General features: G+C 36.6%; 1 protein-coding gene across 3 annotated transcripts; it reads left to right on the plus strand.

Moving 5' to 3' along the window:
• Positions 1-39,806: 39,806 nt before the first annotated feature.
• On the plus strand, positions 39,807-89,141 carry LOC131051856 (probable inactive ATP-dependent zinc metalloprotease FTSHI 3, chloroplastic). Of its 3 annotated transcripts, none has more exons than XM_057986457.2 (5): positions 39,807-40,148; positions 40,900-42,552; positions 72,720-73,043; positions 73,184-73,484; positions 88,493-89,141. In XM_057986457.2, exons 2-5 carry the CDS (start codon positions 41,287-41,289, stop codon positions 88,687-88,689), a joined length of 2,088 nt encoding a protein of 695 aa, XP_057842440.2. In that variant the 5' UTR covers positions 39,807-40,148; positions 40,900-41,286; the 3' UTR covers positions 88,690-89,141. The 3 variants fall into 3 exon arrangements, with proteins under 3 accessions (XP_057842440.2, XP_057842442.2, XP_057842441.2); XM_057986459.2 differs by having other exon boundaries at positions 41,050-42,552; XM_057986458.2 differs by having other exon boundaries at positions 41,064-42,552.
• Positions 89,142-144,179: the final 55,038 nt, after the last annotated feature.

The raw sequence follows: 144,179 nt of genomic DNA on the forward strand, positions 1-144,179 counted from the left end.
AGACTCCATTATGGATCCCCGTTTCAATCGATTGGTTGAGGAAATAATGAGGAGAGATAGACAATATTTCTTACAAGTGATGGCACAAAGTGGAGCCAAGATTCCTCATGATTTTGACATGTCTCAAATAATGGAAAATTGACCTTTGCAACTGTAATACCCTAAAAATGGTCATCTAAACCATAGGCCCCTAATCTCGACAACGTCACCAAGGTCCTAACCAAAGGCAATTAAATAAATCTTGAGCACACAATTAATTCCTAAAATCATCAAATGTCACATGGTAAATCAATCACTCAATATTAATTAAATATTTATTTAATTAATTAATCATTCCAAGTAAATCATTTTAAACAATTATCTTATTTATTTTAATTAAATATCCTAGCATATTTAATTAAATAAAGCAATTTGCCATAAATCTTCAAAAAAGGAAACACATCAAGAAAGAGGAATTAATTTAAATTAAATAAATCAATTGAGCACAAATCTTCAAAAATGGAAATAAATCAAAAAAGGAATTAATTGACAAAAAAGAATTAAAATTTGAGAAAAGAAATCAATTGGAGATAATCTTGAAAAAAACAAATTAAAAATTGATAGATAATCTCAAAGAAAGCAATTAAAACAATTGAATATCAAAATTGAATGAAATAGAGAATAAATCAGTTTTTTATTTATTTTAATCTTAATTTTAGTTCAATTTCCTTTAAATCAGGTTTTTCTTGATTTAATCTTAATTTTAGTTCAATTTCCTTTAAAACTGAGAAAAGCATCCAATCACATCAATTCACTTGGATTGTGCTTCCTCTTGGAAAATCTTGACCGCTCATCATCAGTTGATCTTAGCCGTTGGTTTCTTTCTGAATTTTCTATAAATTCAGGCTCATCTCTCATTCAAAGAGAGGCTGGAGAATATATTGTTATTATACTATTTTTGCTCTAGGATTTCATTGATATATTGCATATTAATTAAATCATTTAGTTTAATATTGCAAAAATATTGTTAGATTAATATTGCATCCATCTAGCATTCATCATGTTCATATAGATAAAATCCTTCGTCTTGATGTTGTTTAGTCACTGGTATTGCTAAATAATCTGAGAGCAATCTTATACTCGCATCTTTTAGAAGACAATGGGTCGATTTGTTATGGTTTATTTATTCATTGATTATATCTGATTAACCATACATGTAATGACTTGATTGAAGTGTTGTGTCTTGCAGATACAGATTCTCATACCACTTTTCACACACACATTTCTGGCGCCCACGGTGGGGCTCAAAGCCACAACTACAAGATTTATAATGTTTCTTGAACAAATTTAATGTTTGATTTTTATAACTAATAAACATGTGTTAAATTTGCAAATAAAAATCTTTCTTTTTTTATTGTTCTTCTATGACAGCCAAAAATGGTCTCGGTTTGGAGAGTATAAATTTTTATTGAACCGTTGGATCTTAACCAATTTGTGATATGTTTTGTAAAATCAAGTTTTATACAGGATCACCTAAGGGATTTTCCTAAATATTTTGGATTTGAAAGTTATTCTTGACAGAGTGCAGGACTATCATTTTACTCATTCTTCTATGACAGTCAAAAATGGTCTCGGTTGGAAGAGTATAATTTTTTATTGAACCGTTGGATCTCAACAAATTTTTGATATGTTGTTGAAAATGAAGTTTTCTACAGGTTCACCGAACGGATTTGACAAAATATTTTTTTTTGAAAGTTATGATTGACAGAGTGCAGGACTGTCATTTTACCTATTCTTCTGTGACAGTCAAAAATGGTCACGGTTCGGAGGGCATAAATTTTTATTAAACCATTGGATCTAACCCAAATTTTAATATGTTTTGTAAAACAAAGTTTTCCACATTTCCACTAAAGATATTGTCAAAATTATTTCTTGTTAAAAATTTATAAAGGATAGAGTGTAGTACTATCAAAAATTGTCATAACTAGGATAGTCATAAAATGGAAATTCTTGTTAGATTAGTTTAATTTAAAGTTTACATGATAGAATTTTCTTTTGATGATTTTTTTTTTATGTTATCTTGGAAACTAATTTTGGGATTTTAATGTTTTTAGGACGCTTGTCAAAGAATCTATCAATCAAACATACGCATGCCAAAGAATCAAGAAGAAAATGACTACTGACATATTGGTTTTGCAGGTTGCCTAAGGAGAATCGACTAAACATTGTGTATTCATTTAGTATTTTCTTAGGCACTTAAATTTCTATCTGGTTAAAGAAAAAATCTGTCTTTCGTGTTTTCAGAAAAATCTAAGAGGTAGGAGAGTATGCTCTTGTCTTTTATAGACAATCAGAAATCTAGACCCTCGAAGTTTTTTTCTAAGTTTTGAGATTTGTGTACCTTTAGCGGGCCTGTCACAGTGGGAAAAAGTAATCACCCTGTGAGAATGACCCAAGTGAGTACAGCTGGACCTGAGCATTCCAACTCACTATAATAAATAGGCCTCTGGTGATTAAAGTCTCAGAGGATGGGATTATTTGAGTTTTCTCTTTGAGATCTCTCATATCGAGCATTTTGTAGGGCCTCGCGGTCTCAATCACGTTTACGTGACGCTATCTTGTTTTGGTACCTTGTTGGGCTATAGGCCTCAATCATGCTTGCGTGACTTCAAGGGGTAATTTCAAACGAAATTTCTGACTAAGAACCATAAGATAGAAACTACCCGATTCACCTCCAAAAGGTTGATAATCTTTGTGCAAGAGAGATAGTAACTCTCCCAAGACACTTGCCATATCGTTCCCCCATTAGCATTTGGAGTCGGCTAATACGGCATTGAGAATTTATTGCATGAGACTCAGCGGCCGTATTCTGATTAGCTATTGGGTGTGTACCTAAGTCAGCAAGCAAAGGTTTTCTTCTCTAAGCCAACTTCCATAGGGTTAGCGTGTTGTGATTGAATTGTTATATATCTTGCGTGTTTGCTATGTTTTCATCCCTAAAAAAAACTAAAACTGGAATACCAAAACTGGAGAAAATAACAAACAATTCAGTGATAAACTCTATCCGTGTCCAAACTGGTCTTTGTCAGTCATTGAAACATCAATCCTTATCAAAAACTAGTAGTTGTCAGTCATTGAAACTCTGTCTGTCAAAATCTCGTCTCTGTCCAATCCTCTGTCATATGAATTCTTGATCTTGTCAGTCAAAATAGTCAAAGTTTCCTAGATCAGTCTACAACGAGCCTAAAATTGGTTACCATCCTCTTGAGCATAAACAACCTTGATAGTGTACCCCTGCCATTGCGTTGCACGATTTTGTCGATCATCTTTAAGCTAGTTCAAACGAACATTTTATCAAACCTAAGTCAACTTGGATAACGTCTTACAAAGGATAGATTGTTCCTGAAACTAGACCAGATCTTAAGTTACTTCTCTTAATTACTACGTTAAACGAACTACTAGCTACAATTCGATCTTGACTTCTGCAACACATCTCACCCTCAGTCCTGTCGGTTAAAAATGTCTGTTCATACCAAAAGCTCTTCTAATTTTTTTGACAAAAGTAAGAATCTCATGGATACCTTAGCTCCAATTCCCATGGCTACCTTTGCTCAAATGCTTCAAGATATCAAGAAAGAAATGTATGACCTAAAAATCCAAGAAAATGAATCAATGACTCCTTTTGAAAAACAAATACATGATATCAAGAGTGTGAAACTTCAAGGAATGCTAAAACAATTAGGTGATTTGATGATTAGATACCAGAAAATAATTGACAATCAAATACCAAATCTCATACAAGATCACAAAACACCTTCACCAAGTCATAAAGACATATCCTCCAAATATCCTCTAGATAGACAGTTTACACCTTTGGGGCAATCTATTGAGTCAGCTTTGGAAGAGCTTCTTAAGAACAATCTTATCATATTGCCTAAAAAGACCATATGGGGATGTGCAGTCTTGAGTAGTTATTGTGCATATCATAGGCATAACAAACATAAGACTTCAATGTGTATGGAATTAAAACATAAGATTCAAGATCTCCTTGATGATGGTGTCATTGAAATTGAAGATCCTAATGACTCACCTAAAGAAAAAGAAGGAACTACTTCTAAGCATAATCAAAATCATGAACCTATGTCTAGGAAGGCTCCATATGTAGCCTCCATCCCTTCCATGATGCCTTCATCTCCTAAAACTTCTCAGCAACAATCCATACCATCTCCTTCAAACAATGAAACTTCTCATGTTGACCTTCAAGGGCTATCTCCTATGGAAATCCAAGTTAATGCCAATATTGATACAAGTTTCTCTAAAGATTTAAAAATCCCAGATCCTGTGCCATCATACACTTCAATTCCAAATCACTTCAATTCCAAATGTACCCACTCCAGAAGGCCATTTCCAAAATGCTTCCCCATCATGTCAAAATATGGAGACCTTCCAAGAATCCCCTATGCCTATGAAAAAGCCTATCCCTTCCTCAGAAGTGACTCCATGTCAAGAGGATAATCTGGAAAATGAAAAAATAAGTCCTACCATAAATCAAGATCAAGACACCAAAACTCCTCAATCCCATCTAATGATTGAAAAAGATCCTATTTCACTAGAATCCCATGATGATCCCCTTATACCTTTCCATTTCTTCCAAGATGAACTCCTTCCATCTCAAGAGCAAAGAATCCTTCCAAATCCCATTCCTAATCCACTTCCTAAGCAAGATCATGATGCCTCTTCCACCTTTTCAAATGATCATATTCAAAATGAAGAGTCAAACGTCCTTCCTACTCTATCCAATGGTCCTCTTTCATGTCAAGATCAAAGTATCCCTTCATCTCCTTGTCATAATCATCCATGTTCACCTCAAGAGTCCATCATGCCCATAAAGCCCTCTCATGATCCTATTATTCCTTGCAAGACACCTCCACCTCAAAATGAACTTGCCTCTAGCATCAAAAGTAAGAAGAAACCCTTTGTTAAAAAGATCTTTCAAAGCATGCATTATCAAAGAAAAGGGTTAGATATTCATGAACATGGTATATTAGAACCCCCTGCTATTAAAGAAAATGTTAAAGGTCATGGCCTCAGGGAAATTTCTCAAGATGTTTGTATCTCTCATAAATCCTACATTTCTCCAGTTAAATCCAAATACATGCCTTCTCCTTCACCGCTTCCATCCATTCTAGGTCCCTATATTCCTCCATCCCTTATGCAGGATCAACAAAGGCACACATCTTCGAGTACCTTCCATCCATCTAAAAGACCTCCATATCATTCCTATCTATCCATGCATCTCCCTCCAAGCAATTTGGATGCCAAGCATAAAAGTCATAAGTCAAGTAATCCGCATGTATTCAAGGATCAACATGTCCCATCTAATCGACATGTCGAAACAAAGCAAAATATGATCCAAGAAGAAAAAGAAAAATACAAAATGCCACAAAGGCCAACAAAGAAAGAAGAAAAGTCGAAAGTTATATGGGTTCCTAAGGCACTTGTACAAGCAATACGCTCTAAGGAACTACAAAAGAATGAAAAATCAAAAACCATGTGGATCCCTAAGCGGCTTCTTGAAGCACAACAGTCTAAAGAAAAATCAAAATTGGCATCCAAAATTGTTATTCCTCCATCCAAACCTTCTGAGTCTATTCCTCCATCACCTCCTTCATCCATTTTGGGTTCTTATGCCCCAAAATATGTAACCTTTCCTCCATCCAAATCTCAAAATCTGAGATTCAATTCTCTTCCATATGTCCACCATCCTTCAAGGCGTGTGCCAATGTTGATCTTTCCAGCATTTCCATCTATTGATAAACAGTTCTTCCAACATCCCATCCATTATCCAACACCTCTTTTTCACCCTTCCATCCCTCTTATCCAATCCTTTGCATAAGTCCTTGCCCTAGTTTCATTTCATTATCCTACCAACATCTTTGAGCATACCTTCATAGCCATGGTCTATTTTAACTCATATTCTAAAGGTACCATCCAAAGCAGCGAGACATTGGGGTCCTTCTTCCATCTCCTCTCATGCCTCCATTATCTTCCAAAAGAAAAAAAATGATGAAAAAAAATGAAAAAAAAAAAGTAAAGAGAAATAAATTCGTCCTTGTGTGAAAACCACTTCTTGTGGCGCCTTGGGCAAGTACCATGATGAAAACCTGGCAAACAGGCATCATGTGTAATCCATTATCCTTTTGCACTTTACACTGGGGGAAAGTTCCATCCATGTACATCCATCTATTATCCATCTTCCTCCATTATCCTTCATCCTCCATTATCCCTCATTCGCTCTATCTACATTCATATCCATTTTCCACCTTTGATCTTGACAAGGTTAAGGATCTTTACAGGTTTTGTATGTCCTATATATTGCACTTGATCCAAACCCTTTAGCTCCTATCCATTGCTCGCTTACATCCTTCATTACCACCGTTGATCTTGATTACCCTATCTGCCTCCTATCCAGATCTATTCCTTGATCTTGATCAACACTATGGACAAAATGCAAAAACATGTTTTCCACAAACCTCTTGACATGGCCACTTATTTGGAACATATGACTTCTTTACACTATATCCTTGCTTTACATCGCTGAAATCCTTGCTTTATATCACTAAAATCCTTGCTTTACATTGCTATATCAGATCCCTATGCTTGGATTAACGTTGTGAGAAAGTCCTTGAAAGCATCCACCATCATTCGCTTATCCATTCATGTACTCAAAATACCTTTTGCCTTGCTAGACACTAGGGGAAAACATTAAAAAATCAAAAAAATCATAAAATGTTCTAAAGAAATAAAAAAAAATCATAAAAAGTCCTGAAATAATCCTAAAAATCAGAAAAAGTCCTGAAGAAATCCAAACAAATCAGAAAAAGTCTTGAAGAAATCCTAAAAATCAGAAAAAGTCCTGAAGAAATTCAAAAAAAGAAAAAAAAAAGAAAAAAGAAAAATAGAAGAAAAAAAAAAGGAAAAAAGAGAGAAAATGCCCTGGTGAAAACCTAGTAAACAGGCACCTTGGTAAAAAAAAAAAGAATCTCTACCAAACAAGTGAAAACCTGGTAAATAGGCGCCTCTTGTACTCAAGCGCTCCATCTATCAACGCAACGTTGGTATTCTTGCTTTCCTGCATATTTTCTTTCGCTTGTACATATTTCAGTCACTTTTGTGACATCCTGGTTCATTGGAACCCTCATGGCTTGAAATTGATCAATGTCCTAGTCTTAGGTAATCCACAGAGCACATTATATGTCCTAAGTAGTATCAACCAAGTCAACCTTATGTCAGTGAAACCTGGTCGTCCACTCCGAGTCAGTTACCTGTCTCCTGACTACTGAAGAGTTTTATCACTGAATTAACAAGCAAAACAAAATAACCGAAAACAATCACCAAATAGTTTGAGTTGTGCATGGAAATTTTCTTTGTGTGTCGTCTTCTATATTGGTTTTCGATTATTATTCCCTCTGAGTAACTCGAGGAAGTCTACCTTGACTAAGAGGAGCAAGGATTGGGGGCATAATATTTTCTTTGTTTTCTACTTGTAGGAATGATCCCAATGATCTGGAAACATCTAAATTAGCTGGGTGTCTGTGATAAGAGCCTTCACATCAAGGTGGAATCGCCTCACATACCTCGACTCCGCTTATTTGAATGCTACAGGGAGGTTCCCATCATTTCTTTTTTTGTTTTGAGGGAATTTCTTCATTGTGCAATCCGGGTCCATGCGTAATTTGTCCAAGGATATGAACGAAAAAAGGGTCATTGCGGTCAAGATAATTAATATTGCACATGAAAAGAAATGAACTCTATTCTGACTACTATAATTGTAAAACGCTCAATGATGACAATTAAGCTTTTCAAAGTCCAGTGACTAGGTTTAGGTTGCATCTCATTTTGCATCTCATCTTGCATCTCATTTTGCATCTCATCTTGCATTTCATTCTGCATTTTGTGAATTTGGAGTGATTTCGGTATAGTAACAATGCTTCCTCTTTGTCTGCTGAATGAGAGTTGGAGCGTCCTCATTTCTTCACTAAGTGGTCTCTTTTCATCATTTCTCTAATCGAGAACTTGTGTTTTGAGATGTTAGCTGCATACATGAGCATTTCATATAAATTCATGCATTCATTATCATTCATTTACATCCATCTTATTACATAGGAAAATGAAAACATTGCATCATTCATTATCATTCATTTGCATTCATCTTATTGCATAGAAAAATGAAAAAAATTGCATTACTCATTCTCCTTACTCATTTGCATTATCATTTATTTGCATATGAAAAGAAACAAAAATAGACATCCATGATCATTTGCATTGCATACATTCATGCTGAAAAGAAATGCATACATATAGAATAAAGCATATAGAACAACATCTCATAATCCATCAACACAAGTACGATGAAATCAAATCACGAGCTTGTAAATCAGCTGTCCTGAGTCCATTTTCGGGATCGAAATCGAAAATCGAGATCATTTTGGTAGTCAATTTCAAAATTTGGACCACTTATGCTTTTCATCAAAAGTTCATTCTCTCTTCTAATTGCGCTCAATTTCTAGTTAATCAACGCTGAATCTCAATTTAATTTCTACAAATAAACTTTGCACTCAGTTTTCTCAATCAACGCTAAAATTTCAAAAATTCCTTTGAATCATTTGTGCTCAAAACAACTTATCATCACTCAAAATTGCCTATCATCATGTACCCTTGCTATTTTTTGATTTCGCTCCCGAGGGGGCATACTCATGACCTTATGACCTCACATTCTTCAATGTCGAGAAAATTTTTAAATCATCATCAAAAGTCGAGCAAAAATATTTTCAACTAAAGAAAATCAAATAAGACCTCATCGCTAGGGGCATCTCAACTTCATCGCTTTATATCAAGTTGAGATTTCTCGATCATCTCATCCAAATCAATCTCTAGGGGCATATCAGTTTCATCGCTTCATATCAAGCTGATATTTGTCTTTTATCTGAATCAATCTCTTTACGTTAATCAGTTCCATTGCTTTTCATCAAGCTGATTTTTCATTTAAACTCAATCAAGGGTTTAAAGAGTATCTTCGATCATGTTAAATCTAAACAGGTGTTATGTTTTATTCATTTCTTGATCAAGCTGAACAGTTTATCTTCATCGTATCTTGATCAATCAAGTTCAAGATCGATTTTTATCATCACTCACTGTATCTAAGTTCAATCAAGTTCTAGATCAGTAAGATCCGCTTCTTGATCAATCAAGTTCAAGTTCGGTATCTTTTGTTTTCTATCGTTCCCAAGTTCAATCAAGTTCCGAAATGGTATCACGTTAATCAGACTTCATTCAACTTCGTCGCTTCGAATCAAACTAAACACCTCACTTTTTTATGTAGTTCATGATCAATCAAGTTCAGAACTGACATCTCCTAGACATCAACTATTCTTTGAACCAACGCGCTGCTCGCACATTAATTCAAAGAGGGGAAAATGAAACACCCTAAAAATGGTCATCTAAACCATAGGCCCCTAATCTCGACAACATCACCAAGGTCCTAACCAAAGGCAATTAAATAATCTTGAGCACACAATTAATTCCTAAAATCATCAAATGTCACATGGTAAATCAATCACTCAATATTAATTAAATATTTATTTAATTAATTAATCATTCCAAGTAAATCATTTTAAACAATTATCTTATTTATTTTAATTAAATATCCTAGCATATTTAATTAAATAAAGCAATTTGTCATAAATCTTCAAAAAATGAAACACATCAAGAAAGAGGAACTAATTTAAATTAAATAAATCAATTGAGCACAAATCTTCAAAAATGGAAATAAATCAAAAAAGGAATTAATTGACAAAAAAGAATTAAAATTTGAGAAAAGAAATCAATTGGAGATAATCTTGAAAAAAACAAATTAAAAATTGATAGATAATCTCAAAGAAAGCAATTAAAACAATTGAATATCAAAATTGAATGAAATAGAGAATAAATCCATTTTTTTTTATTTTAATCTTAATTTTAGTTCAATTTCCTTTAAATCAGGTTTTTCTTGATTTAATCTTAATTTTAGTTCAATTTCCTTTAAAACTGAGAAAAGCATCCAATCACATCAATTCACCTGGATTGTGCTTCCTCTTGGAAAATCTTGACCGCTCATCATCAGTTGATCTTAGCCGTTGGTTTCTTTCTGAATTTTCTATAAATTCAGGCTCATCTCTCATTCAAAGAGAGGCTGGAGAATATATTGTTATTATACTGTTTTTGCTCTAGGATTTCATTGATATATTGCATATTAATTAAATCATTTAGTTTAATATTGCAAAAATATTGTTAGATTAATATTGCATCCATCTAGCATTCATCATGTTCATATAGATAAAATCCTTCGTCTTGATGTTGTCTAGTCACTGGTATTGCTAAATAATCTGAGAGCAATCTTATACTCGCATCTTTTAGAAGGCAATGGGTCGATTTGTTATGGTTTATTTATTCAATGATTATATCTGATTAACCATACATGTAATGACTTGATTGAAGTGTTGTGTCTTGCAGATACAGATTCTCATACCACTTTTCACACACACAGCAACAACCTCACCTAAACATGGATCAAAGGAGGCCTAATAGTGGAGGCAATAGAGGACCACATCTTGTGCCTGAATCACCATCATCTTTGTTTCAAAAACCTGAGGTCCCATACACACATGGTCAAGCATATGATACTCACCTTCGCAAACCATTATGGAAGTCTTATGGAGAAAAATATACTCAATCACATACCAATGCTAAGGACCAACCACCAAAGCAATTGGATATCCAAAGGCATGCTCAAAATTTGGACACAAGGAAACCCCATGTCAAATTTGGGGGCAACACACTAGAACAAACTCATGACATTCCTATAGAGTATGGTGTACATGGACAAAGCAGATATTTCGTTCCTCATCATGACTCTATACCAAGTGGTCCATATACGTAGCATCATTATAGACCTCCTCCATATGAACATGTGTATGATCAATATCATCCATACATGCAACATGCTCCTCCTCCACCCAGTGGTTCAGGCATGGGATATGGTCCAAGAAGTGGATCTCCACCTAAGAACAATTTGGAGCAACAAATTAAGGACTTACAAAAGAAAATGGAGGACATAAATACCCCAAAGCCAACATACACAATGAGCTCAACATATGTCCTTATCCATTTGACAAGAGCATTCCAATGCCTCATTTTCCTACACATTTCGTGACACCTAAGTTTGATAAGTATAGAGGAAAAGGAGATCCTAAGGCACATATAAGACAATTTTTCACAGCATGCATTGAGGTAGCAGCAGAAAAGACATATTTGATGAGATTATTCCCATAGAGCTTAGGAGATCAAGCTATGGAATGGTTCTCCCAACTTCCACCTGGTATTAAGTCATGGGGTGACTTAGTAGAGGCATTTATCCAACATTTGTCATACAACATAGAGACGGACATATCAGTCACTACTTTGTGCAACACCAAGCAAAGGGATGCAGAGTTTTTTTCATTATTTTTACAAAGATGGAGAAATCTAGCCAGCAGATGCTCTTGTGAAATTCTACAAAAACAAATGGTAGAGATGTTCACCTAAAAGGTTAACAAAGACATTGGTTATGACTTGAGAAAAGCTTGTTTGTCCACCTTTAAAGACATCATTGAAAAAGGATTAGCAACAGAGAAGGTCCTAATTGAACAAGGAGTCATCAAAATATTCAAGGAAAACAAGGATGACTTTAAAGGAAAAGATAAGCCAAGATTTTGGAATAAAAACAAGAACACGATCAATGATGGTGTTGTGGATGCCAATATAGTACGACCCAAAATCGTTTTTTCTGAATCAAGCTCTACAAACAATCAAATGAATACTCAAACAACTTCAAAGTCACGAAGGAAGTACACTCCATTGGGAGAACCACTTGAGTTAGTTTTCAAGAAGCTAGTGGCAAACAAGATAATAAAAATTTCAGATTTGCCTCCACATGGGCCAAAGGTTAAACCAAATTGGTGGAATGATGATGAATATTGTGAATTTCATAAGAGCAAAGGTCATAAAATAGGAAATTGTCATCGACTAAAGAACATCATACAAGATCTTATTGAGGTGACATTGAAATTGAAGGACACTCATCCAATCAAGAACATGAAATGTTTAAGGAACCATTCCCAAAGCATGACAAGGGAAAAGCTAAAGCCATATATGACCAAACCAACTATACCAGAGAGTCTTATAACTATGATTCAACTATCAATCACATTTCAATGGACAATGATGTCTCTACCATTATCATCAAGGACAAAACACCTGAGAATTCTACCCAAAGACCCAAGAGCGTCCTGAAAGGAATTGGATCTTCTTCCGAACCTATCTCTGAATGTAATGTTACAACTCGTTGAGGTAAAATCCTTGAGCTCTTACGCATATCCCCTGCACATAAAGCCATTCTTGACAAAATCTTGAGAGACACTTCTGTCCCTACTGATCTGAACGTGGACCAGTTTCAAGCCATGGTGGGATACATTTCTATTCCACACTCCCTTACATTCACAGAAGATGACGACGCCTCCGTGAGCCAACCACATAATGCGTCGTTACATATTGAAGCCTTCATACAAAAACATCGAATAAAACGAGTCCTGATAGATGGAGGAGCAGGTCTAAACATTTGTAAATTGTGCACTATCAAATAATTGGGATATTCAGATAAAGCTATAAATTCTACAAACAAAATTACCATCAAGGCATATGATGATGAAGAGCGTTCATCCAAAGGCACAGTCACCTTGCCTCTCAGAGTTGGGCCAGTTACAAAGGATGTGGTTTGTCAAGTCCTAGACCTGGATCTCACATACAATATATTATTAGGACATCCTTGGATTCATGAAATGAGGGCAGTCCCATCTACATATCACCAATGCATTAAGTTTCCTCACAATGGGTTGAAATAATAGTTAATGGTGATCCTAATCCATTCATATACTACAATAACTTGAGACCAAAAATTGAGACGATTATTCCAAGTAATAGGGGAGTTGTCCCTTCTTCTACATACATTGATCCTGAATCATTAAAACCTTCAACATCAAAACAAGGTGAGCTTAAAGGGAAATTCTAGGATAAGGGCATGGGTGAATACACTTCGAATCAAACCATGTGCTTACAACAAGTTATGAGTCCACCAAAAGAATATGGATGACCACATCCTACTAAGCGGGTATCCATCATTACACTCAAATGGGATCCTACAATCTTCCAAAAGTGGGGTGAAATGGAAGAAGAAGACTTATACAAAATGCTTTACAAAGACCCTGAAAATGATACACAATATTGACTTGATTGTAGATCTCACAGCAGGTCATGCAATGTTATCTTTAATGGATGGATTCTTTGGTTATAATCAAATAAAAATCGCATCCGAGGATCAGCACAAAACAACATTCACTTGTCCTTGGGGAACTTTCTGCTAGAATGTCATGCCATTTGGGCTAAAAAATGCAGGCGCTACATATCAAAGAGCTATGACTACTATCTTTCATGATCTCATGCACGTTACTATGGAAGATTATGTTGACAACCTCTTGGGAAAATCAATAGACAAAGATACACATTTGGACATACTTTCAATCGTCTTCGAGCGGTTGGAAAAATATAAAGTAAGATTAAACCCCAAGAAATGTGTCTTTGGAGTAACCTCCGGGAAGCTCTTGGGATTCATTGTCTCAAAAAGAGGAATCGAAGCCGATCTAGCAAAAGCCAAGGCCATCCTAGAGATGCAGCCACCAAGAAATATCAGTCAACTTCTATCTTTGCAAGGGAGACTCCAGTCCATACGTAGATTCATAGCACAACTTGCGGATAAATGTAATCCTTTTCAACACTTGCTACATAAAAACATCAAATTCAAATGGGATGATAACTGTCAACAGGCTTTCTAGACACTTAAAGATTATCTTCTGAATTTGCCATTTTTTATGCCACCGGTTCCGGATCAACCTCTATTACTATACATATTAGCTACTTCAACAGCACTAGGGGCACTCTTAGCACAACAGGTTGTTGAGGGCAAAGAAAAGGCAGTCTACTACATCAATTGCACATTGGTGGGATATGAGCTAAACTACACACCAATTGAGCGTGCATGTCTCGCTGTGGTCTTTGCTTCACAAAAATTATGACATTACATGCTAACTCATAAAACTAAGTTGGTTGCAAGGATCGATCCATTGAAATACCTTCTCAATAAAGCAACACTTACTAGGCGACTAGCCAAATGGGTGATGCTCCTAAGTGAACTCGATATTGAATATGTGGACAGAAGCAACGCTTACTGGGCGACTAGCCAAATGGCTGATGCTCCTGAGTGAATTTGACATTGAATATATGGATAGAAAAGAAATAAAAGGACAAGCTATAGCAGATCAGTTAGCAGATGCTCCCATGATAAATGATGTTCCTCTAACTTCAGAATTTCCAGATGAATCCATCTTGATAGTGTCATATGCAAAGCCTTGGCAGCTATACTCTAACGGCTCATACACACAGCATGGGGCAAGAGCTGACATCCTCTTCATAACTCCTCAAGGGGATTCCATACCAAAATCATATCGATTATCATTTCCTTACTCAAATAACATAGCAAAATACGAGACATTAACAACTGGATTACGGATTGCAGTTCAATGGAAGATCCAGGAACTTCATGTTTTTGGGGACTCTCAACTTGTAATTCGTCAAGCAACTGATGACTACCAAACAAAGGATGAGAAATTAATGCCTTACGAAAGAATGGTGGATGACCTGAAACAAAATTTCACGAAGTTAGACTTTGAGCAAATACCAAGAGAGCAGAATTGAGCCGTGGATGCCATGGCTACAATTGCTTCACTAATTGATCTACCATAGAATGAAAACCGCTATGAGTTCTTGGTGGATAACCTTTTGGTTCCCTCGTATGAGATCACTCCTACTAAGATGATATGTGTTGTTGGTCCTAATTCCCCATTATATGGTTTCATTTTCACATACCATCGTAACAATACCCTTCCTCCTGACTTATCCAATAACCAAGGTCACACTTTCATTCGCCAATCACCTCGATATGTCATTTTAGTCAATATCCTATACCATTGAGGTCTAGATGGCACTCTTCTTAGATGTTTATAAAGGGATGAAGCTCATATTGCGTTACACAAAGTTCATGAAGGGATATGTGGTCCACATTCTAGTGGTCCTACCTTAGCCAAGAAACTCATCCAGACTAGATATTACTAGCCCAATATGGAAAAAGACTCATATCAGTTTGTCAAGAAATGTAAGCAGTGTCAACTTCATGGAGACCTCATTCATGTGCTAGCACAAGAACTTCAACCAATTGCGACTCCTTGGCCTTTTTGTTAGTGGCGACTCGATCTCATAGGCAAGATTCACCCTCCTTCCTGTAATGGTCATAAATTCATCATCACTACCACAGAGTATTTCACAAAATGGATCAAAGTCGTGCCTCTTACACAAGTCACTGGAAAACAAATTTCTACATTCATTCTCAACTATATCATTTGTCGATACAGTATTCCTGTTTCCATCATCACCGATAACAGACGTCCCTTCAAAAATCGAGATGTTCGTGAACTCTGTGACTGCTTCCATATTACCCATCATTTTTCCACACCTTATTACCCCCAAGGTAATGGTCAAGCTGAGGCATCTAATAAACACAATCCTTAAAATCTTAAAAAAGATAGTCGACAACGCTGGCCACAATTGGCATATCCAACTTAATCCTGCACTTTGGGCTTACCGCACAAGTGTCTGCACACCTATAGGAGCTACACCCTATTCACTTGTCTACGATGTTGAAGCTATCTTGCCTATTGAGGTCGAGTTACCCTTTTTACAAGTCTCTTTGCAAAACATCATCAGTGACGAAGACTATAGGGTCTCTCGCTTACAAGAACTTGAACTATTGGATGAACGAAGACAAACTGCTTTTAATCATCTCAAAGCTTATCAGCAACGAATGAGTTGTAGCTACAACCATAAAGTCAAGCCTCGCACATTTGAGGTAGGTGATTTGGTTCTCAGAGAAAATCCTAAAAATGAACAAGACAGAGAGAAGAAGGGCAAGTTCGAACCAAACTAGCTTGGTCCTTACATCGTCACAGCATCATATGGATCTGGTGCATATCAACTCTCAACCATAGAGGATGAACCTTTGGAGGATCCTATCAACAACATGCACCTTCACAAGTTTTACACATAGCTCTTTAGAGTATCCTAATCCAAAAATACAAAAAAAAAATCAAAAAAATTCAAAAATACAAAAAAAAATTTAAAAAAATCAAAAAAGTAAAGAAAAACATTTTCGTCCAATGGTGAAAACCACTTTGGTGGCACCCTGGACAAGTACCATCATAAAAAATGGGTCACCGGCACCATGCATAGAGACATTTCTCCTCCCTCCTTCAGGATTCCATTCCATCCTTTCACTTTGCACACACTCACAACCTATTCATCCATAATAAACTTACCCATTCCCATCATGGCTTGTTATTGATCTACCCAAGATTGGTTGGCCATTCATAATAAACCTCCCTTTTCACCCCTTTCCATTCATAATAAATCAACTTCTATCTATGGCTAAGACAAATCCTATGTCTAGTGATGGGTGTGGAACTAAGAGCATCACATGTTCTGAGGAGTGCAAGCTTTTCTTCAGCTTATCCGCGCACAATCCACAATAAAGCAACACTTGCATCACAGATCTGCAATAAAGTTTCATCTTCTGTGCAATAAAGTATAGGTTTCATGGATTCAATCAGTTTCAGATGAGACACAACAGAAACAATGGGCTTCAACAAATCAAATCTTTCAACAGACTCAAACAACATTACGGTTCAGTGCTATCTATCCTTTTTGTAAAAGTAAACATTGTGACCACAATCAAATAGACTTATACAAGTGACAAGAGACACTAAATTTGAGGACTACAATGGATGTTGGTGTCGAGTCTTGGTTTTTATTTTGATTTTATCTTTCTGGTGACATGTCTTTTAGCTTTTCCAGGATGTCTCTGACTAGAGATTTTATCTTCGGGATGTCTTTGACTAGAAAGGCGAGGATGGGGTATCGTCACCTATTTTTCTTTGATGTCTGTGGATTGTCTCTTAGTAATGCTATGACTTGTCCAAGGATATGAGGACACTGTGAGTCTAGTATGAACTGGGGCATTCCTTGTTTATGACTGTCTGATCTCCATACAAATGGGTACAATGACTTTCTGAGTTGAACATATGCCTAGATTGTCATAACCTATTTGCCATAATAAAGCTCAATAATGATAACGCACAAGAAGCTCTTTCACTTTCATATCTTCTATCTTCCATCCCCCTTTCTTGATTGACTCCCATCATCCTTCTTGAGTCCGTGTAGCCCACTATCACATGACTGAGTATAATGACATGCCAAAAATGTTTGCATTTCATGTAGTTGCACCTACATTACCACATATTAGCATTTCATACATACATATTGATATCACAATTACATCACATCCTGCACACAACACATGTTAGCACATTTTACATTCTCATCATGTAAATAGTTATTTGCATTATCATATTCATTTGCATTTCATACATCCACAATTGCATATGCATAACATATAAAAACATAAAAGAACAAAAATATTGCATTTCCTCATATACATATTTGCATCCATATCATAAGCATCACATAGAAACATACATCATAAGACATAGAAGCATACATCACATAGGTACACATGCATATAGCTGCCGCAAGGATGAATCATCTCATATATATATCAAAATCATAAGTGTCATGATACAATGATGTCAAATATATCTACCTACAATCACACGAAGGTGTCTACATCATAATACAAATTGGTACAAAACCGATACATAGGGAGCCCTCTAGGGCTATGATGAACTCCCTCCCTCAGAGCCGCCTGGCCTCGACAGAGTCTGAGCCCTGGAAGGACCCGCCCAAGGATCATCTCGCCTACCCCCTCTATCTGGTGGTGGTGGAGGACCCATAACCCCACCATTGGACGTTTGCCTCCTATCCCTCCCTCCAGTGGCCATCGTTGTCCGCGATGGTCTATGGAAGCTCCTAGCTCATTGCTCTGGTGGCAAGGCCCCATAGTATAGGTCTCTCCAGTGGCCTATCTCCTCCTCAGCTAGCAGAACATAAGCATAACCAGCTCCTATGCCCTCTGTTGCCTGTCTCCCTGCCCTCAGTGTCGTCTCAGCCTCTGTATAGCTCTGAATGACCTAATCCCTCTCCCGCTCTGTGTCCCTCAATTATCTCCAGAGCCTATCCCTCTCCTGCTTGAGATCCTGGATCTCATTTGCCTATCCCTGACAGATCTCCCTCAACTCTAGTAACCCATCCTCCTCCTCCTCCCCTCCCCCCTCTACCTGTGGCTCTACCTGTGGTTGTACCTGTGGCTATACCTGTGGCTGCCCCTGCCCCTGTCCTCGTCCTTGTCCCTGTACCTACCTGGGACCCTATGCTGCTGGCACCTGTAAAGGTAAACCACCTCGGCCTCTCACAACTCAAGCCTATCTCTCCTCTCCATCCTCTCTCCGCAGAGCCACTCTCCTCTCCCCTATCACACCCCGCCTCCTCCATCGGCCTCTACCTCCGTCATCTCCATCATCATCCTCATCCTCCCCGCCATCTCCATCTATCTTCTCACCTAGATCGGTTAGTCGAGGAAATGGATGCTTAGTCTAATATGCAGTATACTTTGCATCCATCTCTGCATCCTCTATCTTTGGCCACATATCCCAAGGCAAGGGAGTCATCTCCACCAGCTGCATCACTGCCTGATCATATGATAATAAAGGCCCAAAGTGTGCCTGATCTCTAACAGTCTGAGCATACATCCCAGAACCCCGTGGCATCCGCTGAATCCTGCCAAACTACCTACAAACCCTGTCAACCAACTGCCTCTCCAGTACATAGGGCGTCTGCCCAATCAGATACCTACTCCTGAATGTATAGGATAGCTCCACGATGTCATCCTCACACTCTCAGTATGACCTCCATACTACAGTGTCAATCTCATCGATGACCCTACGCCAGTGCTCCAGTCTCCTGATCTGCGGCTGCGAGGTAATCATGTCATATAAGTGAACAAAATTGCACCCATGGCCCCTGCCTCTGAAATGAATTTGTCAGGTAACTGACAGATGCTCATAAGCCCATACCTGTAATAGTTTCACTCCGCAACCCAATCCTACGGATCCATGGTATACAAACTGATGGAGCTCATAGTATAAATGTGTTAGCACGCACGGTCCCCAGGCATATCTAGTATGTTGTGTCACCAGTGTCTCCAAGGTGCTCCCCCAGCCCACAACCAACCCTCGTGTCACCCTATCTGGACACAGGAACCCACTGATCACTTTTGCCAGTACTGATGGTAGTGCTAATCCTGTCCGAGTCATGGTATCCCATGCCACATGTCCTGCCCTCATCTCCAATTTGGGATCCTGAAACACTCGTCTCGGGGCATCCCTGTCTCCATCTCGATCATAGGGAATCATCTCCCCATCAATCGGTATCCTTAATATCCTGTATACATCCTCCAAGGTGACGGTCATCTCACCCATCAACAAATGGAATGTGCATGTCTCAGAGTGCCAACTCTCAGCAAGTGCAATCAGTAACCCCATGTTCGCCCAAAACTCAAGCACATACAGAATAAATCGCAAGCCCATAACCTCAATAGCTGCTCTGTCCTCAAATGCCAACTCTGGTCGTAAACTCTGAGTCGATGGGAATCTCTCCCGTGACTCCAGCATAGGTAGGTACTCCTGCAATCAAACAAATCAACTGTGTCAGTTAAAGTGGCATTCACTGTTCATCACAAGTGTTGTTGTTTATCCTAGTGGTACTCCTTGTTCATCACAAAGTACTATGTGTTTTAGTGCTCCCTGTTCATCACAAAGTGCTGCTCATATTTGCACTCACTGTTCATCACAAAGTGTTTTTTTTTTTAAGTACTCCCTATTCATCACAAAGTGTTTCTTTTTTAAGTACTCCCTGTTCATCACAAATTACTATTTCTTGGTACTCCTTGTTCATCACAAAGTATCTTGATCTATCCTATCCTAGGGCCTCTGCTTGAGTATATCCTCTTGAGTAGTTTCCTAATTGGCAACATATGTTCTATCATAAAATTGTCAATCCTAGCCCTATTTGCTATCCTAGTATTCCCTAGAGGACCTGCTTGAGTGTATCCTCTCAATAGCTTATCCAATCGACAACATATGTTCATCACAGAACTGTCGATTTGGCCTAGAAGACACAAATGTGCCTTCATGACATAAACGTTCTTACATATTGCATAAACGCACCTGCTCTGCACAGATGCACCTGAAATACACAGACGTGCCTGTGCTCTGCACAAATGCGCCTGCTCTGCACAAACGTGCCCACATAGCATAGACGCGCCTACACAACACAGACGCACTCGCATTTGACATAGACGCCTTTTCTTTCATAGACGCGCCTGGCACAAACACAGACATGCCTAGCTAACCTAAATGCACCTGGCACCAGCACAGACGTGCCTCAGTTTTTTTTGACATTGTTGGACATATTCTAAAATGCATTTATTACCCTACCTAGCATGCATTAATGACAACATTTATTGCAACAAAGTACAAGGAGGTTTTGTGGTACTTACCGGCTCTTCTGCATCTGCTGGCATCTGAAATCGGCGAACGCAATCGAATCTATGCACCAATGCCATCGTTGCTTACTGTTGCTACTCTATTCTCTCTTTGCACTCTGATCTCTTAGATGTGTGGATGATAATGAGGATGTATTCCCCTCATGGTCTATTTTATAGACTACCCTAGCCCTCGCCCTCGTCTCTTGAGCTAGTCTTCTTTATCCCGTGACTCTATCACTCTATCTGATTAGTCTATTCTAGCCTTTCTTTCTTATCGAGAGATTGTCTGCGATCTTTCCAAACATTTTCATCCAATCTCTCGAGGGGGCATATCATTCCCATCTTGGGGCAAATTTGTATCAGTTCATATTATCTTCTTTGAAACAACATGACAAGCTGCATTGTCTCAAAGAGGGGCAGAATGTAGACACCTAAAATTGTCTAGTATTTTATTTATTTAGTTACTTTAGCCTAATTCTTCTATTAATTGAATAAATCTTTATTTATTTAATTAATTAATTTATCCTCTTCTAGCCTTATTTCTCATTTAAATAAATACTTTTATTTATTTAAATTATCATTTTCCTAAATTAAATGAATATCTTATTTATTTAATTGATCCCACTTCTTATATTAATTAAATAAATCTTTATTTATTTAATTAATTCATTAACCTTTTCTACCTATTACACATGTCATTCATCTCTTAATTCATACACTACCTACCCTTTCATTATTTTCTTATTTCTTCTACCTACCCTCTAATCATAGCCGACCATTTATCTTTTACACCTCTCAATCTTATTCCTCCATTTCTTATGGTGTCTTCTATATAAGGAGATGCTTCCTTCATTATCAACCCCGATGATTATTCGACTACACTACGCCTTTGAACTTTCATATGCGATCCCACTTGCAACTACTTTTTCATTCTTTGTTGAGCTCTTGTGCACATAAAATCTGAGAGCAAATATATCAAGCAAGATCAATGGAGATAGGAAGAATAGATATCCAAACCATATTGGACATGTGATGGTATAATCTTTGTGATTTCATTCGATTTGCATTGTCTTAGGTAATCTTCATATGTTATGGTGGATCTTTGTTGTTGTTAGGCTAGGGTTTTGTGGTTGAATCTATTTAGCCTTTCAATATTGTTGTTTCCACTTTTCACTATATATATATATATATATATATATATATATATATATATATATATATATATATATATATATATATATATATATATATATATATATATATGGTAGGTTCCATTAAATAGTAGTGTCAAGGATTCTTAACTAGCCTCAGAAACTCATCATTATCCACATGGCCTATTTTAGTATCTCTAATGCTTTTAATGTTTGATGCCACTACAAATGGTGTAAAGACTGGATAGGGGTCTTGTTTCTTGAACTTCATCATCTTCTTTCCTGGAGATGGCTCTGACATCTATAAATAGTTTGAATTGTATCTTTAGAGTTCAAAGAGGTCCTCTAGAATTAGATGAAAACACCATCATGAGAAAAACATCTTCAATACTCATAGTGTTAAACACACATCAGATGTTGAGAGTGGGGTGAATCAACATATACTAAAATTTCAAACTCCAATCTTGCATCAAAGAAGTTTATTCCAATAATCCACTTCAAATGGTATTAAATGAAGACATCATAAAATCATTCACACATGAACATCAATATTTTATACTTGGAAAACCCAAACTAGGAAAAACCACAATGAGTGCCAACTCATAGAAATGATCCACTATATAGGAATGTTTTACAAAAGGGAGTTCATTACTCTGAACTTGCAGACCAAGGCTAACTACTCTTGGTGCAAGATACAACAAAATAGCTTGACCATTGATGCTAACTACAATAGGGAAAGATACAATATTAAAAATTATATAAAAAGAACTATATGAATAAAGGCAACTTTGTATGTTGACCAGAGTTTCTGTTATAGCACAAATTCAGACCTGACCGAAATATCTAGACCTCTAAGTCTCTAGATCACTATCCTTATATCAAATCTCACCTTTGTATTACAATGCCTTCTGATGTAGCAAAATAACTTACGTCACCATCCTTACATTAAGACCCATATGAATTCACTACTATATTCCACACACACACATATCTATTTCATCTATCTTGCATATTTATATATAACAATCCAAAACAAACATCTTCACCAAGTCGACAAAAAGAAAGATTGTAACGTGTATGCCAATCTCTGACCCAAAATATACAACCGAACCAAAATATGAAATGCATGGAGCTTAATCTAGACCAAAAATGAAACTAAACATGTAACTCCAGACCAAAAAGAAGCAACTAGATCAACAACTGATACATGAAAGAGTTTTTTGTAAACTCAAAAGACAATATCTATACACAAACTTATCCAGATCAAAACACAAACACACTAGATGAAATTTAGAACAAAACACAATAACTCTACTTCCAAATCAAGGGGTTAGCATCAATGAAAAGACAAAGACATATTTGTAACAATCTCCCCCTTTGTCATTAATGGTAACACCTGCCATACAACTTGCCAAAAAAAAAAATTCTCTCTCTCTCTCTTGGTCCAAAATATCTATCATTTCCTCTGCCTTTGCCATCAAAGACAATGGATACAAATACTCCCCCTAAGAAAAATAGTCCATATATACAAGTTAAATGTACTACCAAAAAAAAATGTAAACACCTTGTAAAACCGGAGCAGTGGCTCCACCATGCACTGTCTGCAATTGTTGTAGAACAAAATTCCAATTTATTTTTATTGAATCAAACACTCTGGCCTAACTCTTCATATCTAAAATACCAATTTCAGCTTCCTCCCATCTTGTTGGAGACGAGACAACACCAAACAACTCTTTTTCATTCTTTGTTACTTTTAACATTTTGAATATATGCATCTCAACCGTGTCCTGTAGCATGTCAAAGTCTTTCTTAATTGTTTCTTTTTGAAGAATCAATATCTAAGATTGCTTGTTCTATTTCCGAAATCTTCTTTTGTATATATTTAGTGGCCTTTGGCCAAGACAAACTGACTCTAAACATTTCTATTGCACAATCTATGCTGGCCTCAAGTGTAAGGAAGTTAAGTAGTGGAACAAATTCCTACACTAACCTTGAGAGGAGGGTAATGAAAAAACTTTTACAAATCATTACAACAATTAAAAAAACTTAACATAAATAAACAAAATATCATGCATACCACAATACAACAACACAATGATTTATGTGGGGAAAACCCTTTCGGGAGAAAAACCCCACACTCCAAAAGTAGCTCAATATATTAAACTATCAATAGCAGATTACAATATACTTGTAGAGCAAGCTCTTCACATGAGTAACTAGTCAGAGACTCAGAGGTAACTCAATAGCCATAATACTCTTACACACAACCTCTATCTCATGTACCTCATATATAGGAGATACAATACAAGAAACTGTCAAACGGTATTACAAAACCATGGGCTAAAACCACCCAATAAAGTAGAGCCAACATTGTCTCCATTCTAGATTCCCTATGACACATCAAAATACACATCAACATGTGTTCATCCCTTTTACAACTCGTTTGTGTTTGATGCAATTTATATTTCCTATTTCAAGAGTCCAAACTTTTAGAGGCCATAATTTGTGAACTGTGTGTCTGATTGACAAACCGTTTGAAGTGTCGGAAATCTTGCGAAGTCTTCTATCACCTCTTAAATGGCTATGCCATTTACACCCACTTTTTAGAGATTTTTGGAGCCTCTAAAGTCCTCAAAATTAATTTTAAACCTTTCATCGCACCCTCCAAAAATGTAAACTTTAATATCTTCAAAACTAGCTATGATCTTGTGACAAAAAATAATTAGCATCATCATCTAGCCAACTAGAAGCTTAGGGGAGAATTTCACACTATTTTGTGCTCAAATGAAAAATTAACTATAAATAGTAACCTCATGTAAATGCAAGGTTGAGACACCATTTTCTCAACATCAAGTGAGGTGATCTTTTCCTTTAGCCTGGTGTGAGTATCTGTACACTTATTCTGTTATAACTGCAATCTCTGCAATGTCATTATCAGTTTAGCATATTTAGCTAGTCTTTCTTCAAAATTTACTGTTTCAACATTCAGTTTATCAAATGCATTTCTCATTTGTAACTCATCATTTTAGGATTCTATTTTTATTTCCAAAAGTTTCTCATTGAGAAACTTCATCATGTCCTCAACCTTGAGACAAACTTTTCTTTCTTTCTTTAGAAAGTAAAGAGTTGCCTAGTAATAACATCAGTTGCAGAGATAACATATAAATATCTAATTTACCTTGAAAATTAGGAACATGTAGCAGCTTCCTAGGGGAAATGTCAGTATCAGGCACAACAACTAATAGAACTATTGGAGTCTTCTTAGACTCTACTCCTTTCATCTCTTCCTCAGGTCCTCCTTCTCCTTCTACCTGTGTAGTGTTCTCTGCATTTTCTCTTTCGGAAGCACTTCCATATGAATTCAATAAAGAGTCTAAAGAATTATTGGTGTGCAAATCATCTAAGTTATCAAACACATTTTCAGACTCTCGTTCTATCTCTTTCCTCTCAATATTCTCATTTTTGTATCTAAAATATTTATAAAATTTGGAACTGTTTCTAGTTCAACTACAAACACATCTGCTTTGGACACTGGAGCAACATTGCTTCCACTAGGCTCTCCCAAATTAATTTTTTTTTATGATCTTCTCTAGATGAAAAGTTAACGGGATGGTGACTTCTTCAACACTTTCTTCAACAATATCATTTGTCTATCTTCTTATTCTCTTAATATCCTTGGGGTCATCACCCATGATAAGATTTACCCTCTCCTTAGTGTGAAATCAGATGTTTAGTGCATGCTAAATCTTTAATCGAGCTTCTTTGCCTAAAGGACTACAAACCCTATCCATTTTTGCATTTCTGAAGTTTGTTTCTTTGTTCATGTCATCTTTTCTCTTCTCTACCAAAATTTCATAAAGTTCTCGCAGGAGTTCATTTTTTATTTCATTCAAAGTTTATCAAACAAAATCATATATCTAATTACAACCTTTTGCAAAATATCCTTTTTCACCAATTCAAACTCATCATAGGTTTCTAAAATATAACTCAAATACTTTCTATCAAATAGAGAATTAATCAAGTTATCCAAGCTTAAGACTTCTACCTATGGACTCTCCTCATTTTCTACAGGTTTCCTCTTTCCCTATCTAGAGGATGAACCTCTTTTCTACTTCTTCACCAAAGGCTCCTTCTCAACAGTCTCTTCAGATTTCACCTTTCCACTTCTAGGACTGATCACAAATCTTTCTTTTTCAACCTCCTCATAAATGTTTTCATCTTTTTTTTTTGCTTCTCTCTATACCTTTGATTTCATTCTAGGTTTTCTCTTCTCCGTAGTGGCACTTTCACTCTGCAAATTCTTGGAAGCATCTAAAATACTAGGCATAGCCAAAGACGTTCAAAGTGCATATTTCTTTGCAACTTCTAGAAGCCCCATTTTAGTAAATATCATATGCATTCTCTTATTTAAACTTTTTGTTGATCTTTCTTTCCTCGTACTGTCTTCAATCTCTTCCACAATCCCAAATCGGGGCTCATCGGGATCCTTGTCCAAATTCATCATTCGTAGAATGTTTGCTTCAACCATTTTATCAAACACTTTGTCAGGTTGCTCCAGAATCCACCCAATATGTGGTTCCACCACAATGATACAACAATTATCCCTACTGACTGCAAAAGTGAATATGTCTTTATATCAATTTACCAAATCAAATGAAAACATGTGTCTTTGTTGCATACACATTTAAAATTCATTAAACCATCCACCAAAAACTCTTGGCTAACCCTTGTCATCCAACATGCATCTTCTCACATAATCCCCCATTTGTGTTCCCAACGGAGATGTCTTCTCCCATACAACATTGTCTCTTTTAGGGACTTCATTCAAGAACATGAAAGCTAGACAAATTATCAACAAACCAAACTTGAAAGGATATTTTCTCTTTCTTGTTTTATCAATTCTCCTAAAATAAATTCACACAAATCAAAAGATTCATTACATACCACAATTTTTAAGGTTGTATGAATTGCTATAGTTGTGGTTGTACCTTCACGATTCTGAAAATAGATTTTGTATGCTAGGCATTTTGCAACAAGCTTCACTCCAAGGTTAGTGATATTTTCGACCATCATTGCCCTTCCATCACTTTTCGCTCCTATTATATTAGATACAGTGTCATTTTTCACAGATCACTTAGCCAATATTCCTCTCGATTGACACATACTGGTTACGGTTTGAAGAACATCCTTTGTAATTTGGTCTAGGGTTTGTCAAGGTATATTGTATCGTCGTGAATGTAGCTTAGAATGATTCGAATCCATTCAATTTCATAGTAAAAATCAAGAAATACTCTCCAAATGTCAAACCCAACAACTCAAACATTTTTGTATTTGTTCTTCAGTGTCATACCATCTTCTTCAATCACTTTTTCCCATAGGTCATTAAATTTGAGATGACTCATCTCTTCCATTTCAACAAGTATGTAAGCACGTACATCCTCTGTATATAAGCTCAGTGAATAGGTACCTTTGAAAATGCTCCATCCTTATTGTTTAACATCACTACAAATGGATATGGCTTCAACATAGGTTGAGGCTTCAACTTTGGATCAACAACAACCAAAATTGACATATCGCAAACTTAGGGTTCTCTTTACACAACAATCTAAGCTCCTCTTCGCACTATAACTCCTTAGGCTTTATTTTTTCAAGTGATTGAATTAATAAAATGTCTTCTCAATATATTTCCTTTTAAGTCGGATAGGCATTAATGACAAGTGTAATACTTAAAAAAATGGCTCTCCTTTTTCGACTTCATTTTTCGGCAATACCAAATCAACCATAAAACACTCTAGAGCATCAAAAAGTTATATCTTTACTCCAAAATTTGAGAGGGTGTAAGATCTTTCTTTCATTTCTCACCCTTAGACCAGTAAATTAATTTAGTTTCCAAAAGGATGTAGTACCATCAACCGGTGTTGACACAACTTCTGTATTCCGCTTCGTCTTTTCATCAAATTTCTTAACCCACATCTATTTCATCTTCTCATTCAAAAGGTTAATGTCCACATTATTTGTTGGCCTGAAAGACATATTAGGTCTATTTTTGAAATATGCCCTATCTTGTTACAATAGTACCAAACCATACTCCTGTGATGATGATTTCCATACCTTCCATTACTTTTAAATCTATTAGATGTGTTGCATTCAAAAGCTCTATACCTATATCTATTACAGGAGTAACGTATCATAAAATGATTGTTCAATATTTGTATTTCTATATCCATTCCATGTTATCCTATTCCTACACTCATTTTATTTGTATCTAGACTTGTTGCATTTATAACATCTTATCTTAATAGGTTGATTTCTTATCTAACTTCTACATTCACTAGCTCTATGTCCATATCTATTGCAAGAAAAACAATTAGCCTTGAAAGAGTACCTATTAGGAACTAGAGGAGGTTTCTAAAAATTCTAAACCAAAGTATCATTGATTTTTTCTTTCTTTTTAGAATATGAACACCTTCTTCATATCCTAAGCCTTCTTTGTCTTTTTTTTTTGAGCACAAAGTACAACATCAAGAACTTCACTTCCACCTTTTAACTCCAGGCCTTTTTCAATATGTTCCTTTGCCTCCTTCAATTCCTTTTTTAGTTTATGCACCTCTTTCTCAAGCTTAGTACAGTTGTATGTGTTGTTATTCATCTTTGTATCAAGATCATTCATTTTCTTCCTTCCTTCATCCAACAACTTTCTCAGGTACACAATTTTGTCTTCTACCTTTCTTAATTGCAATCTACTCTCATCCAAATCTGCAAGAGTGGATCTTAGTTCTCCTTCCATGTTTACTACATCTTCACATTCACAGTCACTCTGTTCAGTGGCATCCATATCATTTAGTTCTTCTTCAAACATAATGTTCAAGACTCCAAATCTACCTCAAGTGGTTAAGTTTACTCAAGAGGAACCTTGCTCTGGTACCAATTGTTGAACATACACCAGATACTGAGAGGGGAGGTGAATTAGCATTAACTAAAATTTCAAACTCCAATCTTGCATCAAACAAATTTTTTCCAAGCATCCACTTCAAAGAGTATTAAATGAAAGCATCATAAAATCATTCACACATGAACACCAATATTTTATACATGAAAACCCCAAACTAGGAAAAACCACGGTGAGCTCCACCTCACAAAAATTATCCACTATATAGGAATGTTTTACAAAAGGGATCTCATTGCTTTGAACTTGTAGGCCAAGGCTAACTACTCCTAATGCAAGATACAACAAAAATTACTTGAGCACTAATGCTAACTACAACAGGGCAAGATATAACATTACAACTTATAGAAAAAGAATTGTATGAATAAAGACATCTTTGTATGTTGATCACAATTTTTCTTATAGCACAAATTCAGACCCGACTGAAATATCCTAACCTCTGAGTATTCGGGTCACTATCCTTATATCAACTATCACCTTTGTATTACAATTCCTTCTAATGTATAAACATCACTTACATCACCATCCTTACATTAAGTCCCACACACATTCACTATTGTATTCCACATGTTGTTCGCATTTTTATTTTGTGTGAAAAAAAGACAACCCCTACCATTTTTTCATAATTTGTCCTCTTTCATTTCAAGTCAAGTAAATGAGGCATTTGGTCGTCTCATTTGTCCTCAAAAATGCGTTATTCTATGTTGAAATTCCCTAATTAAATTAAAATTTTAAAATTTGAACTTAGAAGTTAATTTCCCTGTTTTGGTGTAAACTTGGGTTTTATCTCTGATTTTGCACCAATCTTTGATCACTTGGTATCAAATCGGGTTTTAGCCCCGACTCTACACCTTGGTAATCAATTTTAGTGTCAATTGGACCTATAGGTCGATTTACACCTTTTTGGTCATTTAAGTGCAAATTGAACCTATAGGCTTGATTTACATCTTAATGGTGCATGGTTTTGCAATTAATGTTTTGAGAGTTTGTTTTTAACCGGGTTTCTTTACCCATTTATTTACTGATTTGTGCCTCAATAATCCATTATTATTTACTTGGATTTGTTAAGAGCTCAATTTCTTTCAAGCCTGATTTGCAGAATTTGTGGTATGTTATTTTCCCTACCTTTCTAGATTTTACTTTCAAAAGCTTTGTTTTGATAAGATATCAATTTGTATTTTCATATTGTCGTGCCTTAGTTAATTTTTGGTATGAATCAAGTTTGCAACCCGATACATACCAAATATTTCCTTGATATGTACCAGATTTCATACCCGATTTATATCCATTTATTTTTCCAAGTTGTATGCTTCATGGTGGATAGTGGGACTGTATGTCCGTCACACACCATATCATGCTTCATGGTATGTGATCAGATTCATATCTCTGACTCACCCTTGCTCTATCTTTCATTTCAAAGTGTTGGTGGTAGTCGGGTTGGTAACCCTGACAACCACCACACTCTTTGAAGTGATTGGTGCTAGTCGGGATTACAAACCCAACCATCACCAATATTATTGTCTATGCTTTCTTTTTTAATAGTGTCGATCAGGGTTGAAACCTCACCCGACACCACATTCAGTCCTTTCTTTGATTTGTGTCGGTCAGGGTTCTAAGCCCGCCCGACACCATATTTTTGGCTTTCCTTTGAATGGTATTGTTTGGGCTTGTAACCCATCCCAACACCTGTCACTTGATCTTCCAAGATGTTGATTGGAGTTTTAAATCCCATATGCACAACAAACATATTTTGAAATGTGTAAATCGGGGGTATATCGCTGAATTACACCTACATGATATTTGTTGCTCCTTGATGTATTCGGGGATATGAGCCCGATATACACCACTTTTGGTTTTTGCTTTATATGAAGTACAAATCAGACTTTGAAGTCTGATGTGCACTTGGTCTTATTTTTACACTTATATGAATTGCGAATCGGACTTATAAGTCTGATCTGCACATAATACACACACATACAAATTGATGTTTTTTGATCAATTTGTGATCAGTCGATAGTTTTTTCCCTATCAAATGAAGATATTTATAGAGATTGACTATCTCAAATGGTGATCCTTTTTGTATTACATTCATCGCAAATGTCAGAACCCTCACCAAGAAAGAAATCAATGAAGTTTAAGAAGCAAGAAATACATCCAGTGTTTCCTTCTTCTTATGTGTCATCAAATATTGACAATATCATAGACACAGAGATCGACTGTGTCGATCTTGATGAATTTTTGAAGAAGGTAAGAAAGACGTCTATTTCTTACAAGATGGAGCCCACCATAAATAGTGAAATTCATCTGATGGCTACCTTTCCCATGCTAGCTCAAAATCCAAAATTTGTGTTGGCTCTTGCCAATAGGTATGATCCTATCACCAGATCAATGAAAGATGTGCATGGAAAGAAAACACTCATCAAGCTTGATAAGGATTTCTTTGATACAATTATCAAATGTTCATCTATAGATCAATATGTTGATATTGCAATGCAATCAACAATGGCTTATTTTCATAAAAAATCAAAGAAATGCAAGAAGAATATGAATGAGAATTGGTTAAAGAACCCTAGGCCTATAATTTCAAGATGACCTAATTTTCTTCCTCGTAGTGATTTCATTGAGGAGGTTAATGATCTCATTACTATTCTCAGCAAATTAAAAGGCCTTCTAACTTCCAATACTTACCACAAATGGATGTATCAATATATTTATATCATCAAGTAGAACAAGAAGAAGATCTACTAGGGCAAAGCAAATTGAAGATGCTCCATCTGAACAATTGACCAAGGTGCCTACCACCTTGAAATTCTACATGACTTCTTATCTTGTCTATGCAATTGTCTCAATGAGGCATTTTCCAAGTCTATCTACTACAAGTAACATGAGTCTAATTCTCATTTACAAATACTTCACCCAATTAACTCTCAAGGAGAGTTTGCACCGTTTCAAGAGGGTAAATGATGCCTTATTTTCTCATTACATGTGTTTATTTGATAAGGATATTCAAAACAAGAGAGTATCAGATGAGGCATGGAAAGTGGTGAGTGAATATGGTTGCATTTTCCTATAATTCCCCACATTCACATATATCAGGATTGGACACTTGATGGAGAACCATTCATGCTCTTAAGGTATCCGTCCGACAAGATCATCCTTATGGAGATGGCTCACCAAATGATATCTATCGATGAGCATCAATTTGGAGCTCATAAGATAGGTCTCAAAATCGTCATCACTATAGGGAGATATTCCATCAATTCCAACTACAAGGCCCATTCCATGGAGGAAGAGATGAGAAGGGTGACTAGATGATATTCTTTAAAGCTAGAAAGTTCTTCGACTATAGGGGCATGAAGAATAAGATTAAGAAGAACTACACACATATTCATTGAATTGAGGATGTATGGGTAGATTCTAGGACCGAAGAGGATGTGTGAAGAATGGATTATTGTTGTTTGGCAGTAGAACAAATTGAAACTTTCGATCTTGTCAGTGTTCTTGAAGATATTGAAGAAGATGGTGACATCCTAGATTGTGCATATGAGAGAAACAAAGTTGTTGGATTACCTCTCCCTCTCATTCAATAGTCCCAAAAAGAGAATACTTCTATAAGGGCCAAGTTTCAAAAGATTCTTGATAATACCACTGTTCGGTTGAACCTACATGGTGTGTAGTTGAAATCTTTCCAAACTGAGTCATTTGAAGATGATGTTGCTGGCCCCAAGGGAAAGACTTCTGAACTAAGAACCAAAAATAAACAGGACCCCATGACTTCTAAAGGGCTGAAATTTAAGCTCACTATTGGAAAAGGTAAGGGTCAAGGTGAGTCTTCAACTCAAGAGACTCAAGTTCATGATGAAATTGAAGGAGAAGAAGAAGAAATTGAAGATGAACAACAAGAAAATGAAGTCAAACAAGAGAATAAGCAAGAACAAGAGGAAGGAGAATTTGATGAGGAGGGATAACCTAAAATTCTAAGTACTTTCCAAGAGACACACAAAGGCATTCCTCCTACATCATGTGAGATCACAGGTATCACATCAATCTTTGTTTCTGATGCAATTCCTTTGGGTTCTACTATGTCTTTTTCTTCACAAGCTCCTCAAATCCATATTATTCCTTCCACTTCCACAAGTGAATCAACCCTTGAAACACCTCATGACAACCTAGATACTATTTTCCTGCCTAATTTGTCAGAGGTCACTTCTTCCATGTTGGAATATTTTGATAAATTCATGTCAAAAACCCAAGTTCCTCCTCAGGTTTGTACTTCTCCAAATCCACCATCCATTGTTATCTCAACTCCACCCATTGTTACTACAAGTATTTAGCCTCAAGAGTTGGCAACACAAGTTTTGATAATTGGAGTGGATGAAGACGCTTCTTTTCCACCTTAGCTAGTGTCTAACACTCATAAGAGGAAGAAACAAGCCATCTCACCAGATGAATTTGATTTTAGTCAATTGGTACCAGTTAAGCCTAAGGTCACAATGAAGGCCAAGACTTTGTCCAGGTTCAGAATAGACCCATCCAAGGACAAGTATATAGAAATGGAAATTCCTCCTCCAGACATAGACTTGGATAAAGAACTATCCACTGATTATGTTATCAAAAGAATTGATTTGGGTAAGAAAACACATGAGGGTGCAATTGAAGATGCTCATACTTCTTTCTAGCATCTTGTGGCAATGTTCAATGAGGAGAACGTTAAGAAAGATAACTTAAAGAAACAAGTTGATCATCTCACAAAGGTCTTGATCAAGATTATTAAATCATCAGAGGTGATCGAGCCGGTCAATTCTTTAGTGGATGAACAAATTGTTAAACAATTTGATCAAGTGAATTCTTGTGGGAGGACAGTTGGTGAATGGATGGATAGATTGCCAAGTCAAGGAACACATCTCCTATGTTCAACAGTTACTCTTGTTAATAACTTGGACGAGGTAAAGGTTGAAATTGATAAAACTTTGAAATTGTTTTCTAATGAATTGGAGGCACATGAGAAGGACTTCAACTGAATTTAGTAATATTTCCAGTTGGATGTTCTAGTTAATAATGGAGTAATCCCTTCAAGGGATATGTACATTGAATAAAGAGAGATTCTGGAACATCAGATGAATACAATGGAGGTGCTTATCACATATTTGAGGAAAGCACAAAAAGAATGTAATGACAAAAGACAAGACATCATTGACAAGATATTAGCTCTTCCTTGTACTTCCCTCAATGAGAACAAAAAAACCCTTCATGAAGATGTTATCGTCAAAGAATTTAATTTGTTAATTGGTGAAGAGGTTGATAAGCAAGCTTTCTCATTATCCTCTATTGATAAGCTGGTGGATATCCACATGAATCCAGATGATCTAGCCTCGCTTCTGAAGAAGCACAAGAGATGCTACGAGAGCCTTAAAGATTCTACCACATTGGTTAAGGTTATCACAAGTCATACTAAACGACTTGACTAGAAACGAATGAAAGCATCTTTGAGAAAGTTCGAAGGATTCATGAAACAGGATCAAAATGCAGTGTCTGGTGACACTTAGTAATTTTCATAGTAGATGCATTTTTGAATAAGACATTGACACCTCAAGTGTCAATTTTGTATTTAGTTTTTGCATTTAGGCAATGCACGAACCCAAAGTTGATTAGGACTCTTCCTTGAATTAGTCATAGTTTTTTCCTAGTTTCATGTTGCACCTCTCCTTTATATATATGAGGTTGCTCATTATAATTTGGAGCCATTATATTTAATCTATATATCAAAACTTTGCCGAAGTGAAGTGCAAAAGTGAAACTTTGTGTTCCTCTTGTGATTTTACAAACTTGATGAAATAAGAAGAAAACTTTGGCATCTAGAATTTGTGTTGGATTCATTTGTGGTTTATGGTGAGAGTGTTCTTATGTCATTTTCGTTATAAATTCTTATTTACTCAAGTAAAGGTGTGTTGAGAGAATATCATTAAAGTGTAGAGGCAATTGTTAACTTGTGAACTTTGTGTCATATTTTGACTATTGTTGTTAGAATTAGGAATTGGTGATCATAATATCATTTTGAACACTTTGTACTTCATATTGGTATTTTTAAGATAAAGTTAGCTAATATGTTGTGTTATCTTGGAAAATGAAATAGTAACTTGAAGACTTTACGCTCCATATTATCATTTCACAAAAACAATATCGAATGTGAAGCTAAGAATCAGATTAAAGAATTTGAGCTTTGTCTTGATTTTCTTAGTTGACTCATTGGGTTACAAAAGATTTTGTAAAAGGTTGACAAGACATTAGTGAATTTAAGACTTTGAGCATAAACACTCTTTCCAATCCCGGAGAAGCAACAAAGGACTTTGTGCCTTTATGGATACTTTGTTTCTTTTCTTATCCGTATTATATTGTTCTTGCTTTCCAAGTTAATTTGCAACAAAGAAATTGTAAGAATTATTGTTGCTCTGTATTGTAAATTATTTCTTGAAAAGAGAGGAAAAGAATAACATCTATCTTGAAAAAGAAGATAAGATGATGTACCGCCCATGTTAGAATAGGAGTTAAAAATTTGTATCTTATTTTACTGGAATAGGGTAGTAAATCACAGGGGGAGCCTTCCCTTAATAATTAGGAGAGAATTAATCTCGTGAACTATTGTGGTTGAAATCATAATTTTGTAAACTCTTCTAGTTTGCAAAATTTTCAACCAACACCACACACACACATATCTATTTCGTTTATCCTACATATGCATATATACCAATCCAGAACAAACATCTTCACCAAGTTGGTTGAAAGAAAGATTGTAACGTGTATGCATATCTTTGACCCAAAATATACAACCATACCGAAATATGACATGCATGGAGCTTAATTTGGACCAAAAACGAAACCAAATGTGTAACTCCAGACCAAAAAAAAGCAATTAGATCAATGACCAATACATGAAAGATTTTTCTGTAAACTCAAAAGATAATATCTATACACAACTTATTCGAATCAAAACATAAATGTACTGGACCGAATTCAAAGCAAAACATAACTTTTGGACCCAAAACTCTACTTCTGGATCAAGGGGTTGGCATCAATGACAAGACAAAGACACATTTGTAACACATAGATCTTCAATAATGGTACATTATTTATGCTTAGAAATTTTCTAAGCATCAGGTGTAAATTGGATTTGTAAACCCGATTTGCACCTTGGACAAACTTGGGCAAACAAATGATTAAGTGCAAATCAGGTTCACACACCCAATTTACAACTATATTGAAAAGGTATATACTTTGTGTAAATCAGGTCTATGAACCCGATTCACACATTTGGAGATCAATAATCGGTGAACTCAATTCATGTGGTTCAGGTCCACAGATCCAAACTACACACAAAAAACATACAATTGGGTGTAGTTCAGGTTTGTGGACCCGAACCTCACCATTTAGGTTTGAACTTGGCAATAAACTTGGCTCATGTGGTTCGAATCCACAAATCCAAACTACACACGAGAACACATAATACTAAGGTATAGTTCGGATCTGTGAACTCGAACCACACTGATTAGTTCGAAGGTAAAGCCTAGTGTAGGTCGGGTCAATGAACCCGACCTACACTATGGAAAAATTAATGTCATGTAATTTGGGTCGACAAGCCTAAAATACACCATTCAAAAGTGAAACCAAAATAATATTAATTGACATTAAGATCGATTCTCCATTCGGGAAGATCATTGTGCATAGAGTGAAAAGATGAAAGTTTGAGGCCATAGGCCCAGACTATACAAAAACAAAAACCCTAAAACAATAAACAAAGACTGAAACAAAACAAAATACGTAAAAGAGAGAGACAACAACATACCTAGAAAAAAATGACTTGAGAATAGTGAGAAGATGAGAAAACCCTATGAACTTTGCCTCTCAATCAGAAAGTTACAATGAAAAATGAAATAATAAAACCCAAGAAAAAAATCGAAAGGGATAAAAAGTCCTATTATAAAACAAACTTTAAAACATGTAAATGCCCCAAATTTTAGGTTCATGTGCCTGATTTACACTTAGATGTGTATTTTGAGTTCGTGGGTCTGGAATGCACTGTAGCCTGACACCTAGGTGTATAGTCAAGTTTAAAACCTGACAATAAACCTAAACAACCAAAATAACTGTTACTATTTACTAAGTTGTCATTAGTTTATGTCCAAAGTCATTCTATATACTCTAGTCGGTTATTACTACCGAAATATTCAGTCGGTAAGCACAGAGCAGTCGGTTATAGAAGAAAGAAGTCACAGAGTTTAGTATACACCGAGCTGTCTACCAAGTAACACTCTATGTCTATCGAGCAACAAAAATGGTATATCGAGTGAATATGAATCGAGTAAAACGTGTTAACAGATTCATTGAACCTAGACACATATGAGAAACGTGTTACAAAGATCAAGGAACAGGGAACCATTATCACATTGGAAATTGCACTTATAGATTTTATATGATTTTGAGGACATCTATCCAATGAAGTAATTTTGTATGGTTATTCATTTAATGAATTATGTTTGTAAGATTGAAGCATGAACAAGATCACCATCATAAGAGATCTATTTATACAACATAAATGAGGATCAAAATGTGTGTGAAGCAAGACATATGTGGAAAAGAAAATCATGGGAAAGCACTGAGTGTTATGACTGTTACGATTAACAAAGATACAAAGAGGTCACCGAGAAGGTTTTCAGAAAACAGTCAAGGAACATAGTAAACAGAAAGGTTTATTGAGTTAATTTATGGTTTACCGATAGTAAACAGAAAGGTTTACTGAGTTAATTTATGGTTTACCGAGGTATGCTATAAGTAAGGTAATTCCATTTTGAGCACATAGAATCTGCTATAACATTTCAGATGTGAAGTTGCAGATATTTTGTAAGATTTTGATTGTAATATTTTGAGTTGTAAGAGAAACCTTTAATAGGGTAAAAGACTCTAACAAAGTCTATAAATTATAAAGCCTTTAACCAGGTGCAACATTTAGAATAAGTGTTGTAAAATCCTTTAGCAAGGTAGATCTAAAGATCTTGATACTCCTAACAGGGTAAGCTATCAGAAATAGCTAAACATGTAGCTCTAACCGAGCAACCTTTATTATTGTAGTAGTGAAGTTGTGGGTGCCATCCCCACCGCAATTTTTCTCTCTAACAAGGAGTTTCTGCGTAACCAAAATATATGTGTTATGGAGTGAATCATGTATGATTGTTATTTGTTTGTTTTAGCATTATATTATGTTACAACAGTTTTCGGTTTATGCTTAACAGTAAAGTTATTGTTGAAGAAAAGATTTGAAGTATTGATTCACCCCTCCCCTCTCAGTACATTAGCTTTCCATATTGGGCCTAACAATAACAAGTAAAAATTAACTCTAAAATGATCCAAAAATGAATTAATCACTTAGCATAAAAAATGAGCTTAGAGTTTATGGGCCACAATTTGGACAAAAAATGTGGAGGCTATCCCAATTTCAATTTTGCCAAACTAAAATTGGGATAACACATTTATAACTCTTACATCTACTATTTTGAGGTGATGTATGAAATATATGAGCATAAACTATAAGTTCTTTATAAGCACATTGAGTACCTCTTTTGTTATGAAGTTGCTAAAAAGGGAAAAACCTATCTTTTCCTTCCCTATGCTAAGTTGTTGGGCAAAGACTAACAATCATTATCTTTCTTAGTGGTGTTTGGAGGGAACCTCAAACTTGAGGGTGAGGAATATGTTCCTATTGTTCAAGTCACTCAATGGAATCCCAACACTATTAAAAAAAATGTAGCCCTTCCATTTAGGTTGAAATGAGGAGGACAATGAATACTTCTTTTAATGAATCTCTTGCACTTTCATGGCTACTAATGCCTTACTACTTGTAGAGTTGAGACATAATTGGATATTATAGTATAGTTTATTATAATTTGGCCTTTTTTTTCATAATCTATCTTGTTTGATGGTCATGAAATGCTATTAGGAACTATGTATTATTATCTAGTTATTAAAGAGCTCTCTAATCCATAAGAAGTGTACAAACCTAAAATATCAAAACTCAAATTTAAATTCACCAGACAAATTTGCAATGAATAAAACAAATCAAATGCACCAATCAAGAAACACTAAAGAAAATTGAAATGAAATGTCTACACAAAATTCAAGGATGCTAAACAACAATCAATACCTATTTCAATCATCTATTATCTAAACTAGAGTTCTTGCAAAGCCTTAACATTGATTAAATCACAAAGAATCATAGCAACTGCAAATCGAAAGAAATTTTAATGAGCATACAAATTCCCAACACAATAACTTTTGTATTGTATTGCAATTAAAAAAATTAAATATTATCATATTGTAATTGAGAAATATATTAAATGTTATTGTAATTTTTTATGATAGTGTAATTAAAAAATATATTGTAATTGAAAAAGATATTAAATGTTATTGTAATTTTTTTTTTGGAATCGATAATACGCTGAAGCCACAATATTTTGAATTATTATTATTATTATTATTATGTTTGATTAGATTGACCCTAGACCTTCCCTATTTTTATGGAAGGCCAAGAGTCACAACTTAGAATTCATTTTAAATGTCCAATTAAGCTCAACCCCTTAGACTTATTGTAATTTTTTATTATAGTGTAATTAAAAAATATTAAATGCCATCATCCATTTGTATCTATCAATTTTTTATATTTTTTTGGTTAACAAAAAATTCTACATAACAAAGCAAACCAATTAACTAATGATATTTCAAATAAATAATATTATTTCATTTAAATAATATATTAATAATTCCCTATTATTTCTTTTAGAGTAATTATTTAGTAGAGACTATAAAGAGTTTCTGCTAATTTAATTGTGGTGAGTGTAGCATATGATGTTGGGCTTCTCTTACATAAATTTTTTCATTGATCATTAAAAATCATTGAACCATTCCACATTTATGAAATCTCTAAAATATAACTTAAGGCATGATAGAAATTTAAGTAAAAATCTACTTACCGTATAACAAGAGCCTGGGTGATGCGGAGTTAGGACGCACCGTAGATAACTAGGTACGCAGGAGTGGAAGAGGATCATCCTTGAATAACCTCACTGGGTAAACCTCAATCCTTCTGGGAAATACGGTACAAAGGAGTAGGATGTAGCACAGGAGAAAATGGAGATTACAGATATTCACTTTACTGTTACCTTGAATAATCCTATCTCAAATCTTATCAACGCAGAGCAGAGCATAAGGGTTGGTTTGTGACACTCAACTGATTCAAACATTAACATATTTACTATGTACAATCCACGGGTGCCAAAGCGTTCTACAGGTTAGTGTTTACAAAGCTATCGTGTATTCCTGCAGTAATTGTCTTTTCAGTGTTCTGTTCAAATATCTATTCATTTACAGCGAAAAGAGATTGGAAGGCAAATTTTGTGTGTTCAAATTTGTAGCCTGTGAACGTCTGAATACGTACTCTTAAATTATGGAGCTATTTTTAAAATGTTTTGAATACATTAGGAATGATGAAATTTTAGTGTTGGACAAATTATAAACAGACTGTTTTCAGATGCTATCTTGCAAGTAAATAGTTGATTTGATTTAGGGTTCAGGGCTTTGATGATTTGACTTAGTTAGGAACAGAATGTTGAATTTTGAAGTTATTTTAGAACAGAGAAGGCATTTTTCAAAGCTCGACTGGTGTGGTTGTTCTTTCCAGTTTTTGTAATTGATTATGTGAACAACTTGCAGCTTATTACTATTGGACATTTTATATGTGTAGCTTTTGCCATTTGGCTAAATTTTCACAAAAAATTGAAGACTTGATTTGCCAATTTGTAGATTTTTGAGAAACTTTTGGTCAACTTTTGCTAAATAATGTACATAAACTTGTTACATTTGCCAAGATATGCATGTATCAATAGAAAATTTTGTATCTTTCTACATAATATGCCTACGATACACCTAATTGTAACTTGTTTGGACTGAAAAGATTTGCCTACCAATCCAGAACTTGTAAATTAACTTTCTATTATTCAAAAATTTGATGGAGTAAGATCTACCAATTATATTGTATGCAGGTGACAGTTTATGGTCAAATTTTTAGTAAAGTTTCAGTTTCTGTTGTTGCTTCCAATGAAGATTATCATTGAACCTTTTTACAGATCAGTGAATTTTATTACAGTTTCCAAATTGATATGTATAGATTGGATTTGATAAATTACTAGTAGTTGTGTGGATTCAGATCATCCATACTGCCATATCAGGGGGTGCAAGTGCCACATCTGCCAACGATCATTAGCAGTTTTTGAATTTTTCAAACTCACCTTCACAGCAACAACAGCAAACTTATTAGCCAGTAGAAGTTTGTTATAAATCATGGGCACCGTCTATCTGAAAGGTTATGATGACCTTTGAACTGAGTAGAAAAAGTTCCAAAGTACCTGATAAGCACAGGTGATCTTCAGATGGCGCAGTGCCCAGCGCTTGCCATTCCTTGCCTGGTACCTTCTAGCAATAAGAAAATGTGGAGTGGTTTTCCAGACTGTTTTCAAGCATCTCCAAAAGATAACACATTGAAATGCAAGCAGATAAGGAAGAATTTATACATCAAAAGCAAGCGAAATCTTTTATTATCTCCTCTGCCAAAAGTCAAGGTTGTTAAAGCTTTAGCCTTGCAGGGTTCAAGGACATTTCAATACTCTTGGTTGTTTGCACACGATAGAGAGCATTCTTGTCTTGCCTTGAAGACTTCAACTCCCAGGAAGGAGCTTCAGGTCACTGAATTGCGATACAAACTACGTATTCAGTGTAATTATGAGAAGCAAAATGGTAAGGGCAATGCCTTGGGTAAATCCTCTGTTCCTGATCAAGAGAATCTCCCTTCCAATAAAAAAAAGCATCAGCATCCAAAGGAATCATTGTTTTTTATATTGCAGGGGAGAGCACGAATGTTATTACAAAATTTAAGGAAATGCTCACCGCATGCTATTATAAAAGCTCTGATGGTATTTTTGCGGCAGTATTCAAGACAGGTAGCCATTTCAACTGCAGTGGGTAGTGTCCTCGGATTTTGTTGTTTGGGCCTTAAGCTCACAGCAGTTCCTTCTTCTGAGATAGCTCCTTATTCAGACTTGGTTAGGAGTTTGCAAGCTGGAAGAGTAACAAATGTTTTGTTTGAAGAAGGTTCGCGCCGAATATTTTTTAATACACATTGCCACATCCAAGATAAACTGCAATCAATAGAAAAATTAGCAGATAACACTGAAAGTAACATGACTGCAGTGAGTGGGACCAAGTTTGAAGATGCCAGAAATGACCTAGAAACTCATGTAGCACGAGATGGTGGGAATCTAGCTGGAGAAACTAACAAGTTCCTGTTAGAGGAGCAAAACAGAAAAAGAAGTGACCTGTCCTCCAAAATCACCCAAATGAATAATCGAACGTGGCAATATGCTACAAGAAGAGTAGAACATGATGAGAGCTACCTACTGAGTCTAATGAGAGAGCATGGAACCATATATAGCTCTGCTCCCCAACCATTAAGTGCATCTTTAAGGAGCATTTTGATCACAGTAATGTCCCTTTGGATACCTTTAACTCCTATGATATGGATATTACTTAGGCAGATTTCTCCTAACACCTCATCTGCAAAAAAGCGTCGTTCAAGCAAGCAAATGGTAAAGTTCGAGGATGTTGCAGGTGTTGATGCTGCAAAGGCAGAACTTATGGAGGTAAGTTATATTTTTGTTGTTTTTTTATTTATTTGTGTTTTTATTTTTATCATGATTAGATCACTACACACAACAGTTTAGGGAATGATAAGAATTATTTCACATTAGTTTACAGGCATAAGAGGCATATTTTTGTCCAACATTATTCCTTTTTAAACCTGAAATACTTATTTCTCTAGAATTCATCTGTGAAATTCATAAGGAAGTCTTTGTTCTCTTTGTACCACATATTTATAAATCAGGTCATTTTATTATCATATATATCAGTATTGATATGTTTGTGTGTCACTCATACTGTCGTTCTGTTGGCGAGGGTGCCAACAGCAGAAATTATGAAAGAAACTATGTTAATGTCCATGAGTTACCAATATAGGTTCATGAGGCTCATAGAGTACAATCAATTATAGAAGAGAACTTCTTAATAAAAAGACCCTTGGTTAGGAAAATTAATGAAATCAGTACTCCATGGTGTTAGATTTTAGGATCAGATTTAATATAAAGCAGAAAAAATCAACACAACACTTTTACCCTGGGAAAACCCTCCTTCTCGAGGGAGAAAAAACCCAGCAATATATATCTCTTCTTATATCAGAATAATAAGTAAGAAATCTGCTTACAGAATCAGGCCTTACGCAAGGCTGAGTATATCCAATGAATGGAGACACTTCTCCTTGATGCTTAATACAAATGAAGATACTTCTTGAATTCGGACCTACTGCAAGGAAAGGCGAACTTCTTCTGCTATTTTGGAGATGCAAGTGATTGAAAATGATTGATATCTAAATGACATGTCTTCACCTTCTTTATATACCAGGAAGGACAGCCTCTTCTCTAGGTCGGCCCCTAGAGAATATAAATAATTAAACAACTTCTTCTCTAGGTCGGCCCCTCTTGAGAATACAAATAATTATTAACATAAGAAGACCGACCTGCCAATAGAAAAATATCTTCTGATGCTATAAAACGCTAACACTCCCTCTTAGCTAGGAAGATATTTTCCCGGTATCTACGTCATGGAGTCTCTCAACATGACGCCCACAATGGCTACACCCATTTGTGGAAGAAGTCAAAGGTTCATCATGGAGTCTCTCAACGTGATGTCGTCATGGAGTCTCTCAACATGACGTCCACCATGGCTACTCCCATGTGTGGAAAGAACCATGTGCACAAGTGCCCATCATGGAGTCACTCAATGTGATGTCGTCATGGAGTCTCTCAACATGATGTCCACCATGGCTATTCCCATGTGTGGAAAAACACAAGTACAAAGGATTCATCACAGAGTCTCTCAACATGATGTTGTCATGGAGTCTCTGAACATGACATCCACCATGGCTACTCCCATGTGTGGAAAGAACTACATCTCCGTCTCAGAGATGAACAAGGGCTCGCACCTCATATTTCTCAATCTCAGAGAAATATACACTACAAGGGCTTTCACCTCATGTTTCTCTGTCTTAGTGAAATATACATTACAACAATTCTTCATGATGATGTGACTCCCTCTGAAGCTACAACAATCTTCTGACCTCCTTGTCCGAGATTGCCTCTGTTGGTTTGTCAGACTCCTTTTGAATCTCCAAGTACTTGCATCGACCTTCTGACCTCCTTGTCCAAGGTTGCCTTTGATGGTTTGTCAGACTCCCTTTGAATGTTATTTCCTCCTCTTTGAAGAACTGATCTCAATCTGTATAGGTTCTTCTTCTTTGAGAGATGTCTCAACTCAATCCCATGGCTGCAAGCTGTGTCTCCATACATTTCTTCAGCTTGCATGACTTCCTCACAAGATGCATCAAGCTTTTCCTCCCTTGAATTCCTTATGCAATCTCTCATCATCCTTTTGCTCCTTGATCTATTCTGGAAGCATTTTAGAGAGAGATTAATAATAGCTCAAAGAATCAAGCTACCCGAAGAGAAGGAAATAGACCAATGCTGGAAGCATACATGATTCACTATTACCAATGTTATTGCATGAATTATTATTAACTACAGAAAATTCATGATCATTAGTCAAAGGTACAAACAAAAAAATACTTATCTCTTTATTGTTGGTACACTATTGAACTAGACCTGTAGCTGTGTCTCATCTTTGCCACCTTCAGTGTTGCCATCCATGCAACCAACCTCACAATTTCACAAAGAATAGGGATGGACGCAGCTAAATTAGCCTGTTTCCGTCACTGCCCCTTTCAAATCAAGAAGTGCTGCAAGGGCCTATTGTGATGCTCATTTCACTTCATCTTTACCTTCAAAGGATCTGCCCTTTGGTCTGTAATAATTTGCTACCTCAGATCTGCCATACTTTGCCTTCAAGATCTGCAATATTGATCACCACTGCCATATCTTAATCCTGATTTTAGAATCCTTTGAATAGAAGAACAGGAGAGCTTCAAACAGGTCTCCAAATAGTCTGCCAGCCCAATATATCACCCAAGTCCTATGACTTTCCTTTTATTTGCTAAGTACTGATCATAAATATGTCAGTATCTGGCTTCTTCTGAACTAGAATATTGAGATTGTATTAAATTATTGATGAAATTTACAATGATATTTCCTTGGCGTTGGAAGTCGCCAAGCTGAAGATAATTAATTCCACGGTAATGGCAGTATCTGGCAATGTTTGAATTCCTCAGCTCAGTCAATACTTCTGCAAAGAAGAATCCAAATACTCGATTATTTCTTTTGATAGAAGCCACAATTTGGTTTAGGACACTCACACGCAGCAAACAGAACCTACAACATGCTGCCAGCAACCTTTGCCAAGGTTGCTGTGATTCAGAACTGCAATCTCCAGATTATATGCCGCCTGTGTATAAAATACTTTGAACTCAAAGATAGAGTCGTGGTTTTAGGGTAAACTTCAAATAAAATGTTGTCCTTGGTGGTAGTTGCGCTAGGCCAGAGGGATTTCCACAACACAAAAAAAATAATTCCCAACCTTTTGTAATCGCCTCCGAAAAAATCCACCGCTGTTAATAGCTCTGCAAATAATATCCAACCCTAGAGAGCACTTGTCATGTTGGAATCAACCCAACACATCAAAACAATATCGCTGCCAAGGCTTATAATATTATTTGCCAATACTTAGGTGAAAGCTCTCTGCTACAATATAGTTTTGGCCTCCAATAGAAATATCCTTCATATAACCCTTACGCCCAAATTAACATTTCACGGGTTAACATCAATCGTCAATGAGAATTATCGGCCAACCAGAAATATGAAGCGAATTTTAGGCAATATAATCTTTTACATCCGAAAAACAGTGATTCAAGCTCCATCAAACCATCCTTGTAAAAATAACTCTTATTGAAATCTTTGACTGAAATGGAATAAATCGTTGTACTTCATGATGGCATGATAACATCAGCGTTTTGCCTCTCCCTCTCAGGAACCTTCACAACTTGAAGGCTTTTACTGCTTAGCCAAATCTGATCAGATCTTTTCTAAACCTGGCTTTGATACAATGTTAGATTTTAGTATCAGATTTAACATAAAGCAGAAAAAATCAACACAGCACTTTTACCCTGGGAAAACCCTCCTTCTTGAGGGAGAAAAAACCCAGCAATATATATCTCTTCTTATATCAGAATAATAAGAGCAGAAATCTGCTTACAGAATCAGGCCTTACACTAGGCTGAGTATATACAATGAATGGAGACACTTGTCCTTGATGCTGAATACAAATGAAGATACTTCTTCTTGAATTCGACTGCTGCAAGGAAAGGCGAACTTCTTCTGCTATTTTGGAGATGCAAGTGATTGAAAATGATTGATATCTAAATGACGTGTCTTCACCTTCTTTACATACCAGGAATGACAACTTCTTTAGGTCGGCCCCTAGAGAATATAAATAATTAAACAACCTATTCTCTAGGTCGGCCCCTCTTGAGAATACAAATAATTATTAACATAAGAAGACCGACCTGCCTATAGAAAAATATCTTCTGACGCTTGTTGATGTGTTTTTCATACACATGCGAACACATAATAAAATACCTAAAGGTACCTTATCCTCTCTTGAGCAAAGTTTCCCGACTGCTGAAGATCTCGCCGAAGGATCAGTCGAGGTAACTCCAAGGTTCTTGTATGTAGGTTCTCTACTCGTGGATAAGCTCTTTGTGGTATGATGTGATTTTGCTGGAATCACAAGGGGACTTACACTTGATGACTGAACGTCTGATTTGCTTTGAATATTGCTGGAGCATAGGATTTCACTAGTCTAGATTTAAAAAAAAAAGGAAAAGGATGATGGCGGGGAAAGGATCTAATTCTGACACTAAGAATGTAGGAGCAATGAATAACCTTTGATGAAATTCTAACTAAGTCTTGTTTTGACATCCCAGGACCATCTCCACAAGGTTAGTGCGATCTTCAGAGGAAAGCTTTATAATGTTCAGATCATCGCTACAGGCATAGACACCATTAGGCTGGTGCATATCAGTGAAGAAGCAACAATTGAAGTTAAGCTTAAGCTGAATGATTCCAGTTGACTACACAAGGCAAGTTGCCTGCAATCAACAAACTGCTAGTAGTATGGATATACAAATTTCACCATCAGTCAAACACATTTCTTCCACTCATCTAATAACATGAAATCAAATCTGAGAAGTATAGAGACCATGCAAATTGTTGAATCGACCCATAGATTTCACCATTTCTTAAATGAAGTTTTACAAGTCTTTTACAACAACATCTTGGCAACAATCTTTGCCCTCTCTTTCTATTCTACTCTAACTATTTCTTATTCTCTAACTATTCACTACTAGCTATTCTAACCTCTATGAACTAACTATTAGCCTTTACAAATGAGGAGCCAGGGCTTATATAGCGCCCTCAATACAAATTGATGGCTCAGATCAACTTGAAATCAATGGCCGAGATCTTACAATGAAAACCCTAATTAGGGTTTGTTACAACAAACTCAATTCTGGCCAATGAAACAATTGTATTGTTTGGACACATATGTTCTCTGGAATATTCGACCAATAGAGAACTGGGGTAGGTACATCGAAGTTTGTGCCATCTCCAATGAGTCAGGTACATTGAATCCGGACACGCTGAGGTGGACCAATCCGACTGGAGGAGTGATGACTGGGATGCCACCTTGTCTGACACTTGCAACTTGGTAGATATTCAATTTAATGATGCTGAGAAGCTAACTTTAGTTAACTCTTCTGGAACTGTCTGCTTCTTCAACGAACCCTTGCTTTAACCTCCTTTGTCTTTGATGTGCAGGATGGATGGTGTACCTTTCCTTCAAATGTTGGACTGGAAGAGGTTGTCCCTGATGATGCTGGACCGGAGAAGGCCGTCCTTGTTGATGCTGGACTGGAGAAGGTCGTCCTTGTCTTGGCTTGATCTTCTTTTATCTGCAAAAACAAATCAAAAGATGATTAAGGACATAATAAATTCATTTCAAGATAGTATTTCACACCTTAAATCACCAACAAAAGATATTAAAATGAAGTTAGTTCAAGACTTCTTTCCAGGGACAGGCCCTATAAGAATTTCGCCCTGGACCCTCTGGACGGGTCAGGAGCGAATTTTGCATTTTTGGACAAATTCCATCATGTCCTTACTCCAAAATGTCTTCCAAGGCAAGCATACGCTATCCTTCTCCTCACCAAAGGCTAGGAATCTACAACCTGATCTTCCTCATGGGCAAACTAGGTGATTTTGGGAATTTCGCTCTGGACCCTTTGGAAGGGTCAGGAGTGAAATTCAAGTTTTAAGCTTGGTCCTTCATCTTCTTCACTTCATCTGGACTCCCTCATATCGAATCCACTCCTCAACTTAGCAACATTGGTTTGATCTTCATAAGGCCCAAAAAGGAGAATTCGCTCAAAAACTTAGCCAGGAACAGGACCTATCTAGGATTTCGCTCTGGACCCTCTGGAAGGGTCAGGAGCGAAAATCCTTTCTTAGCTCAAAATCTACATTTTTGGTGGCCAAAATCCATTCAAAGGCAATCTTAAGGGCTTGTCTTACCTAGGTCTAAGCTTGGCCTGGCACAAATTTTAGAGAAAATGATGGGTTTTAGGATTTTCGCTCTGGACCCTTTGGAAGGGTCAGGAGCGAATTTCTTGCTTGTAGTTCACTTCTTCATTATTTCAACTTCAATCCACCTCACAAGGCAAGGAAACACTTCACTTCTTTCATCCAACCTAAGTTTAACTTGATTTTGCAAGGCAAAATAGGTGATTGAAGGATTTTCGCCCTGGACCCTTTGGAAGGGTCAGGAGCGAAAATCTAATTTTAGGGCTATTTCTCCATTCTTTCAACTTGATCTCACCTCCAAGACTAAGGACACATTGCCTCACTCCTATCTAGGCCATAAAAATCAAAATGTTAACTTGTCTTGCAAAGAAAGTAGGTGATCCTAGGATTTTTCGCTCTGGACCCTTTGGAAGGGTCAGGAGCGAAATCCTTGGTTTGGGCCAATTTCCATCATTTTTTAAAACCAATTAACTTCAAAAGGGCAAGAACATGTCTCCTCGCACCCATCCAAGCCATGAAAACCTAACTTTTGACTAGACTTGCAAGGAAAATAGGTGGTTTTAAGATTTTCGCTCTGGACCCTTTGGAAGGGTCAGGAGTGAAATTCTCATTTTGGCTCAATTCCTTCAAACTTGATAATTATTGACCATTCAAGGACATGCCTAAGGACTTCTTTAATCATGATCCACACTAGATTTGGCATGAAACTAAGGGAAAAGATAGGTTTTACACAATTTCGCCTTGGATCCTTTGGAAGGGTCAGGAGCGATTTTCCTTTTCTAGCCCTAAATCATCATTTTTTCAATCCCAATCTTCTTTGCAAGGTGAAATTTCATCTCTTTTTGCCTTAGGAACAAAGTTTTAAGCTCAAGCAAGGTTAAAAATATATGCTTGTAAGGAATTTCGCCTTGGACCCTTTGGAAGGGTCAGGAGCGAAATTTCCTTCCTTGGCCAAAACACTATTTCCTTAACTCCTTCAAACATCCTTAAGGGTTTCAATATGCCCATTCTCTCTTTCAACATGCCTTGGACATCAAAACTTGGCCAAATAAGGAAAGAAATGAGGTCTAGGAGGATTTTCGCTCTGGACCCTTTGGAAGGGTGAGGAGCGAAAATCTCATTCTTGACTTGATCCTTCATCTTTTCAACTCCAATCTTCTCTGGAAGGTAACAAAACATCATTCTTCACCCAGGTGACAAGGTTTGTGGTCTAAGCAAGGTCAAAAAAATAGGCTTGCAAGGAATTTCGCTATGGACCCTTTGGAAGGGTCAGGAGCGAAATTCCTATTTTTGGACAAGATCCTCACTTTTCAAAACACTTCTCAAGGCAAGAACACATCAAGACTCACACACAATGCCTAATAAACCAATGCCCATCCAAAACAAGGAAGGAAAATGAGGGTTATAAGGATTTTTGCTTTGGACCCTTTGGAAGGGTCAGGAGCGAAATTCCTCTCCCGGGCTAGAATCCATCATCCCAAGGTCTAAAATCTCCTCTCCAAGGCAAAGTTGCATCAAACCTTCTCAATTATGCCTGAAAAGTCTACAAACTTGGTCAAGCTAAGGAGAAAAATAGAGGAAATATGAATTTCGCTCTGGACCCTTTGGAAGGGTCAGGAGCGAAATTCACCTTAGGCCATGATCCTGACTTCATTTTTTCGCATTTCTTCATTCAAACAAGTGCTTTTGCCTTCATTCAAGCCTAGGAATGCGTTAGTTCTAGGTTTTGGTCAAAGTAGAATGTCTTATGGAGAATTTCGCTTTGGACCCTTTGGAAGGGTCAGAAGCGAAATTTGACATTTTGGACTCTCCGTCAAGATCATTTTATGGAACATAACATTTAAGTATAAGTGACTTTAAGTTATATTCCATATATACTTCCAGGATGTTTGAGAGTGCTTTCGGACCTCCAGGAGTTATATTGCAAAATCTAGTTTTTGGAGGATTCTTCAGTTTTCCAGATTTAGTCAAATTTCAGGATCAGGACATTCCAGACTTAGCCAAATTTTAGGATCAGGGCATTCCAGACTTAGCCAAATTTTAGGGCATTTGAAGATCAGGATGACCTTCCAGACTTCATCACTCACCAACTTGACCTAGCTCGGACCTTCAAGAATGATACCCACTCACAAAGCAAGACACAATTAGCATCAAGAGCAAAACCATGCCCTAAGGAAGACTCTCAAAGAAACCCTAACCTTGAGCACCTGCTGACTCCCCTGGCTCAAGCAAAGCCTACCATCCTATTGATCCCCTAGCGACACTCAAAATGCAAAGGCTAACAGACAAACCCTAAACACCTAGAAAACAAACCCCAAAAAGAAAAAAAAAAGTAGGGGTCCCCATTTGCAATGGGGCGATGTGTGAATACGTCACAGCAACGCTATAAAACACTAACACATGGAATCTCTAGGATTGGGAACGAGTTCTATTAGATTTTATAGGATCATCTTTTGCACCATTCAATGTTCCAATATCAGCCATTTTGTAGACAATCTAAGCAAATGCACTTATTGTTTCCAAAGATGATAACACCTATAGCCATTTATCATTTGTAAAAAGAGTAGTAGGTGTTAGGACTAGGGATGATGTTCACCTTGCAGTTTTTTTAGACTGTTGAAATATATTTATTTAATAGTTGATTATGTGCACATCTTATAGGATTATGTGTACACTTGGCATGAGGTGGAAGGGACCTATTGACAATTTATGATGTTGAAATATGTCTAAGAAGCATTTATGATATTGTAAGAGGTCTAAGAAAGCATCTATAACAATGTGAAGAAGTTGGTTGCATTTTTTGGACTTGGGGGGTCACTATTTCAGTATTTTGTCCATTAGTGGGTTGTTTTCATCCTTTACTGGAGTTGGACGACTAAGCTCATGAGAAAGGTCTTCAAGCTTCTAGAAAGATGCTTGCAATTCTCAAATATATGCCATGATGTATTTTTTTGCATGTTGACTGTAATGCCCGCCAAAATACCCTAGAGAAATAATCATAATCTAACCACAAATAGAGATAATTTTTTTTAAACATCTATTAATGCAACATGAACAACTACCATAAACATTTCAAATGCATCATTTACTATCTACTACATTGCTTAGAACCTCATGAACATAATCATAGCATCATATAACACAAGCAGAAATAATAATAACATAACAACTATCATCTCATCACATATTTCATTCATATATCCTTTCTCTAGGGTACTTTAATGTCACTACTTGATAACAACATCTACATACTATCCTACTTCCCATTTAACCTCAATCTCTAAGCTCATTTTAAAACATCAAATCAAATGTTCCTAAATCCCATTCTTACATTAATAATCTAACACATTATAAATCCATATAACCATCTCTATGAATAGGGCTAGATCATTTCCTTAAGAATCATATTACATATCATCAAGATTACTTTCACATTCATATACATGAGTTATAACAGCTAGTACTAACCTTTTTTAAATATGATTCCATATTGTACCATATATAACGAATCTATCTCATGGACTCAAATACAGCAAGGATACATATGCACTAATCCTTTTCTTGTTCCATCATAGAGTCTCAAACTCTTTATTACAAGATGAACATCCAGTACAACTTAGAACATACAATGAATACATCTTCTTTGCATTACAAGTTCATAGTCTCTACTACTACATCATATCCTAATGCATAATAATACAAGTTACATAAGTACATAACCTTCTTTCACATTTACAAGTCATCATGATACAATGTTATCAAAATCCCATAAGCAATATAATCCATCATAAATAATGAGCACATATAAATCATCAAATATAGATTCATCATCGATATAGTCTAAGATGTAGATGCATCAATCATCCACATAAATCATCAAATAGCATATGTCCACATAAAGTATCATCATTGATATCATCTGAGATATAAACAAAGTCATAAGTAATCATCAAAACATCAACCGCATGTCTGAATAAGTCTATTGATGCATAAATCAAAATGCAAATCTAGGAGGGACACTACGTTGACTACTTGAATCCTGGATTGAGTCCATTATATGTTTTCCTAGATTATATTTGTTTATATATTGAGGCCTTGGGATAGTAGATTGTATCTTTTACAGGTTATGTTATGTTGCTGAAATGAAGAGGGAAGTTTTGTTGATGGGCTCATTCATTAGATATTAATACAAACTTTCATTCAATTTCTGCCATGTTATTTCCATTTCCATACATCTTTTGTAACTGTTAAATGAATTTGTAAGCACTAAGGATCAAAATTTTTTACTATATTTTTACTTGAATTATTAACATTTGGTATCACAATTTGGTTGGCTTGACTAGAGAAAGGGGTGCTTCTTTTGAAATATTGTTGGGTTTTTTGTTGGAGTGGGACCTTTTGTGTTTTTTATGATAGAGATCATTCTCATCTAGATTAGAGATCGAGAAGCTCAATGGCATAGGATATGAACTCTGGAAGCTAAAGATGGAGTATCTCTTAAAAGAAAGTGATCAATGGATATGAGGGAAAAATGAGAGCAAACTTGAAGGTATCTTGAATAGAGGTTGGGTAAGGGTTACTAAGAAAGCTTGAGGTACTATAAGGCTATGTCTTTTTGATTTTGTTCTCTTGAAACTACCACACTTCAGTTGTGGAAGAGACCATGAGTCTCTTGAACGAATTGTATCTTAACAGAAAACTATATTCATTAAAAAATGAAGGAGACCTTGTCGTAGAACACTTTAATGCTTTCAATATAATCTTGAGTTAATTACAATCTATTGATATTAAGATAGAGGAAGAGGATAAATGCATTTTTTTAATCTATACATTATTTGATTCTTGAGAGAATTTAATTGTTTCTTTTAGCAATTTTGCCAAAGATTTGAAACTAGACAAACCTTATTGCTACCTTGCTTAAAGAGGAGATTTAGAGAAAGTCAAATGATGACTGTACAAAGGAGCCATTGAATGCGAGGAAAAGACTTAAGGAAGAAGTAGTGGTAAGCAAAATGATGCTAAGGGTAAGTTCAAGGATGGATTTAAATCAAAGGGTAGATCCAAAACCTTTGGTAAGAGTAGGTTGAGATATTGACAATTTGACACTACAAAAGCGTGGCCATCTCAAGAAAGAATATAGTAATAGTAAAAAGAATAATGATCCTCAATATATAAATCTTTAGATGATGAAGTGATGTCTTGTTTATTTCAGTTAACTTGTCTTGTGATAACTCTTGGTTAATAGATTCAAGTTCATCCTACCATATGACTCCTCGTAAGGATTGGCTTAGTATACAAAGCATATGATTGTGGGGAGGGTTTTCTTGATGATAATAATACACACAAGATAGTGGGTCAAGGAGAGGTGAAATTGGATTTTAGCGATGGGGGAGTGAAAATTCTCATCAATGCATTGCTTTCGTTAGGTTTAGCAATAAATTTTAATATTTGTTTCCAAAATGAATGATTGAGGGTGCACGAATCTTTTGAAAAGTGTGGTTATATGTTGACCAATGGAAACTTGGTGCTAGGTTAGGGCACATGATATGGAACTTTGTTTAGGTTGGAAGCATCGACATTTTGTAACTCTATGAATGTAATTGAATACTTTGTTTATTGTAAATTGTGGCACCATAGACTAGGTCACATTTGTGAAAAGGGTTTTATAAATTTTATTAATAGAAAGATGATGGATGAGTATATTGGTAATTTTAACTTTTGTGAACAGTGTGTTTGGCAAACAACACAAAGTATCTTTTAAATTTGGTAAATTCTATTGATGACTTTTCAAGGTTCACTTGGATTTGCATTTTGAAGTACAAATCTGCTGTGTATTATATATTTACAATTTTAAAGCATTGATTTAGAAATAGATAGATAGGAAAGTAAAGATTTTGAGGCAAGATAATGGTGGTGAGTACTTCTCTAGGGAATTTGATGATTATTGCAGACATGTAGGTTTTGTTAGATAGAAGACTTAATAAAAAAATGGAGTTGTAGAATGGATGAATAGAGCTAGAAGCATATTGGAACAATGTTTTTGGGTTGAGATTGTAAACATTGCTTTTGATTTGGTAAACATATCTCCCACTCTGCTCTAGTTGATAAAACAGCCTACAAAGTATGGATAGATAAAAGACAATTGATTTCCTATGTTCCATGGAGTTTTGGGGATGGGGATGACAGGGGACGTTGGGACGTGTTTCCGATATGGGGATACTTTGGGGCCATTTTCAAGGGGACAGTAGGGGACGACTGTTAAAAAAATAGGGTGATTCTAAAAAATATAGAGAAATTCCATATATGCATATCATAATAATGATAAAGCATTCATCATAGACATTAATGCATAGCATTGGACTTGAATTGAGATTTCACACGAGAATCGACAAACATTTTACCAAAATTCAAATGCTTTCATTCATCAATGTCAATAAACATGTCATAAACATCCATAATAGACATAAATATTAAACATCCATAACTATGAAATAAAGTAACAACTAAAGCAATAAGATTCGACAAACATTTTACTAACAATGTCTTCTGACCATTTTTAATTGCCATTGCCATCTAATCAGCTTGCTTTTGATGATCAATTACAATTGTGACTAAAGACAATAGTTTTTATATCATGGATGATATATAAAACTTTAGAAAATATCTCCATCTATTGCCTATTGAAAAAGTCTAGAGCATGAAAATTTGTAGACAATAATTTCTTGTTTTTTGAGACTTGGTGTTTACATGTTCAACCTTTTCTAAACCAGAAATGCTATCAAATGCTACATCATCTATGTTATCTTGAGCAAACAAGTTCCATTGCACTAGCAAGTTTCATTGGACTTCAAAGTTTTCCAGCTAGTTCTGATTTCTACATGAAGCCTAGATTTATAAGTTCCCCTAAGTTTTTTCTTTATTTAACACTACAAATTTTTCCTAGGGTTTGCCACCTACCTAGTTCATGACTTACAAGCTTTTTCTTTTCATAATTCATTTGAATTTCATGTTCAGTTTTTTTTTCTACCTTTTTCTTGGCAAGTTTCTTTCCCTATTCATTGCATAGACCAACTTCAAATTCTTTACCTCTAATCCTTAGTCATTGCTTTATTCCTTTTCTTCAACCTTTTAAGTGAGTGCTAAGTTACCGATTTGAGCACAAGTATAGATACAAAATTGGGTACAAAATTGTGCAGGTACGACAATTTTTTTCCCTTGGGTAGGGGTATGTCTGTATATATATGTATATCATATATATGTTCAAACAATAAAATTATAAAATATTAATTGTCACTCCCATTATTTCAATGATACAATCCATACAATGTAACTTTCCCCTACATAAATCCACAATTGCCAATAAATATTCGTAATATCGTAAATGTAATATCATATTCATAATTTGCAAAAATGATAATATTCAACTTTCAAGTCTCAAAATGTCATGACACAATGAGAATTCAAATTACAAGCCATATGGGATTTAATCTCCATATTCATCTTCATCTGAAGCATCAAACCCAAGCCCAAGGTCATCATTTGGTTCAAATTCAACATCATTTGAACCACAATCCATTGGAATGCCACTCCCACTAGCTACGTCTCTGTCAAGTTCCACAACTGCCTCATCTATAGAGAGTTGGGCAAGCTGTGCAACTATAGCATCTAAATCAGCACACTCAGGGGCTAGATCCCAATTCCTTGTCCCACCTGCATTATATTCAAGTTTCTTATGTGACAATAGACGAAGGTTGGAGTGTATGCAGACTTATCTTGATAACTTTTCTGGTCTGTATACTTGAGATACATATATCTCAATGTTGTACAGAGCTGCTGCTCAACCAGGCCTTCGGATTAGAGTCATAATAAAATATATTCTTCACAACTTATGTTATAGTTCTTCCTTTCAACTTGATCTTCAAAAACTATGTAATGATTATAAGTCTTCTTTCTCAATAATCTGCTATAAACTCTTCGAATGTCCTTTCTAGATCTGTTATAATCATTTTATATATATCTGTCTTGGTATATATTTCTGATATATTTGTCTCACACTCTTCTCATCCAAATCTACAATCCACCTTCTCATACTCTTCTTATCCAACCAGCAATCTACTTATTAATGGCCTTTGGTGTATATATTTGATTGTCTTTAGAAATATGCAACGATGGTGGTGTTCTTCCTAGTTATTGTCTATAAGTATAGGCAATCGATTTATGCCAAATGTGAATGAGCACTGCATCTGGAATAGCCATGGAAAAGTACCCTCAAAGAAATGATTTTACACAGACTTCTTCATACAGAGACTGTTATGCTAGAAGGGATATCACTGCAACATTCATTCTGAACGTTCAATAGTTCCTTCCTCTCATACCCGGAAGTATTGCCTCTTCAGTCATAATCGCTCGTCTCAGAAGTAGACCCGGCCCATATAATCAGTTCCCATCACAATAATCCTTCAATATGTTCATATGCTCTGTTTCACGGCAAAGAATAGAGGCTTCGTTCAATACATATACCTCACTCTGACAGTCAGAGGAGCCACATGAATCCTTGAATTGGTGCGCTTCAATATACACGGAAGCCACTGAATGCCTCAAGCGAACATTGAGCGCTTAGGAGGAATTATATGCTTGCAACTTGACGAGGTTGTCCCTAGATTGGTAATTGATTTCCTAAGGCTCCCGATAGTGTGCCTATGACATTTTTCCCAATAGGAATGATCTCGACTGGATAAAAATAAAGATATTGTCTTCTACGACATTCTCCTAATTTCCCCCTTGCTTGATATCGGGAATACAAAACTCCACGCATTTTACGTCCAATATACTTACTTCTGTACCCATCGCAGCTTCACTATGAATGGAGGGCGCCGTTAATGTCTAGCCGGCAAGTATATTAATTATTATGTGTGGTGTCTTCTTCCTCATAGGGATCGCTGCATTTTCCTGTCTATTCTGCTTCTTCAAGTGCCACAAATGAACTCCCTTCCGTGTACCAGATATGGATAAGAGTTATATCCCCAACAATCTTCCATACCCCCCTTGGAATGAATTCAATGCCTTCTTATACCTCATTTGTGGAATGATAAGGCACGATGCCAAGGAGACACATCTTATCACCAACCATCTTTTACTTGTGTTAATCGTATCACCTCATGTTAATTACCCATCGTTATAATCCAGATAATTATATCAAGCTTCTGTACCATTTAGATTATTAATTGATGGCCTTCTTAAAACAATATTCTTGTGTAGCGTATCTTTTGTGTGATGGATCGGGGTCCCTTAGAAGGTATCACTATTCCTCATATAGCTTGCCTACTACGATTTGTATAATGTCTTTATTAATTAAATCCTTTTTCTGTCAATAATAAAATCGGTCCATATGACACTTGGTAAATATTCTTTATGGATGAATCGAGCGTCACTTATTTCCAAAAGGAGTTTGTCATGCTTAGAGTGTAGCATATATGTTTCATGTTTGGACAAAGAGTAGAGATCTCTTCCTTCTTCTATCAGCTGCTTCACATTCATCATTTAATAATCTTGATCATTCTCAGTACATCCTCATCAAACTATTTGGTTTCATGTGCATCAACTTATTATAAAGATAATGCAAGGAGCTTTCTCAATATCAACAGTATTTTATGAGGTTTAGTTTGGGGACATCACAACATACCACCCCTCATCAACATCCATCCCATGTCTAGCTTGAAGAGCTATAGCATCATGATATTTTGTAGATACAAATAGGCCAAACTCCCTCAAGGCAATATTTCTAGTCTCCTCATTTGAATATGTCTTTTTAAATGCAGCCCTATAGGCAGTAGCAACCTCCGCATCTGTATATTGTGGCACCCTCCTTGGCAATGCAAGCATCTCTATGCTATAAAACTTTGGCATCAAAGCAAATGCTAAAAGATGTAAGGGGGTGGTCATCTTGTTCCAACATCAACAACAATTTGTTGCACAACTTTGAAAAATGTTCCCATTGGGCCATTTTCCTTTTTCTGTATTATTTCTCTTTTTTTCTCCACCATGCAATCCAGGCCATCATAAATTTCACATGCTCATGATGAGCTCGGTAAAACTCAAAACATATTCCACATGATCCCACTATTCATCATCAAGGATCAATGCTCTTACCATACCACTCAAGGCCACTCACACCTTCACAAGTCGTCTTAAGACGAGCGTGTGAGATGCAAATCATGTTTCGGCAACCTAACACGGCATAAAAAAATACACGTCATATATCAAATATAAAAAATAAAAAAATAAAATTTAAATTACCATTAACAACTCCAACTTGTCCTGAATATGGCTTGTGACAAATGATAATTATTCACAAACATTTGAATATCCTCGCCCTTAGTGTATACTTGTTTCACCCAATCAATTTGTGTGCCAATCTTTTGCATGATTAAATCGAGTGAGTGGACTGGACATGGTGTCCAAAAAGGTGACCATTTGTAGCCTCCACTATAGTCCCAGCTGGCCTAGAATTTTTAGCATTGTCCGTTATGACTTGGACAACTTTTTTAGGCCCCACCATGTCAATGGATTCTATGAGGATATTGGCAATGAAACTTGCATCTTTCACTTGCCCCTCACAATCTACCACTTTCAAAAACATTGCTCCTTTGGGGCACATTGCTATAACATTGATTAATGGCCCATTTTTACAATCTTTCCATCCATCAGAAATGATGGACACACCTGTTTCCGGCCATGTATCTTTGATGACTTTCAATTGTGTCTCTACGGATGCTTTTTCCATTGCCAATAAGGTGGTTCGCACCTTTTCATAATTGGGATAAACACAATTAGGTATATTGCAAAGGGTATGCATCATGTCCCAAAAATAAGGTGATTTGACAATGTTGAAAGGAAGCCCATTGCCATAAATAAAATGAGCAATGCTCTGATCTGCAACCTTTCTTATTTCATTTTTGAAGGCAGTATCTAATGGGCTTTTTTTTCGTGTAACCACAACATTCTCTAGTTTAGAAGGTGGTGGCATTCGCATGAAAGGATGTGGGCCAGCCGATCTTATGGAGCCACTACTACTAGAAGGCCTCTTCGAGCTTGCCTTGGCAAGAGGATGATCAAGCTTTGGTTTGCTGCTTCTCCTGTCGGCTTTCCCTTGTTCTGTAATATATTCCATAACTATTGGCAACCTTTTGCCATTTGACCCTTTATAAAATTTTATTCCACATCCACAAATTAAGCAAAGATGACCTTTCACTCGATAGTATGAGTTGGTATACTCCATGCCACAATGGTTACACTGCCAAAGAAAACTCCCTCTACTAGACACTTGCTTGATCATTGTTGTATAATGCCAAAGTGGCGAATTGACATCAATTTTAAAAGGGTTCTCTTGAGTTCAAGCTTGGGCAACTGAACTAGAACTTGCACTTGCACTTGCGCACTTGCACTTCCAACCTAAGCCATTATGTATGAACAATAAGCCTAAAATAAAAAATGGAAAACTCAACATTCTTGAAAAAAATTCGGCGTTATAACCCAATATTATGCATACAAAGTGTCAAAAAATATTCAAAACCTCTTTAAAAATAATTTGAAAAAACTTGAAAAAAATGAAGATTCACTCACCTTTGGTGGCTAAATCTTCCTTCTCCAATGATTCCTATGCCTTTGATGTGTGTCTCACACCTCCATAGCCCTCACCTTCGAAGAAAAATGCAATCACCTTCAAAACTTGCTTGGAGAGAAAAAAATTGAAAGATGCAAATAAAATGAGAAGAATGAATGTATAGCCTTAGAGAAAATAATGGCAGCTTTAGGGCGGAATTAGGGTTTTACGGGCTTGCATTCCCTCGGATACATCTAGGTTTGTCCCCAGGTTCGTCTTGGGTGCGCCCCAAGGGGTCGGGTTCCTTGTGGGTATGACTCAACCAGACCCACAGGGAATCCGATCGCTCGGGACGCACCTGAGGGCGAACCCGGCTCTTATCGGCCCAAAATCGCACTCAGCTCTGATTCTGAGGGCTACAACAAGAATTTGGTATCTTAGAGTGAGTGCTAACCATAAACATCCCCTCCCAGTGCAAGAAATGTCCCCTTTGCAAGAAATGGATAGGAGACGCTCAAGGTACGGGCAAAAAATGTCCTCGCGTCCCCGATACGGTAACGGGGATACCAAGGCTGGGGACACATCCCCATGGGAACTATATGGTAGTGAGGCTTATGTTCATTGTCCCAAAGAGAAACTATCTAAGTTGGATTTCAAGGCTAACAAGTGTGTTGTTGTGGGTTATGGCAAGAATATAAAAGGATATAAGCATTGGGATCTGTTGTGACCATATCACACATCGCCCCATCAAGATGGGGACCACCCCCCCCCTTTTTTTTAGGTTTTGCCCTCTCTAGGTCTCTCTCTCTATGCTCTTTTCTAGTGAGTGGAGTAGAATGGATTATCAAGCATTGCAAAGAATTGATTAGTAGATGAAGGACTCACGATTCAATAAGCTAAGCAAAGAGTCAAGTGAAGAGTCATCCATAAGGTTGTCTACATTGCCCCAATTTGAGAACAAAGCTTTCATCAAAAAAACGTCATTGGACTGAAATTTGCTTAAATGCCTTGACCTGTACCTTGCTCAGGCCCTAGAGCGAGATTTTGGTTTAGGTCTCGTCCTTCCGAAGGTCACAAAGCGAATTTCCTCTAGAGGTGTTCTTAGGGGCCGAATTGATGATGCTTTCATGTGGAGAAATTGGAAAACTTAAGACTCAAATCGATGAGGTAAAAGGAAGTGGTGAGTTTCAAGACATGCCCTTGTATAGATCCTAGGGTGAACTAGTAAGTCTTGTCTTTGCCAAGAGCGATTTTTATATACCTTGACCTTGTCCTTCCAAAGGACGGTGAGCAAATTATATTTTGAGTCTTGTCCTTACCAAGGTCTTGGAGCGAAATTCTCATCAAGGACATTGAGCGAACTTCTTCACTTAACCATGTATCTTGCATCAACTTGGAATGAATCTTTTAGACCTTGTCCTTGGAGAGAGCATGAAGTGAGTTTTATTATAGGGCCTGTCCTTCTTAAGGTCATAGAGCGAATTCCATTTTAAAGCTTTTCCTTAGAAAGGTCTTGGAGCGAAAATTGTCATATAGGTCTTGTCCTTCCAAAGGACGTGGAGCGAAATTAAACTATTTGCCTTGTCCTTGCTGAGGGTCCAGAGCGAACTATTTGCCTTGTCCTTGCTGAGGGTCTAGAGCGAACTACATGCCTTGTCCCTGCTGATGGTCTAGAGCGAACTTGAATATGTCTTCAAGCGAACTTTGTTTAGAATCATGCCTTGTCCTTACCATGGTCAAAGAGCGAACTTCATCATTTGAAACTGTCCTCCTTGTCAAGGACATAAAGTGAAATTATCATATAAGTCTTGTCCTTGTCAAGGACATAGAGCAAAAATATCATATAGGGCCTGTCCTTGGAAAGGACATGGAGCAAAACACCTGCCTTGACTGTGTCCTTCCAAAGGACATAAAGCGAGCTGATTTGAAGATGACATACCTCCCAAAGGTCATCAAGCGAATTATTTGATATAGGTCCTGTCCTTGTCAAGAAATAGAGCGAAAACTTCATTTAGGTCCTGTCCTTCCGAAGGACAAAGGGCGAATTTTTGATATAGGACTTGTCCTTCCAAAGGACAAAGAGCGAATGGCATTATAGGTCCTGTCCTTGGAAAGGACATAGAGCAAAATCACCACCTCAAGCGAATTATATGTACCTCACAAGAGACCTAAAGCAAAATTCAACAAGACAAGCATTTTAGGCACCTAAACTAATTCAAAAAATTTGAATTGCTAAGAAGGGAGAGTATGATCTATCAAGTCGGCCAGCATCAAGAAAGACAATTTACATTTTACATTAAACCAAGTCGGCCTTGTATCCCAAAAGACACACCTCTACCCTAAGTCGCATATATAAGAGAGGTTGAAAGATCATTTTAACATCAAGTCAAAGCACAATTCCCCTCTATAAGCAGCAGATCACCAAATCACTACAGCAAGACAGTGAACTTCATCAAACATTAGTGAATTTCAATCAGTACACAGGGCGAACTTCACCATTAATTGCAGGGTTAGTCATTTGGAGAAGGCGAATTCTGTCTTTTGAAGATCAGAAGAAGCGAATTTGCTCAAGCAAGAAGCCTATCACACAGCGAATTCACCTTGGACAGCCCAGATTTGTATTACGCATTAGACTTGCATTTCGAATAGTGATTTCATTAAGTAGTGTCAGTCATTCAATTGATAGTAAATCATCAAAATCAGAGGTAAGGATTGCATTTTAAGACTAAAATCAGGTCTGATTAAAGGCAGTAAAAAATCACAATTCATTCAAGTTAGGATGCATGTCAGTCTTATGAAGCATTCAATTAGAATCATTATAATGTAGGACTTGTTTAAATCAGTACTTCATCTTCATTTATAAGGATTTGCAAGCTCAAAGTTATTAATTTCTATAACCTTGTCAAGACCCTAACTTGAGCATTTCTCATAGGTAAACGATGGCAGTGCCTAAGACAAGCGGATCATCCTCAAGGCAGGCCCTCATTAAAGAAGATCAGAAGAGCGATGACTTGGAGACCAAGATCATGTCCCTGTGGAGCAACATTGGAGATACAAATCTTGGGAATTTCAATGTGAAGAAGTTTCGTGAAGCACCATACATTGGCAAACCATCACCTATAGCCAAGAGGATAATAGAAAGCGGTATTATCAAGGCAGCCGGCTTCCCCCCCTGCAGTTAGATGTCATGAATTGATGATTGAATGCGCCAAGCACTATGATTCACACTCAAGGACAATTGTGGCCGAGGATGGAACTGTTCTTGCCTACCTATCAAAAAGAGCCATAAGTGAAGCCTTCCACCTACTAGAACAGAGGGACATGATCTATAGAAGTTTAGAAGGAGCCATATCGATTTATGAAGATGATCCTAATGCATGCCTATCAATCATCAATAGGGATTGGTTGCAAAAGAGTAGACCTCGTTTGAACAAGATACCTAATGGGCCACACTGAATTGACTTTCAAGAGGAATTTAGGGATTTAATCACCTTGCTTGGCCGAGTTATAGGTGCTCCTCAAGCCTTTTGTTTTGACAAATGGATGTTCTTTTTCATTCAAATAATTATTCAAGGGAAAGGAATGATTAATTGGGCAAGAATCATTAGTAATTGCCTAGATGTACAATTGAGAAGGTTCATTCCTATCAAGTCATTCCACATGAGCTCATATATCATATATTCTCTAGCAAGGAGTTATGAATATGCGGGGCTACCACATAGAGGCCGAGTTGGAAGAGGGCCTAGAGAGATAAGGGTTTGTGATTCTTATGAAATATTGCACCATCCACCTAAACAACACTATAGAACAATCAATGATACTTTCACGATGCACATCACTAGGACTCTACAAGGTGGGATCCATCAAAGATTGTCTCGGGAGGCACAAGAACTTGTCAAACATTATGGTGCATGGTTTATTCAATTTCCCAAATTCACCTATATAAGGATCCAAGGATGTCCTCCTTATATGTTGCCACGTTATCCCACAGATAGGATAGTACTTCTCGAAGTGACAAGACAATTGTTAGCATGTACCAGATTCTTGAGGTACAAATATGGAGCTGTCATCACTAATTCCATTTCACTTGGGAATTCAATAGAAGTTTGCCCTTCCCTTCAAATAGTTGAAAGTGCCGAGCCAGAGTTATCTCTCTATTTGTTTGCACCATTTCCTTCTAGAGATAACTTTGATCCCTATGGTAATGTAGAAGAAATGGCTGGAAGGAAGCATATGCGTGTGTTTCAAGTAGAAGATTTTTTGATGAACGCACAAGATGACTTCGAGATAAAGAAGAAGATGCACTCCCGGCTGACTCTTGATCTCATCAGGAAATGCAAAATCTATAGAGTGGCCGATCAAGCACAAGATAGTGGTTGATATATCCAATCTACCTATGAGAAGGAAGATAAAGAAATAAAGATTGATTGGGATGAAAAGGAATTCACAAATATGCGGGAATTAATGAGTCAAGTTTTAACTTGCACATGGCTATGGGTAGATATTCAACATCAGAAATTGAAGGAGCAAGATGTGACAATGACATTCAATTTGGAGACAAGGACAAAAGAAGAAGAAAGGGCAAGTTTCAGTGAAAACACCTCTCATTCCAAAGGTTCAAAGAGAAAGAATGAACAAGGAAAGAAAGAAGCATCCAAGAAGAAGCAGAAGACAAATTCTGATCAGCCTCCTAGTGCTTCTTCTAGACACGAGAAATAAAATCAAGGCAAAGATCAAAGAATAGATGAAGGCATGGTCCACGAAGTAGATGAATCAATAGAGTCTACAATACAAAATGAGAAGAATGATAGGCAAGATAAGGAAAAATGCCACAAGAATCATCAAATCTAGCCCTTCATATCCAGATTTGTGATGATGAAGAACAAGGAGACGATAATGAAGTAACTTCCCCTCCTAGGAATGAACTATTGCCCGAAGAAGTGCAATTAAAAGAAGGAAGATCTTCTATTCCTGAATGGCTCAAAGAAAGGCTTACCAAAGAAGTAATAGAGGAAGAAGAAGAACAAGCATTTGATTTAGAAAGTCTTCTAAGCGGACCTCAAGAAGTCATTGAGAGAAAGAAAGCTCCAAAAATGTCTAAAATAATAAGAGATGATGCAGGCTCCAGAAAGATACAGATTGCCTACTCCAACGGTAGATAAATATAAAGATGAGATTATGGCAAAAGAATATGATTTGGAGACATTTGACTTAGGTCCACTCACTTCTGAGCAAGCCATGGAGGAAGCAACCGACTCAGTGAAGGCGGCAATGACAAACTAAAGGCCGAAATAGAGAAGAACAAAAGGTTAGAAAAGGAGGTGAATGCACTATGTTCAACAATTTCAGTTCAACAATTTCAGCAACCATTGACACATCAAAGTCCGGCAGCCACATCACCTCCCTTGCTTCCCACAGAGTCAGTTGATCATATGGAGAAAATGAGGAACTCAATACAACTTCTAGAGGCATGGATTAGCAAATCCTTCACAATGGCTAATGAATTTGTAAGAAATATGATGAAAATACTTGGTAGAGCCATTCGAATTCTTGAGATAGTTCATAACCTCATGGTGACTGTTGATGCCTTCACTCATGCTAAGGACATCACCATTCTAGTATTGCAAGCAATAAGGAAAGCACCTAGACAAATACTGGCACAAGAAGGGGTAATTAGAAAAGAATCAACTCCTAATCTGTTACAGTGGTTGATCTTCCTTCAAATGAAGAAACTCCTTTTTGAAGTTGTGAGTAACAGATGTAATCAAGTTGAAGATACCGTTCATCCTATTCATGACAAGATAATTGAGGTGATATGCATCATTCTTGACAAAAGGGCGGAAATTGAAACAGATGTGGACATTCATGAATTGGAGGGCAGGATAAAAGTTATTTTTCAAGGGGAAGGTGGACCGATCACAGAAAAACAGTTAGATCTTATGCATGCCACTATGTTCCTTATTGATAAGACAAAAGAACTTGAGCATGGATGGGAGGTCACACTTCTTACAGCCTTTGATGAATTAATCCACCTAGAAGAATGTATGAAAAATCTACCTGAAATTCCAATTTCTGAAGTGGAAAGCATGACGTCCAGATTCATTGAATATGCCAGAAAGGAGAAGGAGAAAGGAAACAAAATTCTAGAAGAAAGTTTGATATGATTCTACTTGGCATTTCATTTCCCTATTGGAAGATTCTTCCTCGATTTTCGTGTCAGCACATGTTGTCTTCTTATTGGTTGATTCATGATGATGATTATCTTGATAGGGTTTTCATTTGTATTAAACCTTAATTAGGGTTTAGGTGGCAAGATCTTGGCCCTTGATCTTCATTTGATCTCGACCCTTCATTGTATTCGAGAGTCCTATATAAGCTCCACTCATTTCATTTGAAAAGGTTAATAGCAATGTTAATGATGTTAGTAATAATAATAGAGTAGAAGAGAGAGTAATAGTGTTAGAGTATTGGCAAGAGAAAGACTTGAAGAATTGTTGTTGTTTGGCTATTGGATTAATGAAACATTGAAGTTATGGTGCTTTTGCTCAATCCTTGAAGCTTGTTGCATGGTTCTTTTTATTTTCTCAAGCCAATCTTTTGATGATAGTTTAAGCATTAGATTACATGATGGAATGTTGCATTTGATATATTGTGAAGCTCGTTATCCATACCACTAGCTTTCTTGCTGATTGTAAGCGAGCCTTGTGTGGTCAACTGGAACATTTGAAAGTGTTAAGTTCGATTATTGCTTAATCATTGATATGCATTCAATTGATGGTGTCTATGGTTAGTAGTGATTTGAAAATCTTCAAACATCCTTAGATGGTATCTATGGTTAGTAGTGATTTGAAAATATTCAAACATCCTTAGAAGATTGCACTAGTTCTAGTGGAGTTGTTTGTGTATGGCCAAGCTATGACTAGTTGAGTTTTACTTGTATCATTTCTTCATTCATTCATTTTAGAATAACTTAGAATTCCTCTAAACCCTCATCTTTTGCCATTTTTTTTTATAATCATTTAATAGTCTTAGGAAGAAACTTCATTGCATATCATCTGCCAATCACTTGATGAAATCTTTTCGAACCATAAATGCCCCTTGATGAAACAACAATCACAACAGCCAACTAAGCTTATCCACACGTAGTGATCCTACATATATGAACCTTGGAGTCTTTTTGGGTGATCCTTAAGCTATATCTTCAACATCCAAGAGATTTTGTTCAAGAGAGGATAAGATACTTATGGTATTTTATTCTGTGTTCGCATGTGCCTAAGCAACACATCAACAGGATCCTATAGCATTGGAAATGGTTTATTCTAAGGAGGTGGTTTCCAGTTTGCTTACAGTATTTTTAGATGTTGAATAACCTTGGGAAAAATTGAAGATGTTTGTGCATCTTGAAACTAAAAATGAAGAAAAGGAAGATGTATGCGTGGAACAACAAGAATATGGGTATGTAGAGGAAGAAGGTGGTCTAGAGGAGAGTTTGAATGAAAAACAATAGGAGCTTCTTATTACACCTTTGAGAAGGTCCTTTAGCCAATGGAAACCTATTGAAATATATAACCCATTTGATTTCCATTGTATCTTTGCATTGTCATGTATTAGGTCCATGAAAGAAGTATTCTTGCATTATCATATATTGACAATGAATCTAGGTCCATGAATGAAGCCTTATCTTTCGAGGGGCAAGAGTCTTTGTGGCCATGAAAGATGAAATGAAGGCCTCAAATAGATGTGAGATTGGGGATTTAGTTGAGCTGCCCAAGGGGAGGAAGCGCATTAGTTGCCAGTGGGTATTCAAAAAGAAATTCAAAGCAGATTGTAAGTTGGAGTAGTACAAGGATTGATTGGTGACTAAAGGTTACTCCCAAGTAGAGGGAGTGGATTTTAGCGAGATATTTTTTTTTGTGACTAAGTTTACTTCCATTAGATTCTTTTTATCTATTGCTACTACTTAGGACTTAGAGGTAGAGTAAATAGATGTGAAAATTACATTTTTGCATGGGGATCTTGTAGAGGAGTTTTACTATATAAAGCAATTCGTCAATTTTGTGGTCAAGGGGAAGGAGTATTCAGTTTGCAAATTAAAGCAGTCCTTAAATGGATTGAAGTAGTCTTTGTGTATGTGGTATAGAAATTTGATGCAGTCGCATTATAGTGTTACGATTGAAATGATCATTTTGTATTTTAAATGAATTGATGATCAAGTTACTAATCATTGTCTTGTATGTAGATGATATTTTATTTATTGGGAGTGACAAGGGGAAGCCTATGCCGCCTAAAAATCAGCTATTTGGCACCTTTGATATAAAAGATTTAGGGGCCATGAAGTATATTTTGGGTATGGAAATCTATAGGGATCGGGTTAACAATTTTTTTTTATTAAATTAGGGAAAGTATGTTGATAATATTTTGTAGCGTTTTGCAATGCAATATTGTAAACTAATAAGTATTCTCTTACATGTACCCACTTGGCTTTCATTGTGGTGCTATATGATTAGGTTTATTACAAATATAACAGATGAAATATTTGGACTGGGGATGTGGAATGCTAGATGGTGCTTCTTATGGCAGTGCTTGGGTTTGGAAACAATTGGCAACAACCATAAGATTTGGTTTTAGGGAATATGGTTGCTAAGGGGGCAGCTTGATGCTTAGTGCATTGACCTGTTTTCAACAATGAATTTCAAGATCTGTTGGTGTGAAAAATCAATTAGATCTGTAAGAACACACTGGGGAATAGTAGTATGCTTATATTCCAGCAAATATACAACTTCGCTGCAAATATCATATGGAAGTGTTTCTAAAAAATTCATTTTTGTAATAGCATTGTCTGCAAATTTCTCCTCATAGGCTAATTTTCTAAATTGTCCTGCAAATTCTGCAAAATAACCAAGATCACACAATTTCATATGACAACTACTTATTAGCCTCAGCTCTTTATCGTTTATGGAGGCAAAATTCACTCAGTAGCTTGTTTAATAAGGCTTGCAAGGGCCTTGGTTGAGTAAAGACCTCCTAGTTTTGGACAAGTGTAGTTAAGTGATTCTACAATTGTAAAGTTATACCCCATAGGTATTGACAAGCAAGCATGGTTGTTCTTTTCGAACATTCAAAAGACTTGCTGCTGTTCCTATGGCTAAGAAGGTGTTAGCCTAGGCTTGAATGTTGGAAAAAGGATCAAGTCATCATCGATGTCTAGATATTAAGGCAGGACAGTGCCTTCATTAATGTGAGAGGTGGTTGTGATGTCATTCTCCTTTTTGGTTGAAAGAAGGATCAATCTGTAAACTTCTCAAAGAAGAGAAAGTTAATGGTTTTGAAGAAGATGCTTTTGTTTCTTTTCCTTTTCTTTCTGTTGTTTTTCTTTGAAGCATTTTCAAGCCAATCTAAAGTAGCTTCTAACTCAGTTCACTTATTATCAAAAAATTTCACCTTATCTATAGTCTATACACTATCTCCAACTGAGTGGAGCATGTTCAAAGACTGTTCTATAGCTTCTTGAACACTACTACAATCATTTCTTATATGCTGTACATGGATATTATTTTCACTATGGAATTGTAAACTCTTATATAATAAAGGCTGAGAGGCATTCTACAATGGCAGCAAGGGGTGGAGTGTGATGGTGTGAGTGTGTTAACAAAAAATCTTACCTTTTACCTTAATCTGACAGCAATTTGCATGTCAAAATAGTAATATTTAACAATAAACATAATATTTTCAAAATTGCTCCAAATAGATATCTCTCGGACTTTTTAATAGATGCATTTAAGATATCTTCACTAGTCTATTGCTTGTCTTATCTATAGACTACTTTACACATACAACGTTATGACAGAGACTGTCAAAATTCTCTTGGTAATGATTGTTGTAATGACCAAAGTAATTTCTATGCTTGTACTCTAAGGAAGGCTCTTTTCTTTGGTTTCAGATGGTTGAAAAGCATATTGGAAGCTATCTGACCTTATGCAGATTTGTAACATCTTTCCAACCATCTTACTCTATAAAATGAAATATCACTTTTAGAATTTGAGGGAAGATTCTCTTGGCAATGGCAAAGACATACACGTAGTTGGCAAATTTTCTTCTTCAGAGTTTGGATCCTGATTTACAGGTTCATCTTTAAGCTCAACAATTACGTGGCCTTTTCACACCCTCCCAATTATAGTGCCAGAGCTAGGTCTTTTAGGAAAAGATTGGAAGGTAGAGCTAAAATTTTGAGATAGGCTATTTAGTGAGTCCAACCTTGTCTCAAAAGAAGGGATTCCAGATTGTTGCCTGGTAAAGAATAGAATAAAAAGGGCCAGGGGAAATGATTTTATAAGTGGACTCAATTTTCTGCAGTGAGTTGTATGACAGAGGATGGCTGGGTTGTTTGGAGTCTTGTGACTGCCCCTTTGAATAAAATCAGGAGCAAACAATGAGGCCTGCAAGCCCAGTTTTCAATAAGGCTGATCAGTTGCATGTTGAATTTTGGACTGAAATATTATATATATGTCTAAGAGCAAGTTGTAATTTTATTTGAGAAATAAAAATATGCTTTTGTTTGGTTTGTATGGCTGCTTAAGTTGGCTACTTGTTGTGGGTACCTGATTTGGGATTGCAATAGTTTAATAGTTTCTTGCATCTCAGCGCTGTATGAAGTCTACTTGTTCATGTTCTTGGCATTTGTACCCTTAGATTAATTGACATTGATAGCCATCTTATGCTGCTTGTGGGAATTAATATGGTGAATGAGTATTTAATGTGCTTATGTAGAGATCCTTTCAAGATCTTAAGCATCACTTGCTGTTGTTGCTTCTCCATAAAGGTAGCTCTTAACTCCAACTTTGAGAAAATTAGAAATTTGGAATAATTTTCCACTTAGTCATTATTATCAACTAGTGGAGTAACTATGAGAATCTTTGAAGCAGTACCAAATGGGGCAAAAATCAAGCTGAAACTTAAAAAACATTTGAATTGGAAGTTTTCCAAAATAGGGATTTTGTATTAATTTTTTTAATTTTATCAAACAGTTTCATATATGCAATCCCTTCAAAGCAACTTAAGATGGAAGCAAGAATGGGAGTTTCAAATAAGGTGCATATTTCAGCCAAATAATTCTAAATGAGTTGATCAAGTCAAATAATATTTCCCTTTAGAGCAAGAATGATCAATCCTAATTTCCTTATTATGAGCCCACCTACCAGTCGTATAATTTCAACCTCTTTCCATTGACTAAATTCTATTCAATACCATTTTGGGGGCTGAGACTACCATGGAGAATAAACTGTGAAAGGTTGTATTACAGGTTTATTAAGAGTTGACATTCTTGCTTTGTGAGCTCTTGAAGTCCAATTTTTTTAAATTTTCAGATGATGGTAAGCAGATTCTGCACTCATAAAATTACTCCTATCTGCAAACTAGCTCGTAATTATTAAATTTAGAAGGCATAGTGAATAATATGTTAAAGGAAAGAGTAGTCAAGGATAAGAATCTGTAATTTCAAGATTTTATTTTATTGCTGCCATTCTAAACATGCTGAGAAAACTAGTTATTTCTTTGGTTCTGAAAGTCAGTCTTTTATGCTTGCTTATTTCAACTGCTGGGGGTGCCATATGGCTATCACAAGGTATCCTACCGACAAATATGTTATGCCTGAAAAGAAAAACGTCCAAATGTACAGACTTTTTAATCATTAAATTTTAATATCTTAAAATGAAACCTTTTAAGTTTAACCACTTTAAGACATAAAGGCATCCATGATTCCATATAAGTAATCTTTCTCATATGTGTTCAATATATTGTTTTATCTTTCCAGAATAAAAGTAACTTCATCTATGGTTTATCACTTTTATACATAAAGTTTGCAATTTTAGTCATTCATAATCATAGTGATCCAAGACAAGGCCTTGACATATCCAAATTTCTGGTCTTGATTAATAGGTTGTTTTGCCCCTGAAAAAATTACATAATGTACTGACCACATCTTATGAAACCTGATACACAAGTCCCGCTAACACCCTTGCCTTAAGTACACTACTTTCAATTATCTCATAATTTGTTCCTTTCTTTCTTTTAGAGGGCATGTTCATTTCGTGGATATTAATGAGCCAAAAGAAAATAGTAGGATTGGGCCACAGAATCTGTTTGTATATGGACATGTTGGATATGAACTCATCTGTTTTAGATGGATCTGTTTTCAAGTCCCACTGACCTACTCCAGTCAGTTGTTGACAGTAAATAATTATTTTCTTTTTTGTGTTAAAGCAAGTTTTTGAGCTGCAGTTATTCCATTACCTCCTTTACTTCTTGCTAATGGACATTAATACAAGTTATATATAATCATTAAAACTATAGTACTTACTAAAATTGGTTTTCTGAATAGCTTGAGGTTACTAAACTATTTGTCATAATACTTTCAGTATCATAGTTCTGTTTTCAGTGTTTCCATTTTAGGGACATTCAAGCATCAATTAAAAGTAAATGAGTGTGCAGAAGTTAAAAAATGCATTTGTGATTTATGGTTCACTTCAAGGTGGTTCTTATTCTTGTTTTACAATACATTTCCATCTTCCAGATTGTTTCATGCCTGCAAGGTAACATAAAGTTCAGTACACTGGGAGCAAAGCTATCAAAGGGTGTTCTTCTTATAGGACCTCCAGGAACAGGCAAAACACTTTTAGCACGTGCAGTGGCTGGAGAGGCTGAAGTACCTTTCTTTGCTACATCTGCTAGTGAATTTGTGGAGTTATTTGTTGGAAGAGGAGCTGCTAGAATCAGAGATCTTTTCAATGTTGCCAGGAAATGTGCTCCATCTATCATATTCATTGATGAACTTGATGCTGTTGGAGGGCGTAGGGGTAGAAGTTTTAATGATGAACGTGATCAAACATTGAATCAGGTATAACTTATAAGTTTGTTTTTATACAGCTATAATAAGCACATGCTACACAACCAGCTGTCCCCAACTTTTCTTTTTTGTCTAGGTGTCTTATGTTGTGAGTAAGCATCATCTTAGTAAGTTTTATTTGAGATATGCAGTTATTGACAGAGATGGATGGATTTGAGTCAGACACGGGAGTACTTGTTATTGCTGCAACAAATAGGCCAGAAGCCCTAGATCCAGCCCTGTGCAGGCCAGGCCGGTTTTCTAGAAGAGTATTTGTGAGAGAACCAGATGTAGATGGAAGACGGAAGATCTTGGCTATTTATTTGCGTGGAATTCCTCTAGAGGAGGACCCAGAGATGGTTTGCAACTTGGTTGCATCAATCACCTCAGGATTTGTGGGTGCTGATCTTGCAAATGTTGTTAATGAGGCTGCATTGCTTGCTGCTCGACAAGGTATGTGATGTTATTTTAAACCCTAGGTATGTTAATCAGATTCATATATTTGATTATGCCCTAGTTTGTAATCAGATTTGCAGTATTTTAGTAAACCAACATTGATTAATTGTGCCCTAGATTGTAATCAGATTTGCAGTGTTTTAGTAAACCAACATAGATTAATTGTGCCCTAGATTGTATTCAGATTTACAGTATTTAATAAGCCAACATAAATCAGAAATGGAACAGCAGACAAACAAGCATACCCTGGGAAAACCTCCAAGGAGGAAAAACCTAGCATGAAAGACCCACAGGTCAGATTATATATATTCTCCTCTAAACATAAGTACAATACTTAGCTTGAATCTGATCTGCACATATCAGATCTGTTCCTTGTATACTTCAACGGCTTGCATCAAGATCCACTATGTCCTCTTGGACAATTTTGCACCAAGCTGAGTAAGTTCTCAATCTTCCTTAAGTTCGCACCGTTCTTAAAACTTCACACAGCAGAGCTAAATCGCCTTGTATATTATCGAACTTGATTGATTATTGACTTGCAAATTGTAATTTACTTATATGCATCATTTATTCTTTCAAATGTAAGTCGGCCTCCTTGGATTTTGGCGCCAATGTTAAATGGCGTGTGTTTAGCATAGCGTGGCATTGAATAGGGTCACATTACCCTAGGATAGGACCCGGTCCTAAAATGGGGTTCGGATGTTGCCTTAAGGCAGTCCGAACCCCTATATCCCTAGTTACAATTAACACTCCCTCTTAACTAGGGAGGAGGAGAATACATAATCTGAACCTTTAAGTTCCATCTAGCACACAAGCATAGAATGGATCTAGCACACAAGCATAGAATTACATCTTCCACCTAGCTCACAAGCATAGGATGGTTCTAGCACACAAGCATAGAAAGTGTAATACACCAGTGGGTCTTTACATTATTACAATTATCCATCTAGCACACAAGCATAGATTGGATGTAATTCATTCTTGCACACACACAAGGAATGATTCAAAGTGCTACACATAGTCACTGAGATTGAAGCTCCCTCTCAATCAGGATTCCTTTTTCCATGACACCAAGTCTATCTCTGAAGTACTCGAACTTCACTATGGATAAAGGTTTGGTGAGGATGTCAGCAATCTGTTCATCTGTGCTAATGTACTTTAGATGAATGGCACCTCTTTGCACCATATCCCGAATGTAATGATAGTGTGTTTCCACATGTTTGGACCGATCATGAAATACAGGATTTACTGACATCTTTATACAGCTTTGATTATCACAATGAATGGTGGTGGGATCATTGGCTTGACCAAATAATCCAACAAGGAGCTTACGAAGCCACACTGCTTCTCTAGATGCAACAGATGCGGCAATGTACTCAGCTTCTGCAGTGCTTAATGCTACCAAAGATTGCTTTCTGCATGCCCAAGAGATTACTGCGGAGCCCAAATTGAAGCAGATGCCTGAAGTGCTTTTCCTGTCCTTGACACTTCCTGCCCAATTTGAATCTGAGTAGCCTTTCAGGAGAATTGGGGTATTAAGTGAATACTTCAGCCCATAACCAATCGTGCCACGTAGGTATCTTAGAATGTGCTTGGCAGCAACCAAGTGAACATGTTTAGGTGAGCTCATGAACTGACTGAGAGCATTAACCGCATAACAAATATCTAGCCTAGTACTGACTAGGTACATCAGGGAGCCAATCAACTGCCTGTACTTAGAGGGATCTGCAAAATCAGAGTTAGCTGCAAAAACACTTAACTTCTTTAAGTTAGATTCCATAGGAGTACGCATAGGTTTACAATCTATCATTCTAAATCTTTTCAAAATATCAATAGTGTATTTTCCCTGACTTAGAAAGATTTCATTAGCTCTTTGCCATACTTCTAACCCTAGGAAGTAATGCATTAGACCTAAATCCTTCATTTCAAATTCTGAGGCTAATTCCTTTTTACATCTCATGATTAATTTATTTTCACCCGTGAGAAATAAATCATCTACATACAAAACTAAAATAAGCATCTCATCATTATAAACTTTCAAGCAAATGTTAGCATCAGCATCATTCTTGGAAAACCCTAAACTTAGTAAGTATTTATCAATTCTTTCATACCAAGCGCGAGGAGCCTGTTTGAGCCCATATAAGGCTTTCTTCAACCTGCAAACATGAGAATCTCTTTTATGGATTACATAACCTTTTGGTTGCTCAATATAGACTTCCTCCTCAATGACACCATTAAGGAAGGCTGTCTTAACGTCCATTTGATGCAGCTCCCAACCTTTGGTTGCAGCAATAGCTATTATAGACCTAATAGAGGTATATCTAGCAACAGGGGCAAAGGTTTCTTCATAATCTATTCCTTCCTTTTGAGAAAAACCACGTGCTACAAATCTAGCTTTATATTTTTCAATACTACCATCAGCATTATGTTTAATTTTATACAACCATTTAGAAGAAACGACAGACTTACCTTTGGGTCTGGGTACAATGTCCTAGACATCATTCTTGATGATAGACCCATACTCTTCATCCATGGCTAATTTCCAAGCATGATGGAACATAGCTTCTCCGATATTGTGGGGTTTAGACTCAATTATATTGCACATCACAGAAATGTAGTTGGCGTGATTTTGAACACACTTGCTATTTCTGAAGGTTCCTCTGGGAGCAGCAAACCCTTCAGCATCTTGAATTGTATTTCTAACCCAAAGTGGTCTCTTCTTGCAGACCACAATATGCTGAGGAATATCGGTAGATTGCATGGGTTTTGATGAGTCATTCTAAACTTCCTGATTTGGAAGATCAGTAGACTCCTCCTGTAACTCAGGGTTAGCATCAACAATTGAATCTTGATTTTCCATCATCATATCATTGTAGTTGGTTAATGAACCTTTAGATCTTTTGAAAGCAATATCTTCTTCAAAAGTTACATCTCTACTTAACTCAACATACCTTTGACCTGAAATGTAGATCCTGAAGGCTTTGGAAGATTCGCTGTATCCTACTAGGATGCCTTTCTTTCCAGATGGATCTAGCTTGGTTCGTTTTTCTTTAGGCACATGAACATACACAGGGCTTCCGAATATTCTTAGGTGACTAGTGTCTGGTTTGATTCCAGAAAAGGCTTCTTCAGGTGTCACATCCTTTAGGACTCGATGAGGACATCTATTCTGAATATAAACTGCGGTTTTGGATGCTTCTGCCCATAGAAAAGGTTGCAAGTCCTGATCATGTATCATGGCTCTTGCAGCTTCAACAATGGTCCTGTTCTTTCTTTCAGCAACTCCATTTTGCTGAGGGTTGTAGGGAACACAGAACTCCCTCTTAATTCCTTCTTTAACACAAAAGTCATAGAAGCTACCTGAGGTGTATTCATCTCCATTGTCAGACCTCAAACATTTAATTTGATTTCCTGTAGTATTTTCAACTAAGGCTTTGAATTCTTTAAATCTGTTTAGGACTTCTTCAGACTCTTTAGTTTTAAGAAAATAGATCCATGTTTTCCTAGAGAAATCATCTATGAAGATAACATAATATAGGAAACCGCTAGGAGATGCTACAGACATGGGACCACATAAATCTGAATGAATAAGTTCTAACATTTCTTTAGCCCTACTATCGCTTTTATGAAAGGGATTCTTTACATTCTTACCCATTGCACAACCTTTACAAGTATCATCATGAGATAAACTGAGGTTAGGCATACCTTTGACCATTTTACCGAGAGTGGGAAGAGCTTGAAAGTGAAGATGACCCAATCTTCTATGCCATAGCTCGCATGATTCAGGGGTCTCATGAATGAGAGCTTGAATTGGATTAGCTGCAAGCTTATATAAACTATCACATCTATTTCCAATAATACGAGCAGATTTGAAGTTAGATTTCTTAGGCCAAGCGAGTACTTTCCCTTCAGAAAATGCTATTTGCAAACCCTTATCTTCTAAAGCCGAAATGGAAATAAGATTTCTTTTAATACCCGGTACAAAGAGAATATCACAGAGTTGTAAGGAAATATCAGAATCTAGTTTTAAAGAGGTAGTGCTAGAACCTTTTACCGAGTATCGAGCATCATCACCGATTACTACATGAAGATTGGTGTCTTTTTGAATCAGATCTGAGAGATGCTCACGAAATCCTGAGATGTGTCTGGAGGGACCACTGTCAAGTATCCACGTATTGCTGTCCGTAGGAACATTGCTGGAAAGAGCAGAGATAAGAAGGTAGTCTTCACTTTGTTCGGCAACTTCATTTAAGTTGGCTTCCCTTTCCTTTGGGTCATTCTGACAATCTCTAGCATAGTGACCATATTTGTCACATCTGAAGCAACGAATGTGGGAGGAATCTCTTGACTTTTTCCTTGGATCATAGGAGGAGGATCTAAAATCTTTGCTTCTCTTCTCTTTCTTCCAATGACCACCTTTCCTAGATTTAGATAAGAGAACATGATTATCTTTGAGAGAGTTCTTGAGTTTTCCTCTTACCTCAATTCGAGATTCCTCTTCGATGCAATCAGATTGAAGACGTTCAAAGTTGGGACGATCGGCTCTTCCACCAATGCTACGAATGAATGGTTCCCATTCATCAGGTAGGCCATTTAATGCAATCATAACAAGGTCTTTATCTGAGATTTGGCAATCAAGAGTGCTTAGCTTGTCCTTTAGTTCATTGATCTTCATGAAGTAGGCTATGATTGAGTCTTCTTCTTTCATTTTCATGTGAAGAAATTGCTGTCTTAGGGCAAGAGCCCCTCTGAGATTGTTGACTTCATACATCCCTTCCAAGTGTTTGATCATTTCTTTGGCAGATACAAACTTTGATATGACAGTGACAAGATGATTCTTGACGAACTCAATTATGATCCTTCTAGCTTTGAGGGAATCTTTCTTGAACAGTTTCAGCATCTTCTGGAGGAGACAGCCTTTCTTCTTCTACAAATTTCAGTAGATCATTTTCTTCAAGGATCAATAGAATATGAACTTTCCAAGCAGCAAAATCAATGGCTCCCTCAAGCCTATCTTCAGCCTTCAAATCTGACATCTTTAATCTGAACACAAACAACAGCTATATGCAACAATTGATTTGCTAAAATCAGAAGTTAATGACACCTATATCTCTGATACCATGTTATTTTAAACCCTAGGTATGTTAATCAGATTCATATATTTGATTATGCCCTAGGTTGTAATCAGATTTGCAGTATTTTAGTAAACCAACATTGATTAATTGTGCCCTATATTGTAATCAGATTTGCAGTGTCTTAGTAAACCAACATAGATTAATTGTGCCCTAGATTGTATTCAGATTTACAGTATTTAATAAGCCAACATAAATCAGAAATGGAACAGTAGACAAACAAGCATACCCTGGGGAAACCTCCAAGGAGGAAAAACCCAGCATGAAAGACCCATAGGTCAGATTATATATTCTCCTCTAAACATAAGTACAATACTTAGCTTGAATCTGATCTGCACATATCAGATTTGTTCCTTGTATACTTCAAAGGCTTGCATCAAGATCCACTATGTCCTCTTGGACAATTTTGCACCAAGCTGAATAAGTTCTCAATCTTCCTTAAGTTCGCACCCTTCTTAAAACTTTGCACAACAGAGCTAAATCGCCTTGTATATTATCGAACTTGATTGATTATTGACTTGCAAATTGTCATTTACTTATATGCATCATTTATTCTTTCAAATGTAAGTCGGCCTCCTTGGATTTTGGCGCCAATGTTAAATGGCGTGTGTTTAGCATAGCGTGGCATTGAATAGGGTCACGTTACCCTAGGATAGGACCCGGTCCTAAAATGGGGTTTGGATGTTGCCTTAAGGCAATCCGAACCCCTATATCCCTAGTTACAATTAACATGTGAAGCAAAAATACTTCAAGATGATGCTCAACTTTTTTTAATCTGTACGAGACATAATATTTCCATAGTCCATAATAGGAATAAAAAGTGCTGGATTTTAACTGTGCAGAGAGGTTTTTATCTTGTCCCAAAATAGCTAAAAACTTCAAGCTGGTGTACCTTTTTTATTTCTTGTCCAACCAAAGCAAAAATACTTAAAGCTAAATGTTATGATCTCAACTATATCCCTGCTCTATCTATCATATATAAACTCAACAGAAATCTGAAACTGAAAACCGAAATAAATATGTAAAATTAGTAGAAAATTGTATCTGTTGAAAAAAAGGAATGCTGAAACCAGGAGTGCTTTAAAATCCTACATCAGAAACCATTTTTTCAAAAACTGAAATCTGTTTTGAAAGACTGGGAATGTATCCCTGTTGTTTTCTTGATTGTCACCATCCCCTACAAATTTTGGTCATAGGGGAGCGCCAAGAAATATCCTCTGGGCCATTCCTGATGTTTGTTGGATATAGGAAATGTCTGGGAAACAGGGCAGTTAGGAGGTGCCCCTGATGTTTGCTGGACATAGGGAACATCCTTGAAAGAGCGGTCATAGTTGGAAGGGAAATTTATTGGGGGCTTCTTTCTGCCCCTTATCATTTATGAGAAAAATGAAAATAAAAGTTAAACAGAAAAAAATGGGTGTGGGGGGGCCTTAGTTTTCGAACCCAAATCTTTTAGCCTATAAATCTTCACTTGCAAACCACCATTTGCATATCCAAACTGAATCAGTGGTTAAGGATAAGGAAATAAGGAGAAGATTTTAATAAATTTTCATGTACCACCATATTTGAATCAATGAATCTTGATGCACTATTTCTTGACTATCGTTTGAATTTACTGACTTAGTTTTAAGGTTAAACTTTTAAATTCTATTATTCTAGGTTTTTTTAATTGCTAGTATATTTCTTATATTTTTGAATTTTATTATTTTCCCTATTTGTTCTAGCTGCTATCCTAAAACTATAGTCTTCTATCATTGCTGTCCTATACTTTCACACCTTTTTTCTGATCCTAGTGAGCAAACCTTCAGGGTTCTTTGAGCAAACTTAGAGGTCAAAGAACCCTGAAGGTTTGCTTAGAGTGGAGAGAAGGTTATTGAGTCCTTGTGGGGTTTGACTGCCCTTCGTAGTGGTTCAATTTTCCTCTACAGAAATGCGAAAGGTTTTCGACTTCTTTAATTTTCAAATCACAATAAGAAAATAAATAATTAGATGCATAATGGGTTTGAATCTTTGAAGGCACCTTAAAATCTCCTTCCAATCCCTTTTCCTAGTGTGTTTTTGTCATGTGGATGTTGAAGACATCCTTTGCTGAGTGAAATAATACGGAAGAAGTCAAAAATTGAATTGAAATTTTGAAAATTGAATGCGTTTGCTTTTAACTCATTGCAAGGCAAGTCAGAGTAGAAACTCACGAGTTTGAGCAGAAAACTCGATTGTCTTGGCAAAAATTTACTGAGTACTCCACTTGACGTGCCCCTGACTCGGCTCACAAGTTCAAGTCAACTTAGTGTGGCAAGGTAGAAAACTTGCAAGCTATGACAAGTTAGTTGAGTACTTGGTGAGTTTTCAAACAAAGGTAACTCTATTTTTTATATTTTTTAAGTATTTTACTCTTAGGTTTTGAACCTTGTCGATTCACTTACACCATGGATACAAAGACATCTTTGTTAAGGAATTTAGATCAAAGATAGAGAATACAATAGTCTGGTAATATGTAGTGAGGATAGACTTTAATAAGATCACTGCAGTGATCTTATTAAAGTCTATCCTCACTACATATTACCAGACTATTGTATTCTCTATCTCTGATCTAAATTCCTTAACATGGTATCAGAGCCACGCTGGTAGAGAAATAATAAAATAGTGACACCTCTTTTCTAAAAAAATTCAGACTTGCACTCAGAATCAAAGGAAAATCAATCATGGTGAATAGTGTTAGAGTGGAGGATAGACTCGAAGGCGCATCCAACTTCGTCTCATGGAGAATTCGAATAACAACAATTCTTCAAGAACTTGAACTAGATGCATACATAGAAGAAGATACTAAGATGCCCGAAGACGAGCCAGAGAAAACAACCTGGAAAAGACACAACAAGGCTAAGAAAATCATAATTGATGCTGTTAAAGATCACATTCTCCCAACCATCTCAAAACTAACTATAGCTTATGATATGTTCAAGACCATTCAAAACTCATATGAAATAAATAATGCAAGCAGATTGCTCACTTTAAAACAGCAATTAATGCATATCTACATGAACAAAGGAGAAACAATTACATCCTATTTCATGAGGATTTCAGAATTAAAAGACCAATTGTCAACTATTGGGAATAATATAGATGATATGGAGCTATCTCTAATAGCACTTAAGGGATTACCATCCAGTTGGGAATCCTTTATTCAAGGCATTAGTGCTCGTCCGACACTACCAAAATTCAATCAACTCAAGAATGATTGTACTCAAGAAGAATCTAGACTAATCACAAGAGGATTGGGTCCAAACAAAGGGGGAGAAATTCAAGCACTACATGCTAACACAAGCAACAAAGGGAAGAAAAGGAAGTTCAAACGGAAGAGAGGAAATAATCATAAAAGAAAAGACTTCTCCAAGATTCAATGCTACAAGTGTGATAAATTTGGACACACTCATAGGCTCAGCCCAGATAGAATGAAAGCTCAGGCAACCATAGCTGAAGTCAAGGAAGTAGAGAATCCTCTATTTTTCTTAGCCTTATCAAGCGAACTAAACTCAAACAAACATATGTGGATAATCGACAGTAGAGCATCTCGACACATAACTGGTTTTAGAGATCAATTCGAAACATTTGGAGGCCACTCAACTGAAGAAGTTACAATAGGAGACAATTCTACCTATCCAGTGAAAGGAATTGGGACCTGCTCAATTCAATTAAGAACAAGAGTTACATTACAATTGAAAGATGTTCTCTTTGTACCAGGTATCAAAAGGAATTTGGTCTCTATTTCAGGACTAGCTGATCAAGGATATCGTGTCACCTTCCATGAAGATAAAGTTCTACTCTAGCCTAAAAACTCTAACATAAAGAATGCTATTCCTATAGGATCTAGAGATGGTAGTTTATACAAATTATGTAATACTAAAAAACAAGCACTAATCATGAAGTATCAAACTCTAATGAAATTTGGCATACAAGATTAGGACATCTTTGATTTAGTGCCCTACCTTTTATAGGAAAAATTACCACAGGATTACCCAATCTAAAATCTGATCATGTTGGAACTTGTAAAGGATGTGCTCTAGGGAAGAACTCAAAAGGGTCCTTTCCCTCAAGTGAACACAAATCAAAATTTGTACTAGAACTTGTCCACACTGATTTGTGTGGTCCAATGTCATTACCATCACTAGGGGGATTCTTGTATTACGTGATATTTGTTGATGATTACTCTAGGAAAACATGGATCTATTTCATAAAACTCAAAGAATCAAATGAAGTGTTATTGAAATTTAAAGAATTGAAGGCCCTAGTGGAAAATCAAACTGGGAAGAAAATAAAGACTCTAAGATCAGATAATGGGGGTGAATATATCTCTGAAAATTTTAAAGAATTCTGCATTTCTGTTGGGATTAAGAGAGAGTGTACTGTACCTTATAATCCTCAACAAAACGGAGTTGCAGAAAGAAAAAACAGAACCATCATCGAAGCTGCTAAAGCCATGATGCATGATCAAAATCCACATATCTCATTTTGGGCTGAAGCCTCAAATACAACTGTGTACATTCAAAACAGATGCCCTCATTCAATCCTAGAGAATATAACACCCGAAGAAGCCTTTACAGGAAATAAACCAGATTTAAGCCATCTAAGAATCTTTGGTTGCCACGTGTATATTCACGTTCCTAAAGAAAAGAGAACCAAACTAGAACCCTTCGGGAAGAAAGACATATTTGTTGGCTACAGTGAAACCACTAAAGGATACAGAGTCTATATTCCAGGACGAAGATCCATTGAAATCAATAGAGATGTCAAATTTGAAGAAGATACTGCTTATAAACTATCTCTAAGTGCAAAAGATGATCTAACCGCAAAATCAGATGAAAATCCTACAATTGAAAATCAGAGGGAGAATAGCATAGAAAATCATGAACTTCAATCACCTAATTTTAAGAATGTTGAAAATCCTAACAACAAGAAAAGACCACTATGGGCAAGAAAGATGATTGAAGAAAATAATGAGCAACCCGATGAAATCTTCAAAGAGAATAAGAAAACAAGAAGGCAATCATGCTATGTTGCCCTCATGACCGAACTTACAAAATCTGAACTATCAAATGTTGAAGAGGCTTTAACATGTCAAGCTTGGAAAGATGCAATGATTGAGGAATACCAATCTATCTTAAAAAATGATGTCTGGGACATTGTACCTAGACCAAAAGACAAATCAGTTGTCTCATCAAAGTGGTTATTCAAAATCAAATATGCACCAGATGGTAGTATTGAAAAACACAAAGCTAGATTCGTTGCCAGGGGGTTCTCTCAAAAGGCTGGAATTGATTACAAAGAGACATTTGCTCCAATTGCTCGATATACTTCTGTAAGAACCATCATTGCCATTGCAGCTTCCAAAGGGTGGAAGATACACCAAATGGACGTGAAGACCACATTTTTGAATGGTGTCATTGAGGAAGAAGTATATATAGAACAACCTGAAGGCTTTGCTACACATGATAGAAATCTCTATGTGTGTAGACTAAAAAAAGCTCTCTACGGCCTTAAGCAAGCTCCCAGGGCATGGTACAAAAGGATAGATAGTTATCTCTCCAAACTAAGATATTCCAAAAATGAAGCAGACTCTAACATATACTTCAAAATATCGGATAGTGAGATGTTAATACTTGTTCTCTATGTTGATGACTTGTTGATAACGGGAGAAGATTACCTCATTGCAAAATGCAAACAAGATCTTGTGGCTGAATTCAATATGAAGGATCTAGGTCTACTGCACTATTTTTTGGGGCTAGAAGTATGGCAAAAAGAGAATTATATTTTCCTAAATCAAGGAAAATACACCACTAATATCCTGACTAGATTTGGTATGATAGATTGTAAGCCTCTATCCATTCCAATGAAAAGTGAAGCAGTAGATTCAGAACCTACAGATCCTACATACTATAGACAAATTATTGGATCTCTTATGTACTTGGTAAACACTCGCCCTAATATTTGTTACGCTACCAATGTGTTAAGTCATTTCATGTGCGAACCTAAGAAGATTCACCTAATGGCTGCTAAGCATATTCCGAGATACTTGTGTGGCACTATTGGACTTAGCCTAAAGTATAAAAATGTTGAGATACAACTCCAAGGGTATTCTGATTCCGACTGGGTAGGAAGTTCCATTGATCGTAAAAGTACAACGCGGTGTTGCTTTAGTATTGGATCAGCTATGATATCTTGGTTTAGCAGAAAACAATCAGTAGTTGCTCAGAGTTCCACTGAAGCCGAATATATGGCTGCCTCCATGGGAGCACGTGAGGCAGTATGGTTAAGGAAATTGCTAGTTGGACTATTTGGGAAGCCTCTAAACCCCACCGTGATTCACTGTGATAATCAAAGTTGCATCAAACTTTCTGTAAATCCAGTTTTTCATAATTGATCCAAGCATATAGAAATCCCATACCATTACATAAGAGATATGATAGACAGAGATGTCATCAAATTGACCTACATCAGCACTCAAGAGCAAAGTGTCGACATATTCACCAAACCTCTTGCAAAGTTGAAAGTGGAGTACTTTAGAGGTAAACTTGGTATGACTAAATGATAATGGAAATTTCTGATATTAATCTTAATCATATGTAATTGATATATTCATGAATATCTTGAATGCAATATTGCATGTATGTGTTATGTCATGGAAGGTGACGATCTTTCATGTGATGTAAGTGTAAGATCGCTATTGTAAGGTGACGACTTTCACAATAACCTGATTTGTTATCAAGATTGACTACATTAAGTTGTTGTCCCGGAATGTGCCGGAAATCTTGATACTAAATTTGCTATGATGAGTTATCGAATTGTTATCATTAAATGATTGTTCCGAAATATGTTGGAAATTATGATAACAATCATATCATGATTGACTACATTAATTTGCTGTCCCGAAATGTGCCGGATATCATGATACTAAAATTATTTCACTTGTGATAATGACAATGTTACAATTGTCACTAGAATCAAGGTTGTAATCTGATAAGACTTCAAGTAGTTGTTGTCCCAGAGTGCTAGATATCAGATAATCCATATCTCTCTGAGATATGAAGTATTTCACTAGTAAGTGTTACTAAGTGAATGATCATGTCAAATGAATGTGTATATCTAGAATGTTGTTCCTTAAAACTTAATTATGAAATTCAATCCTCTTTTGCTAAGAGGGAGTGTTAAGGATATAGCTTCATTCGGATTGAAGCAAGTAATATATATAACGACATTGAACGAAGGGTCATGTCCCCGTAGGGTCATGACTCTATGTGGCATAAGCCACGTAGAAGTCATGCCCCTACGTGGACATGACTGTTCATCCTTTTATTTATAGGCATCGACACTTGCTGTGAACCGAAACCAATAACTGTGGCAGTTTCACGAATCAGCAAGCTGTCGATATTATCATAGAAGATTAATAGTTAGAGTTTTATATATATATATATATATATATACCCATTGGAGGTAAAACATACTCATTGCAGTGATCTTATTAAAGTCTATCCTCACTACATATTACCAGACTATTGTATTCTCTATCTCTGATCTAAATTCCCTAACAATCTTTTGTGCTCTTGCAATTACGTTTTTTTGTATTCCTACAGTGATGGTTGATGAAATTGGAAGTCACATGTATACACCAGAAAGTAACAAGAATAGGAGATTCATAATTCTTTTATAGAGCCTTCACAAAATCTGAAGTCCTTAAATGATCTTCAGCGATTTGTGAAACCTTCCATGGATTTGGTTTCCTTATGATCCTATTTTCTTTCAAAGTAGGCTGTATTCATAAATCTAGATTACAATTGCATTAGGGAAGAAGAATAGTTTGCAGATGAATGAGGAGAGAATGCCATAATGAATAACACATTGTGGTACAAAAGTCATAATTTAATCCTGTTTTGTTTGTTGTTCAATGGGCTGCTTGATACTCCGTGAAAAAAACTGTCATTTGTAGTCTAATTATGGCTATCTTGAGTAATGAATGTTCAATGATAATTTTTATGGGCTTCCTTGGTTTGCTGAATCCCTGCGTGTCTTTTGGTCATGTTCTCTGAGATGTAACATAAAATGAGGGTGGAAAGATGTGGGTCAACTTGATGCACTCAGGAAAATATTCCATTCAAGAGTAAATGTAGAAAATGTTAACCACCTTTGTGAAAATATGGATATTTCAAATTAACCTTGTAAAATTCTGAAAATAACCATATATTGGTTGTATTTCATGTTTTCATATGTGACACAGCATCACATATAGTACTCCACTAGTTGCTTGGCAGAGCTTTACCTCTCCTCCCTGCGGAGGGAAGGAGGGTTAGCATCAACTGAATTAGCTTGTAGTTCAAACTTCAAACAATAAGACATATTTTTAGAAGACGGAACTTCGCACAAACCCATGTCACTAGGTCATCCATATAACAACACATATTTGCTTCAGAACCCTCATACATTTTTATGTGCTTATCTATAATCATTACAATAGACAGATAGAGAGAGATGGTGGAGTGTTTCAAATTTCAATTGTGTCTTGCCCTGGTGGCCACCTAAATAAAAAATAAAGAACTTAGGGTGGGATGCAGAGGTAGGGGAGTGTTTCAAAACTTTCAATTATATCATCTTTCTCAGACATCTTAATAAAAAATATTTTTGTGGGAAGGGTTTCAGGTATCAGGGGATTTTCAGTTGTCATGCTTCCATATTGATCATCCAGAAAAAATAGAAAATGGTTTTCTAGAGAATGTGTGGAGAAGTGAGCTGTTGGAGAGTATTTTGGTTGTAAGAAGCACTTCATCAGTCATCTCCATACTACAATACACATCAAATAAAGCATCCAGAGGAACTAGGCTGGGCTCCAATGGTTTAATGTGCTGGCAAGGAGGGCTCTGAAAGTCCCAGTGACTGCCACCAGCTCAACAGGAAGCAGTGTCTATCAACATGTTAAAAAATGGTTTTATTTAGGTATTTGCATTGTTAAACACCAAAAAATTCCAGTATCATACTGAACAAGTGAAAAGCTCCTAGTTGCCTACTTACAGAACGGTGGTTTTAAAAAAGAGTCATTCTACAATGAACATGAGCATATAAAATGTATCATAACCATCTCTTGAATCTTATTCCTCAATCACCTTGCAAAATTTCACTCTCAAATAATTTGACAAAAACACTTCACTTTTTTTCTGTATTGAGTTGCATAATTTCATCAGTAAGCCTGTTATTGAAAATCTATGTTTAGTGACTGCTAGTTTATTCTGTTAAAAATAAAATTAAATATGCATAGCAATACAAACCAGTGTATTTTACTTGCAATATGTTTATATTTCTTAAGAAATGTGCATTTCTTGTTACAAGTCTGGCCCATTCTGATAGTGTATCTATAAGGCTGTTGTGCTGGGGGGCTGTGCCGCTCTTTGGGTCTCATAGGCTGCTTTGGCCTCTTGTATGTTATTAAAAACCTTTTTCATTTCATTTCATTAAAAGATTCCATTTATGTTCTTCCATTTCATGTCTGAATTGCTCTTTTTGATGACATGAGAAAGGTTGGTAGTAGACAGTTTTTTATTTAACAGTGCTACCTGAACTATTACATTTTTTTACCCTCGATTGCTACACAGGTGTAAGTTGCAAATGATAGGACTGTAGTCGTTTTTGACAGTCAGTGGTGCTAGGAATGCTGTAAATGTAGTTGCAAGTTGTTTTTGACAGTCACTGATCTAGGATTTATTTCGGCTATTTCCACTTAATTATTTACTAGCAATAAGGTATTCTTATGTAATATTAGTTTGCTTGTGTTTTATTGTGCTTGTTAATGGCAATGAGATTGAAAGCTAATGTTGCCATATTGGTGCTTTGTAGGAAACACTGTTGTTACTGTTGCAGACTTGAGAGAAGCAGTCAATAGAGCAAAATATGGGATTGGTGATAAAGTTGCGTTACCTGCAGTTATAGAGAAGGAGCTAGGGCGGCTGTTTCCATGGATCCCATCTAGAGCACAAACAACAATAAATGATAATAATGACACACAACCTTTGGGTTATCAATCAATCACTTGAGAATAAAGAGGAATACTTGGCTTGACTGAAGGCATGCTACTGAACGTTTTGCTCAACAATTCTTTGTAATCACAAATCAACAAAGGGAAAATTATATTCACTCTTGATGAGAAAGGTGCTGTGTTATCGTGTTGCTTAATTTTCAATTTAATATCACATAACATATGGAGGGTAATCATTTGGGTTCCTTGTACACTGAGTTTTCAAAATTTATAGAAATGCCTTATGCCCCTTTACATGGATTGTTAGGGGTTTGGTAAAAATTATTATTCCCACCAATGGACCATTCGATATCAGAAGAGGATTGAATAGACATTCCTTAATTTGATGATGCTATACAATGTATGCAGTTACATCTGTAATAGGAATTGGTAACTCAATGCACAGAAAATTTTGGCCGACAATTTTTTTAAGAGATCTAATATAAAAATAGGTGCAGCAAGCTTAAGACATTTGGCTATATACCATTTAATACCTACCGTTTAACAGAATTATTTTCTCCACCAGGAAATTTTCTTCCTTGTTTTATTTTTTGTCCTAACCAATTTCTACCACCAATGCCTGTTAAGTCTCAGAACATTCCCACCAACAATACAAAATCCTAGCAAAAGAATAGGCAACTTAGACATGCATAAAGTATTCAGGATTTTACTTAAGCAGAAATTCTTCATTCATGCCAAGTCAGCTCCATAGGCATTATGTACAATACAAAGTTCAATCTCCATTGACTAAACGAAGGTGCATAATGGCTTTTCTGTTTTCTCATGATTGAGAACACCTTGTGTAATGTCCCCACTTTGAAATAGAATTTAATGGTAAATATTAATAATAAAATTAAAATTTAAAAGAATAAAAATAAAAATAAAATGAAAATGAATAAAATTTAATTAAGCTAATGAATGGACAAATGGCATGAAATGATAAGTTGTGACTCCCAAACATGAGGTATAAAGGGGAAAAGAGAGCCTCATTTGAAGGGATAATTTGAAAATCAGAAATGCAGATCTGATTTAATAAGAAGTGCAGATCTGATTGTGAAAGGTTGTGTCCCTTTCAAAGGGCAGAAATAATGAGGAGTTGCACTCTTTCAAAGTGAAAGGGTGTGTCTCTTGCCAAAGGGCATACATGATGAAAATGTATGATCCCTCCCTCACATCAAGAGATATAAAGGAAAGGAATCAAAGCATCCAGCGAGAACAACCATCGATCAATTCAGATCAGAACTGTTATAAAGTTACAGCAGTAACATCTTTGTTCTTGGTGAAATCATTAACACAGAGGTTATACCCCTTGATAAACACGCCCTCCTACAAGAGACGCATCTTTCCTAATCTGCCCTTGTGCCTAAGATAAATAGGATTGGGCTGCAGGCTTGAAGGGGATATAAAAAAGATATAACTTTGGCAGAAATTATAGAGGGAAGAGGAAGACGTGAGGAAGCGAAGGAACACAAAGGCATTTTAGTAGATCGAAGGATTAAGATCCGATATCTCTTAAGTCATTAAAACTCAGGAAATCTGTCTGGTCACTGCAGTTGGTATGAAATTTCTGTGCAAATATCATATGTGCTGCAATAATATTTATATACGTCTACTAATGCATATTCATGGTTAATAATATGATGCTGATATCCTGCATATCTATAATTAATATTACTGATATTCTGCATATTCCTGATAAACAATCTATTGCTGATAATGATATAATTGCTCATATATGTATGTTAAATCTAATTGGTGATATTCTGCAGTTTTCTGCATTCCTACACATATTTTGAATGTTTCTTCAGCTATGATAGAGGGAGATAGAGTTACAGTTAGGATAACGTTGGTGGGGTTATCTCATAGGCACGCCACCTCATGGTTTAAGACTGGGGAGTCCCATGAGGCCAAGGGGGTACAAGGATGCTGCCCTTGGGCCTGTGAAGTATAGACTTACTGGGCACCTTACTGTGACTGCCCTCCTCTCTCTGTCATAATGGACGAAGATGTAGATGTGGAACATAGGATAGGTGTGACAAGTGGAGGAAAACGGTGATAGGATACCCACTAGGTAGGCCACCTCATCTATGGCATGGGCCACGTGGGGTCAAGTGGGCAAAGTCCACTCTTGAGCCTAGATGGGGGAATCTCTTGGGCACCACACTTGTTCATCCTAGTCTATGTTCATTACATGAATAAGAGTTTAGAGCGAACTTATGTCTTACTTGGCACAGCTATTAGAATCTATTATGATCATGTATGCAACACTATATATATATATATATGCGTTTCATCTCTCCTAATCTGTTTGCAGGGCTCTACTCCGAATCGCCAGGTATTCCTAAAACTCATTCCACTCTATTTAAGTCCTAAGACAGGTATTCACGAAAGTGGTTATCTAACATTATTTCGTATAAATATAGGTGTTATTATACTAGCCTACCTTCTAAATGATAACTAGTGTTACTGCTTCACATAGTTTCTGGTAATGTTAAAATTAATCTCTTCCTTTTACTTAGATAGGACTGTTATTTTTGGTAATTCCAGGAAGGGATTTTACACCTTGTCCCACTTTTGAAGCTTTTGTTGACTTGCTTTCCTCTGCATTGACAATATGTCGCTCACACGTTGACAATATGTCATTAAGATGGTATTACTGTATTACTATGATATTTGATTACCTACAAATTATTATTTTTGACCAATCGAAATACCGGAATCCTTCCAAAAAAGGTCTCTACAACACTAAGATATTATTACTTAGTTGCAGATTCCAATAAAGTTTTAATGTCAAATTCATAATGCTAAAAGTGGAAATATTAGCAGCTATTATTTAAAATGCACCACATTGTTTTTGTATAAGAAAAAAACCTCCAAGTTGCAAGATATAGTTTCTGTTTTCTTAATTGAGTAGTTTGATAAGTTAATCTATGCTTTAGGAAATGATAATGCTGAAGGCTGCAGTTTTGCTGGAGATGGGTAGAAGATTTACTAAGAAAGAAATATACATAAGATTGCAAAATAGCAAGGAAATATTTGTAAATTTTATGAAGGTGATTTGTAAAGAATTCAGTTTTTGTATTTTATGGTGAAGAGAAGACTTATGTCATAGGGCCAAAACATTGGTCTAAATACAAGTCTCTAGTAGCAATCAAACTCTGAAAATTATTGCATATTTGAATTCCTCTGGAAATAAATGCAATTAAAAAACAATAGCATTCCATTTCGGGTCTGTATGCAAAAAATATGACGGAAGAAGGTCAAAAGAGATTGCCAAAGTGAAGTCTTCAAAATTTTTACATCGAGAGAATTGTTGTGGAGATGATGCAATTGCCTAGGAGATGGTGCAATTATCGGGGAGATTACACAATCTTTGCTTGGCAAAACAAATTTTGTCACAACATTATTGGGTGTTTCATGAGTTTATCTTCTCAGTCTTATTAGTTTCCAAAGGATTTTTGTGGCTTGTAAACCTATGGATGTATTTTATCCATGGTTGAGAGTTGAATTAAGAGGTATAGTTTGTAATTCTCTACATTTTGGGATGGTCGAAAGAGTGGAGATAGGAAAGAGATCTAAGAGTGCTTTTAGGAGTTGTTTGAGCTAAGACCAACATTGTATATACCGTGTGGCTTACACCTCTTGTAATTGCCATTTTGTAGTGAGTTTTTCTTTTGCCCTTTAGTTGAAGTTTTCAGAACCGGTTTTCTCTAGTGCATATGAGTCTTCTTGCATTGTGTTTTGTTCTTTTTATACTACATTTCATTGCTTTTTATATGCTTAACAATTTTCATTCATGTATGCTGATTTAGCTAATAAGATTATATCCATGGTTGATGAACGAGTTAGAAATATCAACCTAGTTTCTTGCCTTTTGGGAGATGGTTATTTTGAGTGTTTTGCAAGGTCATGCTGACAACATGGTCAAGTGGAAAGAAGACTTTTACTTTGTAAAAACAATAAAGAAGCTTGTTTGTGGAAGGAAAAATTGAGGAGGAAGGTGAAGGAGATTATGTAGGTGCTGAAACAAGAGTTTGTAAGATGAATGCCATAGTGAGTCTATTGAACCCACAATAGGACTGAGAGGGGGAGAGGGGTGGTGAATCAATCCAAACCTTCAAAACAAATTAATTATAAACAAAATTTAACCATTTTACAACAATATTGAAAACACATCAACCATCAACATATGAACACCGGATTTACATGGAAAACACAAACAAGAAAAAACTACGGTGAGTATCAAACTCACAATATGAAAAAAATGATTGCAATGTTTTAGGCTTACTGTCAAGGAGCAACATTCACTTGATGGACTTGCAAGACTAAGGCACACTACCTTAGGGCAAGATACATGGACTTGCTCAACTAAGGCACACTGCTTCATGGCAAGATACAAGGTGTTGTCGAAGGACTCATTGTTAATAAGCAACAAGGGAAATAATATAATTGATATGAGAAAGATCTCTTAATCATGAAACTGTTCTTGAACATCTGTATCAAGCGACCAACATCATGACAAACATCTCTGAAAATCACCATTATCTCAACACACTCTCACAAAAAATATCACATTTATAGCTCTTCACAAACCGACTTTGCACATCTGCAGTCTTAAATTTGTTTGCATATCATTCAAATTCTCTTCTCATCAATCCACACTCTATCCCACATATATTATACTCTCACACACATATATCATACTCTATCACACACTCAACTCATACTTCTGGACTCCTTAAATATAAGATAGATTATCAAAAACCTAATTGAGAGTCGACCACAACCGGAATAAACATGATTGCACAAAATAAGCAACCTAGACAAAAAAATACTCAAGGCAGTCCACTCTAGGAGAAAGAGGGGACCCAAATACATCATGACACATCCTTCCAAGACGAATCCAACAATCTGCGAATGTTAACACATCTTCCAAAGTCGCCACCAAATGGAATGTATAGATAGGCAATAAAGCTTGTCAATCAATCAGCCAAAAGACAATTATTCCACGTGGATCTCCACACACCATGGTGAGACCCATAACAACATTCTAACTCATATCCCAATGCATATTGGGACCAAAAAGCATGATCCAAACAAGATAATCCAACCGGACACATCACACCATAACATAACTGAATATACCAAACACAAGTCAACATAGCTCACTTGAAGAACAAAAACACCATTAGAGAAACAATTGAAAATACTACACAAAACACATAATCATGTCCACTAAATTGCAACATAAAATTCAACATATTCAGAGGCCATCGAAGACTTTTCAGACCAATTTGAGACCCTTACTATTAGAGAATAATAACAACTAACTTATGCAATCCACGAACCAAAAAACTAGTTGATGCAACATAATCTTTACCATCCAAAGGAATGCAAAACATTCTAGCAATGAGAAATTAAATATTGTTTCCTACATATAGTTAAAACTCCTTCCTGCATATTGAACTTGCCATAACCAACACCAAAACATCAAGCTCAATTACAACACCGAACACAAGACAAAGAAACTTGCAACAATATAGGGTCATATCTGGACAAGACTTCATCTGGATAACCAAGTTTGATATCAATGACAACCATAAAAACTCAGATTTCCAACAAACCTTAATCAATGGAGATTCTTATGGAGAGATTATATGTTGAAAAGCTTAATTCCAATGGAGATTCTTATGGAGAGATTATATGTTGAAAAGCTTAATTCCAATGGAGGAGAGTATTCAAAGGGTGATAAGAGCTTTCCAAATAAATCTCTATATAAAGTAGATTCTAGCATTGAGATTTTGTAATTCAAAGGTGATGTGAATGTGGAGAAGCTAGACCATTTGTTTATCTATTCCCTAGGTATTAATGTCCTTATTTCAATAAAAAGAAGAAAAAGTTAAATCAAATGCATGCAATATTTTTTATGTGATACAACATACACTTGTATATAGATCTATTAAAATATATATATGCAACAAAAGATTATGATAAATTATCCACGCACTACGTTGATTGGAAAAAGAGATACAAACACCAATCTGGAGACATAAGGATGCAATCTGGCAATAGAGTTGCAGAATAGATATCTTAGGAAAGAAATTAGTTTATAAAGATACCATCTAAGGGTTGCATCCTTAATAGGAGATATAAGTAGATAGTAAGATAGACTATGTGTGTGTGTGTGTATGAGTGAGTGAGTGAGTGAGAGAGAGAGAGAGAGAGAGAGAGAGAGAGAGAGAGAGAGAGAGAGAAGGAATATACTCTACATATTGAGATATTAATATATAAAGAGTTTCGATTGCTATCCTAATATGGGTACAATGTTTAAATTGAATGTAGGTTTATCGACTACAACTAGTAGAAATCCAAAACTCTAGTCTATCTCCTTCAGATTTCTTGCTAACATTGGTTCTATTGTCAAGACCCTGGTTAGGTTCTACTGGGGATTTTCACTAAGAACGAATTTTAAATTTCTAATCAATACTGGATTGAAAAGAGAATAGGAAATGCAACAAATTTGACAAAATCCATCTTCTTGATGTATATCTTGTGAGAGGGGATCAGGTGCCAAGGGAATGGGAAATGGAAAGGGGGAAAAGAGTTTGAAAAACCATGAAAAGGTGTGACTATTAGAGAAACTAAATGAATAAACATCATGGTATGCAATATAGGAGTAATGTAATACCAAATCGTAAACACCCATCACTAAAGGTGATAACAAGAATTCAAGAGAGATTGTTGGATTTTGCCAAGATCAAGAGGTTAATGAAATGTACAAGATAGAGACATAATATGGGACAAGAATAAACTGTATTCTCATCAATAGAAAATGATCAATAATCAACTGGATTATCACTCTTACATACAATGTAGATGAGCCTGCTTATATAGGCAAGGCTAGGGATATGTATGAGCACACAAATATGACATGTGGCTCAATAAGAAACAAGGGTAGGTAGGAAATAGGTGTGGGTAGGTAGGAGAAATAATATAATATTCCACATGAGGTGGATCACCCACCTCATGTGGAATATTATATTATTTCTCCTACCTACCCACACCTATTTCCTACCTACCCTTGTTTCTTATTGAGCCACATGTCATATTTGTACCCACCGAAGGTGGAATTATCACTCCACAATAAGTGGATATGATAGTGTAATAACAAGATCAACACTATAAGAGGTGGAATTTCTCCTACACACACTATCCCAATGTGACACAAACACCCAAGTGTCTCATATCCAAACTACTATGAAATGCATTATCCTAAGTAAACTTAAGTAAGTGTAATAATATCCATGATGAATAATTATTTACACCAACACCCCCCCTTAAGTGCAACTTAGGGGAATGCACTTAAGTCTACAATGCAACTAAGCAATGCAAGATGGGTCCCGGCTGCGAGGCCATGTTAGGTACCCATGCACAAATGCAAATGCATGCAAACCAATGTAATGAAATCTCTCACAAAGTGGGGAAAGAGAGAAAAACCCAATGGGAAAAAACCCTCCCCCAAAAGAGAGATGAAAGCTATACAAGAGAACTCTCAAAGAAGTATGTGAGGAACAAAACCCCATGTGAGGAAAAAGTCCCCCCCATATGAGAGAAGAAGAGAAGTCAAACTGTGATCCTCTCTCAATGAAGAATCTGCACCAATGATAGAAGCTCGATGTATGAAGAAACTGCTCCACGAACGTCGAACAACATTCCTCCCCTTAGGAAGAAACAAAACCAAAGGTGTATCCATGAAGTCTCCCCAATCATGAAGGGAAGATGTATGAAGAAAACTCATGATGAAAGGAATCTTTGAAAACTGCTCAAGTGTCCCCATGTCGATGCTGAAAGATACCCCTTCCAAAGGTGGTAAACTGCTCCACACTACTGAAAAAGGAACTCCAACATCTAGTGGAGATGGATGTAGAACAATGTCCAAAGACTCATGTGTCTCCTCAAAGAATAAAGAGACGTCCTCCAACTGCTGTACATAAGTATCCACAATCATGTCAACCTCGAAAGAATGATCATGTAGAGAATGAACAAGAGGGTCAGAGTATGCCCTCGCAACAATCGAAGAAGGATCATCTTCATCAAAGAGAAGATGAATGTCATCAATGATGTCTCCCAAGTCTGCAATGTAGGATTCCACAATCAAACCTGCAATATCTGTCATGTAATCATCCCATGAATCTGAAGCTGGAAGACAATGTATATCCTGCTGCACTGAATCACATGAAGGCAAAACTGTCGCACTATCTGCATCATCAGGTGCAATAGGTGATGTGATATCAATATGAGGAGATGAAATACAAGACTCAAGAACTGGGTTACATGTGAGAATCCCCATGTTCAAGTGTCCAAAGTTCTCCTCAAAGTCTGAACCATCACAATAAGTGTGATCATCATGTGTAGAATCATCAAATGTGAAATCATCATCATCAACAAAATCTGAAAAGGAGTATAACCGAGATGCATGATCAACCACCCCAGTTGCAATGATAGCTCTAGTCTCCATGTCTCTAATGAAAACTGAGTCAGGTGTGAACTCCACAACTCTCTTAGTTGCGCCATGTGTGATTTGATAGATAGAAAGGAGATTGTTTGTCAAATGGGGTACTGTTGTGACCATTTCACACATCGCCCCATTGCAAATGGGGACCCCCTCTTTTTGCTCGTTTTTCGCTCGCTTTTCGTTTCGCTTTAGGGTTTTGTTAGTCTGCCAGTTGTCTGGATTTAGGGTCTAGCCTTAGGGTTTTAATTAACGTCTTTTCAAGCCAAAATCCAGTCAGTTTTGAGAGCTTTTGAGCTTTCTTTCGTTGAATGCAAATTTTGAATGCAATGATTTCGCCAAAATGGTCTATTTTCGATTGGAATTTTGAATGCAGAGCTTAAATTTGTCTAAGTGTTCAGGTGAAGTGCGAATTTTTGTCCAATTGACTAATTTTGACCAAATTTTGACTTTTTTGATTTTTGATCCCGGATATTGAGAATGGTTGGTTTTTGCCTTGGGAATTGATTAAACTTGTAAAATCATGATATTTTGGCCTGTAGGAGCAAAATCGCTCCTGTCCCTCAGTGAAGGACCGGAGCTCGTTTTCAAATATCTTACTATTCCTGCAGGACCAAGATGAATTTCGAGTTGGAAGTGATGAAGAAAGGCGAGATCTTTCCATTGAATATAAATTGAAGATTTTCACGAACACAGAAATACCTCCAGGAGAAAAATCGCTCCTGTCCCTCAGTGAAGGACCGGAGCTACAAATCAAATATTGCTTTGTCCTTGCAGGATTCCAACGACTTAACAATTTGAAGATGTCCAAAGGAATATGTTTTATCAAATGAATATAACTTGAAATGCAAACATGAAGGAGAATGACCCAGAATGCTAAAATCGCTCCTGTCCCTCAGGAAGGGACCAGGGCGAAGTACATTGTAGCTCCTGTCCCTCTCCAAGGGACCAGAGCGATATTCTTCATAGGGCAAAATTCAGACAAAGATCAAGTCAAGTTTATGTTTGATGGCAAGGAAGGAGGTGAAATGAAACTATTGAAGACAAATTGAAGATTTTGAAGAGTCAACAAAGGACCCTAAATGCCTAGTTCGCTCCTGTCCCTCAGGAAGGGACCAGAGCGATTTTTGTTATAGATGATTTTCTTGCCCATTTTGAGTGGATCCCAAGGCATAGATGAATGGAATGGAACATGACGAATCCGTTGAATATAAATTTTGAAGATGACGAAGTGAAATAAGGCCTACAGAGCTAGAATCGCCCCTGTCCCTCTCCAAGGGACCAGGGCGATATAATGGTTATATTGTCGTCCCTTCAAAATTCAAGACATTCCAAGATGAGGAACAAGGTGGCAAAGGTATTTTAAGGCATTTCAATCAAGCACGAAGTTACAAAGGTCGTCACGTTGAAGGAATTTGCACTCAAATCCCCAGTTCGCTCCTGTCCCTCAGGAAGGGACCAGAGCGAAAGTTGCATAAAGGCATAGATTTCAAAAGTTAAGCAAGTTTTAAGCGACCAAGGGGAATCAAGGGACTTTATTTCACGCGTTGAAGATAATTGGAAGTTGATCAAAACAAAGACAAGCTCAAAATATTGAACTTCGCTCCTGTCCCTCAGGAAGGGACCAGAGCGATATTGAATGCATTGGCTAATTCATGCAAAAATCACGTAAGGCCAAGATTTCACAAGGTCATACAAGGTTCAAGGCGTCTTTTGAAAGTGATATATCAAAGTTTGGAACGTCCAAATGTTATCAATCAAGCTAAGGAGTCTATATCGCTCCTGTCCTTTGGACAAGGACCAAAGCGATTTCATTAAAAACATTCATGCTCCTTCAAAATCAAGACAATACAAGGATTGGCGAAGTAAAAGGCGACCTTTGGAAGGCAATGAACGAAGAACGAAGATCAAATATTTACGAATTTGAGCCAGGACATGGAGATCGCCCCTGTCCCTCTCCAAGGGACCAGGGCGATATTTGCCAGAACACATGATATCCTTTAAAGATCACGTTGAGATAAAGTCGCACATGGTTTTAAACATCATTTCGAAGGCGATACAAAGGGAAATGGACGTTAAATATTACCAACTTGAACTTAAAATGGAGAAAAGACAAGGATCGCTCCTGTCCCTCTCCAAGGGACAAGGGCGATGATCCTTTAAACATCAAAACGTCTTGTGAAAAGCAAGTGGGACGAGCATGGAATGAACAAGCAAAGTTATTATTCACCATACAAGGAAAAGTTGATGTCAAAATGGAAAATTTCAAGTGAAAACGTTAGGATCGCTCCTGTCCCTCTCCAAGGGACCAGGGCGATATTACATCCAAGGGCATCTCTTCACACATGCAAGTCAATCAAACTCGAAGGACCCGACAAAAATAATGACTTGAACGTAGAAATGCAGAGGTTGAACGTCAAAAAATGCAAAAATCGAGACCAACATGATGGATCGCTCCTGTCCCTCTCCAAGGGACCAAGGCGATGAGGTACGTGTATTTCATTTTCAAAATATTTTGGCGCTCAAATAAACATTTTTGAATTTATTTAAATGCTAGCAAAATCGATATTTAATTAAAAATGGCATTTAAATATTGCGTTTGGCATTTATTAATTATTTTAATTATTTTGCCTTGTTAAAAAAATCGAAATTTATTAATTGAAATAAAAGGCATTTAATAATTAATTAATTAATAAAAAAATCGATTGGAGCGCTTGGTATGTTAAAGGTTGGCCTTGTTATTTTATTAAAAATCGTTTAAAATTGCCTTATTTTTACCAAGTCGGCCTTGGGGGTGAATGGTGAGGTGAGCGCTATAAAGGGATAGTGAAATCTTCATTTTCACATCATCATTTTACCTATCTTACATGCGATTTTGAGGAAGAAGGTGTGAAATTGTGTTTGAAAGTGTGATTTGGAGTTTATTAATCAAAGGTGGTGCGAACTATCAATCCAAGGTGGCGCTAGTAACTTCCAAGGTGGTGTGAATCTATATTGAGCGAATTTGCCAAGACGAATTTTGAAGATCACGTCAAAGACACAAAAGGTGGCGAATTGCTATTTTGCTAAGGCGATTACATTGAAGGCTATTTTCGATCTTTTTGCCTAGGCGATTTTGTCCTTTTTGCATTCTAGAGTTAGCTCTCTATTGAGGTATGGCGATTTGATTTTATTGTTTTATTTATTCATCGTCATATTTTAAATTTTGAATTTTGAATTTTGAATTCCTAGCTCAATCATTTCATTTTAGGAAATGATAACTCAAAGACTTATCATGAAGTTTCCTAAAATTTATCTCTCTAATCTATGTTATGTATTGCAAAATCTAGTTCTCATTACGAAATGTTGTGTAGGTATGGCGACCCCGAAGGCGGGAGCATCCACCAGTCGCTCAGCTCTCATGAAAGAAGATCAGAAGACCGAAGAAGTGGAGACCAAGATCGTGTCGAAGTGGAGCAACATTGGAGATACAAACTTGGGTAACTTCAGCACGAAGAAGTTTCGAGAGGTCCCTTACATTGGCAAGCCATCACCTGTCGCCCGGAGAATAATAGAGAGTGGCATCATTAAGGCGGCCGACTTTCCTCCAGCTGTTCAGTGCCATGAGTTGATGATCGAGTGTGCTCGTCACTATGATCCACAGTCCAGGACGATCGTGTCCAAAGAGGGAAACATTTTGGCGTACCTTTCAGAGGAAGCTATAAGTGAAGCTTTCCATCTTCCAGAGCACAGGGACATGATATACAAGAGCATAGAAGGAGCCAGATCAGTGTACAAAGATGATCCAGATGCTTGTCTAAGCATTATCAATAAGAACTGGCTACTTAGGAGCCGTCCCCGTCTGAGCAAGGTCCCGAACACACCGCACAGGATTGACTTCCAGGAGGAGTACAGAGATTTGATTACCATGCTCAACTGAGTTACAGGGGCCCCTCATGCCTTCTATTTTGAGAAGTGGATGTTTTACTTCATCCAGGTGATCGTTCAGGGAAAAGGTACGATACATTGGGCTAGGATGATTAGCCATTGCTTAGACGTACAGTTGAGGAGACTCAAGGCTACTAAGTCCTTCCACATGAGTTCATATGTCATCTATGCCTTGATCAGGAGTGTTGAATACGCAGGACTACCTCACAGAGGAGTGATTGGAAGAGGACCCGGCGAGGTCAGAGCTTGTGATTCCTATGCCTACTTGCATCATCCGCCAGGGAAAAACTATAAGTTGATTAATGATACTTTCACGATGAACATCACAAGGACGTTGCAAGGTGGAATTCACAACAGGTTATCTCAGGATGCCCAGGAATTCATAAAGAGGTACGGTGCTTGGTTCATTCAGTTCCCGAAGTTCACTTATATTAGAGTGCATGGATGTCCTTTACCTCCATACATGTTGCCGAGATATCCGACAGACAGAATTGTGTTACTTGAAGTAACAAGACAGTTGGCAGCATATGTGAAGGCATTCAGACATAGACATCAGAATGGAGTTCCAGTACCTATCATTTTGGGTAATTCAGTTGAGGTATGTCCTAATGCTTTAGCTATGGATGACGCAGAGAGGGAGTTAGCCTTGTATTCTTTTTCATCTTTTGCTTTGAGAGAAAGCTTTGATCCACGTGGACATTTAGAGGAGACAGTCGGCAGGAAGTTTAGACATGAGTATCAGATTGAGGATTTTATGATGAATCTCTTAGATGATCTTGAAGTGAAACGAAAAATGCATTCCAGATTACCTTTGGATTTCATCAGGAAATGCAAGATTTATAGAGTGGCCGACCAAGCTCAGGACAGTGGCAGACATATCCAGTCTTCCTATGATCGAGAAAGAAAAACAATAAGGTTAGATTGGAATGAGCCCGAGGTCGTGGATTTAGATACTTTGATGGCACCAGTCTTGTCTTGTACTCGCAGATGGGTTGACATACAACATCAGAAGTTGAGAGAACAAGGCATAGCCATGACTTTCACTTTGGAAGAGAAACCTGCCGAAGGTGGAGCTAGTGTGAGTGAAGGCAATCCTAATCCTAGAAATTCAGGTGAAGGAAACCTTCGATGTGCCAGTGAGGGCAATCCCCATTCAAGAGGTTCGAAGAGGAAAGAGAGACTTGGAAAGAGAGAATCTTCCAAGAAGAAACAAGAGGCTAACAGAGATCGATCATCTGGTACTTCTTCTAGACCAGAGAATAGAACAATTCAAGTGGAAGAATCCATGGAGTCGATGGTACAGAACGATAGGCAGGAGGAAGGACAGGCACAACATGGGTCACCAGATGGGTCTCTCCAAGACTATGAGTTAGATGAAGACAAAGAAGACAATGAAATATCATCTCCTCCCAGACAAGAAGAAATAGTGCATAAAGAGATTCAAGTTCAAGAAACAAGATCGATTATCCCAGATTGGTTGAAGGAAAGATTAACCAAGGTGATCGTAGTGGAGGACGAGGACAGTGTAATTGATTTAGAGAGCCTTGTTGGACGCTCACATGAAGTAACAGAGAAGAGAAAGGCTACCAAGATGTCCAAGATGATTCGAGATGAGACTGGATCCAGGAAATTGCAGATAGCTACACCGGCAGCAGACAAATATGAAGGTGAGATCCTGGCAGAAGAATATGATATACAGACTTTTGAGTTAGGACCCTCTACAACAGAACAGACTTTAGATGATGCCACTGATTCATTTGAGGCATTGAAAGACAAGCTTAGAGAAGAAATGGAGAAGAATAGAAAGCTTGAGAGAGAGAGAGGTGCATGGAGGACATATTTCAGTCACATCAATGAACCTTTGGGACGTCAGGATCCAGCTAGATCACCAGTGCAAGCACTTCCGCTTCAGTCAATCAATGAAGCAGAAAGATTCAGGAACATGGTCCAACGTACAAGTAATTGGATGGATAGATCTCATACAGTGGCTATAGAATTTGCAACAAGGATGATGAAGATTATTCATCAAGCTATCCAGGTTCTTGAGATGATCCACAATTTGATGATAACAGTAGCTGCATTCGCCCGTACCAAGGATGTTATCATTCCTGTCTTGAAAGTTATTAGACACACATCAAGGAAGATTTTAGCACAGGAGAAGATCTTGGAGGGAGAATCTCACAGTTTGTTTCATTGGTCAACCTTACTCCATATGAAGAGTGTTTTCTTTGAAGACATCAGTACTAGATGTGGCCAAGTTGAGGAGGTGATCAATCCTATCCAGGACAGAGTATTTGAGGTACTTCGTACCATTCTTGGCAGAAGGATCGAGGTCGAGACAGATGTGGATATGCAGGAACTAGAGGATAGAATCAAGGTCATCTTTTGCAAGGACGCAAATGTTACAGATGAGCAGTATGATCAGATGTTTTCCACCATGCTCCTGATTGAAAGGACGAAGGAACTTGAACCTTCATGGGACGCAACTCTTCTAGATGCATTCGATCAGGTCATCCACTTAGAAGAGAGTGTGAAGAATCTTCCCGAGATTCCAATTGCAGAAATCGAAGGAATCATTTCAAGATTCATTGCATATGCTAAGAAAGAGAATTGGAAAGGGAATAAGATTCTAGATGAAAGGTTGTTACAGATGACATGACATCTTATTTCTCATTGGTTTATGTCTCCTAGGTTTTTGTGCCAAAATTTAATATTTGGCTATGCATTTAATATTGTTCAGTAAAAAGGAGGCCATTTGTAACAAACCCTAATTAGGGTTTAGGTGTCATGATCTTGTCCGTTGATCTACTTTCAATCTGGACCTTTCATTGTAATTGAGGATGCTATTTATACCCTCATTTTTCATTTCAATGAGTAATAGTGTAATAATCAATAGTTGATGTAATAGAGAAAAGAGATTAGAGCTAGAAGCAATTTTATTTTGTAGCAAGATTGAGTTTTGAAGAGAGGAATTCAAACAATTGTTGTACATGATGATTTGGAAATCAATGAAATATTGAAGTTATGGTGTTTTGTTGCAAATTTCTTGAGTTATCTTCATGGTTGTTTGATTTACTTGAATTGTGCTCAATCAAAGTAGCTTGTTAGTTTGAAGGACATTGTGTGAGACTTGATCTTTGGTAGGATTCGTAATCCAAACCACTAGCTTCTTGCTGATTGTAGGAACGCCTTGCGTGGTCAACTGGAGAATACTTTGAGTCCCTTAACCTTCAATCATTATTGTATCTTGGATATGTACCTTCGTGGTAGTGTCCATGATATTTGATGCATTTAATATCATTTTATTACCTTAGAAGATCGCACTAATTTCAATTGAGTTGTTATCTTATGGCAAAATTGAAGTTGGTTGAATCTTGCCAAGTCTTGTCCATACTAAGTCATTCATAGGGTTAGACTAGATTAGACCTCTTTCAAACCCTACTCCTTTTGTTATTTTTTGAATAGTTTCCTTAGTTTAGCAAATCTTGAACTTTCGGAATACGTAAGGCCCCTTGGAGGAAACAGCAAATCACATCATACCGCTGGAAGCTTGTCCACACGTAGAGACCCTACTAAAAGAACCTTGGAGTCTACCTAACTGATCCTTTACGCGAATCTTCAGCAGTTAGAGACTATTTTCTCAAGAGAGGATAAGATGCCTATTGGTATTTTATTCTGTGTATGATGGTGTACAAAATACACGTCAACAGGTACACACAACACATCATTGAAGGAGTTATCCCCAATGTCAATAGATCCTTTCCCAATCACATCCATGTATGTATGATTGCCCATCAAAATCTGAGGCATGGTGCAAGGCTCAAATGTAGAGAACATAGATTGTGAAGATGCCATATGATGAGAAGCCCCTGAATCTAGAAGCCATCTCTCTGAAGTATGATTTGTTGTAGCACATAGAGCTTTTCCTTTTCTTGTTCCAAAAGAGTGAGTTTTTCCACTTGTAGAAGCCATGAATGCTTGCCCTTTTCCTTTTGAATGTGAGGAAGTGGAAGTTGATGAATCATCCTTCTTGTAGACTTTAGGCAAATCAATGTTATGCTTTTTGATGATATGTGTGAGCTCATCAATCTTCTTAGTATGGCAACGATGTTCCTCATGACCAATCTTTTTACAATAAGCACAAGTAGGTCTCTCTCTCTCTTTGGTGAATTATCTTTCTTGGAAGAAGATGAATCTCCTTGTTGTGGAGAAGATTGTGCTTTGTCTTTAGGTTTTGATTGCCATTTCTTCTTGTTTGAGTTGTCCTTTCCTTGATTTCCTTTGTTTCCTTGATTTGCCACTAATGCTTGAGACTTAGAAGAAGCCTTAAGAATGCCCATGCTTATCAACTTAGTTTGTTCCATCATCAACATTTCATTGAAAGCATCAAATGTAGGCATTTTGTAGCTTGAACCTATTGTCATCCTATGGGTTTGGAAACTAGAAACAAATGCTGCATATTCTTGTGGAAGCTTCCCTATCAAGTTGAATATCAATTGAGTATCCTTCTTATCAATGCCACAATCTTTGAGTTGTGCCCTCAACTCATTTGCCTTAGTGACATAATCTTGTATAGTATCAAAGTTCTTGGGATCTAACATGGTGAGATCACTATCAATTTGATATCCCCTAATCTCATCAACTTGACCATACAAGTCTTGAAACTTTTGCCAAGCATCCTTGATTAGAGTACATTTCTCAATATGAAAAATGAGATCCTTTGATACATACTTTCTTAAGGTACCAATTGCCATGATATTTTTAGTGAGCCAATCTAAGTGACCAACTGGATCAGCCTTAGGATCAGCTGGAGCAACAATAGTTCCATCAATGTAATGAGTGAGTCCTTTTCCCATAAGTTTACTCCATGCATCAATTTTCCAAGTAGCATAATTATGTGGAGTTAAGAGAGGAAACTTAGAAGAACCCATAGCAGCAAAAAGGAAAGAACACAAGAGCACAAAAGCACAAGAGACACCCCCCAAATTCAATCAATCAAAGTACCCCCCCTAAAGTGATGATTTTGGCACTTTATACTTAGTGCGATTACAATGAGCCACTTGCAAAACAAGGCAAAGTGGGCTTATGATGCAAATTTTACAACTTCTCAAATGAGATACAAGAGACTTCAATCAATAGTGCAATGAATCTAACTGAGATTCAAGCAAATATACAAGTACCAAGAGAGCCAAAAATGGCCAAGATCTGAAAGTACAATTTCTACTTACAATGACATCAATCTGATAGCATCATGTGAAAGTAGACAAAAAAATACGCACTTTCAAAAAAAACGGCACCTAAAAAGGAGGTCGGATGACCCCAAACGAAGCCTCTGAAGTTGCAAAAACTGGGATTACTCAGGGGCAGTCACCAAAAACTGAATTTTTTGAAAAATCCGTGCATCAAAATCAAAAAATTCTTTCACCACTGCGGAGAGCACGAAATTCTAGCCCATTTCAAAAAAAATTGCACCCAAAAAGGAGCAAAAATGAGCAAGTTATGGCCATTTGAAGTTGAACTGCAAAATCAAAAATGCAAATGAGAGGGGGTCCAAAATTTTCAAACCCTGCTGATGTGGCACTGATGTCAGAAATTCACTGGGTTAAATTTGACGGCCGTATGACCGTCGCCAAAACTTTGCTGCCTGGCTGACTGGGCGTCTGTACCGTACGGACAGATGACATGTCCGGGTGACTGTGCGTACGGAATACTGCGTGTCACTGTACGGAATATTGGCGTGGCATGCTGACTGTACAAAGCCGTATTGTACGGAATAGTTGACGTGTCAGGGTTTACCCGCGGGCCAATGGCCGCTTGCCACGTGGCGGGCGCGGTCCTCCGGTCTGTGTCCGCGTGACGGTGCTGCTGGCGGGCGCGGACGTGGGAGCAGGGAGCGGACGGGCGCCTGCAGGGAGGAGCCGCTTGTGGCGGCGGAGCCGAGAGCGGCGGAGAACCTGCGGAGGAGCAAGGACGGAGCGGGGCGGAGGCTGTCGGCACGAGGAGCTGCGGGCGAAGGGAGGCGGCAGAGCCAGAGGCCGCAGCGGGCGCCAGGGACGGGAGGAGCCGGAGGAGCTGGGGAGTCGCCGGAGTCCGGGAAGGAGGCGTTCGACGGTGGGAGCAGCGCGGGTGCGTTCACCGAGGATAGCTGTGACAGGTACGGCGTCATCCAACTCTGCAGACAGGTACCTGCAAAATACCTGCAAACTGCGGAATACGGGGGTACGGGGGTCTGCGGACCCCCAAACCAAAAAAAAATTTTTGATTTTTTTTTGCCTTTTCGGAATTTTTTGATCTTTCAATTTTTATTTTATTTTTTTGATTTTTTTTCGATTTTTCAAAACATTTTTCAGAAAAAACGAAATTTTTTTTTTTTGAAAAATATATGAATATTCGAAAAATCCGTACGATTAGCAAAATTGGGGAAAATTTTTTTCCTCACCAAAATAGGCCAACTTTATAACCAAAATTCGTGGAAACGGCTTTCCAGACGCAATGGCGAGGTCGGATCTGGTCTAGGACGCCTCCAAATGATGATGCTCCTTAGATCTGCCTCTTAACGTCGCAATAATGCCTCTTCAAGACGAATCAATGAAGCCCCAAATAGCTCTGATACCATGTTGGATTTTGCCAAGATCAAGAGGTCAATGAAATGTACAAGATAGAGACATAATATGGGACAAGAATAAACTGTATTCTCATCAATAGAAAATGATCAATAATCAACTGGATTATCACTCTTACATACAATGTAGATGAGCCTGCTTATATAGGCAAGGCTAGGGATATGTATGAGCACACAAATATGACATGTGGCTCAATAAGAAACAAGGGTAGGTAGGAAATAGGTGTGGGTAGGTAGGAGAAATAATATAATATTCCACATGAGGTGGATCACCCACCGAAGGTGGAATTATCACTCCACAATAAGTGGATATGATAGTGTAATAACAAGATCAACACTATAAGAGGTGGAATTTCTCCTACACACACTATCCCAATGTGACACAAACACCCAAGTGTCTCATATCCAAACTACTATGAAATGCATTATCCTAAGTAAACTTAAGTAAGTGTAATAATATCCATGATGAATAATTATTTACACCAACAGAGATCAAAGAGTAAACCAAGACAAAGAGAATAAACACAATGGCCAACCCTAATAGAGAATAAATGAGACTCAGACAAACATTGGAAATTGAGGAAAGACAAAGAAGAAAAGATGAGCACATCAATAAGGGTGTTGTTGGAAAGAGAGAAAAGAGAAATAGGTCTAAAGAAGATACCTCAAAAGATATAGACATGCAATTGTATAAATTACAAGACATAAGATATAGACATGCAATTGTATAAATTACAAGACATGGTAACTAGTGGGTAACTAGGATTCAATAAACATTTGAAGGATATGATAAAAGGAGGTTGCTGACAAGGTCAAGTAGTAGCAATAGGGATCCAACCCTACCACACCCCTCAAAAGATTTCAATAATGTCATAGTTAGATTGGACAATAGGTTCAAGGTACTATTGCACACACTGAAAATAACATCATTCTAGATTGACGAACATTTAGAAGATTTAGTTATTCCAAGTGTAAGAAGATTAAGAGAAATTATAATTGAAGAAGGGAATAATCATGTGATTAATGAAGAGGTGCGACCGGATACAATGTCTTTTACAAATCAAGGAGTAAAGAGAGGTATTGAAACGACACGACCCTCGAACCAAGACCCATCCCTAGCTAGATATAAAAGTAGTAGAATTGAGATAAAGAACACACCAAAACAAGAAGAAAAGAGGAAAGAAGAGCATAAGAAAACCACAGAAAGTAGTAAACAAGAAATACTATGAAACAAGATACTTAGAAAAGAGTATTTTGACATTAAATTGGAGAGAGATAAGGGTAGAGAGAACAAACCCCAAAATAATAGCAATAAGAAGGAGAATAAAGTACCAAAATCAAAATTAGTAAAGAAACTAATAGCTAAACTATAGTTATCAAGTAATCCTGGAATAAGTTTTGTTAATATGGAGGCCACCTTCAAGATCCTAGTCTTTGGAACTGACACCACTGATGTCGGACAACACTGTTTTATCCTAGAATCTATTTGGGAGAAGATTGTCAAATTTGTTGATAAGGAAAGATTACTAGATTTCATAGGACTAGTAAGGGATGAAGAGTTTGAGTGGTATGTCAAAAATTACCTGCAACATTAAGCTATGTGGAATGAGGTGAATATTAAATTTATACTGAATTTTGAGACACCAATAGTCCCTACAAAAAGCATCACAAGAATGAGGAATTTGACCAAAGGAACAACCTCTATCAAAGAATATGATAAGAAATTCGAAGAGGTATGCCAAAAGTTAGAAGAGCCCTTAATAGAAAAACAAAAGATAGAATCGATGATCTCTAAACTAAACCGAGATATCCGAACTAGATTGGATGGGAGAGACTTTTATAAATATACAATCCTAATTCAAATGGCATGTTAGATAGATGCCTAGACATGGAGAAATTTGAAGAAATATAAAAATACAAAATTATTAGAAAGTTTACAAGAACAAGTAAAGAGATTGGCAATGCAATAAGAAATAAGGTCATTTGAACCTCAGCTGATATGGTGCATATATTGAAATAGGGAAGGATATATCTGAAATGATTGTCCTAGGGACAAAGTAAAGAAAACACTCATTGCCACTAGAGTAGTAAAACCTAACTCAATGTACTGTTCTAATTGTCAAGATTGGGACTTACACCTCACTATGGCCGATTGTCCTAAGCATAGACCTTCGATTCAGAATGGAGGAAGTCGATGTTGTTCACACCATAATTGCACGAAGGAAGAATGGGATGATGTAGGATATCATATCCCTCATTAGCAAGATAATTAGAATGCTCGTGCAATAAAAAATAACTAGGAATATAAAGATGATAATAGGAACTCTAATTATAGAGGAGGTCAAGGTAGAGGCCAAGGGAATAGAAGAAAAAATGATGCTACGTGTTTTAATTGTGGTAAGATAGGCCACCATGCATCTGAATATTGGGTTGAGAAGAGGGTCAAATGCACATTTTGTGGAGGAGAAGACCATACTATGCTTAATTGTGAGAAAACTAAATATTTTTACGAAGATGTTGATAAACTCTTTCAGAGTGGTGAATTGCAAAGAGGATCTAGGGTGATCAAGAGAGTACCACCACAAGGAATTAGAAGCTCCCATAGAATGTATGTGTGAACCTCTGACACCTCACAAGCGGACAATTCCGGAGAAGAACTTGTAGTGGAGAAGGAGAAAGAAAAATGTAAATAAAAAGAAAGCAAATGTGCCCACTGGGTAGGGCATGAACACTAAGAAAAGTAAGAAGTCATTGGTAGAAGAGGGATTTGAATAGTATTATAGTTCAAAGGAGGAAGGAGAAGAAGAACCGATATTGTTTAGGACAAATAAGAGATAACATGATAAAGTAGCAGAGGAAGCCAAGAAATCAATGAAGTGGTAGTTGCGGGAGGAAGTAGTATGCTTTACATAACAAGGTGTCTAGACATTAAAGGAATTGATATCTGTGATGAGAAATAATGACTTGGTCATCAAGTTAAAATAATTGGGTAAACACCATTTCAAAAAACTACAAGTGAAGCATCTCTCAGAAGACTAGAACTAGAAGAATGGTCCTTGGTCCCTTGCTGATTGATTTTCAACTCAGTGACCACATGGTGATATATATAATGATGGATCATGGAGAATATTTGAACATAATACCCTCAACCACATGGGAGAAACTTGAGAGACCTAAACTAGTAAAAACACCTATGAACATAATCTTAGCAGATGGATTCAACATGAATGCATTAGACCTACCTAGAAGAATATAGAGGTAAATGTGAAAGGCATAAAACAATGCATTGAATTTGAAGTGGTCCAAGTGAAAGAACCCTTTAACACATTTCAAGCTCTACTTGAGCTTAGGTGGTTTGTGAATGCAAATGGTATTGCAAATTCTTGAAAAGAAGAAATATCCTTTGCCAATGATTCCATAACCGTTACAATTCCCTTTGCTGACCCAAAAGATACAATCTATGTTGAGGAGATTTCACAAGAACAAATTGAAGAAGATGTGAAGAATTTCTATACCATTTCTAGCCTTCAGGATGGACAAGAAGAAGAAAACCTAAACACCGAAGGAGAGCTAGAGCTTGAACATAAAACTGATAGTACAACAAGTGATGAAGTATATGTTGGAGATTGTTAGACTTGTGGTAATAATGTTGTCATTGATGTCAAACTAGCTATTTGGTTTTGACCGAATAATGTATGCGGTCCAAATATTGGTCCGGATGTTATTGATGCTGTGAATGTTGTATGCGAGGATTGTATGCAGTCATTATGTGCGGTTTAGTGTTGTTGTTTTGGTCTGAAGTCATTATGCAACATGCTATGGACAACTTTGGATGATGGGTCTTGAGGTTTCTCGGAGTTCTCATTATCCCGATGTTAGGAGTTCTTATTAATCCTGGTATCAGTTATGTGTCTCGATGTTAGTTGCTTCGATAATTGTCAAAAGTATCTCTTCGAGTTTTGTGTTGCAGTTTTCTTGGTACATGTGGAATCTACATTTTGGACATATTGAGCTTGATTTTGTGATAATGGGTCGGTATTCTTGGGTCTGGATGACCCTACCCCATTCTGGTAATCTCGGTGTACGCATTGGCAATCAAAGTATGTAAATGAAGCATGTAGAAGTCTTGCAGAGGTAGACATGAGCATATTGATAACATGTTGGGCTTGGCCAACACACTATTTTGTATTTGTGCCCTCCGATATATATATCTACATACACATATGTAGTAGCATAAGCAAGGAAAGAAAGAAGATCAAGACTAAGTGTGTGAAGGTGTGTGATGTGCGAAAGTTGGTAGCGAAAATAGCAGTGTGAAGTGCGTGTTGCAAACAACAAAAGGAGACAATGTTGCGGTGGTGCAGTAGTCCTTTATCGAACCTTCTGCAGGACAGTGGTGCAGAGATCTCTAACCGAATCTGTTATAGAGTTTGAGATTTGTAAACTGAGCTTAAGCTTAGAACTGATCCCATGCATTTGGAGATGTTATCCCTTTCAGTTCAACCCTTTTACTTGCAGTGAGCATTCCGACAGTTAGCCATCTCTTTGTTGTATCTGCAATGAGTAGTCCAACAGTGAGCCGTCTTTGTAATCTAGCAGTGAACCACCTCTCTTTGTAAACACAAATATAACTAGTTATATTCTCCTAAGAGTTAACACTCTCTGTGGTTTTCCCCATTTGGGTTTTCCATGTATAAATTCTGGTGTTTATCTTGTGGTTGTGTTCTTCATGTTTAATCTGCATTAACTGCTTTATATCAGTCAAGTTTGTTTGATATTTAAGTGGAAGGTTATAATTGTGAAGAAAAGTTTTAATCTCTCAAAATACTGATTCACCCTCCCCCCCTCTTAGTATTCCAATTCTTTCAACCTGATCAACAATATATGCAAAATGAACTTGAGATCACATGCTAGAGATTCTATGACTTTCAGAGAGCATTTTTCCTACATAATAGACTAGAATTAATACACATAGTGGACCAAATCAAAATTATGGTAAAACACAAATGTAGACTGGTAAGGGTTCAATATATTGAACCATGGCAATTCTAGGTGGCTACTAAGATATACCTTAGAACATGCATCATACACCACAAGAAAGTCAAGGCTAGTCAAAGAACAACTTAGGGAACACTAAACATCATTATGGCATGAAACCCTAGAAAGGTTTAGAACAACATTGGGGATTAGTACACAAATAGAAAATACTATATTTGTAATATATTTTAACACTAATGTACATTAAATGCTAGCAAGGAGTACGTGCTAATGGTCAGAAAATACTAGTTGTAGTGGCTAGCAAGGAAAACACGATGGAGGAAAAGAGATAATGGCTACAAAACTTAACATGACCATTGCAAACAATTATAGAAGCAGTACATGACTACTCTAAACACTTCACTTTCTCTTTCTTAGCTCATACTCCACGTGCAACTCTAGTATTCTTGTGCTCTTAAGCTCTAAAACTCATATACAAACCCGAGCATCCAAATTATTTCATTCTAGCTACATCCACTCGCCATGGCTTTATCTGCTACCCCTACCTTGATAACTGCCTTTGCTAAACCTCACCCTATCCTTTCCAAATTTCCAAACAAAGTCCTACAGATAGACTTGGTCAAATCTTTCTCGAAGGTTTTGATAGATGTGATTTACACTGAAGATATTCAGAGATACATCCATGCACCATTGGAGGAGATTAACCACACCACCTTTAAGACACTTCAAGGACATCTCCTAAAGAAAAGCAATGAATATAAGCCAGAGTATGCATGGGTCATAGAGAAGAATCTCAATGTATTCAAAGATTTTCTAAACTTCACACAAGAACATGAGTGGGTCTGACTAGTTCAAAGTTGACTACATGATGATTTTTTGTACTTGGACAAGCCTCATCGGATAACTAAGGAGGCCATTCAAAATATCACTAGGCTGATGGGAGAAGGAGCCCTATTCCCTAAGAAAGGTGCATCAAGAATGTGAAGGTAAAAAAACTAATGGGAGCAAAATTTGATGGCTAGAGCCTGACTATTGGTAGCATTGTTGACAAAGGGGTTCTTTATGCCAAAAATGTTATATTTCTTATAAAGTGTATATCACAAACTGAGGAGGCTCATCCATAGAAGTAGTAGTGTATACGCCCTATCAGATGACAATGGAGGGTAAATATTTCAATTTATGTGAAGTCATGTGACAAGAACTCTTATAGAATGTGGCCTAGATGAAGTAAACAAATTACCCATTCTGGTAATGCCACTATGTTAATCTGCCTAAAACTTTACTGAGACAACTCCCTCAATTTGGTGACAAGAAGTGGAACCAAGAAAAACTAGTAGTTTCTTAGATCTTAGATTATGTTAGGGAATTCCCAGATCCTCACACATACATCCAAGTATTTGGGGGTTGTTTCAAAAAATTTCAAAAGAAAATGCAAGACACACCAACTCTCCCACCGAATTGTCCAAAAGCATATTGATTGTATAGTATTTTATGCGGATAAAGATTTTGTATTGATGGATGCATTAGAGCCCTCTACATCATGGATCCCACCTCTTCCTTGTGAAGTTTTGGATGAAGAAGCAGAGGCCTATGCACAACACCATCTCAAGCTCCCCAAGGTTTCGAAAGAGCCCCAAATTCTAACGACAAATGAATTCTTTGACTCCTTAGCTTGAGAGAAAGCATCAAAAAAAGAAGAAAAGAAAAAGAAAGAGGAAGAACTAGAAAAAGAGAAGGAGACCAAACCAACAGATCGGAGGAAGTCCAGGAGATTGCTCACTATGGGAGCACAACCACCAACCACTAAAGTAGAGGGAATGTGATCAGTAAGAAGGAAATTAGAGACCATGCCAACAAAGAAAGAATCATTGGAGAAAGAGGCATTTGAGGATTTTTTAAGCATGAAATCAAAAAGAAAAAGCCAAAGGAAGCAACAAGCACATAAACACCACCAAAAGAAGCACTGGATGGAGAAGGGCCAATCCCTATAGCCATCCCAATCACCCCTCAACCTCCACTCCTTGATGAGAATCAAATTTATCAAACCTTATTTATCCCCCAAACCTTTGCAAAAACCCTTGGTTCCTATCCACACATGTCCATCCTCAACAAGCATACCATAGAACGAGCCTTCATTTGATATATGATAGCTTAGAATAGTACTATAGAAGATTTCATGTGAAATCTTCCTAATCCCCTAGCTACAACAATAGGAGACTAGAGATCAAGAGCCCAACAAGAAGATGACAATTTGAAATAGATAGCTATTGATACAATTGCCCCAAACCTAATTCCACCACAAATGTAGAAGTTAAAGTAGAGGTTGAACATTGAACTCCACAAACAATGACTGGACAATGTCATGTTAGATAAATTGGAAGAGGTTTAGAAGTCACAATTGGTGATTAATGAGGTTGCTACTAAGGCATCTAAGGCATTATGTGAAGAAGAGAAAACACAAAAAATGAAAGAGCACCTCATGGCCCCTCCTCCACCGCCTCACAATGGAACATCCACAACATCATTTTGGGAGACATCTACAATGACACAAATCTAGCAGATTTTGACACGTACACAACAACAACCAGAAATAGTAGCTCAAATTTTTAAGATTCTAATGATTGGGGACTAAGTGGATATAAGAAGAATCAAACCATTTCAGAAGTTTCAGTTTGGTGAAATGTTACAAAAGACAGTAAGGGAGGAGGTCTAAAAGGAGCATCTATAGCTAACAAGCAAGGTGGATGAGATGATCAAAGGTATACAGAACTAGTTCCCACATATTAAAGATAACCCCTCTTAGGAAACTCTAGATTATCTTCAGTTACACATTGACGAACTTTTGCAAGATTCTAGAGTTTAGAAGGATAGCCTTTAGAAGGAAGTGCATTTGGAGTTTGAGAAGACCAAGGAAATTGAGGATGGGAATCAATGTGCTATGACCCAAACTGCTTTGGAGACATAGTTGGCCACCACAAAGTAGACTGCCACTGAGGTTAATGATATCTACATGTATTGCTTGTAGTAGCCTAACATGCTTAAGCCCATAAAGGATAAAATAGAACAGGTCGAAATATAAATCTCTCACTATTACAAGCAGTATGATGCTATGCAAGATTTGAACATGACAACCTAGACAAATATTGAGACTCTACATGATCAGCATCCAACAACAAGAACAGATGGATAAGGTTGGAAGGAAATTTTGACAGCTCAAGAACTTTGTCAATTTGAGATTGGCACATATTGCCGAGATCATTCATGAAGAACAACTCTTTTTCCTAAACATACAGATTCTGACATCCCTATCAAAAGTAGAAATGAAGTAGTTGCACCTCAACATTCACATCAGCCAACTGCAAATGCTGAAGAAGCAATGTGATGAACAATTCCAAACATTGTAGGTTATCTATAAAGATATTATACCCTAGAAGAAGAGTATTTGACTTGAGGAAAAGTCAAGGTTTTGTTGAGGGAATGATGTTGATAAAAAAGGATACATACACCGGTTCAAAGCCATAAGGATGTAATCTGGTAAAAGAGTTCTAGAATAGATAACTTAGGAAATATATTAGTTTATAAAGATACCATCTAAGGGTTGTGTCCATAATAGGAGGTATAAGTAGATAGTAAGATAGGTGATAAGAGAGAAAAATGATGAGAGATATAGAAGAAGATATGTAAAAGAAATAAAGCATAAAGGAGTTATAAGGAATATACTCTACATGTTGAGATATTGATAGAAAGAGTTTCGATTATTGTCCTAATACCGGGAATAATGTTTTCTTTTTGATTGAATAACTAGACTAGATCTAGAATATATCTATTTGCTACCTCAATAGGACCGAGTCTTGGGTTATAGACTACAACTAGCAAAAATTCTTTGGGAACAAAATTTCGATATGTTTCCTTTAGATTTCTTGCCAACACACTAGATATTAGTGAAAAAACTCTATATTTTAAAATTAGAATTTTGTTCTTTCCATAAAAAAGTTATGCATCAAAACATAAACATCATTTAAAAAAAATGTTTACTATAAAAAAAGTCATTCAAGGTTATGTAAAAATATTCACTACTTATTTCCAACTTAAAAAAAAAGAAAGAAAATTTACACTAAATGTCATAAATTAGTAGCTTGCATCATCTTTGGAATATTAATGGTTTAGTTGCTATAGGTGTCAAAAAGTGAAGATTTGGAGAAAATGTTGATTTTATTGTCTTGATTTGGCCAAAAAGTGAGACTTTTTATTGTGGGTTGACCCAAAAATAGATATGCAAAACCACTAGAAGAATTACAAAACTATGAACTAACCCCTCCAAAAAGTGGAGCCCAAATACCCTTGTCAAATTCGAACACCCAAATTCCAAGGCGAGCCCTATAAGAATATGTTATAACATGTTGTCGTTATCTTCACAACTTAGGCTCTCTAGTTTATCTTATTCTTAAAGATTCTTTACGACATTCATAATGACATGTAATTTGTTGGTTAATCTTATTATTCAACATGTGTAGCTTCATCTTATGACTCTCTTATGTGTCATATATGTTCTTACATTTAAGATGTAGAAGGTCTAATTTTTAGAGGCCACAAGTTTTGATCCAGAAACCTAATTGAGCACATTTCCTCTTTTTTTAGCTTGAAGATCTCAAAATTCTTTAACAATACAACCAATTCTAGCCATTTGAAGCTTGTTTTGATTTTGTTTTTGAGAAATAAATGACCTTTATATCACATGAATTGTATTTGAAGGTTAGTATGCAAGGTCGAGACACTTAAAATTATCTCTCATTGAAAACCTTGCAAGAGAAAACAAAATACCAAAAATGCCAATTATTTTTTAGGGGCCAAGAGGTCCATAGACTTACCACACTACTTGAGCTTCTCTATAATAAATGGTTTTGTCAAAGCATTCACAACATTCTCCAAATGCTCCCCTTGTTGGGGTTTTGCCTTCTGTGGTAGGTGTTGCCTGTGTGGAGGGTTCATGCCCTCCCCCACATGTGGCTTCCCGTTCTAGGGTTGTTGTTGGTGCTCCTGGTGATGCTCCTAAACCGACTGTTGCTGATGTTGTTGGCGTTATGGACCGGCCCAAACCTTCTTCTACTTGTAGATGTAGCTTTGCTCATGTGGCCAGACCTACTGCCCAGCCCTCCAAGGGGGTTCGTCCTCTTCCCTGTGCCAAAATTTCCCCTGTGGTGGTTTGTGGACAGGATGTGGTGGACAACATTGGGTTCTACCAACGTTGTGGTCTTGTGTGTAGATTCTCTAGGCTCTGGCCTTCACTACCGGATCTCCATCACTGGGTGAGTGACTCTTGGAGGCCTTTGGTGGCTCACAATATTGAGCTATTCCTTGTGCTAAAGGCTTTTTCATTGCTTCGTTTACTTCTCCGCCTGATCGTGATTTGGTTTTGGACAAGTTCTGGGCTTGGGGAGTGCATTGCCTCTTTGTTAAGCCCTGGTCATCCTCTTTTAACCCTCTCACTGAACCACTTAATGTGCGTCCAGTTTGGGTTCGCCTCCCAAATCTCCCTCTTCATTTTTGGGAGCACTCTTGCTATGAGGCTATCGGTAACTCTTTTGGCCGATTCTTGAAGGTCGATGATGCTATGTCCTCAATGGACCACACTACCTTTGCCCGCATCCTTGTGGACATTGACATCTCCTTGCCTCTCCTGGGGGATGTTGTTCTCATGGTGGGGGATAGGCCTTGGACACAACTGTTGGATTTTGAGAGCCTCCCCTTTCGTTGTCGAAAATGCTTCTCTATGGGTCATCTTGCTTTAGACTGCTCTATTTCGCACCACAAAGGTGCTGCTACTTGGTGGAAGGACGCTATTTTTGATCACCTAACCATCCAAGCTGTTTCGAATGGCTCCTCTCAAGAGGATGAGGTGCCTCTTTCTGCTATTGATGTTGTTGTCGATGTTTTGGCCACTCTGGTGGACTCCTCTTCTGCCCCTATGGTTTCAACTCCTCTCACTCCAGCTTCGCTACCCCATTCCTCTCCTATTGGTGCTGTTGATTTTGCTACTGCTACCCCTCTGCAACAACCTTTTGCTTCTCTACAATAGCACTCCGTTGGCACTTCTATTTGTAACCTTACGCGGTCCTCCCCGCTGGACCTATCTTTTGTTGGTCCTAAAAATTGTATCTCCTGGACTGTGGTTTGTCGTAGGTGGAAGGGGAAGTCCTCCCTGCTCCCCCAAACCCCTCCTCTTCTTTGAGTGGGTTTGGGTTGTTTTTATTTCTTTGTTCCTTTCTAAGGGTCTGCACCCTTGTTTTTTTTTTGTTTTGATAGTCTCTGGCTATGTTAAGGGTCAACGCCCTGGTTCACACTTCTTTTTTAATAAAAAACATTCTCCAAATTATCAACATTATCTAGCAATACCCACCCCCTTTCAACCATGTCATGAACACAATGATATTTTACATTAGTGTTCTTCATTTGAAAGTTACTCTCTAACTTATGATGTATCCAAACACAATCCTAGAAGCTAAATAGACTCCTTAAATAATGAGTAGCTATCATTTACTTTGCATATGTTGTAGATAAAGTGACCATAGCTATCACTTGCTCATCCAACTCACTATACTAATAAATAAGTTGAACACATATCCATTGTTAGACCTTTTGTTGTTGACATCCTTTAAATATGATAATGCATATAATGCATGGAAGTACCTCATAAATGCTTAAGACCATGTACATTGCAATCCAATGTTCCCATTTAGGATTATGCATGTAATGACTCAAGACTTCTATTACTTTGGAAATGTCTAATTTGGTGGAGACCATATTATACATAAAGATCCTAGCTACATTGACGTAAGACTTCCAACTCATGTAGTTGGGGATAGGCCACGGACTTAGTCGCTAGATTATGATAACCTCCCCTTTCAATGTTGTTGATGCTTCTCTATTGGTCACTTGGCCACAAATTGTTCTCTCACATCATAAATGTGCTACTACTTGGTAGAGGGATGCTAACGGTTATCCCTTGACTATCTAAGCTTTTGATAACTCCTCCTAGGATGATGACAACTCCTAAGATGTTAATGAGCCTCTTTTTGCATACGTGACCTCTAAATTCCCTATGGTCCTTGTTGGAGAACCTATCGCTCAATACTTGCTTCCTAGTCTACATGTTTCTCATGTCTCATGCTTAGCTCTAGCCTATAGTGGAGAATGTTCCTCCTCTTCCACCTTCTTCTTCATGTGCTAATAACATCTTTGTGGGGGTTTCTACTCATGTTTCCCATTGTAAAGGTGTTGTAGATGATAATATTGCTTGGAATTTTGTTAATTGATGGAGGAAAGGTCTTTCTTCCTCTTCTCAAACTCTTCCTCGAATTGTGGGAAAAATTCCTACCCACTCTTGATGTGGGTTGTTTGTAGTCTATAACTAGTTTGTTAATGTCTTGGATAGTTTTGTAAGTGGTCTACTAATGGCACGTGTATTGCTATAAGTAGTCTATTTTTGTCTTGTATTTCTTTGCCCTTGGGGATTTTGGTTGTATAGGGTTAGCACCCTAATATACTGCTTAAATTAATAAAAAACATAAGACACTAAATTCATTTCATCAATCTCTATGAGAGTTTTAGGACATTGCTCAAATGAAAGCTTAGTTCCCATAAAACAAGAAGTCATTGGTTTATTATCAACCATACTAATAAATTTAAAAAAAAAATCAACATATTTTCTTTGACTAGTCAAAATTTGTATTAGTATAATCCCTTCTAATCTCCATCTCAAGGATGTACTTAGTAGCCACTAAGTCCTACATTTAAAATTCTAATGGAAGTTGATATTTTAAATCCAAAATCATTTACTTACCATTACTAAAGAATTCCATCTCATCAACATATAAAGTGATAAGGATAAAAAGATCACTAATTTTCTTTATAGCAGACAAAATAATCTAACTAAGACCTAATAAATCCCAGCTGTAACACATATGAATAAATTTTTTTATACCATATTATAGGATACTAACTTAAACTATAGAAGGATTTCCTCAACCAATAAAAGAAGTTTTCCTTATCCTTCTCAACACGACACACTCTATTTGTCTCAACTATATTTCCTTCTCTAGAATGCTAATTAAGAATTTTTTCTTCACAATAATTTTCTCAAACTCAGGATCAAAATCAACATACGCTAATAGAATTGTAATAAATGTCATCTTTATAACAAGGGATAAAACCTTACTAAAATCTATTCCCTCAGGTTGACCTTTAGCAACCAACTATGCTATACACTTCTCAATGTTGCCATTAAAGCCCAACTTAATTTTTAACATCCATGACCCACAATCATCCATTCTTGTTGTCTCTTTAACTATTTTAAGCTCATCAATGCTAGTAAAATAAATAAATATGCATCTAAAATTAGGTGGACTACACTTTTCTAGATGCCTCATTTATCAAATGCACCATCTCACCAGTTGAGTTGGAGGATCTGCCTCACCTTTTTAATTCTCTTAGCTCTTTGTATTGTCCTCCTCATTTAGTTTAATGCAAAAATTTAATTTAGCTTTTGGTGTAGTATTTTTGGTCCTTAGTTATAGTTACACAATTGATTACCCATTGTTCGTTAGCTGCTTAACTATCCTAAAACTCACATTTTGACAATAAATAACTCTTCTACCCACAAAATACCAAAGTTTGCACCCTTTTATGTTGATGTCATATCTAATGAACATACATTTCACAATCTTGTTATCTAACTCTATCCACTTATTCCTATGTACATGGTCATATGTCTTGCAGCCAAACAAAAAAGATGCCAAATTGAATTATTTTGACACATTCAAACCTTAATGGGGTTTTTCTCCACATTAGTTGATGTAGGAGATCTATTCATCAAATAACATGCAGTGGCAACCAATATTTCCTAGAATTTATGTTCTAGGACAAACCCAATAAGAATATTCCTAAACCTCTCCATCAACATCTTGTTTATGATTACATTTTGTTGAGGGATGTATGAAGTCATCTTATGCCTATCAAACTTTGTAGAACGATTCTAACCATTATTGTTAGTTCTTAACAACTTAAAATTTATAGAAATTTAGTTTTCTAAGAGACCCTTAAGCTCCCTAAAGCTTTATTTACTTGTGAGAAAATATGTATATGTCCTTATAGAATAATTATAAAAAAATTGATACATACATAATACAAATATTTTGACAAGGAGCATGCACATGATTAAATACATCAGGAAGCCTAGGGTCCAACAACCTTAAAGATTTATTAGAAAATGAGTAAATCAAACTTAAAATTATTTCCTATAAATATAATGCTCACAAAATCAAAATCAAGAGAGCAATCATCAAGCCTCTCTATAAGATTTTTCATTTTTCACTAATGTCTATAGACCTTTTTACCAATATAGCTCATGTGTTGGTGTCATACTATTGTATTCTTGAAAATGAAATTTATCCTAAGCTAAGATTAATATTAAGTACCCAAAATAGATGACTATGTTGCAACATATTTCTTTGCTAAGGTTCCAATGACTGGAATATATACTTTGTAGATCTCCTAATCACATGTATTAGATAATTATTCCACTATACATAAGTATTGGTGTAAAAGTAGTACTTTATCTAACTAGTTAAACTTTAGGACCTATTCACACCTTATTTTTAAGCTTACTCGAGTTTTTTTTTTTTTTTTTTTTAATTTCATAGAATTTAGACACTTGACATAATCTTATATGCTTTAGTGATTTTTCCCTTGCTAATATAGAAAGGATATTTCTTTTCCTTGTATTATTACTATAATTACTTTTTTACAAGTCAATAGATCTTAATCATTGTAGATCTCATTTATGGAAGGTTTCTATGGATATTTTTGATAGATTTATGTATTTGTGTGTTCGTCGTTACTCCAACAATAAGTGCATTCATCAAGCTAAATAAGTGTACAAATACAACACCCTTCAATAGCACTACAGATGCTTTCAAAATCATATTACAACCTCCATTACCAAATATTACTATAAGTTGCATTATTTATTTTATTTATAGATATTTGGTTTCATTATTCCAAACAAGATATGTGCAAGAATGTAGTAATCCCTTTGATCTCCACACTAGTGAACCTAATCTTGAGTTTCCTAAGGCCAACTAAGTTGAGAAATTAGTTATCACTAAGGTATACCTTCCCACTGTCATACTTCTCATAATCTAAAAATAATTTAGGTTGTGGAGTCTCGTGGAAAGAATCTCTAAAGTCTATCATCCATTCATTCTCAATTTATGCATTGCTAAGGCCTTAACAAAGGCACCTCCTACATCCTTATGAGAATATTTATTAAAATAATCATTAGACTTTAACCTTCTTTTTTTTTTTTCTTATCCTTTTAGTCTCTTTTAAAGTGACTCATCTTGTTGTAGTTCTAAAAAAATTCTTTGGACTTACTAATAGGAATTTGATCTTGCATGAGATTTAGGTTTTCTCTTGTCCTTCTTGCCTTTTTCTTTTGACCACTTGAGACAAGAGAATACTTCCTTGGTGGATTCAATATCTATTCTCCTCATCTCTTCTAAGATTTAAGATGAACCACTATTTCATCAAGCCTAGTTTTTAGATAATACTTCTAAAATTAATTACCAACTTGTCTCATGAATTTAACAAATAACACATAAGGTTCATGCATCGATCTTTAGGTCTTCCATCTTCACACCCACATGTTGTAATTGGGCTATAGTTGTGTTGAAAGCATTTAGGTACTTAATAATAAAATCATAATAACTCATCCTCAAGTGTAAAACTTCCTCCAAAGAAGAAGCTTATCAACCAATGATTTAATGTGGTATAGTTTCCACCACTTTTCTAAAAGGATTTTGTTGTGGATTCTTTATAGTCCTTCAATAACAATGAATGTACCAAGAAAATATCAATCTACAAATTTTTCCAACATTACCCAATCATTTGGTGACATTGTGGATGGTGTGATTCTATATATTGTAGCCCACAAATATTAATCTATGAGTAAATCCTCCACCTTGAGCTTTCACAATTTAAAATTAGTGCCACCAATTTTTTTTAATGTCTAATCTAGATATGTTTTGCATTGTCCCTCAAACAAAGTTTTTCTCTATGCATACTCCAACTCAAACAAAGGTTAATAAAAAAAACCTTTATATTAGCACCTAAAATCCAAATTAATTAGACTTTAATAACATATGAAAGAAACTTAAGGTACTGAAATATTTCTCACGCTAATCTAAGAAGAGAGATGAATAAAAAATATAACCTAAAATAATTTGCATGAAAGAAAAAACACAATAAAAAGTACGATGGAAAGAAGGGCAAAAACAATAAGGTGAAGCCACAAACATTAAATAAGTAGTAAAGAATAATTATCACCTAGGAAATGCAAGTAGGGCTTAAAGAAAAGGGTAAACATACATGGAAAGGGGGAAATACACATAAAAGGGATATAAGGACTAAAAAGGGTTAAGAACACACACTAAAGAGACACTAAAATAAGTGCAAAAATATAGTAAAAAGAATTGGAAGGTATATAATTTATGTTATTAGACATGTACCATATCAAGAGATGGAGTAATATACATATTTATTATGCTTAGTCTAGTGTTGGATGTCTTATGGTCACTTCTCTTGGATCCAAGTTTCAATATAACTCTTCTATACCAGCTCATTTGTATTTTAATATTTCTACATATGTTTGTCATTTATAATATCCTGTCATCTTCATGTCCCATAGACATTTGTACAATCATTAGAACATTTATGTATTTGCATGGATATCCTAACAACTACATTATCATCTTATCAAACAATTAAAAATAAATAAAATAATTTAAATCAATCTATTCTTAATAAAATTTTAGTTTAAGATTTTTTTTCTTCCTATTCTCTAAAACAAAATTAGAAAATTCTAACCTATCAATTTTTTTATTTTTATTTTTAAATATTCTCAAGAGATTGAGATTTAATATTCAAAAAACCTCCTCTCTTTTATTATACATAATCATTCCTATTTCAATTTTAAAAAGAAAATCACTATGACGATTCCTTATAACTTTTTCTTTTGAATGCATTCTTCTTTCTTCCATCTCTAAAATATCTATTGCTAGAAAGGAAGAATATTTTTGAGTCTACAAATGATAGGGAGTACGCAATTGTGCTACAAACGAGGTATGCATACCCTACTCTGTGCTACATTTGAAATTGCAACCTCTCTTTCAAGAATATAAATTATCTACCATTAAGCCAACTCATATGTACAAATGAAACTTTTTCTCTAATTTGTTAATGAAAAAATCAATATATTATATCTTTTATTCAAAAGCTTCTTTTCAGGCTGAACAACAAAATAATTCATTCCTTCTAAATGCCTTAGTACATGGCTACTTTCTTTGTAAATCTCAATGCCATTTTCTCCAATGCTCTTATTTGAGAAACTATTATTATTCCTTCTTTTTAACCAGAGCAGTAGATGTCATTCCTTATGCCATGCTACGAAGAAATTCTTCATTCTTCGAGCACTATTTTACTGGTTAAATCAAATGGGTGCATGCATATTGGCAAGATCTCATTCCTTTGATTCAACTCATTGGATTTTCTTTAGATCAGGCAACCATAATTTGTGGTTCTTTCTTTTGGAACTCTAATCTACTCTAGTGTTTCCATTCCTATCTGTTCATTATCTTCACATCAATTTCTTTACTCCTTTTAACGTTAGCTTCTCTTTGTCACTCTGGGCCCTGGGGATTGTATCTCGCTGGATTGTGGGTATAAATTGCTGTTCCTATATTACTTTGCATGACATTTTATGACATTTTGTTGTGTTCTATTGATGGGATAGTGCAGGCAAAAGGGTGAGTAGATTTTCTGTTGTTCTACAACATTGCAACTTCAGACTCTCCGCCTTTGTGTTCATGTATATAAATATGTTGTTATTTATCAAGAACATTAAATTTATTGCTAGAGTGATTCTTCTGAACAAAATGATCCCATCTTGTGTTTTAAGCAATACAAGAAAAATATAACAGTGAGATTAAAGCGGTCTGCATATATCTACCTAGCTCTTATTACATACCACCCCTAATTTTTAGAACTATAATCAATCTGTGATGCAGTCAAACCCCAATTTCAATTGGCAAGCTTCTCTAAATGTGGATTTCTACTGTTAACCTTTCTTCTGCAAGTTTTATTAATCTGGCCAAAGGTGGATAGGGAACTGCTGGTTCCTGCAATTTATATATTTGGAGATTCATCAATGGACCCCACTAACAACAACAGATTAGGACTCTTATCAATAAACTGAAACAATGTCTTTCACTTGAAACAATATTAAGGTCTTTTATTTTAATTTTCAAAATTCAAATTTAAATATAGTCTAATTTAATCTATTTAGTTAGTCATGAGCTGATCAATTTTTTCCAAGTAGATCTATTGGTAATCTATTGGTAAGACATTTTTGCTTTAGAATGATATCTCTAGATGTATTTTACATAAATTATGGTCGAATTAATACCCAGATTCGATGGTCTAAAGACCAAGCAACTTTTTTGTGACAGTTATCCATTCAAAGTTGACCTTCAGATATTTAGAAATATTATATTTTAAAAAATTCATATTCAAATAAAATATATTTATTGAAAAAATCTTATATAAATTTTGATAGTTTCTAAATCTCCCCTTTCTATTAAAAGAGGGGTTAAAAATTATTCAAAGAAGAGAAAATACAAAGCAAGGGCATCAAACAGCCCCAAAATACTTGCATATGGCTTTACAACCATCAAATTCAGATCTAATGGTAAACCATGGTTGTTAAAAATATGTCCTTTTACAACTTAGAATATTTTTGATATATAACATATAGTGATGAAAATTGCACACCCATCAAACTATATGCAAAAGTTTTTAATCACTATAATCTTTTGCATTTAATCTATGTTTAAAAGGTTATTATCACTTTAATCATGTAAATACGACATTGATCTATGAAAAAAAACAACTTTCTAGACTAAAAGAGCAAGCTATTTCGGAAAAAAATGAACAAGGAAGGTAAAAGAATGTTTTGAGTAGGCAGGGTTTGTTTAATAGTTGTCAAAATGTCGAAATTGCATATTTCAATATAATTGTAGAGCTTGTTGAAGGTATCTTTTTACAATTGTTAACTAAGTGCTTGGGTACATCTTTTTCTCTTAATGTCTATTTATGAATAGATATTGAATAAAAAATAGAGAACTCTATTAGATCAAGTAGATCCATAGGTAAGATAACTTAACTTTAAAATGACATCTCTCAGCTTTTTTACATAGAAAAAAATATAATATAGGTATATTAGTTTCATTACTCTTTTTGTATTTCTTATTCTATATTTTGCCTCCATATTGACATGTTCAAATACGAGCATCTCTTCTTCTTTTTTCTGCATATTTGCACAATAGTTAGGTCCTCCTTAAGATTCTAAATTGGTACCATTTATATTTTATCACATTGGAATAATACTAGTATACTTATATTTAAAAAATATTTGTAAAATATGCTAAGAGATATCTTATAATAGAAGAGAATAATCTGTAAAATAAATGTTCTTCTAAAATACTAAACACCGAGAATACAAATCCATTAAATTCCTGCATGCAAAAAAATGTGAATCTAGCCGGAGACAAGTGGTGAGGGTTCTATTTTATATGGAGTAATAAAATAACACCTCCATGAAAGCTGAAACATGGCATATTTCATGCATTTACCTGTCATTTGCATGTCAAATTGTTTCAAAACTGGATTTTTGTTTACAGACATTTTGATGTCACTGTAGATGCCTCTCGGCATAAATATGCATATATGACATTATTATTTACTTTCTTTTAGTAGCTTAGTCTAGATGATTTAGGTTGAGTGCATATGCATAAACACATACATTGTTGTTAGAGTTAAACACACATATACTAGTATATCTATATTAAAAAAATATATGTAAAATATGCCGAGAGATATCTTATAATAGAAGAGAATCATCTGTAAAATAATTTTTCTTTTAAAATACGAAACACCAAGAATACAAATCCATTAAAGTCCTGCATGCAAAAAGTTGTGAATCTAGCTAGAGACAAGTGGCGAGGGTTCTATTTTATTTGGAGTAATAAAATAACACCTTTACAAAAGCTGAAACATAGCATATTTCATGCATTTACTCGTCATTTGCATGTCAAATTGTTTCAAAAATGGATTTTTGTTTACAAACATTTTGATGACATTGTAGATGCCTCTTGGCATAATTAAGCGCACACACACAATCTCATCTCTTTGATTGATTGCATGGGAGTCTGAAAGACCAATACCATGGGTTTGACCATTCTCAACAAGCTCACAACACAACTTCTTTGTCCCAAACATGGGTCGTAATAGGCACTACTTATAGGATTCAAACACGTGACATATTCACTCTTCACTTGTGACATCCTCAACTTCTCTTCCTACTTAGATAGTTATCTACTACTTCTTTATTATCTTTTGAATGTTCCAAAAATTTCAATTCATTGTCTCATTTCTATTTTATAGGTACAGTGGACAAATCTGCATGTAAAATTATGTCACTCCATCTCCTACTTCAAATACTTCACCTCTCCATGTATTTGATTTGAAATTGTGTAATGCCTAGATTATATCATTGCCAAATAAATCTATAGTAATTGGAATAAATCAATTACATCACTTTCCTCAACTTAACAAAAAATACTTATATTACATTAATCACATTAATTTATAAATTTATATTACATTTTACACAGTCATCTTCCTAATTTAATTAAAATGTAAAACAATTTTAAGTTTACAAAAAAATTATATTACATTTTGGCAAACCTATTTTTCTCTATTATTCTTGTTGTTTTTGTCCATTTTGCTATTGTTTTGGAGATGTTCAATGTCTACGTATCTTGCGACTATATTCCTATTTTTCATCTTGTTTTTAGTTGGTATTAGTCATTTGGAATTCGAATTGTAACCTTCAAAACTAACTAATTTCTTTTCGTTTCTTGTTTTGTATATTTCTCCTACAAAAGCACTATTTCTCTTTCTGAGTTTCATTAGCTTAGAATAATTTTCTCACATCATCAACATGGAAAATTAAGAAACATTATTTCTCTATTCTCATTTATTTTCCTTCATCTAAATTTCTCTTATGACATCTTCCATTTCTCTTTATTCTCTTAGTATCTCTTTTGTAGACCTTGACTTCTTCAAGTTGATCTCTATTCACCCTTATTTTTGGAGAATATCTTAATTTTATGAACTTTAGATACTTCTACCATATCCATTGAGTTTATATGGATGTGCCTCTCCCATTGTCATATTTTTTAAAAATTTCTTAGTGCCAATCCTATAACCTTAGATAATATGATTTCTTTCTATGGACATTTCTATAGAGCTCCACCTTGTGACATATATATTGACATTAGTTTTGGCACATTCCTTCTCTTTTTATCCACAAGCCTTCACCTTTAGACGATGATGATCCTCATGAGTTTATACCTTCTTACGATGCATATCCTTTCACCCCATCCCTAAGCATCTCTACTCTACTCATTGATGTATCCCTTCCACCTTATTTTAGTTTGACACAATCTCCTCCTTCTCATAGCATAATTACTAAAGCAATATCATGTGATCATGAGAAATAATGTTGTATCACAAATGTTACAAATGATATTATTGCTAATTTGACATAAAACACACTTGATTTATCATATGAATAAAATTTGAATTTGTCATTTTCTTCTAAAGATGATAGTGTTATTCATGACATATGTTCTTTTCCTCCATCTATAATAATGTTTAGGTTGTCTAATGAATAATATTCTCAAATGCACGTGAAATAACAATGCTATGATAGCAATTTTATGATGTCTTATTTCCCTTAAATTCTTGCATGATAGCATGTTTAGTCAAGTTGATGAAATATTAATTGACATTGCAATAGTCATCCATTTCTTCCTTACCCTTTTTATTCACTTATTTTCTAAATAGAGGTTACTTGTTTTACACATTTTGAATTACCTATGTAAATGCCACCTTTATTTACAAACCATGTATACGTCATCCACATGATGTGTGCACTTCTTCTACTCTTGATGAGCTTGTTAATCGATTTGATGACCTTAGGAAAACAATCAATCTATCCTTAACCCATGGCATATACAATGGTTATGACCCTTATAATTAAGTGTTGAATTTTATCCTCTTAATGAGCATCCTTTACTTGATATTCATGATACTAGGAGTGGACACCTAAAATTTACACATCGTCAATTAATAAATAACATAACCATTTCCTCTATAATTAATTGAATAAATATAAACTTTTTCAATCAATTATAGAGGAAATGGTCAAGTTATTAGGTGATTGGCAATGTGTCAATTTTAGGATTTATGTAATTACTTATATCTAGGAAATGGTCGTGTTATTAGGTGATAGACAATTTGTCAATTTTAGGCATCTAAACTAGGAAAATAAAATGTGTACCTTTCTTATTGATGGACCTTGCTTTCGGATTATCCTTGATGTTCCTCCTTTCTCAACATTCTTCACAAAAGCAACATGTGATATATCCAATTCTCCCTTGTGTGACTCTTCTTGCTTGACCAACATTCTAATAATGGATGACAATGTAGATGACCAACCTATTTTTATTTTGATTATTAGATGATGTATTTATATGATTGACATGATGAAATTCATTGTCTTGTTCAAGGTGGCCTTGATCAGTTTACATTTCCACCAATCATTATAATGCTCGATATACACATACCCTATTCTAAGTATGTTGTGTACTCATTGAAGGTTTGCATGTGCTCTTTCCTTCCCTTCTCTATTTCCTCTTGATATCCAATACTTACATAATGAGAAGCACTTGAAATTGATGTTAAGTGAAATGAAATGAAATGAAAATATATCAAAATACTTTGGACTAAACAAAACTAATTTTGAAAGCTAAGCTCCATTAGCTTGGATATAGTCTAATCTCTTAGATCTGTTTAAGAATAAGTATAATCATCAAATAAGATAAACTAGTTTTCTTAAGGAAGAATTAAGCATTTATTTAGTCATCATAATGACAAATTAATCTTAAGAAGAGTCTAAGAAGTTAATACCATAAATTTCAGTATATCTTTTATTTGATAATTTATTGATAAAATAATATGCCTAAAACTATTTACTTGGAGTATAACATCTATTCCAAATAATTACTTATTAATATTTTTTATTTTTGTTTTGATAAAAGTGGATAAAACCACTGAATTATATTAATAAAATTGTTTTTTACATGTGGCTAGTTCAAAGAGCACTGAAGGGAAAGAACCAGTAAGAAAACCCTTCAGTATTGCTCAAGAATTACTTATTAATATTTTATTTTTTTATCGATAAAAGGTCGAGGCCAAAGAATTTTATTAATTTAAAAAATAGATAGATTTACATTTACACCTCCATTTGGTGTGGGCACCAGTAGGAAAGAATGGAGGGAAGAAAACCTTTGGTCTAGCCTAGATCCCTCAAGGATCAGAAAAAATTAAGAATGTGATACAAAATGGAGATACAAGATCAAAAAGGGAACTTGTCCAAAATAATGAAGATTGTATGTAGAAATCCTCTGTGTAAAGTTGAGCAGCAGATTGCCCATCTCGTGGGGTGATGCTGCCATTTGTGGGCGACAGTTATTGCTATTCCTGAAACACAGGGTCAAGATTGCTCTGCTCCTTATGCTGCACAAAATCTTGAGAAAATCTCTCACCAGAATGTTAGGAAAAGGAAAACCAAACAGGTCAACTTATATAATATATCATACCTGCCTAGATGGTCACCCTATTAGGATACACAACTCAAAATATTAGTCTCAAAAAATCTCCAGAAACATAATGCGAGAGTGGTTACCCATCGAAGAGCATAAAATCGTTAATTCCATAAATATTCCTGCAAAGAGATCACGGGGAGCTACCATCTTAAAGAATATGGTTTGAGAGCCTTCCAGGCCCTAATTGAGTGTCATGGGAAAGCTTTAAGTGAGATAAAATTTTATCAGGTCGACCCTTAATCTGATAATATGATGCTAGAGATTACTGGGAAGAAAGAGGGAAATTGACATATGCATTTGAGACTGATTTAACTTAAAACTGAGAGAACAGGCAGGAAAATAGGAAACTATATATGAATATGAATATATAGATGTGAGTTAAAGCAACCTAGAGACATTAAAGCCTGAAAGCTTCTTAAGATCAAAACAAGAGACAAAACATCAAGAATATAGGGGACCGAAAAGGTAAAATAGAGATGAGGATAGCTAGGTAAGTGTTAGTCTTAAAAGAAGACAATATCTACATAAATAATAATATCTATATATCCATGATCACATATATTCGGGAGCGAGATATGCCAACACGTTTATATACCTATGCTCATTAATGTAAGGTATTGCCTTCTTCTAGTCTTAAAGCTTATCCTAGCAGAGCGGCAAGACTAAAAAAACTAAATTTAGGAGTTTAAAGGAAGATAAGTGATGCCACTTGTTGAGCATCAAATTTGAATGAATATCTGTGGAGTTAAATTATAAAAGCCCCCTATTGTTAAAAGAAATCATCATTTCATTAATACCATGGTAGCCCAAAAGTCATCAAGAAGGTGTAAGAGCATCCTATTAAGATAACTGGGTTCAAATAATATCGATGAGACCCAGCGATGTCTCATCGATATAGAAGGCCCATCGAAGAAAGGAAGTGCCGATGAACTTCATAAAAGACTCATCGAAGATAGTAATTCCATCGACAAAAGATATCGAGGAAAGCGGAGATGGTTTTCATCGACGGGAAAAGGTCTTTGAGGAGATAATACCATCGGTGCAACATAAAAAGGACTCACCGAAAGGAATGTTCTCATCGAAAGAATAATATCGATCAGACAAAAGGAAGCTACATCAATAAAAGATATCGATGAGGAAATAGGTTTCGAGGAAGCTAAAAGGCGTGCCTCCGATACGCATGGTTTCACCGATGTGGCTTTATCGGTGGAAGATGATAAGGGAGGATAAAGAAAGGCTTCGATGAGACAATAGATCCATTCATCGACATGGCATGATGATTTCGATGGAAGAAGTGTTACGGTGGAAAAATAAAGGAGGTCACCGAAGCCCGAGGTTTCTTCGACATAAAAACCCAATGGATATCAGATAGGTATCTGTGAGGAAACAACTAGGCATCCTATTAAGATATTCGGGTTCAAATAATATCAATGAGACCCAATGATGTCTCATCGATATAGAAGGGCCATCGAAGAAAGGAAGCATCGATGAACTTCAGAAAAGACTCATCGAAGACAGTAATTCCATCGACAAAAGATATCGAGGAAGGCGGAGATAGTTTTCATTGACGGGAAAAGGTCTTCGAGGAGATAATACCATCGGTGCAACATAACTCACCGAAAGGAATGTTCTCATCGAAAGAATAATGTCGATCAGACAAAAGGAAGCTACATCGATAAAAGATATTGATGAGGAAATAGGTTTCGAGGAAGCTAAAAGGCATGCCTCCGATACGCATGGTTTCACCGATGCGACTTTATCGGTGGAAGATGATAAGGGAGGATAAAGAAAGGCTTTGGTGAGACAATAGATCCATTCACTGACAAGGCATGATGATTTTGATGGAACAAGTGTTTCAGTGGAAAAATAAAGGAGGTCACCGAAGCCCGAAGTTTCTTTGACATAAAAACCCAATGGATATCAGATAGTTATCAGTGAGGAAACAACCATAGTGACCGAAGACAGTAATTCCATCGACAAAAGATATCGAGGAAAGCGGAGATGGATTTCATCAATGGGAAAAGGTCTTCGAGGAGATAATACCATTGGTGTAATATAACTCATCGAAAGGAATGTTCTCATCGAAAGAATAATGGCGATCAGACAAAAGGAAGCTACATCGATAAAAGATATTGATGAGGAAATAGGTTTCGGGGAAGCTAAAAGGCATGCCTCCAATACGCATGGTTTCACCGATGCGACTTTATCGGTGGAAGATGATAAGGGAGGATAAAGAAAGGCTTCGGTGAGACAATAGATCCATTCACCGACAGGGCATGATGATTTCGATGGAAGAAGTGTTTCGGTGGAAAAATAAAGGAGGTCACCGAAGCCCGAGGTTTCTTCGACATAAAAACCCAATGGATATCAGATAGGTATCGGTGAGGAAACAACCATAGTGACCGAAGACAGTAATTCCATTGACAAAAGATATTGAGGAAAGTGGAGATAGATTTCATCAACGGGAAAAGGTCTTCGAGGAGATAATAGCATCGGTACAACATAACTCACCGAAAGGAATGTTCTCATCGAAAGAATAATGTTGATCAGACAAAAGGAAGCTACATCGATAAAAGATATCGATGAGGAAATAGGTTTCGAGGAAGCTAAAAGGCATGCCTCCGATACGCATGGTTTCACCAATGCGATTTTATCGGTGGAAGATGATAAGGGAGGATGAAGAAAGGCTTCGGTGAGACAATAGATCCATTCACTGATAGGGCATGATGATTTCGATGGAAGAAGTGTTTCGGTGGAAAAATAAAGGAGGTCACCGAAGCCCGAGGTTTCTTCGACATAAAAACCCAATGGATATCAGATAGGTATCGGTGAGGGAACAACCATAGTGACCGAAGACAGTAATTCCATCGACAAAAGATATCAAGGAAAGCGAAGATGGTTTTCATCAATGGGAAAAGGTCTTCGAGGAGATAATACCATTGGTGCAACATAACTCATCGAAAGGAATGTTCTCATCGAAAGAATAATGTTGATCAGACAAAAGGAAGCTACATCAATAAAAGATATCGATGAGGAAATAGGTTTCGAGGAAGCTAAAAGGCATGCCTCCGATACGCATGGTTTCACTGATGCGACTTTATCGATGGAAGATGATAAGGGAGGATAAAGAAAGGCTTCGGTGAGACAATAGATCCATTCACCGACAGGGCATGATGATTTCGATGGAAGAAGTGTTTCGGTGGAAAAATAAAGGAGGTCACCGAAGCTCGAGGTTTCTTCGACATAAAAACCCAATGGATATCAGATAGGTATCGATGAGGAAACAACCATAGTTAGGCTCAATCCGACCATGGATTGAGCCTAACTACCTAAGTTAAAGTCTGGGAGAACAGATATATGGGCATATTTAAACTAAATGTTTGTCTGAGTATCTATACGGAAATACAGGGGGTAGGAAGAGGAATAAATAAGGGGGTTAAAACAGAGTCTGGGCAAGAGAAACATAAGGGGATGAAAGGAGAAACATGCTAATGACCACTTAGGACACAAAAACAAAAGAGGGGGTTGCCTTAAGGTGGCACCGATAGGAGATTGATGCCATTGGCTCCCAAGTTGGCCAGCTCATCTGCTCTTTTATTGCCCTCCCTATAAATATGATTGACTGTGAACCTATCAAAATCTCTGCATAAGTCAAGAGCTTTTGACAGCAAAGTATTTAGTCTCCAATTAGGCATACTACCTTTCCTCAAAGCATTGACAATTATATCCGAATCTCCTTCAATTTCCAAGTTCTTAACTCCTAGTTTCCTACATAAATGCAGACCCTCCACCAGGGCCATAAGTTCCACCCAATTGTTGGTGTTGATGCCACCCGGAGAGGCAAGGGTTGATATTTCCTTTTCTTCCCAATTATGAACAACACATCCTATCCCTACTTGCCTTGGGTTACCACGGGATGCCCCATCAAAGTTTAGCTTCACCCAACCTTCGCCTGGGGGCTGCCATTTGCATGCATCCCTTGATCAAAGACTTGCAATAGGACCATCTCCTACAAAGGGAGGAAAAGATAAGTCTTCCCAATATTTTATCATTTTTTCATCCCAATAAGTGATAGAGGCATTCTTCAATGTGTCTGATGACAGTCAGTTGTTCATGAGCTCACTGATAGCTGACTCTATCCTGTTAATGATTCTGGGAACCTCTAGTTTTCCATTCTTAAAGAGACATCTATTTCTCTCCTTCCATAGTTCCCACATAATGGAAGAAGGAAGAGTTGTCCATAAACCTTCAAAGAGACAGACACGCCTGAGGAGAGGCCATGCCTTGAGCATTCCAGAGATGGTGTGGGGGAAGGCCGCAGACCATTCAAGTTTGTTGGTGAACCAGATCCAACATTTTTTATTAAAGGGGCAGTTAAGGAGGATATGATTGGTGTCTTCCTCATCTACCTCGCAAAGAGGACATCTACTAGGGCCCTCATACCCCATTCTTCTAAATTTGTCCGCAGTTAGGAGCTTGTTCTGAACCGCAAGCTAGGAGAAGATACTTGCTTTAGGCAGACAATATTTATCCCAACAAAGTTTCAAGGGAAGCTCAGTCATAGGTCTTAAAAACGGTTTGGAGATGAGAGAGTAACCATCCTTGGAGTTGTATTCTCCTCTTAGGGAGCCATCCCAGATGAGCTTGTCCTCATTCTGACCTAAGGCAATGTTCTTTGATTTAAGAATTGCCATAAGTTTTTGTTTATCCCTTATCGGGATATCCTCATCTTCCTTCTCGATCCATTGCCAACCAGCCCCATCCTCTGAAGGGGAGATATAGTTGTTTAACAGGGGACCTCTATGAGATTCAAGAAGGATACGAGTAGCACCAAAGTTATGGATATTATCAATAGCCTTATATCCACCCCATGAATCCGACCAGAAAAGAGCTTTATCCTCGGACCCCAGGTTCCAAGTAAGTCTGTCAAAGATAATCCTCTTGCAGTCTAACATAAAATTCCATAGGCATGACCCTCTGGGAGGGTTGGTTTCTCTAAAGATTTGGATAGGATTCCCTCCATTAAGGTATTTGTGGTGCAGTAAGTGAGCCCATTTGAGGTGGGGGGTTTTGAACATCCTCCAGACCAACTTGGCATCCAAGGATTTGCCCTGATCACGAAGGTTTTTAATGCCAACTCCTCCTTCTTCTTTAGGTTTGCATATCTTGTCCCAGGATATGAGTGATATTTTACGATTGTCATTAGCACCTTGCCAAAAGAAAGTCCTGAGATGCTTGTTGAGCTCTGCAAGTTTAGAAGAAGATAAATGTTGACAGGAGAGTTGGTAAATGGGCATAGCTAACAAGACCGGTCTAACCAAGGTTTCTCTACCTGCAGATGAGAGCCATTTTCCTTTCCAAGTGTTAATCCTAGACTTGATTTTATCCACCAAGTTGTCCCATAATTTTGAGGGTCTTCTACCCTTGTCAAGGGGAATGCCTAGGTATTTGCAAGGAAGAGTTCCTTCACTAATCTCCAGGACATTGATGATCACTTTTCCTAAGGAGGGGTCTATGTTGAACATGAAAACTGTAGACTTGGCTAGATTCACCTCTTGACTCGAGGCTAGCATATAGGAATTAAGGATGCCTTTGAAGGCACTCGCTTCCCTTAAACTTCCTTGCCCAAAAAGCATCGTTTCATCGACAAATTGTTGGTGGGTAAAGGGAGGGAGGTCGCTGGTAATGGGGATTCCTTGGATCCCACCTTCCTCTTTGGCCTTAGAGATGGATCTACCTAGGGCTTCAGCCATGATGGTGAAGAGGAAGGGGGACATAAGATCTCCTTGCCTGAGCCCTCTCGAGCTGCTGAAGAAACCTTCCGGGGAACCATTAACCAAGACCGAGAATTTGGGGGTGGATATACATTCAAATATTAGGCTGATCCAGGATTTGGAAAATCCAAAGGCCTCCAAGCATTTGCATAGGAAGTGCCAATCAACTTTGTCATAAGCTTTTCTTATGTCTAATTTGACTAGCATACTTGGGGCCCTGTTGAGATGGACCGAATGAATGGCCTCTAGGGCTATAATAACCCCATCATAGATTGATCTATCTGCTATGAAGCCGATTTGTTCTTCACTAATGATAATGGGGAGAAGATTCTGGAGTTTGGTTGCTAGGGTTTTGGTTAATAGTTTGTACAGAGTGTTGCAAAGGGCTATTGGTCTGAAGTCATTAAAGCTTTTAGGATTCTCTTTTTTGGGGATGAGAGCTAAGAAGGTATTGTTGATTTCTTTGAGAATCTTACCAAAGTTCCTAATACCTTCTAAGGCATCCATGATCTCTGTCCCCATAAAACCCCAACATTTTTGGAAAAAGCTAGTGGGAAAGCCATCTGGGCCTAGGGCCTTGTCGGGATTCATCTTCATAAAGACAGATTTAACCTCCTCCTCGGAGAATTTCTTTGACAAGATTTTGTTGTGGTCATCGTTAATGAGTTTTGGAAGATTCTTGATAATATTGAGTTGGCCTCTGAGATTGGAACCTTCAATATTGTTTAAGATTTTATCAAAAAAGCTTGCTACCTTGGAGGCAACATCATCCGGTTCAGACAGGATGGAACCCTGGGAATTCTTAATTTTAGAAATTTGATTGACCCATCGCCTCTGCTTAGTACTATTGTGGAAAAACTTAGTAGTTCAGTCCCCATCACTCAACCAAGTCTCCCTCGATTTTTGTTTCCAAAAGATCTCTTCATTTGAGAGTGTCTTTCAATACTCAAAGAGTAGAGCCTTTTCTTTGAGGAAGAGATGTTCATCCATCCCCTTCTCAAGAACCTCAATGTTAACATTCTTAAGATCATTTTCTATTAGGAGTTTTTTATCAAAAATATTTCCAAAATTAGTCCTATTCCATTCTAAGAGCTTCCTTTTGATAAGCTTTAACTTGCTTGTGATAATAAACATCTTCGAACCAGAGAAAACAGAGCTTCTCCACCAGTTCTCAATTAAGTTTAAACAGTTATCATCTTTGAACCACATGCTCTCAAATTTGAAGGGACATTTTTTAGGGGAATGGTCAGATAATAAGATTAGTTGGAGTGGGAAATGGTCAGATCCTGCTAAAGGGAGGGGTTCTGCATTCAGGGTAAAGTTAAGCTCTGAGAGCCCTCCATGGATAAAGAACCTATCTAGTTTCTCAGCAATGTTATAGAAACCAAGCCTTCTATTGTTCCAGGTGAAGGCATTATCTGTCGTCTGGATTTCCAACAGGGAGTTCCTATTGATCCAATGATTGAAATCTATAGCTGCTGGAGGAAGATTGTTGCTACCTCCTCTTTTGTCTTCTACCTTAGTGATAGCATTGAAATCTCCACCAATGATGCATACATCATTTGGGAAACTTTTGAGGAAAGACTCCAGTTCCACCCACACCCTAGCCTTATCCCTGTTTTGGATAGGACCGTAAACGTTAATCAATTTGAATCTTAGGTTATTTTTATAACTTACTACTTCTCCTCCCATCCAATTTTGCTTAATCTCTAAAGGTGTAAACGAGGTGAATCTAGAGTCCCAAATGATGGCTAAGCCCCCTGAGGCCCCTGTAGCAGGGGAGTGCTTTAGTTGTCTAACGCCTAGTTTTTTCTCAAAAAGGGCTATCTCAGAGGAGTTCATTTTGGTTTCTTGGATTAACATTATATCTGGTTTAGAATCAAAGATGCAACACTTTAAGATTTGTTGTTTGTTAGGGGCATTCAGACCCCTAACATTCCATGTTATGATTTTCATGGCTCTATGGGGAGGAACTTCCCCTCCCCTGCATTTAAAAGATTAGATATTTTAGACTGACCCCTTGCTTCTCCATCCTTTGATCTTAGTTCAGCAAGGGATCTCCTACCTCTTTTCTTACTGATTTTAGCACAGTTAGGAGAATCTTTACTTCTTTCAGAGCTGAGAATGCCTAGAGTGTTTGGGTTATCATTTTCTAAGTTGTTTAATGCTATAAAAAGTTCATCTGTTTCTAAGTCGACTCTGGCAATATCCATTAGATTTTTGACATAAAGATCCCTTTGTCTTTCTAGTTCCTCATCATCACAAATTTCATCAACCAATTGATCCATAAGGTCATTTACTACTTCTTCCCCTACAAATTTGGCAATGATGTTAACTTCCCTAGCAACTTGATCACTCTCAGATTTTGCAATTAAATCTGAAACAACAATCAAAGATGGAGGATGGACCTCTGACACCTCAAAGGTCTCCAATCTTGAGACTTGAGAGATTGGTTGACCCTGCACGGGTGCCATTCCTAGATTTAGGGGAGGCCTATCCCTCTCTAATTGCTCATAGGAGGAGGTGAGTTCCATTAAAGGGGAAGACCTTGAAGGACTTAACCTCTCTAGTGGGATGAGAGAGCTAGATGATGGCAAGTTAGTCAGTCCGGGTTGCTCTTTCTGAGGGAGCACCTCACTAATTTCACCTTCTTTCAGGGCTCGATCCCAAAGTAATGAGTCAACTATAGGTGTATTAATAGTTGGCAATGGAGGAAGAGGTGGGCGAAATATCTTAACAGGGGAGCTGTGAGGACATAAGTTTGTGGTGAGATGATTAGAGTTGATATTAAACTTATATCCTTCGAAGGTAAAACCCCCTCCTTCCACAAATCTAAATGGGGTGCCATTAGATTTGAGGACCGATTCAGAGAAAGGTTTCTCAGAGGGGATCTTCCTCGGCGTAGACTCTTCGAAAGAACCATTATAAAAGGGCAGTTCTAGGGTTAAGCATAAATTGTTGCATTTCACTGTTATGGGCTCTAAAGATTTAATGTTAATATTCATATTAACAATCAAAAGTTGGTTAAAGAAGCTTAGGGCTGATTTTTTAACTTCTACAAATTTGCCTATTTTGTTACCTATTATTCTTAAGAACTCATTATTTTGCAATTCTATAGGGAATTTATCAAGTGAAATTGCTCTGTTAACCATGTAGGAATTAAATTGAGATGGAAGAAAGAGGGGTTTCCATTCCCGACACTCAAACCCTATACCTTTGAATGTTAATATGTCCTCGTTTAGCAAAGAATTTCTCAAACTCTGATTACCATATTCAATAGCTAAGAAATTATCAGGAAGGATATCAATTTTTACCTGGTTATTGAGAGAAGACGACACCCAATTAGCAATTTGATCAGACGAGATCCCCCAGCCTTTCCACCGAGCAAAGATCACTTGATCGTTGCAATGCATTTGATACCTGATCTTAGTATGGGTATCAATTTCAATGACCAGCCCATTAGGATTAGCTAGAGGATTTGAAGGTGAATTTGGCTTAGGATTCTTAGCCTCCTTTAAATTGTGATTATTCATGAAGAGTGACGACCCGAGGATACCATTTTCTTTGATAATTTACCCAAGGACCTTTGAGGAGGAAAAATATGGCGAGCAGAGGAAATCTTTGACTGGTTAGGTTTTACAAAACCCTCCTCCCAACAATGATTGGGATTCCACTTGAGGTAGTTTGGTTGCCCTAATGCTTTATTGTTTCTGCGGCTCACCAAATGCCAATCCCAATCCTAGCCCTTGCAAAGAGGAGGGGGAGCCCTAACCATATCAGCCAGAAAATATTTAGTTTTTGCAAAGAAGGCTTCTTGATCGCGGGTCCGTGATATATCCTTGCCAGGTTCCTCAGTCCCAGAGATATTAGCCAAAACAACGAACCGATTTGCAAAGCCTTTGTAAATTCCTTGCTGCGGGTAAGAATGCTCGAAAAAGGGTGTCGATGCAATGCATTGATTTTTCGCTCGCAGAGACATTTTTTCAACAAAAAAAAAAAGAATTACTTATCAATATTATTTTAAATACATAAATTAATTTAATCCATCTATCTTTCAAGTTGTTGTATGCAATATTATTATTCCAATAGAATTCATCTTCCATCTTCAAGATTTTCAATGGGACTAAAATCAATACTTCATCTTAAACCTCTTGTATTCGTAAATTATATTTATTTATTTTCAAAGACAATATTTTAAACTTGATAAAATTACACATATTATTTATATATACATAATTGTTTTCTTATTTAACTTGTTAAATATTCAAATCATGAGAAGTTATTGGATGGTCATTACGAATGGAGCGGCGGAGGAGATTAGGGCTTCGGCCCAGGGAGTTGCAGGGTTTCCGATCACATGGCGGGCTCTCCCATGAACGAAGATTTGAAGGCCAAGGAACGCGACAAAGTAACAAGCAACTGCGACTGGGTAAACGCCCATGGAAAAATCAAAGCAAGGTTTGGGAGGATCAGAAAAAAAAAAATTATCCCCAAAAGAAGTGGGGGGAGGAGGCGAAAGCTAGGGAGCCCAAATTTTTAGAAGTGAGAATTTCAACAGCTATGGACATCGTAATAAGGAATATGGACCTAAAACTATCTAGCAACATTGTCAAGAAAAAGAGTGGCAACCTAAAAGAAATCTGCAGAAGACGATCAATGTCTCAGAGAAAAGAGAGGGCACGAGACCAGAGAAAGTTTCACTGATGCTAGATAATAAAAGCTGGACCGGCTCAGTGGCTTTTTTTTTGGAGCAGGATTTTTTTATGAAATGCTTTGGTGATTGGCTGTCTATGGGAAAAATGAAATTTTGGTGTGCCAAAAATTGGAACTGCAAAATCGAACTAAAAACCCTGCCAAATGGCTTCTTCTTGGTAACTACTAATGAGGGCAAGGATAAGCTGTGGATTTTGAATAGTGGCCCTTTTTTGATGGGCGGTAGTGGACTGCACATTAGGGATTGGGAACCCAACTTCAATCCCTTGTTGGCACTGATTGAGGAGGTGCCCATATGGCTACATTTATATAACCTTCCCAGAGAGTATTGGAACGAGGAGTCCTTCCAAGCAATAGGTAACAAACTAGGGTTCTATATCAAAGCGGATGAGGCTATAGAATCAAAAGACTTCAGTATGTATGCACGAATTTGCATTGGTTGGAAACCCCACAAACCGCTACCAGAGCACATTGAGATCATAACCAACGCAGGGCAGTGGCTACAAAAGATTGAGGTCGAGGAAACAAATGAAAGATGCAAATACTGCAAAAAAGAGGGACACACGAAGGATACGTGTCTGATTGGTCCAAAGGAAAAAATGTGGAGACAACGATTGAAGATGAGGTAAATATTTTTGCGAGTGAAGAAAATGCAATGGGTGGGAAGGGAACAAAAAATGACACACCATAGCCTTTGCAACAACCTTTCTTTCAAGGGGAGGGCTCGGTGGCCATTGACAATATAACCCATGAGGAGGATGAAATAGTATTGGATGCTTCTCTCATAAACAAACACATGGAGGCTACATGTTGGGTAGAAGCAACTATGGTTAGAGTGGAGAAAGCAGTAGAGATCATGGATGAAGCAAAGCCCAGAGCTTCACCTCCCATGGAAACGTGACTAATTTCATAGTTAGCCCAGAAGACTGAAGATGCTTAGTATATTGTACCTAAAAAGGATGGAACTAATGAAAATAGAGAGTCTGATGAAAATGATGATGAGGATGAATGAGGATGGATGGATGAGGAAGACATCCTAGAAACAAGGACACTAGAGCAAATGAAGCCTGTGTGTAACAAGGTGTGTATGGGGGAAAAGAAATCCAGAGGTAGAAAGTCAAACCAAGTTAGAATTGCATTGGCTGGAAGTGCTAAGGGACAAAGCAAACTGACAGTAGGGAAGGGAGTTACCCTTCCTGAAGAACAATGAAAATCATAACTTTGAATGTCAGGGGTTGTAATGCCCCTGACAAACATTGATTGATCAAACGAGGTTTGGATCAATTAAGGCCGGATGTAGTGTTTCTACAGGAAACTAAGCTTGATAAAGAGGAAGCTAGTTTGTTCATGAGATCTTGGAGGTAGTGGGCGGGGGTCTTTGTGGACTCAGAGGGAGCCTCGGGAGGTTTGGGTATACTCTGGAACCCGGCCAACCACAAGGTAGAGGTAATCGTTGGTTCCCGTATGTGCCAGGTGTGTAAGATTCACTCCTTTCCCTTGAATGCTGATTTTATTTTGGTTAATGTTTATGGCCCAACAAAACCAATTCACCAAGGAAAATTTTGGCAACCCCTCTCTTCCCTCATTCAAGAACTGGAAGAAGGGATTATCATTATTGAGGGTGACTTTAATGCCATCTTGGATTTAAATGATAAAATGGGGGGCAAGAGAGGACCTTCTTCATCCCAAGTAAATTTTCAAAATTTTGTGATGGGCAATGGTCTTAGAGAAGTTAAATCCAAGGAGGGCCAGTTCACATGGTCGAATCGTAGAATTTTGGAGAACCATGTAGCAAAAAAGATTGACCGCTTCTTCTTGGGAGGGGCCTAGGCAGATTCCCCTTTACTTTTTGTCTCAAATGTCCAACCGATGGTTGTTTCAGACCATTTATCGGTGGAACTCATCGTTGCATTTGATGGTCCCCCCATCAAGTGCCCCTTTAAATTTGAAAAGATGTGGTTGAAGGAAGGAAGCTTGAGAGATTTAATTACTGAATGGTGGTCTGGGCACCCTGAGATCACAAGAACTAGGGCCTTTGTCTTTGTCAAGAAATTGTAATTTGTTAAAGCTAAAATCAAAGAGTGGAACCGCACTAAATTTGGCAACATTTTTGCCAAT

This window comes from Cryptomeria japonica, chromosome 3 (assembly GCF_030272615.1).
Source record: "Cryptomeria japonica chromosome 3, Sugi_1.0, whole genome shotgun sequence".
Taxonomy (NCBI): Eukaryota; Viridiplantae; Streptophyta; class Pinopsida; order Cupressales; family Cupressaceae; genus Cryptomeria; species Cryptomeria japonica.

Coding starts and splice junctions, on each gene's coding strand:
- LOC131051856 (XM_057986457.2), top strand. CDS start 41,287: ATGGCGCAGTGCCCAGCGCTTGCCATTCCTTGCCTGGTACCTTCTAGC. Junction 42,553..72,719: donor CAAAGGCAGAACTTATGGAG/GTAAGTTATATT, acceptor TCCATCTTCCAG/ATTGTTTCATGCCTGCAAGG. Junction 73,044..73,183: donor GTGATCAAACATTGAATCAG/GTATAACTTATA, acceptor TGAGATATGCAG/TTATTGACAGAGATGGATGG.